The sequence below is a fragment of the Canis lupus genome, chromosome 1 (genome assembly GCF_003254725.2).
Source record: "Canis lupus dingo isolate Sandy chromosome 1, ASM325472v2, whole genome shotgun sequence".
NCBI lineage: Eukaryota > Metazoa > Chordata > Mammalia > Carnivora > Canidae > Canis > Canis lupus.
The window spans coordinates 99,782,953-99,917,287 of record NC_064243.1 but is presented as its reverse complement, the minus strand read 5'-3'; the positions used below and the strand labels follow the sequence as shown (position 1 = coordinate 99,917,287).

The window sequence follows — 134,335 nt, the reverse complement described above, 5'->3', positions numbered from 1 at the left end:
CCTGTGAAGAGTGGCTGATTAAATACCTGGAGTTGGGAGGGGTTTGGGGATAGCTTCATCTCTAAGGAATTTTGGAAGCAAGGTTTCCAGGACCTTGAGGGGGTTTAGCTATTGTTGGGAAAAGGTCATTTATTACCAGCTAATAAAACCTTCAAATGTTTATCGGTGGGCCATGTGCTTGGAGGATGACTGCCAACACGTATTTTGGGGGTTTAGAGATAAAGGAAATTTCTGAATGAGTTTTTATATGTTAAAGTACACTTACAGAATCCTGGGGTTCAGGCTAAGATTGCCTTCTGCCCTTAGTAAAGTACAAACATCCAGGCAGTTGAGTCCCTAGAGGAATGTTTCTCTGCTTGTTTCAAGGACTTGTCAATTATGCCGGCGGGGGCTTGTCCTTTGTCAGGTAGTCTAGGGCACAATTAACCCTGCTTTTCTTCCCACACCTTGAGTGAACACCTAGGCCTGGGCCCTCTCCCCTACTCCCCTCCCCAGACACAGAATCCCGCCGTTTTCACGTTCCCAGCAGGCCTCACCCCCAATCCTCTCAAAACCCAGGGCTGATCTTAGACCCGCCTCCGGCACACTTCCTGCCCTCCCCAACCCCGCCCCCTCCGTTCAGACACAGATCCACATTCAGCACCGCCCCCACTCTCTTCCGTCCATCCTCTCAGTGCCTCTTCCCAGAACTTCAGTGGACTTTAGCTCCACCCCCACACTACCCTCCCGTCCCTCCTCCCCCAGCTTGGCGGGACATTAGCTCCGCCCCCTAGACGCTTCCTGCCCGCCTTGTTCCCGCCCCTCCTTCCTCCACATTGGGTAGGAGTAGCAGTTAGCCCCAACCTTCTACGCTTCCGGGCCCTGCCCGCTCTTCCTCCTCCGCGCTGGGACGTAGTAAACCTTCTCGCCAACACCCCACCCAGCTGTAATCAACTTCCGGCCTACCCCCTTCTGCGCTCCTTCCCTACCCAACTTCCGGTTCGTCCCACGAGTGGTCGCCCTCGTGGCGGTGCACGACTCGGTCCTGGCCTGGGCCACTGACTGGAAAAGTGTTGATACACCGCGACGTAGTGTATCCGACTCGAGCCCTCCCCCAACCCAGCTGGACCACCGAAGGTCGCCAGCTAAGGCCCTCTTCTGGGCAGCCCGGTCTTCGCGGGCCATCCGAGATGGCCCTCCAAGATGGCCGCCGCCAGGGAGAGGTCGAGCGGGTATGCCGTAGGGGTGGCTGGGAGTTGTAGTCCGGGCCGACGCGCTGACGCATTTCGCCGCGGGCCGACGGTCGCCATTGTGCGCCGCGCGCTGGGTGAGTGTGGCGCGAAATCTGCTCCCGTCGGGGGCTGTGCGGATCCATCGCGGAGGCACTCTTCGGGGTGTGCAGCCCCAGTCTCCTCTCGGCCAAGCTCAGTAGCCGGAGGCCGGTCTTGCCTGCTGTCTTCCCGCCGCGGGGCCGGAAGGGGCGGTGTGGTCGGGGACTCGGGGCCCACAGGGAAAACAACCCCCTCCGGGCGTGGGGCTTAAATCGGGCTTACCTGTAGCGGGCGCGTGCGGACTGGACAGGGAAGTAACTCCCTCCAGGTGAGAAAGCTGTGAGGACGGCCTTCTCTCCAGTAGGGGGAAACCTGCCCTCCAGGTGTCGGGGAGGAGGGGGAGACGAACCTTTCAGTGCGTTTTTCTAGGTTGGGGGTGGACTTGTCAGTTCACTTTGGTCGGGTCGCTGCTGGGTAAAGGAGGGGTTGCCCCTCTGCGTAGCCCTCACACTCCTCCTGCCTCCCAAATTCAACCTTCTCAGGACTGCCTCCTCCCACGAGATACGTCGAGAAGGAGGTATGGCCTCCGGGCTTCCGACAGCCTGGTTCCATGTGAGTAGAGGCTTCTTTGAGTTTCTGAATCTACCCCTGGATTTGGGGGTGGGGGTGGCCGGATGATAGTGAGATGTCACCTTCCCTCGAGATGTCTTCAGGCCCCGAGCATTTTGGGGAGGATTGAGAGACTGGCTGGGAATGAGAGACCCTGCTGGACAGATGAATCTCAGGTTGCTTAGCTTTCCAAAGGAATGGTTAGAATACAGGTCAGGTTCTGGGGGATTCTGATTTATCCTTTATATAGAGGATAGGCATTGATAGGTTTAATCAGGGAGTAGGCTCATATTTAGATTTCAGTAGCTACTTTGGCATCAAAGCTAAAGGGGAAGTGAGCTCAGTCATTAAGATAAAACAGGAGGATGGGTCCTTGACATGTGAAGGAAGTAGAGGCAGCACAGGCAGTGGGGTGGGGGCTGAACGGTTGAGTGTGATGATTCAGCTTACAGGGAATTCTTTAGGAGGTATAACCACTGATACCAGTATTGGAATCCCCAAGTTAATAAACGGAGAGGTCTTCAGAGAAGGAAGAGCCCTGTCTGGCCTCATGTGTTGTCCTCCTTGCTGTGACCTGAACAGGGTCAGGCTTGGGTTTGCTCAGTTTCAGACAAACGCAGGAACACGTGAGACACCTGGAATGCTCGGGTCATCTTGTAGACTGTGCCTTCATGTGCTGGGTCAGCCTTCCCCCTCCTGTCAGTGTAGGTGACGACAGACCATGGCTGAACAGAAACCTGTGGGTTTTAGGAACCAGTGACCTTTGAAGATGTGATCCTGGGTTTTACTTCAGAGGAATGGGGACTACTGGACCTCCAACAGAAGTCCCTGTACAGGGAGGTGATGCTGGAAAACTACAGGAACCTGGTCTCAGTGGGTAAGGATGGCCTCCATGTCAATAAAGATCTGCGCTTTGCAGCACGAATGTGGTGCCTCTGAAGTGTGTGTCTGCTTGGGCTCAGATTGCAAGGATGAGAGTGAAATTGTAAAGGCTCCAGAGCTTGAGGGAAAAGGCTTTAATTTGTACCTGGAGGGAAAGGTAACTTTATGTGACTTCTGAAGCCACCTAGTCCACCCCCCACAGTCCTTGAATCCTATGGAGGTAGGTCTGTCACGGATGTTTTCAGACAGTAGTGGATGCTCATTTATGTAACAAGAATTCCATAGTATGTGGGGTCGGTGTCCCAAGAATTCAGGAGTGTCACTGAAGACTGATCCCTTCCATTTCTTTGTGATTAGTATGAACTTTTCCACTCTTAGGTTAGTGGCTGCATGGCTGTGGCACCCAGCATCATGTTTGTATTCAAGGCAGAAAGAAGGGAGGGGGCAGCTTTGGCTAGTTCTCTTTTCACACCTACCATATTTAGCAAGAAAGAAAAGTCCCTAAGGCCCCCAGCTGACATATTTTTCTTTGTACCTTGTTGGCCAGAACTGGATCCCATTGCTGGCCAGCCACTTTTAGTGGCAGGGGAGTCCAGGGATGCAAATAGTTGATAAAGGGAATGGATTGAGTTATCATCACTGACATAGACCAGAAGTCATGCCCTTGCAGGGAATAATTCAGGGACAGCATGTGCCACAGCAGGAACACATTTTCTCCGGAACACAGACCCCCCAAGCCCTGTCTCTTTTCCCTTGGGCAGAACATCAGCTTTCCAAGCCAGATGTGGTATCTCAGTTAGAGGAGGAGGAAGCGCTCTGGTCCGTGGAGAGAGGAATTCCTCAAGACACTTTTTCAGGTGAGAACCAGGCCCACAGGAGTCCTGGCAGGGATGGGCTGTTTAAGATAGGGACTGGTGTCTTAGAAGAAAAGATGGGACAGGGGAAAACACCAGATGGGGTGTAGCTGCAGACATGCTGAAACTGTTTTCCTCTGGTCTGAGTCAGGGGTACCTCTTGGTTGAATATGAATTTGTTGCAGCTGGCAGGTTGGCTGTAGGGTCTCCATCTGTTCTACTGCTCTTCTTTCATGTAATCCACCAGTATCTGGCTTGGTATGTCTGTCCAGACTTCTTTATAGATGTTTATATGTATGTATATGAGTATGTTTATGACTTGGGGGTGTTACACTCAATACAAATAGGCCTGTTTCATTCATTCTAATAGATACTGTGTAATTCACGTTTGATCTTTCCTCTTGATGGTTGTTCAAGTTGTTGAAGAAAACTTTGTTGCATATTTTTTTTTGCACATTTCATTTGGGTTTTTTGTAGGTAGAATTTCTTGAACTAGAACTTCAGAATCAACCAAGATAGAATCTAAAAATATGGTAGCAACAGATTGCTTTCTAGAATCCTTTAAAATATATGTAGGTGCTCAATTACATGAGAGCTCCTTTTCTGCTTCATTGCCAGCAATTTATAACGATCTTTTTAAGATTTGCGGATCTGATAGTATGTTCAGTGTAGTTCACGTTTTCTTCATGAAGTTTTCTTCATGAACATATATTTTTATGTTACGTTTATATTTTTTCTTGTATGAGTTCATATATTTTCCTTTTTTTTTTCTGTCGGTTTTTGTCTTTTTGGGTGGGTTATTTTGCTGAGAACTCTGCATTCGTTATGAGTATTGATAATGTCTCAGACCAACAGTTACCATCTGCCTTTAAATTTAGTCTCCATAAGGAAGTTTTATGATTCAGGTATTTTTCCCTAACAAAATTTTTTATTCCTATTCATATCATAGTGGCAGATTTTATACTTTCTTGTATTCCTGTATTTTTTTGTTTAATTGCTGCACTTATCTGGAGTTTGTGTATATGGCATGGAGCATAAATTCTTTCAGCACATTTTCTGATTAGATTCTTCCACTTATCATAGACTAAATTCCCACAGTCCTCATTGGATGCAGGGCTCCATCTTGGTCCCTTCTGCTTCATTGATCTCAGTCTGAGTAAACACCATATTGCTGTACATATGGTAGTTTTATAACAAACCTGGATAAATGGGAGTTCCTCTCATTATTTAAAAAAAAAATTCTTAGCTGCTCTCAACCACCTGGTTTGCCAGATGAACACTTAGCATCAGCTTGTCAGGGGTTCATTGAGAAAATCCTGTTATAATGATTGGATTTAGAATTCCTTGATGCAGAATTGGTTCGTCTAGTTTAACAAGTGTGCAAAGAAATCTGCTCACCTCACTGCCTCACTCAGGCCTTTTGAGTGTTGTTGGGCTTTCACTGTGGTTGCAGTTAATCTTCTCAGGTTAATCTTTGCAATCTCACGTAGTTGGTCCAGATGAGACTGTCAGGTTGCTAAATTCTCTTAAAGTTGTCTTATTAGGTTCTCATTAATTTTCTTAGTGCAGCCATTTTACCAGCAAGTATAAAGGAGGAGGCAGCTGTATTCTTATTATTATTATTTTACTTCTTTTGCTTAATTACATAATGACATCACATCTAGTACTTTGAAAACACTGAAACTGAGAGTGTGAAGAGTGAATGTCTGACTTAAATAGTACAGTTTCTTGGCTTTGCCGAGCATGATCCTGGACTCTTCTTTGATTCAAATAAGTTTTATTTGGGTAAAGAAATAGTCCTCTAGCTCTTTTGATAAATGAAAAATCAGTAATAGCCCTAGGTTTCCCTCATTATCTTCCCAAAGTGATCCTCACAATTATCTCCTTCAAACAGTTAACACAGTGACTTAATAAATGTAGAAGTGCCCTTGTTGTAACATGCTGCTGGCATCCACTAATACATCAGTATTCATAAATTAGGTTGGGGAGGTGAGTGGATTTTTTAATTATTTTTATCAACTTTTATATCAGGTATTCTGAGTTTGTAAAGAAAACTTTGGATACTCTTTCTTCCCTTTGTTCTTTGCGTTCTAATGCAAGTGACTTTGGAACTACCTGCTCTGGCAGTATGCAACTATGAAATCTGCACCTGGTCCCCCATCTTTGGTGATGATTTTCTGCTTGCCACAACATAGACTGGCATTTATGTGACTCTCTGCCCCACTTTTCTAGACTCAGTTTGATGGCTCAGCATTAGTGTTTTTTTCTTTTCCGTATTCAGATTCATTACTTTCATTCCCTACGTTGAAAACCTTTCCAACCATTAGCACAGGTCACTAAACTGTACCTCACTGGGAAGGTCCCCAGCAACACAAGCACTTTGTATCCACCCACTGTGGTATCTTCCCTGGTGTTTCCCCTTGATCCAGCCTCCGAAAGTCCTTTCCTGTGGTGGTGGCTCTGGTTGTGGCAGGTCTGTGTCTCACCCTACCTGGAGCTCAAGCCCCAAGTTCCTGTGTTGGCAGACCCTCCAGTCTATTGATGATCTAGTAGTTCCCTGAACCTAGCTGCCATGTGGGATTTGGGGCACCTGTGATTCTGCACATCCTAGGAGAACTGGCTTATTAACAGGTGACAGGAGATTCTGAGATGATGTCCCAGAGCAAGAGACCATGTGCAGGGAGGCTTATCAGGACACTTTATTACCTATGCCTGAGGTAATAGGTGCTGGACTCTGCTCTGTCACAGAGTCCTTTTTTATAGGTTTTCCCTCCACTGCCTCCCTTTACACCTCACAAATACTTGTGGAAGTCCTGGTGTCCCCTGTAGTACATTAAGCACTTTGGTAATAAACCAAAGACCTAACATAATCCCTGCCTCTGTGGACCTTGTAGCCTAATAAATTATGGCTTCTACAAACAAGTTCCCCAGATATCTGTAAACAGATAAATAGTGGTAAGCACTGAGAAGAAAAAGGACATGATGTAAAGTGGGAGGTAGTGGGGAATTACTCTAGAGGAGCTGGTTGGGGGGCACTGCAGGGGTGAAATTTTAAGCCAATTCCCAAAGAAAAAGAATTCTACAGACATGTAAGAGTGGTAGTAAAGAGAGCTTCCAAGTACAGAGACAACATCTGGCATGACCATGAACATGGAACAGCTTGGCACATTCAGGAATCCATCCCTGAATGGGCTGGGAGGAGGTGATTGAGGTATACTGACATGTAGGCTAGGTTTGGCAGTGCACATGTGGCCTCCACTTTGAGGAGAGTTTTGATTTTTATCAGGCAGGTGTGTGATGTGGCGTTTCAAGTACAATTCAGGTGCTTTTGAGCCATATTGGGGCACAGATGGAAGCAGGCTTGGAGCTGTGGTAGGTAGCATCTAGGGAGGAGGTGATGACACCTGGCCTGAGTAGCAGAGGGGTTGGGGAGAAACTGGCATGGGCTTATCCCAATTTATAGGTGGATTCATTGGGGCCAGGTGAGTAATGGGAAGAAAGTGACCAAGAATCCTTCACAGGTAAAGGCTTCAGGGATTTCCTAGGACTATTTATAATGTATGTGTTTGCCACATAAGTTCTTTTTGTATCAACATCTAGTTTAAAAAGAGAATAAGTAAATAAATAAAAAGAGAATAAAGGAGAAAAATTATTACTCCTGAATTTTTGTCTTTAGTCAGTGACATGAGGAAATCTGGTAAAGGCATAAACTTTTGAAGGGTAGAAATGGAGGTTTTGTTTGGTTTTACTCAGTTGAAGTAATTTTTAGAATTACGTGAATAGTACAAAGAACTCCCTTATAGCTTTCACCTAGATTCAATAGTCTGTGGTACTGTCCCATGTCTTGACTGGTTCTGTTAATGACTTGTGAATGAGAAGGAACTTAGAGATGTTTAAGTAGAGGTTTGTGAAGCCAGTGGAATGCACCTCTCTGGACTCCAAAAGGAGGTCCCAGTGGGGCATAGAAACTTGGGAATGACAAGTGTTTGGAATGGCATGCTTTATTACTATTAGATTAGAGCATCATCTCCAGCAGTGGTCTCTTTGCCATCACTGGTGTAGTGGTGCCTCTCCCCAATGCAAGGGACTGGGTTTAAGTGGAAAGTTGTCTTTCTGAGGCAACTCGTTTTGTATGGCTGGCTCTTCAGCTCCCTCTGACAGCAAAAATGCAGCACAGATATTGGCTGCCATTGAAGGTATACTGAGTAATAAGCACATAAGACATGGCCATCTTTAAGGTGGCACTGACTTGGGAAAACAGATACTTGATGGCATTCAGATCTTTAGCTGTAACTCTGTCCTTTCAAGAAAGTTCTGCCATATATGTGGTTTGGGTGGAAAACTTGACATAAGCTAAATTTAATCCATAGAAAAGCAATGGAGTAAAGACACTATATTTAAAGTCATGAATATAGGAAAGCCTGCAGGATATTTAATTCTTGACTTGTCAAGGAAGACACAGGAGAGATGAGCCCTACAAATATGAATGTAGCAACACTCAACTTAGTGTGAACTTTAGCAGAGAAAAATAACCTCTATAAGGAGACTGTTTTGGGGAGGAAGACAAGGAAATCCTTTTCTAGATTTCACCCTTTGTGTAGCCTGAGAGGACTCACATAGGCTACAAAGCAAACATGTAGTAGGTGTAGGAAATCAGTTGTTTTATACAAAGGGTAATTCATTCAAGAACAGTGTGTTCAAGAACACACTCCATAAATGTGTTCAGTGTGAGGAAGCCTACTGTCAGTTCAACCTTTAACTAAGGGAAGGCTCACATGGGAGATAAACATGGAAAGACCATAAATGGAGAAAGTTCTCATGACTTTTTTTGACCTGAGAATTCAAACAGGGAAGAATATCATCATAGCGGGAAAGGCTTCTGGCCTGATTCACTCTGGCTTGTAAAAGCTCATACTGGACACACACAGAAAACTCCTAAAACCAGTTGTATTAAATGTGGGAAAGTTGCATGCATAGCTCTCTTACTCAGCACCACAACAGTCATACTGGAAAGCACCTGAGAATGTCATCAGTGTTAGGCTTCAGGAGGCATAGAACATGCTGGCAAGAAGCCCTTCAGTAGGAGTCCTCATTGTACTCAGGATCAGAGGACTCATATGAAAGCACTCCCTCAGTGTATTCTGTGCAGGCAAATCAGCCTTAGTTCCCACCTTACGTGACAGAACAACAAGCCAAAAATCAAACTGGAGAGAACTACACTGAAGAGTGAAAATGAAATGTCTCATCCTATTTTTATACCAGATAATCATACAGAAGGCAAACTCTGAATAAAACTGGTGACATAAGTATACAAGTATAGTAAAAGAGGTCTTGTTTTTTCCAACTTGTTCTGTTATCTGAGCTGAACACCTAGAACAAATATTAAACAACATGAGAACAGTCTTTATTTCAGTGTCCCATATAAGGTTCCCATTACTAAGACAATGACTCAATCTCTAGCTCAGGAAACTTGGGTGAATAAATGTTTGAAGCAACTAAAAAACAAGAAGACCTCTTCAAAGAGGAGACTTTGAAGACAAGATCAGGCTTTGAGGTGAGAGGGTGGGAAAAGGACGATAAGGGGGAAATCTTGAGATACATAATGCAATTAAGAACTCTTAAACGTTCACATCCTAGGGAGTGGGCCAGAAGTTTAGAATCATGAGTGATTATCAAAACATTTGACAAGAATCTAGCCTAGCAGGATGTGGCCACATACCATGCAACCTTTATTGAAGAATACATTCTCTGTCACCTTTCATATATTTACTCTTTTGGACCCATGTAATCTTGATTCTTTTATCTGGAAACCACTCTGCTTGGTGTCTAGATGTAATCCCCAGGGTAATTTCAAGGCCTGAAGATGCTTTTTAATTGAATAAGGAAAATAGGGGCAATTTGGCTGATTTGGTAGGAGGAGCAGTAACTCTTGATCTTGGGGTCTTGAGTTCAAACCCCATGTTGGGTGTAGAGATTGTTTAAATAAAAACTTAAAAAAAAAAAAAAGGAAAACAAACATTTGATTCCAAAAGTTCTACGGAAAAAAGGGAAGATAAATACAGCTCAAATAAAAGAACCAGAAATGGAGAAGAAAAAAGGAACCCAAGAGCTAATGTTCCAGAAGGAGAAAATACAAAATCAACTTTGATTAAATAGAGGGAAAATAAAAGACAAGTTAAAAAAACTACACAGGGAAACAGCAGTCACACATTCAGCAATACATGTAGTTTTCATTATAGTACTTTGTACAGTAATGAGCCGGCTGTATGTACTGATATGGAAGTCTCCAGGATATGCATATTTATTAAATATATCGTTTAAGATGTATGAAGATATGCAAATGCACATAATATCAATGCCTTTTTTTTTAATATTACAAACACAAATGTGTCAGTTATCACTGAATGTAGAAGCTTACAGGCTGAGATGGCCTCCTGAGAAAGAAACTAGACGGAAGAGTAATTTTCCATTTTTAGAAGTGTTGCCCATAACCATGCTGATAAAATGGAAACTGCTATCTCCTGTTGTGTTACCAGTTCATGACACAATACAGATGCCTCAGTAATTACTTGTTGAGTTTAGGAATGAACAAACGATAAAATGGAAAGATTTCTGGAAAAGTTATGGTTGTCAAAATTGGTCACAGGAAAAGTACTAAAATTAACCCTTTTAAAAATAAAGTGGCCAGCTGCCTATTACTGACCTGGGCAGTGAATATTTTCCAACTTCTTGTTAAAAGAAAATTCCTGTGGTACATGAGCAGTTCAGTGGCAAAACACAGGCTGGAATGCTGACAAATTCTGCAAAGTATACACAGCATTACTAAAGTGCAAAATGAGAAAAACATTAAAAACGAGATATTTGTAGCTTATTATTATATATCAACCACTTTAAAACTTCTCCTCTGAAATAGTTTTTAAGAGTTCATCAGTATGACAAATTACAAAATAATATGGAGACTAACAGCTTTGGCTTATACCAGGAATAACGAATTTAACATAGAAAAGATTGTTAATAGGTTCTTGAAATGGGATCTAAGAATAATTTAAGAAATGATTGTTAAGGAATCAATTGTTAAGGAGTTTCTATTTGAAAAAATTCTAAGTGGGATGTAGAGTAAATAGAAGCAATGCCCCCTTCCCCGCTTTTTTATCGTTAGTTTCAGAGGTAGAGTGTTATGACTTCTTTTTTGAGGGCTTATAAAGGCTAGAAGTGTATAAAGTCCCTTTAAGTCCTGCTATCATTCTAGCCAGCAGCTTCTAGAGAAATGTTGATGTAGCCATTCTACCAGTGGAAGCAGAAATGCAAGTCTCTGACCTGGCTGGTCTAGGAGTACAAACTGGGAGTCCTCTTACTGGTGGCCTGCACTGCCAGCTACTGCTCAAGCTCTCCAGGGGAAGAAGGGAACTTTGTAGCAATAGCAATCCTCCCACACAATTAAAATGATAGGGAGATTTCTTAATTTGACAGAAATAGGGGAAAATCCAGACTGACAGCTAAAACTCAAGTCACTCTGAAGCTGTGTTGAGTCAACAAATACTGCTTGAGAGCCTGCCAAAGTGCCACATACTGTTACAGGGATGGGTCACAGTGTTGAAAAGGATATAGTCAGGCCCCTGTCTCATTGGGCCTACATTGTTCCAGAGCAGCCACTAGCATGTGGCTGACTACATTTAAACGGACTAAAATGAACTTAACTAGTTCAGTTCCTTAGTTGAATTGGCCATCTTTCAGATGATCATTGGTCTCCTGCAGCTAAAGGCTACTATGTTGGACATTGTAGATCTAGAACATTTCCGTAAATGAGCATTCCATTGGCCAGTGCTATAGAGAAGGTAGAGAGTGATAATTAATGAAGCAAATACTTTGAAGTGGCAATGACCTGAAGAAAAAAATGAAACAATGGAATATGCTAGAGGGGAGTGACAAGGGTGGGCAATACTAGTTTAGAACTGGGCAGGAAGGCAGTTCTGAGGAGGTGATAAACTTTGGTTCAAGAGCTGGATGGTGAAGGGATACCAGGTAAAGATGTTAGGAAAGACTACCAGGCAGGGGTGTGGCCAGTGCAAATACCTGTAGACAAGGCACACTGGCACATTTAAGGAATAGTAAGATAGCAGCTGTGAGAAGCACCCTTTGATATAAAGGATATAAAGGAGCAGAGTTTGGACCCCAGCTGCTCTGTTCCCCATTGTGGCCTGGGCAGGGCTTCTAGGCTCTCAGCATGGATTTCCTTTGTGTGAAGGATGGACGCTACTGCTTAGTGGGACTGTGGTGTGTAAAGCCCAGGTCTTGGGGGGCCTTCAAGTAACTCTTGTTGCTCAGAGACTTTAATGTAAAGATGATCAACACCTTTGGCAGATCCTCCTTTGGGCCTGGCTTTAGGAATTCGAATGCACAAGACCCAGTTGACATCCTCAGCAGGTCAGTGGGGTAAACAAACTAAACAAACTTAGAAGGTGATGCTATAGGGTGCCCAGCTGAGCTGAAGAGTGATGGGAAGAGGAGAAAGGGTGAAGAGCTGAGGGCATTCTGGACAAGGAGAAAGAGGAACAGGGGAGTGTACACAGGGATAGGGGGAGCTGAGATAAGCATTCTTCCTGGCTTTGGCCTCCAACAAGATCATGAAAGGTCACTGTTAATTAGTCACTGTTGAATTTATGGGCTGACAGCCCTAGTATAGCTGGCTAGTTATGGAATTCTGAGCACTGAGAGATGGCTTATCCTGGAAGGGATGCAGCAGAGACATGAGAGGAACTGTAAGAGGAGGAAGAAACAGCAGCTCCCATCAGCCTTTCTTTTTTACATCCTATATCTAATCAGAGGAAACTAAGGTCCAGAGGATTAAGCCCCTAGTCCAAAGGCTTGGTGAATTTGTTTAACAACCCACTGAATAGATAGTTGGCAGGTGAGGGGACTAAACTGATCAAATCCCCACCCTAGATCATTCAGTTGGTGGATTGAAAACCAGTACTTAGGGATGCCTGAGTGGCTTAGCAGTTGAGCATCTGCCTTCAGCTCAGGATGTGATCCTGGAATCCCCGGATCCAGTCCCACATCGGGCTTCCTGCATGGAGCCTGCTTCTCCCTCTGCCTCTGTCTCTGCCTCTGTCTCTCTGTGGGTCTCTCATGAATAAATAAATAAATCTTAAAAAAAGAAAAGAAAATCAGTACTTAGAGCTGCAGTTGATAGAGATCATTTTGTGTAGCTCCACACAGATGAGTGGATCAGTCAGTCCCAGCTACGCTCCAGTGAGCTGAAGATCAATTCTGACTCTGCCAGCTGGAAAACTTGCTTTCACTTTGTGAAGTGGGGTGACTACTTCCAGTAGGAAAGAATACTTTAGAGGGCTTGGGGGATGGTCCAAAGGATGAAAGATTTAGAAGTCAACACTGCCTAGAATGACACTTACCCACTGGCTTCCAGGCTTGTGGCTCATCTCATTTTTTGCATAGTACCCAGTAGGTGCTTTACAATAACCCTGCAGAATGTGTTGTCCTGAAGGGCTGCTACAGCAGGGAGAACCAGGCTGCAGATCCACTGAGCGCGCTCAGCACCACAAGGATCAGCAGGGTTCCCAACATCCAAACCTATAGAGGCTTTAAAACTTAAGATGGTAAGAGTTAACATTTTTGAATGAGCGTTCAGTTCAGGATTTTGAGAAATTTCCCTGGTGCCCTCAAGGATAAGAGGAAGAACAAAATACCTGATCAGGATTAAAGGAGAAATAATGGGATGGATTAGAATAAAAAGAACCTACAGTTAATTTTCTTAAGAGATAAAGTACTAAGTAATACCTGTGATTAACAAGGAGTAAAAAACAAGTTTTAGAAATTAGCTGGAAAGCATTGTGGAGCATGATACATTTTTTAGGTGTCATGCATTATTGCTCAAAATGGCGCCTGTGGCCCAGCAAGGAGCCGCTAGGGAGCGCTAACTACCCCCTAGCACCCCAATATCCCACATCGGGCACTTTTCAAGGTCCAAGGGAATCTGGGAAATTGCCATCTCTGGCTTCCTGAGTTACTCTCACGGAAATTTCGAGCTCTGAGAGCTCCAATAAAAAAGGAATACATACTTTGCTTTCAAATCAAGAATTTGGAGGTAAATGAACCCCCAGAAGTCCTAAGGAACAGGAAGGGAATTACATGCTAACGACAACAGCAGATATAAACGAGTTGGGAAGGGCAAGCCCCCAAATGAAATTAATACGAAAGTTTAGGGGAAAAGGTCGGCAATGGGAGATCAACGCTGTAAATTTTATCAAAGAAGAAAGTCACTTTAAACCTAGGAAAAGGGACGCCTGGGTGGCTCTGCGGTTGAGCGTCTGCCTTTGACACGGCATGGTTCTGAATCCCGGTATCAAGTCCCACATCGGGCTTCCCTGCTTGGAGCCTGCTTCACCCTCTGCCTCCCATGAATAAATAAAATCTAAAAAAAAAAAAAAAAAAAAAAACTAGGAAAGGAATACAAGATGAAAAGCGCGGCCCCGGGCGTGTTTGGCAACCCCGAGCGCCCAGGGCCCGTCCGGGGCGGCGGGCGGCCCCACCCAGCGCGGCCGACTCCTGACCCCGAGCTGACTCACTTCTCGGATAGCGCGCCAGCGACTTACAGCCCCAGTGAGGTCGGTGAAACCGGTAAACCGAGGAAACCACCGACGAGCCAAGGTTTGTAGTCAGGAAGTTGGGAGGGGGAGGGGGAAAACCCCACGGGAACAAAGGAAGGATTGCAAATCGGAGGCTCGAAGATTGTCTAGGAATCGGGTGAATCGCTGCCTCAGGGGGAAGCGACCGCGCTTTCCCCCGCCCCGCGCTCGCCCAAAGGGAAAAAACTTGCAGATCCGCAAGGTGGGTGTAGAAGTTCCAGCTGCGTCCGCGCCGCCCCAGGGCGCGTCCGCTGTCGCAGGGAATCGGGGGATAGGGAACGAGAGCGGAAGAGGCCGGAGCCCAGGGTTCAGCGGTTAGCCAAGGGGCCCGCCATCCGGGCAGGGCTCGGGCAGGCTGCGGGCCGGACCTATAGCCCCAACATGGCGGCCCCGGAAATCGGCGCGGAGGCTCCTGGGAGTTGTAGTGTGACGGTGCCCAGCGCGTGACGCACTTCTGGACCCGGACGGAAGTTGCGGCCTGCGCTTTTCCGGGCTAGGGGATCGGGGCGTGGCTGTGGGGGCTTGGCCGTTGTCGCCCCGTTTTCCCAGCGTGGGGGGATGGGGACTAGGGTTCGCTTCAGTTTCCCGAACGCGAGCGGAAGCGTGTGCTTGTGGCTGTGGCCTCCGCCGGAGCAGCCTCCCCGGCATCGCCGCGTTCTGGGGGCGGAGCCGCTGAGCACCGCTTCAAAAGGCGCGCGGCAGCCGATTTGAGTCCGAGGAAGGATGGTCACCGAGGAAGGAAAACATTGGCGCGATGCACGCAGGCCGCCGATGCTCTTCGTGTCTTTCCGAGTTGGTTTTGTTTTTATATAACACAGCTGCAGTGACTCCACACCGGTAATTTTTCGCCTCGCTTTTTTTCCTTCACGTGACGGAAGCTTTTCTCTGTTGTAACAGCCACAGCCAAAGCAGTGCTCTTAATGCTTACCTGTGAATCTTGCACGATTTTCTTGAGTCATGTTTTAACATCAGCAGATGTGGGTCGTGGAAAAAAGACCACACGAAGGAGAACAGGCAGGGGCTGTCGTGGGAGCCCACTGGAGCGAGGGAAATGGGGAGTCGGAGGAGGGCCTCCCTGGAGGTTATTGACTTGCAGGGGTAAAAAAGACAAACAGGTCCTGGGTTTGTTGCCACAGAGGTTTCAGGGTCGGAGTTCTGCTGTCCACGTGGTCTGCTTTGTCTCCAAGTAGTCATTCCCTTGGTGTTTGTACATCTGTGTTCCTCTTCAAAAAGCTCCCTGACCACGAGTAGATGAATCTGGTGAGAGTCTTCTGGGCATTTCCCTGGGCAGTCGTTGCTAAGGCTTTGAGTCCATGCTGTAAATTCCCTTCTAGGTAGACTTGTGCTAATCATGTGTATTCAAAACAGCCAGAGTAGGAGGGCACCTTTGCTCTTGACATCAATTCTGCCATTTCTGTTTTTATAAAGCAACGTAAATCAAATTGGAAGTGAGCCATTATGACCTGTGGTTTACAATTTTCCTCTTTGCTTTTTTAAAGCTTTTAACTCATTTAGTCAATTAGCATTTCTTCTTGGAGTTGTAGAGAACTTTCTTGTTTCCTATTGGTTTGTGTCCCCTCCTTGGTATTTCCGGGCCATGCTAGAGTTGTGTTAAGCAGCTGCTCTTGTAAACCCTGTGCCAAGACACAGAGCCCCTGACTTTCCCAGTCATTGTTTTGGCTCCCATGAAGGCAGGATCAGGTTCTATTCCATGTGCATGGCTGTAGACCTATACAGCCTCAGAGGTCTCTACTTAATCCTCCTTGTTTCTCATATTTCTCTTCACCTTATAATGAAATATAATTTACATTCTGTAAAGTTTACTTTTTGAGAGTGTACAGTTCATTGGTTTTTATTATATTTACACTGTTATGTAGCTATCATTACAATCTAATTTCAGAACATTGTCATCACTCTAAAAAAAAAAAAAAAAACACTGAACAACACTCCCCAATTACCTCAATTCTCTATCTCCTCAAAACCACTACTCTGTCTCTATGTTGGTCTGTTTTGGACATTTCATGTAATGAAATCATACTATAGGTAGCCTTTGGTGTTTGGCTTCTTGCACTCAGTATAACGTTGACAAGATTTATCTATACTGTAGCATGCATCAGTACTTCATTCCCTTTTTACTGCCAAATAATACTCCATAGTATGGGTAGACCATATTTTCTTTATCCACCCTTCATTTGATGGACAGTTGAGTTGTTTCCCTTTTTGGCTGTTAGGAATAATGCTGCTATGAACATTCCTGTACAAGTTTTTGTGTTGACATTTATTTTTATTTCTCTTGGGTGTATGCCTAGATTTCCTGGGTTGTAATGTAAGTCTGTGTTTAACTTTTTGAGGAGCTGCCAGACTGTTTTGCAAAATGGTGCAGCGTTCTATATTCCCACAAACAGCAGTCTTTCCACATCATCACCAGCAGTTATGTATCTTTGATAATAGCCATCCTAGTCAATATGAGGTAGTATATCAGTGGTTTTGATTTACACTTCCCCAGTGGCAAATAATGTTGATCATCTTTATATGCTTGTTGGCATGTGTCTGGCTGTGCTGTTGACTTACAGAGTATCCTGCAACCCAGTTGGACCCTCATTTGGATCCTCTTCCTGCTGGTAATCCCCTGATGAAGATCGAAGTCGTTGAAGTCCTCACACTGAACCAAGAGGTAGCCCGTCCCCGAAACGCCCAGATACGGGCCCTCTATGCTGAAGATGAGGGCCTGAGCCTAGATGTGCCTGGGGAGCCCACTCAGCAGCTAGGCAAGCATCCAGGTGACCCCGAGGCTGCACGCCAGAGGTTCCGGGGCTTTTCCTTCGAGGAGGTGGCAGGGCCCAGAGAGGCCCTAGCCCGGCTGCGGGAGCTGTGCCGCCAGTGGTTGCAGCCAGAGGCGCACTCCAAGGAGCAGATGCTGGAGCTCCTGGTGCTAGAGCAGTTCCTAGGCGCACTGCCCAGAAAGCTCCGGATGTGGGTGGAGTCGCAGCACCCAGTGGACTGCCAAGAGGCAGTGGCCCTGGTGGAGGATGTAACCTGGATATCTGAGGAGGAAGGTAAGTGCAATGGAAGGGTGGAGAGAGGCAGTTCTGTGGGGGCAGCTTGGAGGATGAGGGAGCTCAGTTCAGAAAGACCTCAGGCTTTCTGGGAGCAGTCGGAGAAAGGTCACGCTCTCTCCATGTAGGCCAGGGTCTGCCTCCTGAACATGATCTTGAGTCAGTGCTTTAGATGCTTCCTTGCTGAAGTACCTAGTGCCTCTAAGTCAAGGGATCTGATTCAAGAATGGTGTTATCCCTGGACCTATCTATGGAAATGGAAAGTCTCAGACCCCTCTTCACAGCTACTGAAACCTTTGGGTCGGACCTAGGACTACATTCTAACCAGCCCTCCCCAGGCTTCTGATAAAAGCTTACAGTTAAATTCTTTGTTTTCATCCCTTTCAGATCTCTGCTGCACTACAAGCTAATCAAAAGTGTTCTTTTAGTCACTTAAGCATATTCTCAGAATGCATTGGTTTTTTTAAGATATGCCTGATATTTTAAGATTTTTTTAGGTAATTTCTACACTGCCCGCACATGAGTTTCAGACTTTTCAACCTCAGGATAAAGAGTCACATGTTCTACCAACTAAACCAGCCAGGTGCCCCTGCCAGAGTGCCTTCCAATGTTGTGCAATTGGTGGGGGTTGTAGATAAAGTGGTGACCAAGAAAGGACTCAGGCTCATGAGTTCAACAAGACTTAGGTCCAGCAGGAAGGATAGCAATTTGACGAACAGATATGCCTGTGACAATAGTGGGGATGAGAAAAACTCAAAGGTGCTGGCGGGGCTCCTGGAGGTAAGTTGCTGTAGCTAACATCTGGTGTGGAGTTAACTTAGAAGTGGACAGGAAGGGGGCATGTAAGTGGCTTGATTTCTGATCAGGTCATGAGATCCAGCTGCATGGCAGCTTCCTGCTTAGCAGGGAATCTGCTTCTGTCTCTCTCCATCACCCTCTATCCTCCTCTCCGCCCCCACTGTGTGTGTGCACATGTGCGTTCTCTCTCTCTCTCTCTCTCAAATAAGTAAATCTTTAAAAAAAAAAAGAGAGAAGTGGGCAGGAAGGATGTGCCAAGCAGAGGACTATCACCTATGAAGGCCCAAAGTGGGAGCAATAACAGTATACTCCAAAATTGGAGACAAATTGGGTAAATCTGTAGTACAAGGGAGCAGGGTCAGGGCTGATGGGGCCTTTGAAGGGATTTTCATGTCCTAAAGCAATGAGAAGTATAAAGCAGTGGGAACCAATCCATGAGCTCTCCCTAGAGACATATGGCTTGGTCTGATTGAGCTCTAAAGATGTACCAGGTTGCAGCTTGCTTTGGATGGTGAACGGTGAACAAGCTCAAAATGAGAAGCAGATTGGCCACCTAGAGCTGTTACTATGTCCTTCAAGAGGTGTAGTGGCTAGGGCAGGAGTGACAGTGGTGGGGAGCTGAGATAGGAGCAAATATGTAGGGTGCATTTGGAGGTGAGATTGCATGAAACTTGATTTCTGTCGGGCTGAATTTCATGGAGCACGGACACTGCTTTCTTGCTTACCTGAATATGTAATCTCACACAGTCAAAGTGACTATAGATGCAGTTAATTAAATCGAGAATTTTGAGATGGGGAGATTATCCTGCATTATTTGGGTGGGCCCAGTGTAATCACAAGGGTACCTATAAAAAGTCAGGCATGAAATTTAGGGGCAGAGAAGATAGGTGACCCCCAAAGCGGCGGTGACATGAGAAAGGGCCAGGAGTCATTCTAGGTGGCCTCTAGAAACTGGGAAAGGTAAGGAATATATTTTTCCCTAGAACCTCCAAAAGGAGGGTAGCCCTCCCAACACCTTGATTTTATTAGCCCAGTGAGGCTGGTGTCAAGATTTCTGATCTCCGTAATCATAAGAAAGCTAATTTGCATTATTTTTAGTCACTGTTGTGGCAATTTGTTAAGGCAGCAATAGGAAACTGATAGAGATGCCAAGGGGACAGTCTTGGAGCTCATAAGACAAAAGCCAGTTTGTCTGTTATTTCATATCTTGGGGGTGAATGAAATCAATATCACAGAGGATGGTGGAAAGAGGCCTTCCAGAGAACTCTTAAGAATTCTGCATTTGTGATCAGCAAGTTAGTTGGGACTCTTGGTTGTGAATGCCAGGGGAGAATTTACTGAAAAAGGCCCAGGGCAGTCTATTAACTTCAGGCATGACTGGACCCAGGACTCCTGTAGTGTCCTCAGGACTCATCCTCTCTATGATATTTCTGCTGGCCTCTGTTAGCTTTACTCACTAAGGCAAGCTGTCTTCATGTGGGGCCTCACTGCACAGAATTTCTCTTTCCTTAATGTTCCAACAAAAGCCTCTTTGGCTCTGATTGTCTAGCAGTAGCCCCCATCTTCATCCATGATCCAATCATTATGGCCGGGAGGAAGGGGCAGCCTGGCGGGTTAGCCTGGGTCACATCATGTGTTCCTCTTGAGAGTGGGGGTGGAGTCATTATAGAAGCCCATGGACCAGCTGGGGACAGATGAAGAGAGTCAGACATGAAGGAGCTGTGGTTGAAAGGGGTCTTAAGATCAGGCAGAGGTGTTTTCTAAGATGGAGGAAACTTGATAAAACAATTGTCAAGATAGGTGTGTTACAAGAATAGATCTGGTCCTGGGAGTCAGAGGATGTCCTATGGAAAAAATGAGAAAGAGGAAGAGGGTAGAGTACTCAGAGGCCAGAAATGGGGTCTTTGTTGCTGCTGCTGCTGCTGCTGCTGCTGCTGCTGCTGCTGCTTCTTCTTCTTCTTCTTCTTCTTCTTCTTCTTCTTCTTCTTCTTCTTCTTCCTTTCATTAAAAAAAATTTTTTGGAGGGGGAGGGGGTTCTTTGCTTCTGAGGTCAGGTGTGAGGCCAGCTGCTAAGGTGAATGGGGAGATGAGGCAGCTGCTTCAGGGGAGGGACTGAGTCCAGAACAGTCCTTGGAGGGAGAGAAAGTGAGATCAGGGGCTCAGCAGTGGGGACATTAGTGCTCTATATCACATTGGGTGATGCATCCTGAGCTATCCAGGTGTGGGGATTTGGGCATGGGCTGTGAAGAGGAGCCAGAATGGGGATCTGAGCTGGTAGGGGAAAAGGCTGGAGCACAGATGCCCTCACAGTAGCACCGCACCCAGCTGATCCCCTGTGCTGATGTCTCTTCCCAGCATCACCCTCCCAGGGCCCCACCAGCTCTCTCCAGACCACAACTCCTCAGGAAGAGAAGGAAGAGAACATGACCACCTGGCCAGTGAAGGCACTGCCTGAGGTGAGTGGGGAGTGGTACCATTTCCTTCTCTGGTCATAGTATCCCCTGTGAGGTGACAACTCTTCTCCCCAACCGCCACCCCCACCCCAGGCCGGCAGCCCGCCACAGGCCAGGCCTTTCAGAGTTTCTGAGCAGGAAGGCCTTGCTATCACCATGGGGACCAAGGAAGGGGACAGCAATAGGAAATCCAGAAACTTGAAGGCAGAAGGGAGAGGCCAAGTGTTTATGGGTGTTTGGGACCACGTCTGGATCTGGGTGAGAACAAGACAGCCCTCGTCCTTCAGAAATGCATATTTAGGTGTTTATAACAGAAACAATGTCTGGGATTTGCCTCAAAATATCTCAGATCCAGGGCATAGATGAAACAGCACTGTCCCTGCCTTATCAACTATTGAGGTTCAGAGAATGTGATTGAGTGATGGTATGTGTGGCATTGGTCCCAACTCTCTGCTGTAAGTGGCTCCTAACTGGCTTAAGCATAAGGTGAACTTATTGGCTCTCACATGAGTGGTCTGGGGTAGGCTTCAGGCAAGGCTATATTCAGGGGCTTCCAGGAGATAAGAGAGAGGAATGCTCTGGTCCTGGTCTAGTGGCTCTGCTTTCTCCCATTCCTTCTCAAGCAGGCTCTGCCCTTCCTAGATCAGGCAGAGTGCCATGGGGAGGCCTCTTCCTCCTAGAGTTCTGGCCAGCTCCCCAGAAAAGACTGATCTCGGTGCAGCCTTTGGCTACCTCACCCCCAGGCAGCCCCAGTTCACAAAGGCAGGGGCTGGTTCCACCACATGTAGAGGCACTATTACCAGAAGAAAGGGGTGTGCCTAGTGGTGGGGCTTGTTTGAAGGGCAGTCTTCTAAGGGAAGTTGCAGGGAAAGGGTAAACTGCAGATAGGGTTAGGTAGAGTGGGGGCAGTTTGCTTACGGCATTTGTAGCTCTTAGTGAAGCAAGGACTCTGCCTCCAACCTGGGCCCCAGACTTTGATTTTGTAAGAAGGTACCCATTGGGCATCTTATGGCGCAAGTCATGGTTCTAAGCAAACCCCAGAGCAGGGGTATCGTCAGCACAGCAGTTGAGAGACCCTGGTAGTCCTCTTTCTGTTCCTGTCATTGACCCTTCTGCTGAGCAGACACAGAATGTGGCATTGCAGGAACCAGTGACCTTCCTGGATGTGGCTGTGGACTTCAGCAAGGAAGAATGGGGGCTACTGGACCCCATGCAGAGAACTGAGTACCATGACGTGATGCTGGAAACCTTTGGACACCTGGTCTCCGTGGGTAAGTGCCCATGCTGACCACTACACCCTTTTGGGACTGGGAGCACCAGAGGCCCTGAGTTGGGGCTTGTGCCTTTTCTGGGCCCAGTGTGAGAACTAGGCATGCCCTCAAGAATTCCTTGCACCATCCATGCCTTCAGTTGGCCCTGTGGAGCTGGAGGGGTGGGCATTGTGTGGATAGCAGCAGCCTCAGGTCCAGCGAAGGACTGACTTGCTGCCCACCTTGAAGGCATAAGAGGAGTTGGAGAGCCCGGACAGTGCTCCCAGTTCTAGCCCCATACCCAATTGCCAAGCTCAGTGTTCCTCTCTTTGCTGCTTCACTGGTTTTTGCTGTTCCCCCAGGTTGTACGACTGTATTGGGGTGGGGGGGCAGCTTTTGAGTTCTTGATTATGTCATATTATCAGCCCTTTTAGCACTTTCTACAGTATCTGGATCTTTTGGGTTCTTTCAGGGTGGGAGACTACACTGGAAAGTAAAGAGTTAACTCCAAAGTCTGACGTTCCTGAGAAGGAACCAGCCCATGACCTGAAATTGGAAGAATTCTCAAGGGATGACACCAGGTCCCCTACCTCAAGAGATGTCTTACAGGGTGAGGCCCCGGAAGTCTTGGACACAGCACAGAGGCAGGTGGGGCCAACTCAGGAAGAAACCCTCCCTCAGAAAAGTCCCCAATCCCAGGCAAACACTAGCCTTGTCACAAGCCATATTTCACTCCAAAAAACTCTCCCTAGAAAACACTTGCGCAAGCGTGGCTCACGGGTTAAGAAGGTGACACGTGGTCCATGTGTAAAAATTCATCAGAAGGGCCACAAAGGAGAAAAAGCCAGGGAAAATACTAGTTGTGGGAGAGCCTTCAACCGGAGCACTCAGCAGATTACATTCACAAGAATCCACAAAGGGAGCCAAGTTTGCCGATGCAGTGAATGTGGCAAAACTTTCCGGAACCCAAGATACTTCTCTGTACATAAAAAAATTCACACAGGAGAGAAGCCTTATGTGTGTCAGGACTGTGGGAAAGCATTTGTTCAGAGCTCCTCCCTCACACAGCATCAGAGAGTTCACACTGGAGAGAGACCATTTGAGTGTCATGAGTGCGGGCGGACTTTCAATGACCGCTCGGCCATCTCCCAGCACCTGCGGACTCACACTGGAGCCAAGCCCTACCAGTGTCAGGACTGCGGGAAAGCCTTCCGCCAGAGCTCCCATCTTATTAGGCACCAGAGAACGCACACTGGGGAGCGCCCCTACATGTGCAACAAATGTGGAAAGGCCTTCACGCAGAGCTCCCACCTCATTGGGCATCAGAAGACACACGGTGGGGTGAAATACAAGAAGAAACAACCTACCTCATAGCCCTCCAGCTGAGCCGGTTGAAGAACATTGCCTTTTCAGCCTTATCCTGCAAACTGCAAAGTAACCTGAATGGGCCTGGTTGGCATTCAGAACTGAATGTGAAAAGCAGCATTGAGTGATGATGTTCTGAAGACCAAAGGACAACCAGGGATAACACCCTGCACATGAGGAAATAAAACTGCTGGGGGGTTGTTGCTAATGAACATAGGTTGGAAAAATATTTAATTTTTCACTCACTTGATTTGCTGTTATAACTTGTTTGCTCATTTGGTCATTAAAAATGATACTAGTGAAACCTGAAAAATGCTTTTAATATAAATTTAAAAAGCCAGGTACCAAAAAGTCTGTGCACTGATATATTTGTGGTAAAGTATTTATGCATATGGTCTAGGACTAAAAAAGAACAAGGATAAATAAACTGTATTTCTGTGATAGAATCTGTGTGTTTTTCCCACCTATTAAATATCTTTTCATTAATAATTTGATATTCAAAGTAAGCAGCATTAAGACAAAATGGAGATTGTCAGCTCAGATCTAGATGACTCTGTTAAAGGCTGCAGTCCTTCTAGTCCAAGATTCCAAATGAGTTAGGATGAGTGTGTCATTCTCATCCTTAGAACATCATCAACATGTGGGGAATGTTAGGTTCAGGGAATGGGAATCTCAAGCAACCATTGGAGGTCTAGAGGGAAGTGTGGGAACTTCCCAGGAATGTTCATTCGATTCATTTCTACTTTTTCTACAGGACTCCTTCAATGGAAGGAACTACCCTGGCTGGATGCTCATCACCAAGTTAAGCAGCAGGAGACTGGCAGTGTTAGCACATGTGTCTGATGCCCATATTTCACATTTTACATGACAGGACAGATTAAAATCCTTTCTCCAGGTCATATAGTCTATAACTTGCAACCCATCCCATCCCTTGCTCTACAACTCCACCTCTGTTTTCTTGAGTTGTGCATAATATTTCAAAACATGTTCTAAAATTCTGGGTCAGATATTGAACTTAGGCACATCACATATTGGTTGAGTGCTGCTGTGCATGCCTCTTAAGAGTCCTTGGGTTCATGCTGACAAGGGTGAGGCACAGTCATGGCTTCTGGAGTGAGTATGTCTTGTTCCTTTCTTGACAGGAGTGAATAGCCCCTGGAGACCGACAAGGGGAGCCAGGAGGACATGTGCCTAGAGAATGGTGATGGCACACCAGCTGTCCTGTTGTTCTTCATGCATTAGGCACAGGGCTCATGGCTGCTATATCACATTTAAACCTCTTCATATGTTAGCTTCTTTGAGAAAGTTAACATCTAGGGGCTTAAAGAACTTGCCAGGGCCTGCTGCCTTCCCACTACACAGTTGGAGATCTTTCCAGGACAGACAGAGCAGTTTTCAGTGGAGAACATCAGCAGTTCCTTTTCCAAGTCCTGATGATGTAAGGATGTTTGTTTACCTTGGGAGTGACCTCACCATGATGCCCAGTGCCCACTGGTGAAAGTCATAGCCATGCCCTCAAATGAGGTCAATTTATCCTGAAATGACATACACTGACTTATTGCCAGAAGATGGTCACTGAAAGAGGTGAGCAGTACTGCTTTCACATCTGTGGTTGTTTCAAATACATTCTTTACCATTCCTCCATTCCTAGAATCAGGTTGGGCTTCTGACTGCTTCCATCCGTAGGGTGGGCAGAAGTTATGCTGTGTATCTTCCATGAGATGAGGTCATAAAGGATGCTGGGGTTTTCTGTTCCCTCAGTGAAATGAGAAGTGGTGTCAGCGGAAACAGTGACAAGCCTACACAGTGTTCTGTGGTGAATGAGGAGAAGGAATATCATCCCTTCAGAGGGGGTGAATGGATGAGAGTAGGCTTGCCTAGCCGCTTATCCAGGGCCCCTGAGGTTTGGAGTCACTTAGTGAAAGTGGCCAAATTTGAAACCCAGTTGACTGCTTATCCAGGGCCCCTGAGGTTTGGAGTCACTTAGTGAAAGTGGCCAAATTTGAAACCCAGTTGACTGCTTTAGAAGGTCAGAGAAATTCATCTCTGAAGTGAATGGAAGAGCTCTTACTTTCTTTAAAGTTGGATGTAATGATGCAGAATTTGAATATATGAAACTGATGATTTCCCATCTTTTCCCACTCACGCATGATAATAGCAGCACCCACCATTACCCTCACAAGTTTGCCATCAGGGCTCAATGTGTCTGAATCTCCTGGGGGACCATGGGAGGCAGGGTAATGGCCCCACAGATGTCCATGCTAGTCCCCAGAACCTCTGAAAATTGTGTTTCACATGACCAGAGGGACTTTGCAGATGTGATTATGCTAGGATTTTGAAACCGGGAGATCATCCTGGATTATCTTCATGGGCCCAGTGTCATCGCAAGAGTCACCATAAAAGGGAGAAAAGGGCAGCCTGGGTGGCTCAGTCATTTAGTGCTTCCTTCAGCCCAGGACCTGATCCTGGAGACCCAGGATCGAGTCCCATGTCGGGCTCCCCGCATGGGGCCTTCTCCCTCTGCCTGTGTCTCTGTCTCTGTCTCTGTTATGAATAAATAAACAAATAATGGAGTAATAAGACAAGAGGGTCCAAGTAAGAGAGGAAGATACGATGAGATGACAAAAGCAGGGATTGGAGTGATGCAAGGCTATAAGCCAAGGGATGTGAGTAGCTTCTAGAGGCTGGAAAAGGCAAGGAAACTGACTCATTCCCTAGAGCCTTCAGAATAAACAGTCCTGGAGACACCTCAATTTCAACCCAGTGATACTTCTGACCTCTAGGATGGTAAAATAACATATCTGTGTTGTTCAAGCCACTAAATTTGTGGTAATTTATTTCTGCAGTGCTAGCAAACTAAAGCAAGAGGTATATGTGATTTGCAAATTTCTACCAAAAGGTGCTGATCTGTGCCCTAAAGGATGGTATACCTCAACAGGAAACACTGGATCTGTGGGAGGGAATGGGGGCAGGCACTGTGCCTAGGATTGGCAACCTGAAGGGAACTAGTGGTTCAGTTCTAGTGAGATGACACTCCGTTTTCACAGAAATGTGGAGATTGGTTAGGTAGGAAAACTCACCACAATATGGGTTAGTAGGATGCTCAGACTTTTGTGAGCTTGGGACAAGGACTGTTGTCTGCTAGAAAGGGGTGCAAATGTAACATCTGGGGTAGAGGCAGCTGCACTTGTGGAAATGGATGAGGTATAATTATGAATCATCTGAAAGCTGGAGAAAATGGTCCAGTTCACAAGCTGATACCTGGCTTTCTACTTCCTCAGACCCTCAGATCACAGAACATAGAAACAACCACCCTTATACTCTTGAAATCTGGCATTTAATAACAGCCAACGATGTGGACAACCATCAGAGCCCCTCCTTGGTTTCAGTATCTTCTTAGCACCCACAATAACCTTGCCAATTCATCAGTATTCTTCTCAATTGTGGGTGAACAGGAGGAAACTCAGTAAGTTGTCCAAAGGGACAGAACTGGAAGTGGCAGAGCTGGGAGGTCTACATGCTTTGGGTCACTTGTTCAACAAGCAGTCCTTGAATGCCTGGAGAAAACAATCCAAAGACACAATTATCCACCTACCCCCAGGGTCTTCAGTTATACTTAGAAGAATATGGAAGGTCATAAAAGATTAACACTAAAATGCAAAGGATTAAAGTAATTCTTCTGGGCTGTATGTAGGGTCAGACTAAAATAGGGCTTTGGCAGTGAGAGTGGAGGTTATTTCAGAATAGAGAATGAGCTAATGGATAAACAAGTACTTGGGATCTGCATCCACCAAGGTATATGGTTCTCATTCTTTTCCAAGAACCTTGTTCACAATCGCCAACATCACTCATGACATTTGGGTATGTCAGGACCTACTAGAATGTCAAGTTTGAAACAATCCTTCAAGCGACATAAAAAATATGGGGAGGGGTGTTTATGCCTGGAATTAGAAACATGGGACTTAGGAGGAAAAAGAGCAAGGGAACAGTGTCCAGAGATGGAAGAAAAGGGGATTTAGGAAAGGGGCATGAGAAGAGGTACACTCAGAAGTTTCATGAAAGGTTTGTGAGCCATTTAAAAGAGTTACAATGATCTCTTCTCTGCCTAAATGTTACTGTGTCAGGATGTGACCCTGGATTTGTAGCAGTCACCATGAGAACACAATGAGGCTTAATGAGAAGTGCTGCCAAAACAACAAGAAAGGAAAGTGGAAGGAACCTGGACCTATAATGCCTCTCCAAGCCCAAAAGCCCCCTGCCTCAGCACTTGCTGGTATGTGAGCTGATATTTTCTACTTTTAAAAGACGATTTACCTTGCACACTGTATCCACCAGCTAGTACCCCACTGCTTATTTTTCTATTCCCAATTCTTTCAGGTGCTGATTTTCCCACACCTCTCAGTCACTGGGGTGAATGTGGATTTGCAGAAGGCACTCGGGAATTCCACTCTCTTTACCAGAGATTGCTATAGATGTGGGCATGTGACCTAATCCTAGGCAAGATTACTATTCTTGATGGTTGTCCCTGTGAAGACAACTGCTACAGTAATCTCATCGGCCCGTGGAGGGTGGCATAACAGAAAAATGGCAAGTGTCTAGATCTGCAGTGTCTTTGCCATCCACTGACCCAATCTTGCTATCATCTTTGTTCTGGTATGCGCAACAAGTTTCTTATTGTTAAGACCAGTTGGCTGGGCCATTCTGTTACTTGCATGTAGTTAAAACACCCAGCTATTGAAGAGGAAGCAAAAGCATTCTAATGTATTAATCTTTCCTCACAGTAGGAGTAGACATGGAGAATCAGTGGGTTGAATATAATTCACGTCCTCTATAATATCTAATATTCATGAGGTAACATGTTATGTGTAAGGGGTGTCAGAGTGGGAAATCACAACCAGTGAAATGGAAAAGTAGAGTAAGACTTCTAAAATAGCAAAAAGAGGAAAAAATAGAATGTATGAGCAAAAATTAAGGTACAAAAACAAGAAAGAAAGAAAGAAAGAAAGAAAGAAAGAAAGAAAGAAAGAAAGAAAGAAAGAAAAGAGAGAGAGAGAGAAAGAGAGAGAAAGAAAGAAAGAGAAAGAAAGAAAGAAAAGAAAGAAAGAAAGAAAGAAAGAAAGAAAAAGAAAGAAAGAAAGAAAGAAAGAAAGAAAGAAAGAAAGAAAGAAAGAAAGAAAGAAAGAAGAATATAATAGGGAAGCCTGGGTGGCTCAGCGGTTGAGCACCTACCTTTGGTCCAGGATGGGATCCTGGAGTCCCAAGATCGAGTTCCATACTGGGATTCCTGAGAAAAGTCTGCTTCTCCTTCTGCCCGTGTTTCTGCCTCTCTCTCTCTCTCTGTGTGTGTCTCTCATGAATAAATAAATAAATAATCCTAAAAAATAGCCATAGAACTGTAAGAATGGTATCAATTATATAGGGTGGCACTAAATGTAAATGGCAAAATTCTTTATTAAAAATAAGGATGGAAAAAAAAAAATAAGGATGGAGGGCAGCCCTGGTGGTGCAGCGGTTTGGCGCCGCCTGCAGCCTGGAGTGTGATCCTGGAGACCTGGGATCGAGTCCCGCGTCGGGCTCCCTGCATGGAGCCTGCTTCTCCCTCTCCCTCTGCCTGTGTCTCTGCCTCTCTCTCTGTGTCTATGAATAAATAAATAAAATCTTAAAAAAAGAAATGTTTAAAAATAGATAAATGAATAAATATAAGGATGGAAGGAGGGGCAAGATGGCGGAAGAGTAGAGGTCCTCAACTAACCTGGCCCCACAAACTTACATAGATAACTTTCAAAATATCCTGAACACCTATGAATTCGACCTGAGATTTAAAGAGAAAGTAGCTGGAATGGTACAGAGAGAAATTTTTTCTAACCTTTTTAACAAGGTGGAAGATGAAAAAATGAAAAAGAATAAAGTGGAGGAGGGGAACTGCAACTAGCCAGGCTAAAGTGGAGCACTGAGAGCCTCCAGGGCATGAAAGCCCAGCCCTGGAGAAGTGGGAACTTTAATGGGACACCTGGGTAGCTCATCTGTTGAGCATCTGCCTTTGGCTCAGGGTGTGATCTTGGAGTCCCAGAATCGAGTCCCACATCAGGCTCCTTGCAGGGAGCCTGCTTCTCCCTCTGCTTGTGTCTCTGCCTTTCTCTCTGTGTCTCTCACGAGTAAATAAATACAATATTTTTTTTTAAAAAGCTGGTGGCTCTGGAAAAAAGTGTAAAGGACTCTAAGGCTTCGTTACTGCAAAATTGAGATATAATCAGGTTGAAATTAAAAATAGATTAAATGAGATGCAATGCAAACTGAATGTTTTAACGGCCAGGGTTAATGAGGTGGAAGAGAGAATGAGTGACACAGAAGACAATTTGATGGTAAGAAAGGAAGCTGAGGAAAAAAGAGAAAAACAAGAGCCTACAAGAAAAGGCTTAAGGAAATAAATGATAGCTTGTAAAGAAGAATATACATCTAATTGGGATTCCAGAATAGGCTGAGAGAGAGAGAGGACCACAAAGTATATTTGAACAATGCATAGCTGAGAACTTCCCAAATCTGGGGAAGGAAACAGGCATTGAGATCCAAGAGATAGAGAGGACCCACCCAAAAATCAATAAAAACCATCCGACACCTCTACATTTAATAATGAAACTTGCAAATTTCAAAAATAAAGAGAAAATTCTTAAAGCAGAGAGAAACAAGAGATTCTTAACTTATATAGGGAGAAATATCAGATTAACAGCAAACCTCTCCATAGAGACTTGGCAGGCCAGAAACGGCTAGCATGATATATACAGGGTACAAAATGAGAAGAACATGCACCCGAGAATATCCAGCAAGACTGTCATTCAGAATAGAAAGAGAGATAAAGATCTCCCAAGATAGGCAGAAACTGAAGGAATATGTGACCACCAAACCAGTTCTGCAAAGAAATATTAAGGGGGACCCTGTAAAAGAAAGAGGGAGCCCAAAGAAACAGTCCACAAAAACAGGGACTAAATAGGTAATACAGTGACACCAAATTCCTATCTTTCAATAGTTACTCTGAATGTGAATGGGCTAAATGATCCCATCAAAAGATGCAGGGTATTGGACTGGATAAAAGAGCAAGACTCCTCTATATGCTGTCTACAAGAGACTCATTTTAGACCTAAGGACACCTCCAGCCTGAAAATGAAGGGGTGGAGGACCATTTACCATTCAAATGTTCCTCAAAGAAAGCTGGGGTAGCAATCCTAATATCTAATGAATTAAAGTTTATACCAAAGACTGTAGTAAGAGATGAAGAGGGGCACTATATCATATTTAAAGGTTCTATCCAACAAGAAGATTTTTTTTCTTTCTTTCAAGATTTTATTTATTTATTCATGAGAGATACAGAGAGAGAGAGAGAGGCAGAGACACAGGCAGAGGAAGAAGCAGGCTCCATGCAGGGTGTCTGATGTGGGACTCGATCCTGGGTCCCCAGGATCACGCCCTGGGCAGAAGCCAGGCACTAAACGCTGAGCCACACAGATATCCCCCAACAAGAAGATCTAACAATCATGGATATTTATGCCCCTAATGTGGGAGTTACCAACTATATCAATCAATTAATAACCAAAGTAATGAGATTCTTAGATAATAATACACTAATAGTAGGAGACTTCAACATGGCACTTTCAGCAAATGACAGATCTTCTAAGCAGAACATCACCAAAGAAACAAGGGCCTTAAATGATGTACCAAATGGATTTCACAGATATATACAGAACTTTCCATCTGAATGCAACTGAATACAAATTCTTCTCAAGTGAACATGGAATTTTCGCCAGAATAGACCACATATTGGGTCACAAATCAGGTCTCCACTGATAATGAAAGATTGGGATTGTCCCCTGAATATTTTCAGACCACAATGCTTTGAAACTAGAACTCAATCACAAGAAGAAATGTGAAAGAAACTCAAACACACGGAGGTTAAAGAGCAACCTACAAAAAGATTAATTGGTCAATCAGGAAATTAGAGGAGAATTAAAAAGATTTATGGCAACTAATGAAAATGAAGATAGAACCACTCAAAATCTCAAAATGAGATACCACCTCACACCAATGAGAATGGTGAAAGTTAACAAGACAGGAAACAACAAATGTTGGCGAGGATGAGGAGAATGGGGGACCCTCTTGCACTGTTGATGGGAATGCAAACTGGTATAGCTACTCTGGAAAACAGTGGGGAGGTTCCTCAAGAAGTTAAAAATAGAGCTACCCTACGACCCAGGAATTGCACTACTGGGTACCTACCCCAAAGATACAGACATAGTGAAATGCCAGGACACCTGCACCTCAATGTTCATAGCAGAGATGTCCACAATAGCCAAACTGTGGAAGGAGCCATGATGCCCTTAGGCATATGATGAATGGATAAAGATGTGGTCTATATATATAATGGAATATTACTCAACCATCAGAAAGGAGGAATACAAAAAAAAAAAAAAAAAAGAAAGGAGGAATACCCACCATTTGCTTCAATGTGTATGGAACTGAAGGGTATTATGCTGAGTGAAATAAGTCAATTGGAGAAGGACAATCATCATATGGTTTCATTCATACGTGGTTATAAGAAATAGTAAAAGGTATTATAAGAGAAAGGAGGGGAGCTGAGTGGGAAAAATTAGAGAGGAAGTAAAATCATGAGAGACTCATAACTCTAGGAAACAAAGGATTGTTGAAGGGGAGGTGGGCAGGGGATTGGGGTAGCTGGGTGACGGGAATTGAGGAGGGCACCTGATAGGATGAGCACTGGGTGTTATAGTATATGTTGGCAAATCTAACTTAAATAAAAACAAATAGGGGACTCCTGGGTGGCTCACCAGTTGGGTGCCTGCCTTCAGCTTAGGCCATAATCCCAGGATCCTTGATCGAGTCCTGCATCAGGCTCCATGTGAGAAGCCTGCTTCCCCCTCTGCCGGTGTCTCTGCCTCTCTCTCTCAGTCTGTGTCTTATGGATAAATAAATATTAAAAACAAATAAAAAAATAAAAAGCAGCCACCATCAAAAAAACAGTGCCTGTTACAGTAGGTGAAAAAAAAGTTCAGTCACACCATTCTAATTTGAGATGCTGTAAACCAAAAGTCTAAAGAATGACTGGAGATAAAGTTCCCTATAAAGTAGTACCTGCAAAAGCAAACAAAATGAAGCATGTGTCAATATTAATATCAACCACAGTGGGAATAAAAGTTAGAGGGTTGAACAGGACAAAGCCATTTGGTGTGAACAAGGTTTTGTAAAAGAAGAAATAACAGGGATCCCTGGGTGGCGCAGCGGTTTGGCGCCTGCCTTTGGCCCAGGGCGCAATCCTGGAGACCCGGGATCGAATCCCACGTCGGGCTCCCGGTGCATGGAGCCTGCTTCTCCCTCTGCCTGTGTCTCTGCCTCTCTCTCTCTCTGTGACTATCATAAGTAAATAAAAATTAAAAAAAAAAAGAAGAAATAACAGTTTAAAACCTATATGCAACTAAAAATGGCACTTAAATAAAGCAAAGATCAATTTGAGATACAAGGAAACCTTGATTAGAGAATAGAAAAAGCAATTGTGGAGAAGGAATTTAATATGCTGTCTTTGGAATGAGACATATCTAGTATATGAAGTAAATATAATGAAAATTTAATAATAAAATTAATAAGTTCAATTCTATATATATATATATGATTTTTGTACCTTATGGTTTCAAGGATATATGTGTGCTTAATCACAAAGAATTAGCAAATATTAAAGTATGAATTTTTACAGGTGAATTATATGATCATAAGTTAATAAAAGTATAAGTAAATAATAAAAAGATTATTTAAAAAATCCTTATTTCTAAGACACCTGGGTGGCTCAGAAGTTTGGCGATTGCCTTCAGCCCAAGGCATGATCCTTGAGACCTGGGATCATGTCCCACACATCTGGCTCGCTGAATGGAGCCTGCTTCTTTCTCTGCCTATATCTCTGCCTCTGTGTGTCTCTCATGAATAAATAAGTAAAATCTTTTTTAAAAAATCTTAATTTCCTGTGCGTTAATATATAACTTCCAAATTAATCCTTGAACCAAAGAGAAAATAAAATCAGATTATTAACTCCCTAAAAAAAGAGAACACAGGATGCTTGGGTGGTTCAATCAATTTGGACATCTGACTCTTGATTTTGGCTCAGGTCATGATCTCGGGGTCATGGGTCTGTGTCCCACAACAAGCTCCACACTCAGCAGGGAGTATGCTTGAGATTCTCTTTCTCTGCTCCCCTCCCTGGCATTCACACATGTATATGTGTTCTCTCTCAAATAAATAAATAAATTTTTTAAATTGAAAAATAATAATTTTTTTTAATTTTTATTTATTTATGATAGTCACAGAGAGAGAAAGAGAGAGAGGCAGAGACACAGGCAGAGGGAGAAGCAGGCTCCATGCACCGGGAGCCCGATGTGGGATTCGATCCCGGGTCTCCGGGATCGCGCCCTGGGCCAAAGGCAGGTGCCAAACCGCTGCGCTACCCAGGGATCCCGAAAAATAATAAAATTAAAGAGACAACACATCAAAATAAATGGTGCACCACTACACTGTATAATGAAATATTATGGCCTTAATTGTATTATTAAGGCAGAATTCTCAAAAATAAAGGAATATTTTGTTTTAAGTAATTGGAAAAACAATAAAAAAATAAAATAGAAATTTATTCAAGTTAATTGAGATTAAAGCCAAAGTTAATGAAATGGAGAGCAAAGGGAAAGGAGAGAAAAGGTTAATAGATAAATCCCTCACAAGCCTGATTGAGAGAACAGAAGTATTATAAATGAGAAGAAAACCACAGGTACAGAAAAGATGAAAGGAATTATAAAAACTTACATAGAACTATATGGAAATTTTCCTAATATAAATAACAGGAAGCCTGGGTGGTTCAGCGGTTTAGTGCCTGCCTTTGGCCCAGGGTGTGATCCTGGAGTCCTGGGATTGAGTTCTGCGTCAGTCTCCCGGCATGGAGCCTGCTTCTCCCTCTGCCTGTATCTCTGCCTCTCTCACTGTGTCTCTCGTGAATAAATAAATAAAATCTTTAAAAGATAAGTAGCAGAGATGCATAACTATCCTATATAATACTTATTAAAATAAATAAGTAAATAAACAAAAATAAACAAACAACAGTGACCTAAGAAGCAGCAGAAAACTCAAATAGAATAATTACTACAGAAGTGACGTGGACACAAAGGCCAGGAGACTTTATAGCTGACTTTAAATCTAACATTAAGGAATAAATTACTCCAAATTGTTAAACATTTCCACATCAAAATACAATGGACAGGGATCCCTGGGTGGCGCAGCGGTTTGGCGCCTGCCTTTGGCCCAGGGCGCGATCCTGGAGACCCGGGATCGAATCCCACGTCAGGCTCCCGGTGCATGGAGCCTGCTTCTCCCTCTGCCTGTGTCTCTGCCTCTCTCTCTCTCCCTCTGTGACTGTCATAAATAAATAAAAAAAAATATTAAAAAAAATACAATGGACAGCCTCACAAAATATTAAATGAAGATAACATAATACATTGGATAAAGATGATATAAAAAAGAAATTCACTCCCAGCCTCATCTATGAATATAAATACATAAGTTGAAAATAAAATATTTTATTTAAAGAGAGAGAAAAAGGGATCCCTGGGTGGCGCAGTGGTTTAGCGCCTGCCTTTGGCCCAGGGTGCGATCCTGGAGACCCGGGATCGAATCCCATGTCAGGCTCCCGGTGCATGGAGCCTGCTTCTCCCTCTGCCTGTGTCTCTGCCTCTCTCTCTCTCTCTCTGTGTGACTATCATAAATAAATAAAAAATTTAAAAAAAATAAAGAGAGAGAAAAGAAAATATTTTATCAAATCCAGCAGCATATCTAAAGAACAACACTATTACTGATTTATTATTTACGATTGAATGCAAGAATGCTTCAATTTCATAAAATGTATTAATAATGTTTATTCAAGTCTAAAGAACTCATCCCCCCAAAAAAACTATGAATATAATCAACATGGGATGCCTTTCAGCTGCTTTCCTCTCCTGTTATAGATTCTATAATTCTTACTGGAGAGAGACTCCATGAATGTCATGAATGTGAGAGAACTTTTGGTAGGACATCTCAACTAATTAGGCATCAGAAAACTCACATTGAGGAGAAACTATTCTGTTGTAATCTTTAAGTCGTAGCTTTCATTTTAATATTTATCAAAGAAAGCATAATAGAGGGAAATTTTATGAGTGTAACAATATAAGAAAGATTTCTTTCAGAGCTCTGGTTTTATTTCACATCAGAGAACTCACATTGAAGAGAAGCCTTATGAATGTAATCAGTGTGGGATATACTACAGTCAGAGTTCTCGTTTTGTTACTCATCAGAGAATTCATACTAGAGAGAAACTGCATGAGTATCCTCAGCTAGAGGTCTTTACTTATTAGGCATAGAGAACTCACACTAAAGAGCAACCTCACGAGTGTCACAAGTGTGGAAAATCTTTCAACTACAATTCTCACCTCATTAAATATAAAAGAACTCATATTGGAGAGAATCCCTATAAATGTAATCAATGTGCCCAGCTATAGTTTTACCCTATCCTAAAGGGCCAAGGAGTGGCTGGACAGGGTGGGATAAATCTAGTGTTGTAATACTGGAGCAAAGTTTACAAGTAGCAATCTGATGTTATACTGATTTTTTTTTTTACTTGAATACAGTTGCCATTATCTTCATTACTTTATCCACTTGAGACAGGGCCATGGTCTAAGACTAATGTTCCATTGTCCTTACATCTCAAGTCTTTCTGAGTAGAAAGAGTGCAGAAGAAAGCCCAAGTTATTTTTGGGGAGGAGGAGGTCAGGCCCTAAGAGAACACATCTAACTCTAGAGGGAAAATAATGATGTAACCAAGTCCAAGCTTGTTCCACTCACAGTGGAACAGGCCAATAAGTGGAGAGGCAAGGTGTTAGGGTAAGGAAAGCAACTTTATTCAGGAATTCAGCAGACTGAGAAGATGACAGACTCTTGTCCTAAAGACAACAGTGTGGGAAATACTACAGTCAGAGTTCATACTTAGTAATACATCTTAACTCCGCGTGAAATTTGAGCCCAGGCGCTTGGGAAGTCCCTAACAGATCAGGTTTGGCCACTTAATGCTGACAAAATCCAAAGGTAGATAGACAAGTGGTGGTGAAACAGGAAGGAATTTTTTTCAGTGAGGCCAACACCAGGAAGATAGTGGACTAATGTCTCAAAGACTATCTACAAAGTGCTGAAAATACTTCCATGTTTACAAGGAAAGGAAAATGTAGGACAGGGATCCCTGGGTGGCGCAGCGGTTTAGCACCTGCCTTTGGCCCAGGGCCCGATCCTGGAGACCCGGGATCGAATCCCACGTCGGGCTCCCGGTGCATGGAGCCTGCTTCTCCCTCTGCCTATGTCTCTGCCTCTCTCTCTCTCTCTCTCTCTCTCTCTCTCTCTGTGTGACTATCATAAATAAAAAAAAAAAAAGAAAATGTAGGGCAAAGGTGGGTGGGGACACGAAGGTGAGCACTGAGGGTCAAATCAATCACTATCTTGGAGCCAATCACAGATGGAGTCTTGCTGGCTCAGGGCAGTCCTTATTGTTTGAGGGGGTAATTTTGATTTCCTTCTGGGGATGCTTTGCCCTCAGGTTCTTCTACTTGAGCCAAGAGGCAAATTGGAAAGAAGAACCCAACTAGAAAGTTTGAGGTCAAAATCGAGGCAACCAAGGTCATCTTTAATTTTTATGTTAGGAGGAGGGGGAATTGGGAGGAGTTGGAGTCAAGAGGTCAAGTTTCCAGATGGCAAGGCCCCAAGGAAGGTCAAGAAACTGTCTCCAACTAGACCCCAAGATCCGACCTTTACTGCTCACCAGCTTATATGCACCAGCCTTTGTCCCACATTTTACCTTAAGCTCTTCTTTCCAGCTTTTCTCTTAACTCAGGCAAAAACCCCAAGGGATATAGCATCCCATGATGAAAACCAAAACCACTGCCCAACCAATTAACAAACTTCTCTAAAAAATAGTCTCTCAATTTGACAGGAAGAGGAGGAGGAGGAGCAGCAGCAGCCCTGGAGCCCACCTGTTGTCCTGCATCCTCGGTGGCAGGCTGGCTCCTGGCACACAGGCTCAGGCTCTGGGTCTCTTGGGGAATGGACCTAGGGACACTTCCATGGGACTGAAGCCTGAGTGGCGGTGGCATTGACGAGCAGTCCCAGGGGGCCCAATGACATGCAACACAGACAACAGCCCAGCCATCTTCACTGCCCGACGGCCCTGCCTGAGGATATACATAGCCATGACCAGACATTTCCTTGCAACTCAATCAAATTTCTTAAAGAACAACAACAAAAAAATGTACATTTTTTCCTTTTATTAAACAGGTGTACTCATTAAAAAAATAAAAGAAAGAAAATCTAAGATAATCTCTCCATCTCAAGATCTTGAATTGAATCACATTTCCAGAGTTGCTTTTGCCTGCAAGGTAACATACTTACAAGGTCTAGGGACTAGCACATGGACATCTTTTGGGGGCAATTAGTCAACCACAGACATGATCAAAAGATTTGCAAAACTAATCAGTGGGCAAAGGGAGAAGTCAGCTGAGACAGGTATCCTGTGCCCTGTGCAGAAGAGGAAATGGTGGAGGACCCCTGGGTGGCTCAGCAGTTGGTCATCTGCCTTTGGCTCAGGGCATAATCCTGGGGTCCCTGCATGGAGCCTGCTTCTCCCTCTGCGTATCTCTCTCTCTCTCTGTGTGTCTCTCATGAATAAATTTTTAAAAATCTTTAAAAAAAAAAAAAAAAGAAAGATCCCTGGGTGGCGCAGCGGTTTGGCGCCTGCCTTTGGCCCAGGGCACGATCCTGGAGACCCGGGATCGAATCCCACGTGGGGCTCCCGGTGCATGGAGCCTGCTTCTCCCTCTGCCTGTGTCTCTGCCTCTCTCTCTCTCTCTCTCTCTCTCTCTCTCTCTCTGTGACTATCATAAATAAATAAATTTTTAAAAAAAGAAGAAGAAGAAGAAGAAGAGCAAAAGGTGGTGTGGACACAGGTTTAGTGGCATTCTGGTAGGCGACAGCCTTTTGTGTGGATTCTCCTTCTGGTGAGTAAAAGGTGAGTGTCATCAGAGTTTGCTGTTGTTTCTGTCCTAAGTAGCTTCTGAGTTTTACATTTCATTCGGGAAGAGAAGATGGTGAAAACAAAAAGGGCTGGGGGAGCCAGATTTTCTGCAGCTCTGCTAATCTGTGAGATTGGCCCAGAGCTGAAGAGTCCTAGTGACCCTGTGACACAGTCTTACCATCAAGTTCCTGTCTCCTTGTAGAGCAGTTTCTCAACCTTTGAGGCACTATTGACTTTGGAAGCTGAGTCATCCTCTGGTAGGGGAAATGCTTGGTACTGCCTTTCACTTTTGCCTACCCTCCACACTCACTCTCTGCAAGTTGTGACAGCCACACATCTTCAAACATTGCCAGATGTCCCTTGAGGGCAGACCTGCCCCCAGTTGAGAACCACTGCTCTATAGAAAGGGCTAACTTTCTTTCACTTCCTGGAGATGTGTTTCTCTTTGTGGCCTTGTCCTTTAGTTGAGCTTGATGCTCACTTTGTAGGAGTGTCTCCCAAGTAAACAGAGACATTTTATCAGGATATTCCCAAAGGCTCAGAAGTTACCTCCCAGCAGCTGGTCAGGCATCAGGCCTTTCTTTGGAATATACGGGGCATGGATCACACAGGCCTGCTGAGTCAACTTGTCATGCACACTCACTATATTTAGGTGTGAGCTATGGACAGTGTGGCCATCCCAGTGTCATTGTAGATGAGTGCAACTTTTACCTTTTTGGGGTGGGGGTCATTCTGTTCTTTTTAATTAATGCTGAGAATAAGGTAAATGTGTACTCACACCAGCTCTAAAAGTTGAAAGTTGAACATTTTGTCATAGACTTATGTTCTGCCTTAAATGTTTAGTGGAATATAAATAATCCCCTCCCCCAAAATTTCTTACTGTGGAGGCTGAGAAAATTAAGGCCATTCCACTTTGAGTTCAGCGTTATCACAAGTGCAGCCATCCCAGGCCCCTGTGAATAAGAGCTGAACTTTACCTTACTTCAGTTACAGGAAGAAAACAGCTTACAGCTTAACGTCCTAGAAAGCCCCTATTAGAATGAGAACAGAGCCCAAGCCAAGGGCAGGAAGCCCCTATTAGAATAAGAACAGAGCTCTATGCCCTTGAAAGCCCCATATCAAAATGTAAACAGAACTTGAGAAATTCCTCTACCCCTTCTGAAGATCCCCTAGACCAGCCTATAAAAACTAAGCTGAAACCCACCTCGGGGTCCAAGTCCCTGCTCCGCTGTGTCGGGTACACTTGGACCCAAGCTCGAGCTTGTAAATAAACCCTTGTGTGTTTGCATTGGTGTCGGCTCCTTGGTGGTTTCTCGGATTCGCAATCTTGGGTACAAGATTACTTGACAGCTATTCCAATCATTCTGGCATTCTATTTCTTGCATGGTTATTGCTGCCTTATCTGTATTGGGCCAAGTGCCAAGATCGGACACAACTCTGCCATTTCAAGCGATTGTCTTCTGCTTTAGTATTGAACTGGCTATACTCAGCACTCTCTCCTATTTGTTTGTTTAAAATTTTATTTATTTTTAGAGGGTACATGCGGGGGGAGGGAGGATAGAGGGAGAGGGCAAGAAAGAATCTTAAGCAGGCACCACACTCAGTGTGGAGCCCAACTCCACTCGTAGGCTTGATGTGGGGCTCAGTCTCACAGCCACGAGATCATGACCTGAACTGAAATCAAGAGTATGATGCTTAGTTGATGACTGAGCCACTCAGGTACCCCAGCATTCTTTCTTTTTTATAGTGATTCTCAGAGGACTTGAGTGCTCGTTTTGCCTGAAAGATATTAGGTTTGTGTGAGAAAGAGAGATTGGGAACCACCATGAAGGTGATGGCCAGGGAGTATCTGAAGAATTCAGCTTGGGAAAGGAGTTCTCAGACCCCAGCTGTGTGGAAGGAGTAGAGTTCTCAAAACAGATTGTCTTGGAAATGAGAGAGCACAGTGGGAAGCTGCTTCTGAGGCTTTTGTGGCTCTAGCAGCTGCAAGTGTTGGGTCCTGGCCCATCCGTAGGCACCAGGCACCGTGCTCCTGCTGGCTGTGGTCAGAAGTGGCCTCCAATACACTCTTTGGGGAGCTCAGGACCCAAGAGAAACCACAGCACCTGGAGAATCTTAAAGAGGAGATGAGTAACTGATCTAAACATCTGAAGGCAAAGGTGAGACCTGCCAAAAACGTGAGGCATGGAGAGAGCACACTTTCCCTGATTTGTGACTTGATTCTTGATTATCCAAGGAAATGGGTTTTATAGAGAAAGCAAGACAAGAAAAATGCCACCATTGAATCCTGGGAGAACAACAAGTGTCTGCTTCTGTTGTGCCCAAGATTACGTATCTGAGAAACCACCAAGGAGCCAACACCGATGCAAGTACATGAGGGTTTTATTAATAAGCTTGAGCTTGGGTCCAAGTATATCCCACACAGCAGAGCAGGGACTTGGACCCCGAGATGGGTTCCAGCTGGGTTTTTATGGGCTGGTCTAGGGGACCTCCAGAAGGGGTGGAGGAATTTCTCAAGTTCTGTTTACATTCTGATATGGGGCTTTCAAGAGCATTGAGCTCTGTTCTCATTCTGATATGGGACTTTCTACCACGGAAGTTGAGCTCTGTTCTCATTCTAATATGGGACTTCCTGCCACTGGCTTGAGCTCTGTTCTCATTCTAATATGGGGCTTTCTAGGGATTTAAGCTGTAAGCTGTTTTTTTCCTGTTACTGACATAATGTAAATTTCAGCTCTTATTCACTAGGGCTTGAGATGGCTGTACTTGTGCTAACGCTGAATTTAAGGTGGAATGGCCTTAATTTTCTCGGCCTCCAGAGTTCCTGGAAGCAACAAATGAGAGGTGTGAATTTCCTTGGGCCTGTAGCCCAGATGATAGTCATTTGTAGTTTCAAGAGGGTGAGTGTCCAAGGTTCTTTGTGACCTGGATGGCACCATGCTAATCAAAGATGCCATCTGAAAAAAAAAAAAAAAGATGCCATCTGGCAGAATGAGCAGTAGCTCCATGGGAACAAACATACAAATGCAGTATATATTTCTGGAATGTTGGGTCATCCCTAATGACCAGTGACTGGATAGATGGTGTGTGTGTGTGTGTGTGTGTGTGCTTTTGATACAAGTGGGTGAGCAAGAGGCAAGATCTGGCAGGATTTTTGCCTGGCTGCCTCAGTGGGACAGTCACATGATTCCAGCCAAGCTATTAAGTAGAGTACCGGAAGCAATGAAAAAAACCAGTAAAGTAGCAGATAAAGGGTGTGCCCCCCCATACACAGTGGGGCCATATCCTGCACCTCCAGAGTGACTTGGGGGAGTACACACCTGGGACAACACCTTTCACAGAGTGCCCTTAGCTGTCTTCCTGGGAATTTTTATCCTCCTTGTCTCCATCCCTCCCACCCCCATTTTTGGAAACCAGCTGATGTTTTATTGTGATACTTTAAAATTGTGCATCTTTTTTTTTTTAAGCCAGCTCACGTTTCACTGGTATCCAAAAATTGTACAGTTTTCTTGGGAAACCAACTGATGTTTCATTGGGATACTTAATATAATTGTACAGTTGTCTTAACACACTGCTTCCACCTCCCCCAATTTAGTCTCTTGAAATGACAGGAAAACTGGCCAGTCCTTTATTTGGGTGTTGAGGGATGGCTGTGTATCTGTGGGCTCACAGATCAGATACACCTACATGTCCCTGGGCATTTTTCTTGAGCCTGGGTTAGCCCAAGTCCATCCCTAGGCTCATAGCACTGCAGGATGGCCTATTCCACATCTAGAAAGCTGGCTTGGCTGCCACAGCTGACCTCAGAGCCTTAGACTTTTTTAGGTACTTGGTCAGAGCCCTGTCTCCTAGCTCCTCAGGCCCAAGGTAATATTCCTCAAATGACACTTGCAGCCCTCCCCTTTATCTGGGGTTGGAGATGGGCTCAGTGACATGGGCTTGCTGAGGTGGGGTTGAATTCCTAATTGTTCTCACTTCACCAGCCCTGCCTTTTGAGAACCTCTGCCCTCTTCACAGCATGTTCTTCAGGTATGAAGAGGCAATGGAAACACATTCTCACGTGGTCCCATCACAGGTAAGTTAGAAAAGTTTTCTCCCTTTGCCTCAGTCTCCCCAGCTATAAAATGGGTCCAGGAATACCACCCACCTTCTCAGGCCAGCACATGACAGCACTGTAATGCTGCCCTGTGCCTTCATGTGAAAGCCAAAGGCTCTCTGTAGATAAGGCACCTACTCTGTATGGATGAGTCAGGAGCTCCTAGGATGAGACCCAACATGAGTATACCGCACCTGGTTCCCTGGGATCGGTCTCTGGCTCAGACTCTTTGTGATGGCTGCAGAGCTTGCTCTTGAGGAAGGGGAGAACTAAGCCTCCATATCTCATCTATACACTGGGCCCTTGACCCTCACTGAGATTACTCAGGAAAGCAACTGAGAGTGTCCCCTTAAAGTGTGATAGTTGCCCTTAGATGGCTCATGGTGCGGCAAATAGTGGGGTGAGGGGTGGGTCACTGACCTCATTCAGCATTCCAATGCCACACATGTCTTTGTGCTTACTTGGTACTTCCCCTCATGTCCTGTGAGACTCCCTGATGCAGGAGGCTGTCTGCGTGAGGGAGGGCAACTCATGCTAGAGCAGTTCAGGGATGTGTTCAGGTGTCCATTCAGGAAGTCATGAAGCTGAGATGCCAACTCAGGCCTGGCCCCCCAAGGCCAGGACACATGGGTGTTTGCCTGTCAGCCTTCTTTGAGAGCAGGCTTGACCTCGCTCCTTCTGTAAAGGGCCAGGTGGGAACTATGTTAGGCTCTTTGGACCACATAGTCTCTGTTTCATTCTTTTTTCACATTGTCCTTTAAAAATGTAAAAATTCGGGATCCCTGGGTGGCGCAGCGGTTTGGCGCCTGCCTTTGGCCCGGGGCGCGATCCTGGAGACCCGGGATCGAATCCCACGTCGGGCTCCCGGTGCATGGAGCCTGCTTCTCCCTCTGCCTGTGTCTTTGCCTCTCTCTCTCTCTGTGTGTGACTATCATAAATAAATAAAAAATTAAAAAATAAATAAATAAAAAATAAAAATGTAAAAATTCATTCTTACCTCTATTAGTCCATTTGTGTTGCCATAACAAAATGCCACTGGGTGGTATTAAGCAACAGACATTTATTTTTTCACAGTTCTGGAAACTGAAAATCCAAGATTGAGGTGCCAGCAGTGTTGCTTTCTAGTGAGGACTCTTCCTGGCTTGCAGATGGTGCCTTCTTTGTGTCCTCACACAGAGGTTGGGAGTGAGGCCCTTGATGTTTCCTCTTTGGATTATAAGGACATCAATCTCATCATAAGTGAGCACTGCCCTTATGACCTCCATTAGCCTTAATTACTTCTATAAAGGCCCTGCCTCCAAATAGAGTCACTTTATGGGTTAGGCCCTCAACATGTGAGTTTTGGGGGAAACATTTCATTTCATGGAAGTAGCCTTCCAAAAATATACATGGCCCTGATTTTTTTTTTACATGGCCCTGATTTGTCCTATGAGCCAAAGTTTAGTGATCCTTGATTTAGAACATGTTCTTTGGCTTCCAATCTGATTTGGTTAGAGAAGCCAGGGGTGGGGATCTCCCAGTGGGGTTCCTGTTGTTTCCTGGTACAAAAAATCAGAAGGACTGTTGTGATCTGTGATAGATGAGACACTCAAAAGTGTAAACACCATGGGCCTGGGGCAGTCTGATCCCAAAGGTGGGAACCCCATGAACGTTCATTGATGTCATCTTGAGCCCATGTCCTCTCCCTCCCTGTGCTGTCTCATCCCCCTGACCCAGCCTCCACATGGGAGAGGCAGAGCCCCATGGTAACATGGGTGATGTTTCAGCCACCTGTGAACTTCAAGGATGTGGCTGTGACCTTCACGCAGGAGGAGTGAGGACAGCTGGATCTGGCCCAGAGGATGGTGTACGGCAACATGACTCTGGAGACCTGTAGCCACCTTGTGTCTCTGCGTAAGACAGGCTCTGCCCATCATAGCAATTTTCTGCTTCAGGGACTCAAAGCTCTGCCTCTTCTTAAGGGTGTGCTTGGGCTGGACCAGAGCATTCCAGAAGTGGGTTCCTTGGATATTGCCACTGGATATAGATATATATAGATATAGATCCTGGATATTGCCACCCATTCTGGCTCTAAGGAGCTGAGAGTTTTGTTGGGAGTTTCCTTGGGATGCACAGGGCTCTCCTAGTCCATCCAGATCTGACCCCAGGGAACGAGGGCTGGGCCAGAGGAAATGGTTCTCTTTCTATCCAAGCAGAGCACAAAGTCTTGTGTTTTTCCCCCACTGACCAAGGCTTCTGCTTTCCAAACCAGATGTGATCATCTGGCTGGAACAAGGACAAGACCCATGGAGGTCAGAACAGGGACCTCCCCGAGGTGAGAGCAGGCCAGAGCCCTGGTCAGTTAACATGGTGATATTGTTCTCTGCAGGTCCCTGAGTCCAAGGAGGGGAGGAAGAGCAGGGAGCTCCTTGGAGAACCATGCTGCTTCCTTATATCCAACAAGGCAGCCACATTCTCATCCAGATCCTCCTGTCTCTCTTCCCCCAATCCATGAGAAACACATTTCACTGCTGTCTCATGTGTGAGTTCACTTCTGTTCCTATCTTCCCTTTTGTCTTCACCCCTCAACTGCTTCATCTATTCCCAGGTCCTTATGCCCTCTCTTTTTCTTGATTCCCTCATGCAGCTCCTCAGATTTCTCACACCTAGTCTTTCCCCTGCAATTGGGTGTCCATTCCTCCTCCATGTTGAACATTCCCACAACTTCTAGATGATCCAGAGGTGTGGTGAGAACTGGTACATCCTAGGAAATGACAACAACCTATTCCTTCCAGAAGGATTCCTACTAAGTCAATTCCTGAACTTTTTTTTCCCACCTCTTCTTATTCCATAGGCCCACTTCCTTATATGTCCCAGTGTGTCAACCTGATTGGAACTCTTTTTTTTCCTTCAATAGCTGATCAAGATACAATTAATGTGCCATACAATTCATTCATTTAAAGTATGCAAAGGGGGGCTCCTGGTGTTGGGTGTCTGCCTTCTGCTCAGGGCATGATCCCAGGATCTGGGTCAAATTGTGCATCGGGCTCCCCACAAGGAGCTTACTTCTCCCTCTGCCTATGTCTCTGCTTCTCTCTCTGTGTCTCTCATGAATAAATGAATAAAATATTTAAAAAAGAATAAAGTATGCAAAGAATTTTAGTATATTCACAGCATGTGTATCTATCACTGTAAGCAATTTTAGAACATGTTCATCACCCCAAGTAATTGGGCTGCTTCTGATTTTTTTGTTATTATTTTGTTTTAATTAACAAATTTTATTTATTAGAGCAGTTTTATGTTTACAGAAAGTTGAGCAGAAAGGACCGAGTTCCCATATATCACACTTCCCACACACACAGTTTCTTGTTGTTAATTTCTTGTATTCTGTGGTACATTTGTGACAATGGATGAAGCTGTATTCACACATTATTACCAGTAGAGACCAATAGTTTTCATTAGGCTCACTCTTGGTGGTGTACATTCTGTGGGTTTGGGTAAGAGTATAATACCGTATCTCCATCATTATAGTATCACACAAAGTAGTTCCTCTGCCCTAAATATCCTCTGTGCTCCAGCTGTTCTTGCCTCCCTCCACCATAATTCTTGGAAACCACTGGTTATTTTCCTCTTTCTAGTTATATCTTTCCCACAGTATCCTGTAATTGGAATCATACAATATATGGCCTTTCTCAACCGGCTACTTCCGGTTGGCAAGAAGCATAATGTGTGTCCTTCACACTACCTTTGAACATTCTCCTAGTGTGTTCCTTCTCTTTCTTACCCTGTAACTCTCACCTACAGCCTCTGTTGTTTTTTCCTCTGAAGTGTCACCTAACTTTTACTTAGCTTTGGTCCTTCAAATGATGCCATTCTGAATTCAGTTTATGGGCAATGACTTTCTTCTCATCTATCATAGATTTACTTTCTAGCTGACTCACACAGTCCATTTTCCTCATTTTGCAACTTTTTAAAAAAGATTTTATTTATTCATGATAGACAGAGAGAGAGAGAAAGAGAAAGAGAGGCAGAGACACAGGCAGAGGGAGAAGCAGGCTCCATGCAGGGAGCCCAATGTGGGACTCGATCCCCAGGTCTCCAGGATCATGCCTTGGGCTGAAGGTGTCGCTAAACCACTGAACCACCCAGGCTGCCTTCTCATTTTGCAATTGTGATGAAGACACTGCTGTAAAATGTTTAACCTCCTTTGCCCAGTTTCCAATGACCAGGCATAACTTGAACACATCATAGGCACCCAAACACTTCTTTCCTTCTTCCCATCTCTAAATACCCTTTCACTCCCTTTCATTGGACCATTGTTTTATTTGAAAAAGTTCTCATCATCAGGGATTCCACGGCAACACCAAAAAGGAACATAGCAGAATCTTGGGAAGGAGAACAGTGTTGGTCATAGAGGGTGTAGGGCTTAGATAAAGACTTTGTCCAATAGGGAAAGGTTCTCCTGGAAGTCAAAAGAGGGCCACAGAGTGTAGTTAATATTTTGCCAATTGGAGGATCCTTCTCTTCTTAGCAGACATGGAGGTGAAGCATGAGACTTGATCAGAATCCTTGATAGTACTAGACATGGGTGGCTACATGACTGAAATGGGAAGAATGACAATAAAGAGGAAATCTTGGAGGACCTAGGCAAGGTCCTGAGCTGGGAGCCTATTCCACTCACTAGAGGCCCAATATTTCAACAGAGGGAGAAGTCCCTATTAGGACAATAACAGGGGTGGTGATATCAATGGCACCACATGCCAGCAGTGCACCACAGGCCAAGCACCATGTGGGACTCAGATATCAGTTCATTTGTGCATTAGAGTAAATCGTGTAAGCTAAGGATTTTTATTCCTGGCTTACCACCAAGGAAACCAAGCTTCAGTAGTTGCTAGTTAGTTAAGCCCACTACTTCAAGGACTACAGTGCTTTTCTGGGGAGTTTGTGGCATTGATTACAGAGTTGTTAAAGAGAATTTTTTCTGTGGGTAGCCTGAAGAAATAGTAGAAATGGTATGTTAAGAATATTAAGTCAGTGTTGGTGTTTGGGATCCTGTTTCAAGATGCAGAACCAGAAAATAGATAGACTGACATTCTAGGTCAATAATCTAGGTTGCGGTACCAGTTAGGTTTCCATATTAATTTTTTGTGACTGCTGTAATAGATTACCAGTTGGGTGGCTTAAAACAACACAAATTGATTCTCCCACAGTTTGGAAGGCCAGAAAAGTGAAATCAACACCATTGGGGAGGGATGCCTGGGTGGCTCAGTGGTTGAGCATTGCCTTCAACTCAGGGCATGACCCTGGGATCCAGGATCTAGTCCCACATCGGGCTGAGCCTACTTCTCCCTCTGCCTCTGTCTCTATTTCTCTCTGTCGCGAATGAATAAATAAATAAATAAATAAATAAATAAATAAATAAATAAAATCTTTAAAAAATACTATTGGGCTGAAATCAAGATATTAATAGAGTCATGCTCCTTGGGATAGTCCAGGAAGAAATCTTCCTCATCTCTTCCAGCTTCTGGTGGCAACAGCATTCCTTGGTTTGTGCCCACATCACTTCAGTCTTTAAGGCCAGCATCCTCAAATATTTTTGTTCCATGTTCATATCACCTCTCTGCATATGAAATCTCTATCCCTCCCTTATAAGGACACTTCTGGTGATACTTAAGGCCCACACAGATACTCTCCCCATCTCGAGTTTTTAATTTAAGCACCTGCTAAGACCCTTTTCCAAATAAGGTACCATATTCACAGGTACCAGCAATTAGAATGTAGGTATCTTTTGTGATTATTGAGGGCTGTCTACTTTAGGCCCAATTCTTTTGTGGATTCCTCCTTTAATCTTGACCATTCCCTGCTTATTTATATTCCTCTCCTCCCTCTTTGGGGATCAGTTCTCCTGGGTCACCTCTTCAATATCTTTGCTTGTTTTTTATACTTTATCACTGATATCCCATTTTCTGATCCATCCCCTTTTTTACATCCTGCATAAAATTACAATCCATGGGTTAGAAACAAACTCAAAAGCATCTTCCATACTTGGTGGTCTCCTTTATCCCATCCTCCTCTTCAAATGCATCTTGAGTAATTCAGGTATTTGGGGTTTCTTTCAGACTGGAAGAATACATTTGAAAAGAGTCAGCTTCCAAAGAGGATTTTGCTGTGAAAGAACCATTCCACCACATAAAAATGAAACACTGCATATGGGAGGAAGGCCCCTGGTTGGTATCATTAGGAGAAAGGCAGGATTGGAGGGATCAGCTAAGGGAGCACCAGGAGGACTCTTTGAGTCAAATGGTACTTACCTCAGATACACTGTTTGCTCAAGGGGAACATTGTGAGCATGACCCTGGAGGAAGTTACCTGAGTTTAAGCCTTCTATCTCCAACATTACCCACAAGAACACATTTCCATATGCTTGACTCACAGGTTAGAAGGTTGAAATGGAATTCAGTTTTCATTAATCATGAGAAAGGCTGGGCTGATTGGAACCCCTGTGAAAATCACCAAATTGTTAGAGCCTTCTGTCAGAGCATTTACCTGAATGAATTTGGAAATGTTGAAATGAGAAATAAAAAGTCTTATGAATATACTGTCAGTACTGACTCTTTCAACTATGGTATCTCCCTTCGATTTCATAATAGAATTTTTTTCAGCAGAGAATAGTGCAAAGTGTACAGGCTATGGAAATGTCATTAATCATAGTATGTCTCATAGCATGAATCAACCCATACCAATTCATTTTAGAGAAAGTCAGCATGAGTGTGATGAATGTGTTATACATACTGAAATAAGTGATCCTAAAGAAGCACCATTTAGATACAAGGAGGAACATAATGCCTTTCATGCAGCCTCATCTTTTACTGACTGTGACATCATTCAGACTAAAAAGAAATCACATGCATACAGTCAGTGTGAAAAATCTTTCAGCTGTTGCTCTAAGCTTGTTGTACACCAGAGAACACACACTGGAGAAAAACCCTATGAATGCACTCAGTGTGGGAAGTCTTTCAGCCAGAGCTATGACCATGTCACATACATCACAGAACCCACACTGGAGAGAAGCCCTGTGAATGTAACCATTGTGGGAAATCCTTCACCCAGAGTTCCAAATTTATTAGACACCAACAGACTCACACTGGAGAAAAACCATATAAATGTCACAAATGTGGAAGATCTTTCAGGTGGAATTCTAACCTTATTGTACATCAAAGAATTCATACTGGAGAGAAACCTTATGAGTGTGCTCATTGTGCAAAGTCCTTCAGGCAGATCTCTGGCTTTGTTGCACATAAAAGGACTCACACTGCAGAGAAACCCTCTGCGTGTAACCAGTGTGGAAAATCCTTCATTCGAAGCACTCAACTTATTAGGCATCTGTGAATTCACACTGGAGAGAAGCCATATAAATGCAATCAATGTGATAAAGCTTTCACTAGAGGCTCTAACCTTATTGAGCATCAGAGAACTCATACTGGAGAAAAACCTTTTGAATGTAATCCGTGTGGGAAAGCCTTTACTGGAAGCTCTCACCTTCTGTCACATCAGAGAATTCATTCTGGAGAGAAACCATATGAATGTAATGACTATGGGAAATCCTTTTGGCAGCAGTCACAGCTTGTTGTGCATCAGCGAACCTATACTGGAGAGAAACCTTATGAATGCAGTCATTGTGGAAAAGCTTTCAACCAGAGGTCTCCCCTCATTGTGCATCAAAGAACACACATTGAAGACAAGCTCTATCAGTGTAACATGTGCATTAAAGCCTTCAGTCAGAGGTCACACCTTATTGAACATCAGAGAACACATACTGGAGTTAAGCCCTATGAATGTATTGACTGTGGGAAAGCCTTTAATGATCAGCCAACCCTTACAAAACATGAGAGAATACACACTGGCAAGAAACCCTATGAATGTAATCATTGTGAAAAGGCCTTTAGTCAGCGATGTCAATTTACTAGGCACCAGAGAATTCATACTGGAGAAAAAAAAAAACCCTATGAATGTAATGAATGAAGGTTTTCAGTTATTATACATTCCTTATTCAACATGAAAAAACTCAAGGTAGCGAAGCTGAATAATCAAGATGGAGAAGCTCGCTGCCAAACTTTATTATAGACATCAGGTGACAAAAGTATGACTCTCAGAGTGTGGTCTAATGACCACATCAGGTATGCTTGGAGTGTTCATTGAAACTGCACATTACCAAGCTTAACTTGATCTCCTAAATCAGAATCTCTGGCAATAAAACTCAGGAGCCTACAGTTCCCAGATGCAGCACAAATAATTTGTATGTACATTAAAATGTGTTTACTGCTGCATTTAAATGAGAAACTGTGAACATACCACAATTTAAAACTTTATCAGAGCTTTTAGCAGGAGTTAAGAAATTGAATATGTAGCTATATCCATCAAATAATCCTTTTAGTGTAAACAACCATCCAAATTTAATCAGACATTGTCTCTATAACACATTCCTAGAAATAATGGGCTGGAAGATTTTCTCTTTTTAATTTTACTTTATTGGACTGGAAGATGTTCTTGATACAACACCCCAAACATTCAATCTAAGAAGAAATATTTGCATGGCAAAGTTAGTGTTGAGTGATGAATTACGAAGCCAGTCAATGTAAGCAGTTAATACAAATTGGAGGAGGACTGAAGATGGGAAGTGTTCTGAAATGGTTTCTGTTGGAATTAAAAATAGACTCTGAATATGTCAAGGACTCCATTGTGCTCTAATTTAACTTTGTTGCTCAGGTTAACTATAATCAGAGCTGGGTGTATGGCAATATGGAAAATATTTATCAGGTGAAGTGAAAAGAGGACCCAAAGTAGTATATACACAAAATCTTACAACCACATAAAAAAACATATACACAGATGGTTGATTAAGAAGGTCAACTCAGCAGCATGTTGAAAAAAAGGCTGATGTGTGATGAAAGTGGGAGAAGCCATAACTGCCAATTTGGTCAAGGTAAAAGGAGATGTGAAAGCACCATCTGGAGACGCAGAGTGGAAAGGCTGAAGCCAGTTTCACGTGAAGAGAGGGCTGCAGCAGAAGAGGTCACAGCCCCCTGGCAGAACTGTATACCAAAATGTGGATGAGAAAATGGGGCTAATTGAAGATCTAGCTATGAAACTCCACATTTGCTCTCCCTTCTCCCCCCTTTTTTCCCTTGTCTTACAGTGAGTATCTGGCTGTGGGTAAACAAAAAATAAAGTAGGGAGGAAGTTATGTACTAAAAATAATCTGGGGAGCCAGAGAATTTGGTTCATTATATTCCAGAACAAAGGCTGCTTTATTTGGGCATTACAAGGACCTTCATCCTAACAGCTGGTTCTTGTACTTTTCACCCTCTAGCAAAACATGGCGTTAAACCAGTCTCACCCTTGGGATGCCTGGGTGGCTCAGCGGTTGAGCACCTGCCTTTGGCTCATGGTGTGATCCCGGTCTGGGGATCAAGTCCCACATTGGGCTCCCTGTGGGGAGCATGCTCCTCCCTCTGCCTGTGTGTCTGCTTCTCTCTGTGTCTCTCAAGAATAAATAAATAAAATCTTAAAAAAACAAACCAATCTCACCCACCTACTTGAACTTCCCCTCTTCTTTGATAGCCTCTTCAATATGGATGGGAGCCAAGGCATGAAAGATGAAGAAAGGCTTCAACATGAAAGAAAAAATATGTAAGGCCAAAAAGAAATCAGCCTCAAAAGAAAAGATATTCAGGGAACCAAATATTTAAAAGTTTTATTCTAACTAACAGTGAGTCAAAAAATAACTGCAAATGAAAAAGAAATCCAAGATTCTCTCTTTTTTTAAGATTGATAGATTTTTTGAGAGAGTGAGAGGGGGAGGGGCAGAGGGAAAGGAACAGAATCTCAAGCAGAGCCTGATGTCAGGCTTAATCTTATAATCCTCAGGACCTGTTCAGAACCTGAACAAAATCAAGAGTCAGACACTTAACCAAGTGAGTCACCCAGGCACCCCAAGATCCATGAATATGACCCTGATGCTAATACTTCTTCTTACAAGAGGCAGAGAACTCATGAAATTGGAATAAAAGAGGGGGCTATATAATCAGATTGTTTTGATTTGCCCTTCACCAAACAGTGTTTGCATAGATATGATATAAACAGGAGGTATTGAGTTTTGTTTTTGTTTTTTGCTTTTTTTAAGGAAGAAAGCCATGTGACATGAGGATTTCATAATGGCAAGAGTAGAGCATCATTGTTCCCAGCATTGTTACTAACAGTAATGGTATAGTCTGTAGCTGTTGTAAAGTAGAAGGGGAAAGAGACATAGTGGGGAGAAGGAGTATCCCTATATCCTCAACTTAGGAAGTAGCCTCTTAAATATAATATGATAGATTGTTTAGGATACCAAAATTAGAGCACAAAATGGTAATATGACAGAAATTGGAAGCAAATAGAGGAGCAACATTGTGAATCAAATCTACATTCCTTTTAAGAGCAGGAAGTCAGTAAATTTACAGGCCATAAAAGATTAGAATTACAGAGATGGCCTCAGAAAGAACTGGAATAGGAACAGTTAAAAGTCGTTGGTGGGATGTGTGACTATTAGATAGGGTGGGGCAGGAGACGACTGGTTTTCATTTTATACCTTCCATAGTAACTCTTTCCTTGGTGGTACACTACTTATTTGGGTAACAAATTCTTTCCAACATGTACCTATAGATGAGCAAGACAACAGTACATGGGGATATCTGCAATTGATTTGTGGGATTATATACAATTTTCTTTCTTTTGATTCAGGGTTGCTGTAATAGTAGATTGACAATTTAAAAAGCAAGAGCAGGGATGCCTGGGTGGCTCAGCGGTTGGGATGCCTGGGTGGCTCAGTGGTTTAGTCCCTGCCTTTGGCCCAGGGCGTAATCCTGGGGTCCTGGGATCAAGTCCCACATGGGGCTCCCTGAGTGGAGCCTGCTTCTCTCTGCCTGTGTCTCTGCCTCGTGTGTGTGTGTGTGTGTGTGTGTGTGTGTGTGTCTCATAAATAAATAAAATCTTTATAAAAAAAATAAAATAAAAATAAAAAGCAAGAGAAAAAAAAAAGCAAGAGCAGGGGTTCCTGGGTGGCTCAGTTGGTTGAGCTTCTGCCTTCAACTGAGGTCATGATCCCAGGGTGCTGGGATCGAGCCCTGCAAGCAGGAGCCTGCTTTCCCCTCTTCTTCCACCATTCCCCCCTCTTGTGCTCTCTTGTGCTCTCTCAAATAAATAAATAAAAATCTGTTTAAAATAAATGAATATGGGATGCCTGGGTGGCTCATTGGTTTGAGCATCTGCCTTCAGCTCAGGTCATGATCCTGGAATCTGGGATCGAGTCCCGCATTTGGCTCCCTGCATGGTGCCAGCTTCTCCCTCTGCCTGTGCCTCTGTGTCTTTCATGAATGAATAAATAAAATCTTTAAAAAAATAAAATAAAATGAATGAATAAAAATAAACAGCAAGAGTTTTTTTAAAAATATGTCAGACTTTTCTATTTGGCCAATTAGACTTTATCCGGGGGCAGGAAGGCTCCTTGGCTTCTTAGAAGTCCCTGGTATTAAAGGAGGGTGGTTTAGTCTTTAAGATGTGATTTTCCAGAAACCTAATACCAGGAAGTCAGAAGGCTCCCAAGAGTGGGGACTTAGAGAGGTACCGGTATCCTGGGACAAGATGGGGCAGGATAGTCGTGCGAATTTGCATAAACAATTACTGAATGTACTTCCCTCAAGGTCACTCTGGCAGTTACCTGGTATCCATTATAAAACCCTTTAAGTAATATAGCTCTCATGATTCATATGAAACCCTGAGGTCGAGATGGAAAATGTCTGGGCTGGGACAGCCTGCACAGAACAGATGGGGACTTTGCTTTGGATGGTTGATCCTGCTGCCTAGACCAATGTTATTGTATAGCTCTCAAAAGATGCCAGAACCTGAGAGAAAAATCTGCCCGACAGATCCAGCGAAGTGCATGTTGTTTGACAATTCCTGACCAAACACTTGAGAGGTGTCTGCATACAGCAAGTCATGAAATTAGCAATGAAGGCACTACTAGAGACTCCAGGACGGAAGATGTGTGTGATGCCAGTGTCCTCAAGTCCCTCTTTCCATAGTGGGGACTCCACGAAGGGGCTTAGTGGTTATGTGCACCTGGAGACTAACCCCTGTGGGAATTGGAAGAAGGAGATGACTGGACAGGGAATGGAAGGATGCAGCTGCTGCTGTGTAAGCAACCAGTGCATCAGACCCTGCTCTGATAGGTGTTCTACCCCCTCATAAGTGAGAAACCTGAGGCTTCTAGGACCCAAGAAATGGGCTTATTTGAAATAGGAATGTGAAACCCCCACCTGAATGGTTCCCATATCCAGAGGCCAGTGGTTCCCGATTGAAACATGCATAAGACCCACCTGAGAGGAGCTTTTTGGATTGGAGTTTCCTAGGCCCGTCTTCAGAGAGTCCACTTTGGTCAGGTTGAGGTGGTTCCTAGATATTTTCATAGTTCAAGTAGACTTTCTTTTTTTTTTTCTTAACGTTTTGGGGCTTGTTTTGTTTTCTCTTTTAAAGATTTTAAAGTATTCTCTACACCCAATGGGCTCGAACTCACAACCTTGAGATCTAGAGTCACATGTTCCACCAACTGAGCCAGCTAGGTGCCTTGGTGTGTTAAACATTCTTAGTAATATTCTGGTTGAGGTTACTAGCTGGAACTTTTGTTTACTCTGCAAGCATGTTGCATCATGGTATTACATGAAGACAGCATGAGCAGAATGGTGTTGACCTAAGATGACTCTCAGATCCACTAACTGTACGTTTATCCTTCTGGGGGCTGTGGAAGCTTCTAGTTTTCTTTCAGCAACATCACCTTAGCTCTTGAGGATATGATACTAAGACTGTGTGAATTTTGTCAATTGGCTATCAAACAATGTGCTCTGTGTATGTAATGTTACCCAAGTATTATTTATACTATTCATATTCATTATTGTAAGAAATGTAACTGATGGCAGAGTTTTGGGGTATTTAGGTTCTTGTTCCACTTTCAGGTTGTATATTCTGTTTTCATTATCTGTCCTTCTGACCCAGTAATCCTGCTTTCCTTCCACATAAGTATCAGAGCTATGTCCTTCTCAGTGCCCCAGCTCACTGGGCTCCTTTCTGGTCTTCTTCAAGTTCTCAGTGTGGAAATCACAGGGAACTTAAACTGCCATGGAGATCATCATCATTTCAGCACTTGCATTTCTCACCTGCTCCCCCACAGGACTGAGAGGGTGCTTGCAGATCTCACAGAGAGCAACTCAGCCACAATGTACAAGTGAGTGTTGCTGAAGGGGGTGAATACGGAGTCAAGACAAGGAGGCTCTGGTAACCAGCAACATCCATTATGGTTATGGTGAGCTGGACAACATCCCCTTCCCCACCCACTCAACTGCCAACCCCAGTGGACAGAGAGTGCAAATATTAAATCAACTGTAAATAGACCTGAGTCACTGAAACTCAGGGCTTGTTTATTACTTCAACAGAACCTAGTCCATCCTGACTGATACCATCTTATATAAAAATAGGTAGTTTAAAAAAATAATTCTAATCCAACTACCCCACCTCTCACATGCACAAAAAATGCCAGCTCATGAGGGTAGGGTTTTTGTTTTCTTCTCTGATAAACGGTTCCTGGTATATAATGGCCATTCTTTGTTCAATGAAGAATTATTTTATTTATTTTATTTTATATTTTATTTTATTTTTAGTTGAGCACTGGAGGGATGATGGAGGAAAAAGAGAGGAGCAGATCTGGGGAGGAATTGGAAAAGATTAAAAATTCACTAGTCAGGGCAGCCCCAGTGGCCCAGCGGTTTAGTGCCGCCTTCGGCCTAGGGCGTGATCCTGGAGTCCCACGATCGAGTCCCACGTCAGGCTCCCTGCATGGAGCCTGCTTCTCCCTCTGCCTGTGTCTCTGCCTCTCTCTCTCTCTCTCTGTCATGAATAAATAAATAAAATCTTTAAAAAAATTCACTAGTCATATTCAGTGAATTTTCCTTAATGAATGTGCTATGTGGCCTGGGGGGGCACTTATGCCCACCTCTCTGTTCCTCAGTCCCCTTCTCTTAGATGAAGGATGTTCTCCAGGTCCCATTTCCACTGCACAAGCTGGTACCAATCTCCTGACTTCCAGAGAAGATGTTGACACATGAAATGTTAATCTTGCTCTCTCAGGGGATAGAGATCAAGCCATCATCCTGTGAGGGGGGGTTTCAGGAACACAGAGTGAGTCAATCATCAAGTCTAGGCTGGAACTAGGATCTCTGGAGGGGAAAATGAAGGATCCCTTAAAGCATAGAGCCATGCCCAACTGTGTTCTCAGACATGTGATAGGGCATGGAACATGTTGAAAGAAGACTTCTAGTTGGAGAAAATGTAATAGCTTGATTGTGGCTTTTGTGTCTCCTGCACATGTAGAAGCCCTTCCCACATTGCTGCACTCAGAGAGTAGGAAGGGATCACCCTTTGCCCACTGCACATTGGGACGACACATCTAACCATCCTAGGTAGAAAACAGCTTGTTCATCAGTCTAAATTTGAAGATTCTCCATCTAGCTGGTTCACAGCAGGACCCTTTCCCTTGGAGGTACAGAGATTCCAGCCACTCTGTATCCTGACCTTGGAAATGCTCTGCTCCAATGGATTGTCTTCCCTAGAAGTTTTCCTGGTGTTTGGCCACAGCTGTGCTAAGTTCTTTAAGAAGATGCTCAAAGAAACCCAGCATCTTTCTCCCATGAAATTTAAGGACAAGGGAGTTGTTCCTTGCTGCCAGGCAGAGGGCCCAGAGGGCTCTAGAGGGCTCAAAAAAGTCCAGAGCAGAGAGAACACCCAATAAACACTGGATGAACTAACATAGAGTGATAATATGCTCAGCAAGGTAAGCAAATACTCTGAAATTAACTGGCAAAAGTAAAGCTAAGACAATTAAAAATGGTTAAAAGTAAGGATTCAAACATGATCTAGCAGTAGATACATAGACCTAACCTAGGGAATTGAAAATTAAAAGGCCAGGTACTGTTCTATGCCCACTGGCTTTGCAAGGATTATTTTAAAACTCTAAAGCCCATTATTTTATTATTATTTTAAAACTCTAAAGATCAAGAGATACACTGATGAAGTGCCCAGGGGTACAGTTTCTGGAAAAAAACTGGGACATGAAAAGCTTTATAGGATTTCAGACTACTTAATTTGATAACCTCCTCTGTTCTGCAGGAGGATATTTTACGTTAGTAAAAGTTAAAATCTACAAAGATTTTTAAATGACCATGAACCTTTAAAATAGTCCAACTGAAAAAAATGGTAGAAATACCAGGAAAATGGGTAAATCTACAGTCATTTGGGAAAGTTTAAAATATTTCTCTCAGGGAAAAAAATGGCTGTTTAAGTAGATAAGTGATTCACCATGAAATGATGATTAACAAGTTTGACATAACAGTCACAATAGTTATATTCACACACTCATGAAACACACACATATACACACGTATTTGTGACTAAGTAGGTTTTCAAACAGTTTAATACATTACTCCTACCAAGAACTTGGTAAGACCTGTCTGTGTCCTGAGGAGTGTATTCACATCAGAAAACTTTCCTCAGTGGCTGCCCTGATCATTAGCTTCTCTCTCTGTCCTCCTTTCTCCATCTAAAGTCCTCCCTATTCCTCCATGAGGTCTTCACAAGGGCTGTCTTTTTTTTTTTTTTTTAGATTTTATTTATTTATATGAGAGAGAACACAAGCAAGTAGGGGAAGGGAGAAGAGGCAGAGGGAGAAGCAGACTCCTAACAGAGCAGGGAGCTCAATGTGGGGCTCAATCTCAGGACCTTGGGATCATGATCTGAGCCAAGGGCTGATGCTTGACTGAGCCACCAAGGTGCCCCTGGGCTATTATCTTTTCCATCAAGATTCCCATTTCTTTATATTTGTCCTGTCATGAGCCATTTCTTCGGTGGTTCTCTATAGATACCCTTCTCCATCCTGGTTTGTTTACTGAGGTTCTTAACTTGAAAGTCATTTTTTCAGCCCCAGAAAGTTTCTATGCTCCAATTTCTATGCACTTTAAATGGATGAAGTGAGGGATGCCTGGAGGGCTCAGTGGTTGGGCATCTGCCTTCGGCTCAGGGCGTGATCTTGGGGTTCTGGGATCAGGTCCTACATCGGGCTCCCTGCAGGGAGCCTGTTTCTCCGCCTGCCTGTGTCTCTGCCTCTTTCTCTATGTCTCTCATGAATAAATAAAGATTTATTTTTAAGATTTTATGTATTTATTCATGAGAGACACAGGGAGAGAGAGAGAGGCAGAGACACAGGCAGAGGGAGAAGCCGACTTCACACAGGGAGCCCGACAGGGGACTCGATCCTGAGTCTTCAGGATCATGCCCTGGGCTGAAGGCTAAACCGCTGAGCCACCTGGGCTGTCCAAACATAGTGGTTTAAAACTATGAATTATTTAATTTCTCACTGTTCCATAGGTTGATTTGGAACAGCTGGGTGGTTCTTCTAACAGCCTCTCATGCAGTTTCAGGTAGATACACTGGGAACTGGAGTCATTTGAAAGCTCAGAACGAAGGCGATACACTCACAAACTGGCAGTTGATGCTAGCTGCCAGCTGTGAGCTCAGCTGGGACTCTTGACTGGAGCATTCACATCAGACCCCTTCACGTGGTTTAGGATCCTCTTAGTGTAGTGGCTGGGTTCTAAGATGGCAAGTCCCAAGAATGAGCATTCCAGGAGACCTAGGCAGAATCTGCAAAAGCTTCTGATGATCTGGCCTCAGAACTCACACATCATCACTTCTGCTACATTTTATTGTATGGTCAGTCAGGGTCAGCCCAGAGTCAGAGGGAGAGTAGGTAAATTCCACCTCCTGGTGGGCAGAGAAACAGATTTTGGGGCCATCTTTTTTTTTAAGATTTTAATTTTAATTTTTATTCATTCATGAGAGACAGAGGGGGGAGGCAGAGACACAGGCAGAGGGAGAAGCAGGCTCCATGCAGGGAGCCCGATGCGGGACTCGATCCTGGCACTCCAGGATCATGCCCTGAGCCAAAGGCAGACGCTCAACCACTGAGCCACCCAGGCATCCCTGGGGCCATCTTTATATGGAGCTGGATTACTCAGTGACCCAAGCAGGACTAATAGAGAGAAAGGAATCTTTCTCAAAGAATCTTAATCTTATATCAGATTATGATACAAACAAATGAAGTAGGCTGAGGTGACATGAAGGAGTAAGCTTAGAGTTCAGGAACAGTAGGTGTTCTTTTGGACAGGTTGTATGAGATGCCCAAGGGACATCAAGGTGGAGCTATCCAGGTTAAAGTGTTAGTCAAGTAAGGACAAAACATAGGATGTGCCTATATTTGTTTAAGTTTCACAAGAGAGATATAAAAATGTGTTCTTTGAGCATCTAGAGTCTTGCACTTTCTGTGATCTCTGCCTGGGACAATTTCCACCTAAATATCCCCATGGCCCCTGCCCCGATCTCCTTCATGCCTCCTCCCACTTGTAGATTTTCCCTCCTCAGAGAGTAGATTTTCAAGCACATAGAGGAATGGTATGAGAATGCTCTAAAGGGGTTGTAAAAAGAAAGATGTGGATAGGAGTACAATGAGCTCTCAAGACTGGATGAAGATATGCAAGAAGTCTATTGAAAATATATGTTTAAAGAGAAACCATCTCAGATGTCCTTCGGACCTGATCATCCATGAAATCATCCATCAGATCATCCATCCTAACTACTAAATCCCATCACTACATTCTGTAATGGTGCAACAAAATTACAAATTAGTAATTGAGATAAAGAGTTCAATCTGGATATTTTAAACATCACCCATAAGTTATTTGGTCAAAGAGGAAAATAACAAAATAAGTAAATAAAAATAAATTGATTTTGTTTAGTTAAAAATTAATATACTTCATAACAAAATTATAAGAATGCATATAAAATTATTATTAAAGCTTGTTTTTTTTAAAAAAAAAACTTGCTTTAAAATTAAAAAAAAAAGCCAGTACCATAGACAAATGTATCTCAAGATCACTCCACAGTCTTTTTTGGGGGGGGGAGGGGGGGAGGGGCAAAGGGAGAGGGAAAGAGAATTTTTTTAAAAGGTTTTTTAAATTTATTTGAGAAAGATCAAGGGAAAGAGAACAAGCATGAGCAGGAAGAAGGGGCATAGGGAGAGGGAGACGCAGGCTTCCCACTGAGCAAGGAACCTGATTCAATGTGATGTGAGGCTGGATCTCAGGACCCTGGGATCGTGATCCAAGCTGAAGGCAGACACTTAACTGATGGAGCCACCCAGGCAGGTGCCCCAAAACCCCTTCATAGTCTTTTTTTTTTTTAAGATTTATTTATTTATTTATGATAGACACAGAGAGGAGAGAGAGAGGCAGACACACAGGCAGAGGGAGAAGCAGGTTCCATGCAGGGAGCCCGAAGCGGGACTCGATTCCCAGGACTCCAGGATCGTGCCCTGGGCCAAAGACAGGCGCCAAACCGCTGAGCCACCCAGGGTTCCCCAACCCCTTCATAGTCTTAAAAATAATTGAGGACTCCAGTTTTTGTGTTATGAGGGTTCTATCTATCGATATTTGCCATATTAAGAATGAAAACAGAAAAAAATATTTAATTTTTAAAAATAAATCCACTTAAAAATAAAAATAAAGCCATTATATGTTAACAATATGTTATAGGCTGAATTGTGTCCCCTGGAAATTCATGTGTTTAAGTCCTAACTCCATAGCTCAGGATGTGACCTTATTTTGAGATAGGATCTCCACAGAGGTAATTAAGTTAAACTGAGGTCACTATGGTAAACCCTGCTCCAATATGATGGATGTCTTTATAAAAAGAAGAAAATTGGAGACAGACATGAACACAGGGAGCAGTCACATAAAGATGAAGGCAGAGATCCACAGGCCAAGGGAGGCCAAGGATTTCCAGGAACCACCAGAAGCTGAGAAAAGTGAGAGAGCAGTATCTCTCTCAGGTCCTCTGAAGGACCAAACCACATCAAAACCTTGATCTTGGACTGCCAGACTCCATAATTGAGACAATAAATTTCTGTTAAGTCACCCGGTTTGTGGTACTTCGTTATGGCAGACCTAACAAATGAATACACCACTTTTTTTTAACCCTACTTTATGTAAAATAACTACATTTCCAAAACAAATAAATATGAGTGAAAAGACTAGCGTTGGGCAGCCTAGGTGGCTCAGCGGTTTAGTGCCGCCTTCAGCCAGGGGCGTCATCCTGGAGACCTGAGACTGAGTCCCACTGGAGTCTGACGTCGGGCGCCCTGCATGGAGCCGGCTTCTCCCTCTGCCTGTGTCTCTGCCCCTTTCTCTCTCTCTCTCTCTCTCTGTGTCTCTCATGAATAAATAAATAAAATCTTTAAAAAAAAGAGTAGCGTTGCATTATAGTTTTATAAATCTCCTTAATGTCTGGCTTGATGAAAAGCACGTGATTTCCAAAGCTGCTTGTGTCCTTGAGAACTGCAGAGCTCTCAGCACTGGAGAACTCAGTCCAAACCTCTGCATTGAGAGAGAACCAAACACTAGCAAAGCTTCTGGCAGCATAATGCTGTGTCCCTAGAAGGACACCAGCCTCCTATTAAAATGTCTGCTTAATGCCTCCCTGAGGAATACTGCCAGGAGAAATTGCTGTTTGTTCTAACCAACACCCAAGGATAGACTCCTGACCTCCCTTCCCTCCTTTTTTTCCTAAAAACTGTAGGATTTTTTATTCAGTTAAGAGGTAGACAGATGAACATGGAAGGCTGTCCCGTTTAACTTGTCCAAAGTTCATATTCCACTCCATTCATCCATCCCACCCTGTCAGAACTCTTAAAGAAATAACCCAGACTGCCAGAAGGCTTTTTCTTCCTACTTCTTTTTAGCAATAATAGTCAATGAACTGCTTGCAAAGAAGTTACTACTAACTTAAATTTTCACTGTGTCCAAGGAACCTCCTGACCTCCCTTTCTTACAGCATTTACTAAAAAGACTTTAGAATTGTGAATTCTTTCTCTGTCTCTTTGAGACGTCTGTGTATATCCTACAACTCAGAAGGATCTTTCTCAAGGACCTGAAAGCCATTCCTTTGAAATACTATTGACAGGAAGGAGAGGGCTCCTGTCTCCAGTCTCTGAGGGAAGATAGAATCCTAACTTCGATAATTACCAGCTGGTGGCACGGCTGGCTTAATCATATAGACACTGACCAACACTTAGTAATTTTCCACGGGTCCTGCTCTGTCCCCCTTCTGATTCTTTCATTCTTCTTTAAAAGGTCCAGTCACCTCTCCACAAACGCAAATGAAGCTCAGTGCTTTCCCCTACTGTCAGCAGTTATTGAATAAAATTTGTTTTCACCATGTTAACTAATATCCGTTGTGTTTATCTTTAACATTTTCATTCTGTTGCAATATTACTCATCTGGAAGCCTCCGGAAAACTCTGTCTACTTTCGTGAGAGGAGGGGGTGGGGGCGTGAAGTCACCGACTGGTAGGAAGGGTCTCAGGAACTCCAGGTATCCCTGGCCACACTTTGAGAACTATTGCAATAGACAAACCCCTATAATATAATCAGGAGAAAACAAAATACAAGTAATAGAAAATTAAAAATTAAAACAATAGGGAAACATCATGCATTGAAGATCCAGCACCATTAGAACCAAGAGGAAAGTTAAACCCAGTTACTCATTCCATATAAATACTCGGGGCTGTTCCTACAAAAATAATAGACCCAACCCTCCCTCCCCTTTTCCCACCCTCTGGGGGTCTGCTGCCAAGGGGAAGGCAATAGTTCCTCCTGGGACCTTCTCTGCCCACCGAGAAAGGAATACTGCCTGGAAATTGTTTTGGTACCCATTAGCGGCCAAATTCAGTGCGGGTTTCTTGATTCCCAATGCAGCCACTGCCACCTGCTCAAGTGAATGAAGATGCTTGACCAATGCGCGTCCTGGGACCTCTGCGCTGGTCACGCTGGGCGGTGGGCGGGGTGTCCAGGGGAAATGTCCCTGCAGAGAGCGGACTGGTTGCTGTCCTTGGGGTGGGGGGAGGGCTAGGAGAGGCAGAGAAGAGAGGACAGTGATGGGCGAGTGTGGACTTTGCCAGCTGCTCTATCCCAGCCAATGACTACTTATTGATAGATGTATCATGTTTCTCATTTATTTTCTGTCCCTCTTCACTACACCATCAGCCCCTTGGGGGCAGCTATCTCTTCTCTGTGCTCGGTTTCTAGCACAAATAAATAGTGAAATATTTGCTACGGTTCGATTGTTTCTATTTCTTAAAAAAGACTTATCTATTTATATGAGAGTCACAGACTGAGACAGAGAGACAGAGACACAGGCAGGGGGAGAAGCAGGCTCCTCGCAGGGAACCCGATGCGGGACTCGATCCCGGATCCCGGGATCACGACCTGAGCCGAAGGCAGGCGCCCAACCGCTGAGCCACCCAGGCGTCCCTCTCTCTTCTTTATTAATAAAAATTTTAATGGACCCTAAAAGACCCACAGAAATGACACATCGCAAAGGGAACATCCCAAATCCAGAAAGAGAACACAATCAGCATTAGAAGCCGCGCCTGCCCCCTTCCGGTCACTAAGCCCCCATATCCATGATATTAACAAAACGTTTACACGCAAAATTACACGTGTAATTTTGACGCCTAGAAATAGGTTTTAAGTACAAAGGCTGTATATACTCCGAAGAGTAAAGCATGGCCAGCTAGGACGCCCAGGCCCGGGTTTCCAAGCAGGGCACCCCTCCAGCGAGGGCAAGCTGGCATCTCAACGCGGGGCCGCGGGAGCCACCGCCGCGGAACGCGGGCGCCTGCGGGCCATCCCGGCGCCGCGGCCGCGCGCAGACGCGAACCCCCAGCTGCTGGGGGAGGACGATCCCTCACAGCCTCATCCCTTCGCAGCTCGTCGGCGCTCCCCTTCGTCCCGGGCATGGAGACACCCAGTTGCCCAGTACCTGGGAGAGCACCGCCCGCAGCTGCCCACCCAGCACCGCCTAGCCGGGTCTGCTGCAGGAGCGCCCCCAGTGGCCGGAGGCCAGACGGCTGGACGGTCCCATTGGCCCGAAACCAGAAGGCTCTCATTGGTGGAAGGCTCGACAGATAAAAGCTTCCATTGGTCAGGCCCTGCAGCGCGCCGCACGGTCTTCTGGGAGTTGTAGTCGCAGCGTCACCAGCGCGGCCGCCATTGTCCGGCGGGCGGAGAGCGGAGTGGTCCCTGAGGCTGGGGCTGCTATAGTGTTTACGGCCATTGCGGGCTACTGTCCTCGACCTGTCGGTCCAGGATGAACCCCGAAGAGGAACCGACTGCACTGGCGATGGCTACGGGGCTGCCAGCGGAATGGCTTCAGGTAACAATAATAATAATGATGGCAGCGGGCCGAGCGACTCCCACAGGTATTGAGCCTTTAAGCCTTCCCCGCTCCCTGAAGGCCGCCTGCTGTGTGATGGCTCACAGTAACTGGTGTCAGTGGAGCGCCGAGATGACAATATTAACAGAATAGAAATGCTCTAATTCATGGAGTCAGCAAACACCCACCGAGAGCCCTCCATCGCGTGGCCCCTGGCCCAACCTGAGGGTAAGAACTGGTCACCACGCACCGCATTAGTGTGGCGGGAGCGACTACCGGGGGCGCAGTGGGGCCCACTAGAACCCAGGATGGTCCCTGCTTGCAAGGCCACCTGGGCAGGTGCCTGATTCAAAGCTCGGCAATTCTAGACTGTGGTCTCCATAAAATGCTATCTCCATGTGGCAGGAACCAAAAATAATTGATAATTCCTGAAGGCCACGTCTTTGAAATTTTGCACATACTGTCTTTTGTTGTTTACAAGGATTTGCATTATTTTAGATTGATAACCTTCAATTTGCATGTTTTCAGATAGTGTTATTGCAGATTTATTTTTTTTTAAGATTTTATTTATTTATTCATGAGACAGGCAGAGCAGAGGGAGAAGCAGGCTCCATGCAGGGAGCCTGATGCGGGACTCCATCCGGGACTCCAGGATCACGCCCTAGGCCGAAGGCAGGCACTAAACCACTGAGCCACCCAGGGATCGCAGATTTCCATTAAATGTAACCACGCTTTAGTTTGCTTTTACTGTGGATGGGTGGGGCAGGAATGAGCCTTGTTAAAGTAAAACAGAGATGGATACTAATAAAAGCAGTCAAGGTATATTTTTTAAAGATTTTTATTTATTTATTCACGAGAGACACACAGAGAGAGGAAGAGACAGGCAGAGGGAGAAGCAGGCTCCATGCAGGGAGCCCGATGTGGGATCGGATACTGGGACTTCAGGATCAGCCCTGGGCCAAAGGCAGGTGCTAAACCACTGAGCCACCCAGGAATCCCCTCAGTCAAGATATTTTATTCAGAACCTTTTGGAATAGGAGAAAGAGACTTCATTACAGAATTGGACTCAATTCCAAATACAACAAGTAAAAGTGGGAATTTATACCTGGGGTTAGGGGTGGGTGTAATTCTTGCTAAACTAACAGGATCCTTTATTATTATTATTATTATTATTATTATTATTATTATTATTATTATTATTTTAGAGAGAGCACAAGTGGAGGGAGAGAGAAAAGGAAAGAATCTCCAACGGACTCCATGCTGAGCACAGAGCCCAGTGTGGGGCTTGATATCATGACCCTGAGGTCATGACCTGAACCAAAACCAAGAGTTAGATGGATGCTTAACTGACTGAGCCACCCAGGTGCCCAATGACCTAACAGGATTCTTGCTGAAGTAGGCCAAGTGATCAGATAATGCCTGGAGGACTGTGGGGGATGAGGACTTTGAAAAGATATGAGAGTGATCAGATATGGTGGGTGGGGATTTTGATTATACCAATTCTTTATGAATCTAAGTAATGCAAAATGGACACAGAAGCCTAGAGATTAAAAAAAAAAAAAAAAAAAAAAGAAGAAGAAGAAGCCTAGAGATCAGGGCCTAGTTAAGAAGAGGGTTCAGAGGAGCCATACTCTCTCAAGGAGAGAGTCTTTGTCAACAGTAAGAGAAAGTATATTATCTGATGCTGTGTAACAACCCAGAACTTAGTGGCATAAAGCAACGATAAATATTACTTCAGTTTCTGATGACAGGAATCCTTGAATGATTTAGCTAGGGGTTCTGGCCTGGGTGCATGAAATTATGATTAATATGTCAATCTGGATTGTTGTCATATGGGACTTGAGTAGAGCTAGAAGATCCACCTCGGAGATGGCTAACACATGTTAGTAGAGCTAGAAGATCCACCTCGAGATGGCTAACTCATTGCCCATTTGGGCCTCTATGTGGAGCTGCTTGGCTGGCCTCACAACTTGTCATCTGGCTTTCCAAAGAGTGAGTGATTCAGGAGAGGGCAAGGTAGAAGCCCTAATGCATTATGTGCTCTGGGGTCAGAATTTATGCACTGTCATTTGCACAGTATCTATTGGTTATACAAGTCAAACCTGCACAGAATAGGAAGGGACTACACAACTAGACAAGGGCTGGGAGTCATTGGGGGTTGTCTTGGAGGCTGGCCACCACATAAGGCAAGGAAGTAGAGGGCTTTGAGGTCTAGTGTAAGCTCCCTGTGGCTACTATAACAGCACCACATATTTGGTGGCTTAAAGCAATGCACATTTATTCTTACAGTTCTGGGGGTAAGAAATTGGAAATCATTTTTACTGGACTGAAATCAAGATGTTGGCAGAGCCACCCTTCCTGTGGAGGAACTAGGGGAGAATCGGTTTCCTTACCTTTTCTAGCTATTATAGCTGTAGACTGTGTATTCTTTGGCTAATGGCCCTTTGTCAGTCTTCAAAGCCAGCAGTATGGCATCTTGCTTTAGTGGTCACATTGCCTTTTGTAGTCTATAGTTAAGTCTCCCTCCACCCTTCCCTTAGAAGGACATTTGTGATTGCATGTAGGGCCCACCTGATTTCCCCATCTTAAAATCCTTAATCACATTCACATTCCATTTATGGAACATTCACTGGTTCCAGAAACTAGGACCTGCGTATCTTTGGAGACCATTATTCAGTCAGCTATATCCAGGCTGAAAGAGGTCATCCTGATAGAAAGATGAGGAGACATTCAAATTTTTTTAAGCAAGATGACTTGAGTTTGAAAAAAAAAAAATCATTCAGGCATCTTGGAGGTCAGGGTAGGAGAAATACTGAGAGCTAACTAGGATGTGGTGGGGGAGGTGGGTAGTGACCAGGTGCTGGCTCATGCCAGTGTGGTTTGGTCAGCCGTGGGAGAGTGTAAAGTAAAGGAGCCTGACAGCCCATACCTCCAGGCACCAATAGTGAAGAGCAAGAGGAGGGCTACAGGGGTCTGAGGTGAAGCAGCAGAGAGGGCCATGAAAAAGCAAGGAATGTTGGGCATCTGGGTGACTCAGTTGGTTAGGCTTCTGACTTTTAGCTCAGGTCATGATATCAGGTTCCTGGGATCTAGCCACATGTCAGGCTATACTCTGAGCAGGGAGTCTGCTTCTCTCTTTCTGGCCCCCACGACATCCTCACACTCTTTCTCAGGTAAATAAATAATCTAAAAAAAAAAGAAAAGAAAAAAAGGCAAGGAATGGTCTCCTGCTAGAATTTCAAGAGGAGACATGAAGTACTTGTGTACTCAGTGGACCTGATGCCTGGGCTGTCACTGACAACCCATGCAGGGTGGGTGATGGTTGAAGGGGCAGAGTGGGGGAGGCAGGAGGTACAGGGAGCATGTATCAAGGTTTGAGGACCTTCTGAGTGGGAGGTGAGGACATGGGGACAGGAACAGAGACCTCTGTTCCCAACCAAAGGGTTCTTCATACCTCCTGCACAACTTTTGTCAGAGCCATATGCCACCTATACTATGATTTCTTTAATATTTTAAAGTCTACTTGTGTTTTTCTTAAAAGAAAATACCCCTTGGTTAATGATGCTTAGCATCTTTTCATGTGCTTATTCGATATTGGTATATTTTATATTTTCTTTGAAGAAATACCTATTTAAATCCTTTGCTTTTAATTGGGTTGTTGCTATTATTGAGTTGTAAGAGGTATGTTTTCCAGATACAAGCCACTCATCAGATGTGTGATTTGCTATTGTTATCTCCCAGTATGTAGATGTCTTTTCTTTTTTTTTAAATTATTTTATTTTATTTTATTTTATTTATGATAGTCACACAGAGAGAGAGAGAGAGAGAGAGGCAGAGACACAGGCAGAGGGAGAAGCAGGCTCCATGCACCGGGGCCTGACGTGGGATTCGATCCTGGGTCTCCAGGATCGCGCCCTGGGCCAAAGGCAGGCGCTAAACCGCTGCGCCACCCAGGGATCCCCTATATAGATGTCTTTTCACTTATTTTTTTTCCATTTCACTTTATTGATAGTGTCCTTTGGAGCACAAAAGTTTTTAATTTTGATGAAATCCAACTTTACTTATTTTTCCTTTCATTGCTTGTGTTTTTGCTGTCATATCTAAGAATCATTTGCCAATCCAAGATTGTGAAGATTTATCACTATGCTTTCTTCTAAGGGTTTCATAGTTTTAGCTTTTATATTTTGTCTTTTATCCATTTTGAGTTAACTTTTTATTTGGTGAGGTAGGGGACCAACTTTATTCTTTCGCATGTTGTCCTGTAGAAAGTGTTTTACAGCCACTTATTCCCCATCACAGCCCCCAAGAAGTGATTCTTTGTAGACAAGAAAACAAGGAAGTAGAAATAAGTACCTGCTCAAGTATACTTCTTGAGGAAGAAGTGGCAGAGTCAAAACTCAGAGTTCAGAAATATCTAGCTTTTGACAGTGGCTACACCCAGCCCACAGAAGGGTTTGATTTGTGGGACATGTTTTAGATACATTACATCAACTTATAAAAATTTAAAGTGGTCAGTTAAAAATTTGAACAAATTTTCAGCTACTCACTAGAAATTCTACTCACTAGAAATCATATGAAGCTTATATTTCCCCATGTTCAGTTGGTTCTGAGTCTCAGCTGCCCCTTCAGACAGGGCTTATATTACCTGTCACCTTCAGTGTCGCCTCTCAAAAATTAAGTACCCTTGTAGGCTCTTAAAGTAGCCCATTTCAGTCACTAATGAGCCTGCCTGGTCCCTGAAAAGGTAGGTGAGTTTCTGACTCCCAACTGTAAACCTCTCTTTTCAGGGAGTCTAATAAACCTTTCTTTGAATGAATCAGAGGATTATTTAGTGTATCATTTAGATGTTACTGTGTAACAAACTATCCCGAAATTTAGTGGCTTAAACCAGTAGCCATTTCTTTAGCCCAAAGATCTGCACCTAAGATCAGTTGTCGATCAGCTGCAATTAGTTTTGATCTTGCTTGGATACTTTCACATGCCCCCAGTGAGACCTGACTCCTACTACTCAGAACATGCACTCTCTCAGGACACTGGCCTACCTGTCCTCTGCTTTTCCATTCCTCTTCCTCTTCCTGAGAGCACTGACAGAGACAGTCAAGCTGTCAAGAGTGTGTGTGATGTTTCAGGAGCCAGTGACTTTCCGGGATGTGGCTGTGGACTTCACCCAGGAAGAGTGGGGGCAGCTGGGCCCTGCCCAGAGGACCCTATACCGTGATGTGATGCTGGAGACCTTTGGGCATCTGCTCTCTCTGGGTAAGGCCTGCTTCCCAAGCTGATGATCAGTCTCCTACAGTGACTTATTCTTGATGGGTTTTAAGTCATAGGGCCTCTGATATGAGGACTTGACCTTGGGGTGGTGATCAGAGATCTTGCATTCTCACTCCCTTGTGGAACAAATGGGCAGGGGTTTTTTTGCCCTTTTCTGTCCCAGGGCAAAGGTTTCACCTTATTGTTAGATGTCCTCGTGCCCTATCAGGAGTCTAGGGCTGGATCTTGAGCTGGTTCTTTCTCTCTATAGCAGATCTGCACATTCTGTGTCTTTCCCTTTTTCCAGGGCCTGAGCTTCCAAAACCTGAAGTCATCTCCCAGCTGGAGCAAGGGGCTGAGCTATGGGCAGCAGAGAGAGAAATTGCCCAGGGCTACTGTCCAGGTGAGAAGCTGCCAAATGGGAATCCCTAATGGGAACAGCTCAAGAGGTGACTACAGATATGCTGCTTGGAAAGGGTGGTGTGTCAGTGTCCCAAGACCACCCAAAGATCCAGTGATCACAGAGAGAAAGAATATAGAGAAAAGTCAGTCAGCAAGGAGAAAAGGCAGATGGGATAAAGTCCAGAAACCAAGATTATAGAGTTTTCCAGTAGAATCACATGGGACATGCTTAGGTCCCCCAGCAGTAAGTTGTGACAATACATGAGAAATCTTAGCTACTAGGGAAGCTTATTAGAGGCTCAGTGCCAGGGGGTTTCACTGGGGGCTGGTCATAGGCTGTGCCTGGCATAGACTAAGATTCCAGACTCCCAGGAGAAAGCGGGTATTAACCATAAACCGTATTGTTGGCACAGTTTGGGTATAGTGAGCCACTCATCATGGTGGTGGGAATACCCCTAAAACCCAAATTCTCACACCTAGCTGAGGGCCAATCTCAAAAGCTGGTCCTTCTAAAGATGGAAGGATGGTAGCCTCGGGCCTGCTCTGTTAGCTGTTTTCTGCACAGAATGTCTGTGCTCTGCTCCTGTACTCCCTGTTTTCCTCATCCTCCTCCCCATCTGCTTTTCTCCAGTGGTAAGAATATGACTTCTTCCTCCCTCTCATGTTCTCTCTCACCAGTCATTGAGTGGGCCCTTTCCACAGGCTCATTTCTTTTTCTTTTTCTTTTCCTTTTTCTTTTTCCTTTTTTTTTTTTTTTTAATTTTTATTTATTTATGATAGTCATACAGAGAGGCAGAGACATAGGCAGAGGGAGAGGGAGAAGCAGGCTCCATGCACCGGGAGCCCGACGTGGGATTCGATCCCGGGTCTCCAAGATCGCGCCCTGGGCCAAAGGCAGGCGCCAAACTGCTGCACCACCCAGGGTTCCCTCCTTTCTTTTTTTTTTTTTAAGATTTCATATTTATTTATTTGAGAGAGAGAAAGAGGGAGAAGCAGGCAGGGCACCGAACATGGGGCTCAATCCCAGGATCACAACCTGAGCCAAAGGCAGACGCTTAACTGACTGAGCCACCTGGCACCCTTCTTTTTTTTTCAAGATGTTATTTAAGTAGTCTCTACACTTGATGTGGGGCTTGAACTAACAACCCTGAGATCAAGAGTCACATGCTCTACAGACTGGGCCAGCCAGGTGCCCCTCTACAGCATCATTTCTAATGTGTGAACTTGCCCTCCATCTTCTCCATTTTACTCTATAAATGTCCAGATTCTGTAAACCTCCACACTCTTATGTTCTCTTAGAAAAAAGGATTGTGTGGGATCCCTGGGTGGCGCAGCGGTTTGGCGCCTGCCTTTGGCCCAGGGCGCGATCCTGGAGACCCGGGATCGAATCCCACATCGGGCTCCCGGTGCATGGAGCCTGCTTCTCCCTCTGCCTGTGTCTCTGCCTCTCTCTCTCTGTGACTATCATGAATAAATAAATAAAATCTTTAAAAAAAAAAAAAAGAAAAAAAAAAGAAAAAAGGATTGTGTTCCTTTGTACATATCTTGAGAAATGGGCTAGTGTAGCTCAAAAGGGTTTGTTTTTGGTTCCCCCTATTCCCCACAAAGCAGCCACTGCTGTATCCGGCTCAGCATTCCAGTAATGCCAAGGCTGATGGTTCTTATTCTTCTGGATTTTTCATGGGGTAATGGCATGGATGCAGCAGCTCTGGCCATCACATCTATGCTTCAGGGAGAGGGAGGTAGGAAGAATACTGACAGTCACATTTGTGTGTCTCCACCTTATTTTTTAAAGATTTTATTTATTTATTCATGAGAGACATAGAGAGAGAGAGGCAGAGACACAAGCAGAGGGAGAAGCAGGTGCCCTGCAGGGAGCCAGATGTGGGACTCCATCCCAGGACCCTGGGATCACCTCCTGAGCCAAAGGCAGACACCCAACCACTGGCCCACCCCAGGCATCCCTACATTTGTCCCCTTTTTTCAGAACTCCAGATTTTGTCCATTGAGGTCTCCTTAGTTAGGACTGGGTCAAATCTACATACCTTACCCCAGCCTCTATGGAGGCTGGAAGGAAGGCCTGCATTGTCATAATTGGCTTATATCTGTTACAATCCCTTCTCTGGACTGGTGCATTGGTACCCTGACAACATTGTAGTCAGGCTATGACTACAGGTTACATAGCCAGAGTAGTTACATAGCTTCTTAGCCTCCCAACAGAATGCCTCTGACACCACCTAGGGCTTTCTGACCTGCAGGAAATAACATGTACCTCCACAAGAGGGTATAGCCTATCATCCTAGGGCAGGGGTGAATCTGCAGTGGATGCAGAAGTACCATGTCTCCTCTGAGGCAAAAGATCCTGAAGTGCCCAACATGTTTGGCTTCTTCCAGCTCCAAACACAAAGTCTGCCAGCCTTTGATCTAGGCCAGTACCTGGGCCTATGGCAGATATTCAAGAGATTTTTGTTGAATGAATGAAAGTGTAAGGCTGTTTCTGCAGATGACGCACTTGGTATCAGCATAAGAGCAGAACAGATTTACTTGGAGGCAGGGGTAGTAAGGATGTAGACCCAGTGAGTTGGGGGCCTGTTACCGTCTCTATGTTTTTTCCACCAACTCCCTCAGAGCTCTTGGTATTCTTTTAGGCCGGGAGCCTGGACCTGAAAGCCAAGTGCCACCCAAGGAGCATGTCCTTCCTGAGGTGGATCCATCCCACGTCACTGAAGGGGAAGGCTTCCTGAGGGATGCTCCCTGTCCCACCATACTGAGGGAAGACCGGGAATGTGAGGGCCAGGTAAAGTTGCCTGAGAAAGAACAGGATAATTTGAGGCAATTGGAATTTAACCTCAAAGAAGCGCCAATTCAAGATAAAAGCTATGAAAGCCTCAGACTTGGGGAAAATGGTGTCCTGAGCTCAAACCTAAATCCATTCCCAGAGATTTCTAGGATTGAGTATCTCTGTGCTTACAACTCACAGGTTATAAACTCGGAACGTAACTCAAGCTTAGTCAGTCAGCAGACAGGCTCCTCAGGAAAAGAGCCGTGTGACAGCAGTGACTGTAGTAGAACTTCCAGTCAGGCCATTCCAATTCTGGAACTCACACGAAGCCAGGTACAGGATAAACCCTACAAATGTACAGACTGCGGGAAGTCATTTAACCACAATGCTCATCTCACAGTGCATAAAAGGATTCACACGGGAGAAAGACCTTATATGTGCAAAGAATGTGGGAAAGCCTTCAGCCAGAACTCCTCCCTGGTTCAGCATGAGCGAATCCACACAGGAGACAAGCCCTATAAATGTGCTGAGTGTGGGAAGTCTTTCTGCCATAGCACACACCTTACAGTCCATCGGAGAATTCACACTGGAGAGAAACCCTATGAATGTCAGGACTGTGGACGGGCCTTCAACCAGAATTCATCCCTGGGCCGGCATAAGCGGACACACACCGGAGAGAAGCCATACACTTGTAGTGTGTGTGGGAAATCCTTCTCACGGACCACTTGCCTGTTCTTGCATCTGAGGACACACACAGAGGAGAGGCCATATGAGTGCAACCACTGTGGGAAGGGCTTCAGGCACAGCTCCTCTCTGGCCCAGCATCAGCGAAAGCATGCTGGGGAGAAGCCATACGAGTGCCGCCAGAGGCTAATCTTTGAGCAGACACCAGCTCTAACAAAACATGAGTGGGCAGAAGCCCTTGGCTGTGACCCACCTCTGAATCCAGATGAGAGAGCCCACCGGAGCGACAGGCCATTTAAGTGTAATCATTGTGGGAAGTGTTTTATTCAGAGCTCGCACCTCATCCGACACCAGATAACTCACACCAGAGAGGAGCCCCAGGGACGGAATCGGCGACGGCTTGAGCAGTCCTTTGGCCGGACCTCACAGCTTGGCCGCCATCAGCACACACACTCAAGCGAGAGCCCTGGGGGTGGGACAAAGGCAGGACAGCCTGCAAGCCAGGCCCTTGCCTTGTTTGACATCCATGAAATCATGCAAGAGAAAAACCCAGTTCATGTTATCGGGGTTGAAGAGTCTTCTATGGGTGCTTCTGTATTATTTGACGTTAGAGAATCCTCATAGGAGAGAAACTACATATGATTTTTGGAACCGCAGGTACAAAAATGTGGTAGATCCACATAGTATGTTCATCGAAAGGAGGACTGGGGGTAGAAATGTCTAAGGTGACCTCTGATTTCTTAAGGAAGTGGTGCTTCGCAATACCTGAGATTCGTAGTTCTCAGATCGGTCAAGCCCAGTGCCCCCTTTAACCACAGGTGTTTTGTGCCATTCCCTATACTACAAAATGAATTCACAGGTAATATAACCTATACACGTGTAGTGTAAAAAATCGAAAAATGGCCGCTTTTTTAAAAGCATAATTAAAAGTAATTTATGGTAGAGTAATGTGTACTCAGTTGGTGTGGTATTTCTCCATATGACTGTGTGGGCCATTATGCATGGACACCTGGGGTGGGCTGTTGTCATCTGGTATATGGGGTATAATGTTGGCCATGAAAATATTGTGAGGGGCATTCCTGTATGGGATGTGATTTTCTTAAGTGGTGACTAACTCTTGCAAAAGTTTGGAACAAAACAAGATACTATTATTTCATTTCTGGAATATTCTGTATAAAATTCTAAGCATGCAGGAGTTAATTTGTGTTTATATGTGAAGCTGACTTAGGATCTCAGTTCATACATTACACTCTGGTTGTTTCACACATACATACATACATGGTCCACAGGGGCCAGTTCTGTACTTCATAGTCATTAGAACACACTTGGTACCCACCACATAAGCCCAGATCAAATGACAAAAAAGCCCCCGTGAAATTCTACTACATTCTCTTGGGGTGTCACAGCTCCTACTGAAAGCCATTACCTTGAAATTGTCAGTGTTGCTTAAGCCAGACGTTCTCAATCAGGATGGATTTGTCCTCCAGGAGACATCTGGTGATGTCTGGAGACGTTGTTGGTTGTCATAACTGGCAGAACAGAGGGGTGCCACTTGGCAGCTAGTGGGTGGAAAATGCTGCTAAACATCCTATAATGCCCAAGATAGCCCCCTTAACAAGGAATTATCTAGCCACAAATATGCCAAGGTAGGGAAATCATGCCCAGCACTACAGCCAACGTTTTCCAGATTAGGTGAGGGCTCTACTAACAACCCTAAACCTTTGATTTTAACAAATGATATCATTAATTGATTTAAACATAAATGTTTTCTGGTGATTTTTTTACTGTTTTGCAACATTCCTAATTGGTGTGAGAAAAGGAAGAGAATCTACTTATTTTTCTGAGTGATGCAAATTTTAGCATTTTTATCATGGACATTGTAAAACATGAATAAGCCCCACTTTTGACCATTTCTCCTCACTGCTGTGTGGGGTACAGATTTGGGAATGTTCTACCTATCAGTAGTGCTTTTTGGGGTAGGGGACACCCAATGGTAACTTGCTGGTTCCAGACAGCTCTAGAAGCCAGGCCTGCAATTGTCCCTTTACCTCCACCTCAGCCCCCATAATGGCAGCTCCTGAGGGTCATGTTTCCCCAGTCTCAGAGGCTGAGGTTACAGTGGCCTTGGTGGGTAAGCTGGGAGCAAGCTTGTCACTTGCCTTCCTCTCCAGGCAACAGAGATCTTTACAAATTTTTCTATTTCTCATTTCAGGTCGCATTTCCTAGGCATAATATCCCTACTGATAGTCTTACAGATGTTTTGAAACAAAGGTAGATGAACTCCTCAGGGGAGGTTACTATAAACTACAGAGGACATGATTTTATAAGTATAAAAGTAATGTAAATTCTTTACCGCAAATGTGGAAGATGCACAAAAGTAAAATTTAATTCCTCATACTTCCACTATCCAGAGATGGTCATTACCATTAAGATTTTAATTTTCCTATAATTTTTTCTTAAAAATACATGTATACATATAGTGTACACTAGGTCTTAGGCGCACAAAAAATGTATAGTATTGTTATGTTTAGAAAATTGGAATCCTTTCTAGTTCTCTTGTAACACATGTTTCTTACTATATTTTGAGCATTTTCCTCTGCCAATGAATTTCATGTAGCTTTTTAAATTACCTTTCAGGAAGATTGTAACAGTGTGACCACCTAGCATTTTATCAGCCTTGACTTTTATCCAAAAGGGGGGAAGGATTTCCTATACATTTCCAGGGGAAGTATAAATTGATACAGGCTCTGTGAAGGGCAACTTACTAGTTGCTATCTAAAATTACAAAGACACAAACTCTTTGTCTCAGTAAACCTGTTGCTGGGAGTGAATCCAATAGATTTATTTGTATGTTGTAGACTATTTGTACATGGTTTCCCTATGGTATTGATTTAAGAAGTAAAAAATTTGTAAACAACCTTAGTGTCCACCATGGGGAACTGGGTTAGTGATTTGTGCTGGAATGGAGAACTACACAGCTTTAAAAATGGGGACTGTCTATGTGATAATATGGGAAAGAGCTCCAAGATACATTGTTAAATGAAAAGGTATAAAACAGTGTGTAAAGTATGTTTCCATTTGTGTAAAAATTTTTTTGGTCACACACAGACAAACACAATCTCCTAAGGGTACAAAGTAACAAGGCATACTGGTTGCTCTTGGGGAGGAGAACTGGGAGGAAAGGGATGAGGAATAATTTTCATTCTATATCTTTTGATATTTTTGGAATTTTGAAACATGTAAAAGTATTAACAGTTCAAAAAATAAATTTAAATTAAAAATCTCAACTCTTGCAAATTAAAGTTTGATAGTTGGTTTCATTGTTCTCTGTCATGCACCCCCCGCCACACACACAGGCACACACTAAATTCGTAGCCATAGTTGTTCTTATATAGGCACACATGTTTGACGATTGAGTTAATGGAACCAGTTAAGTGTAAAATAGCTTTGACTCCATGAATTTTCCTCCAAGCTATAAATTAGCACATAAATTTTAGTAGTAAATAAGTTTTCAAGTTATTTCATTAAAGTCCCTGTATCAGCCCAAATTATGAGAGTCCACACAACACATGAATTGTGGCCAACAGCCAAGTTGCCCATTTTCAGTATCGCCTTGTACATCTTCAGAGATACTCAAGTCGTTTGTGCATAAGGTAACTGAGGAGAATTCCTCATCCAGTCTGAAGAGCAGTCTCCCATAAATTTCTTGTAAGGAGACCCAAGGTGAATATCTTCCAGACGTTCCAAGTTGTCTAGCATGGTAGTCACTAGCCACATGTAGCTATTTAAATGTAATTTTAAATTCACCCAAAATTAAAACAATTGAATTCCTCATGTGAATAACCACATTTAAACTGCTCACTAGTTACATTTTCCTCATCTCTAGAAAGTTCTTTTGCACAATGCTGGTCGAAGGTAAGTGGCTGAGAGGATTAACTAATGTGAGAAAGCCTGCACACGAGGCGGTGGCCGGGTGCAGTGCGTGTTTTTTTATTGGGTTTTGAATAAAAGACGAAAACAAAAAGGTAGGACGTCATTGGAAGAAATTAGCATATAGGCTGAAGTAGGTAATCGTGTGGTTTCCTGGGTAGGCAGAAGAATGTACTGGATCTTAGAGGAAATCTGATGAAGCTTTACAGGAAACGGTGCGTGTGTGTGTGGGGGGGAATTTCCCCGACTATACATAGCCAGACATGTGTGGGTGTACGTGCGTGTGCGAAGAGAAAAGGGTACGCTGTATATTTAAAAGTACATAGCCTACGCGTGTAGCTGACTGGTCCTACGCTCCAGCGGCGCAGAGCAACCAGGTTCCTACGCTCCCTCCCTGGTGCCGGGCGCCATTTGGACTCCTTTTCCCAGAAGGCTGTTGACCCTATGCTTGGCCGGTTTCCAGCACGCATCGGGCAGGGCTCTCTGGGAGAATATCCCGAGCTCAGCGCGGGCCACCGGCGGAAGAGCAGACCGGAAGTGTCTTTGGCTATTGTACTCACGTCGACGGCTGGTGGCGCCATTCCCGCTCTGTGAGGGGTTGGCTGCGGTGATGAGTCTGCTGTTCCGGCGGCGTGGTGGCTTATGTGAGTGTGAGGGACGACGAGGCCCACGTGTGCATGCCATGGTAGTGACTGAGTGGCCGAATGGGGCCCAGAAGGGAGCGCGGCCCTGGGGTGGAGGACGGGAGAGAGGAAGAACAGTGGGCGCGCGCACATGCCGGGGGATGTGAGGAAGAGACCAGTGCGTGCCCGTGAGACCTCAGCTGTGTATGGCCAAATGTGACACTGCACGTGTGCGCGTCAGAGAGGAGAGGTGTTTTGCATGTGAGTTACCACCTGTGTGTGCATGAGCCCTTAAGTGTGTGAGAGGGGCCCAGTCCGTCCGTTCTTGTGTGTGCAGGTGTAACAGGTTGTGCATGTGGCTGAATGTGTCACCACATGTACGTTTCAGGGGGAAGGGTATCCTGCATGCAAGACACCACCTGTGTGTGCAGATGAGACCTCAGGTGTGTGTGTATGTGGGGGGGGGGCAGTGTGTCGGAGCCTGTGTGTGCAAGTGTGACCTCAGGTATGTGCATTTGCCTGAATGTATTACTGCTTGTGCATGTCAGAAGGGAAGAGTGTATTGCACATCTGACACCATCTGTGTATGCAGATGAGACCTCAGGTGTGTGTGAGTGGTCAGGTGTGTCACCATGCATGTTTGTGGGGAAGGGGTGTTTTGAATGTGTGACACCTCCTTTGTGTCTGCAGGCATGACCTCAAGTGTGTGCCTATGGCCTCTACCCCTTAGTTATCACTCCCTGTTCCCCTTTTCTCCAGCCCCTGGCAACCAGTAATCTACTTTCTTTTAATTTTCTCTGTTCTGGATATGTGATATAAATGGGATCAAACAATATGTGGCTTTTTTGTGTTTGGCTTTTTTCACTGAACATAATGTTTTTAAAGTCCATGTTGGGCCATGTATCAGTACTTTATTCATTTTTATAGCTGAATAATGTTCCATTTTGTTAATATACCACGTTTGTTTACCTGAATAATGCTGCTGTGAACACTCACAGATTTTTGTGTGGACATATATTTTCAGTTTGGAGGAGGGAGGCATTTGGGTCTGTCCCAGGGAAGTACTTGTGTATGGCCACACCTGCTCCCTGTTGCTTTTGCTTACCCAGTAGTATTTCATTTCTAGAATCCTAGCCCTGAGCCCCCAAGTGAAAGCCAGGAGCCTGACTGCTATATGGGAGTAGATGGGAGGAGGCAGTGGCTTTGGGAACTGGAATCCAGCCCTGCAAGAGTCATCTACAATTTGAGATCTGTCTGAGACTAAGACCACATGCCCCCTATCTGTGGTCAAGCTGCTGTGGTCAAGCAGCCCAGAGACAGCAGAGTGGCAGGCAATGGATCTTGAGGAGCCGGTGAGGCACATGGCAGAGTGGTGGTGGTAGGGCTGGACATGTTCAGAAACCAGATCTTCCTCAAAACATGCCCTTCTCCTCCTGCCTTCACTGTTCTGCCATCCTCAGTCTAATCAAGACTACCATCTCCTCACAGATCTCCTGCCTTCCCTTGCCCCCTCTATTGCTCTCTATACTGCCCTGAAGGGGTCTTTAAATCCTGAACAGTGAAGCTATGTCCCCCTTAAACCTTCCATCCCTGCCCTGGTTGTCACAGCAGAGTTGGCAAACTCTCCCTTTAAATACCAGGTAGCGGGGTACCTGAGTGGCTCATTGGGGGGCACCTGGGTGGCTCAGTGCTTGAGCTTCTGCCTTTGAATCAGGCTGTGCTCCTGGGGTTCTGGAATCAAGTCCCGCATTGGGCTCCCCACAAGGAGTCTGCTGCTGCCTCTGCCTGTGTCTCTGCCTCTCTCTCTCTGTGTCTCTCATGAATAAATAAATAAAATCTTAAAAAAAAAAATTAAAAAAACCCCACACCAGGTAGCAAGTGTTTTCAGCTTTGTACGCTAAGAGGCAAAACCAAAGATGTCAGGTAGATACTTACCTAATGAGAGAAATTTTTTCACATATTTTTTCCGCATGAAATCCAGAACTTTATCAAATGCTAATATCTGAATTTCATGTACCATTAATCTTCTGATGATTTTTCCCTCCCAACCACTTAAAAATGGAAAAACTATTCTTAGCTCACACTCTGTATAGCAATGGGTTTGCTGACCCCTGATTTGACCAAATCTACAATTCTTCCCATGCCTTCTGGGTCTGCCCGTTTCCAGGCTTCACCTACAGCTCTCCCTTTGCCCATGCCCCTGGCCACTGAATAACATTTAAGCTTAGATATTACCTCAGAGGACCTCCCTGACCACCTGATCCAAAACAGGTGCCACACATATCTACATTATGCTTTTCAGCACTTTACTACATTTGAAGACTTTATACTTGCTCCCATTCATCATAGACTGTAAGTTCATGATGTGGTACACAGTCTCCATGGAGTATTTGGTAAATGAATGAATGAACAAACACCCTCTGCAAAAGGTACTATTGCCCAGTTTTACAGATAGAAAGCCCAGGCTTAGATGAATTGAGCAACCCAAGGTCACCCAGCAGAGAGTGGTAAGGGGATTTGATCCAAATTCTGACAGACTCCACTTATCCCTCATGCTCACTGTTTACAGCCTAGGAATGACACTGGGAGGAAGGTGTGGGCACTGGGTACATCAGGACCCCAGGGATCAGCTCTCCACTCTCACCCTTGTGTGTGTTGGAGGTTGGGGGGTGCAAAACGTCCCATGTCAGTCCTTCACTCCTGGGAGTCTGATAGGACCTGAATTCAGGACAGCTGGGACTATTGCTTTTCCCTCAGAGCATTTGCCTACCTGGTATCTCACTTTGTCCCCAAACAATCCCTGTGGAGGCATCCTGGCAGGTGTCTGCTGCCAGCAATGTCTGTAAACCTGATAGTATTGGGCTGAGACCTCAGACTGTTACACAGCATATAATTTACTTTGTATGAAGTTCAAGAATAGGCACAACTTACGTGCTGTTTGAAGTCCCAGCAGCAGTCAGTCACGCTGGGGCTTCCACCTTCCTGGAAGAGGTGCCTGACGGGGGCTGTCTGTGATGCTGAAAGTCCTAGTACTGAGCTGTCTGAAATGGTAGCTAAGAGCCACATGGAGATATTAAAAATGTGAATCAGTTAAACTTCAAATTATACATCCAGTATCTCAGTCACACCACCTGTGTATCTACTGTTCAGGAGCCACATGGAGCTGATGGCTGCCAATTGGACAGTATAGCTTCACATTTTCATCCTCACAGAAAGTTCTAGAGCTTAATCTGGACAGTGCCTATACAGGTGTGTGCATTGGTCAAAACTCATTGAGCTGAGCACTCATACATCTATTAAAAATATATCTTTTTGATGGGGCAGCCCCGGTGGCTCAGTGGTTTAGCGCCACCTTTGGCCTGGGGCATGGTCCTGAAGACCCGGGATTGAGTCCCACATCGGGCTCCCTGCATGGGGCCTGCTTCTCCCTCTGCCTGTGTCTCTGCCTCTCTCTCTCCTTGTCTCTGTGTCTCTCATGAATAAATAAATAAAATCTTTGAAAAAATAAAAATAAAAAAATACATTTTTGAAAGCAGACTCAAGTCTGACTTCCTGAGTTTAGATTCTCACCCATCACTTGCTTTACACCTTTGATTTAACCTGTGACCCTCTCCTCACCTGTATAACAGGGTGATGATAGTACCTCTTTTTCCTTGTATTAGGAAACTTGGCCAGAATTGCACAGCAAGCCTTGAGAAGTCTGCACCCTGGGGTGGCATGGAGCTGCAGCACCGGCAGCTATAGCTGCCCACAGGGACTCATGGATAGTTCTGTTTTAGAGGCAGGGTTCTGAGGTCCAGCCTCCAAGCATCAAATCAGAGGACTGCTTCTTGTGGAGCCCTGAGCTCAGTGACCTTCTACCCAGCTTGGGAGCCAGGATGGGATGGAGGGTATAAAGGTGGTGTGGCTTCTGGCAGCAAGGACACCATGAGGTGTTCCTATATTATATTTCATTTCACAAAGACCTTCTGAGACATAACACCATCCATCCTCCTGGGGACCCAGGAAGAAATGGGCTCAGAGCAGGGATATGGCTAGTTAGTGCAACATAGTGGCACATAGTAGAGCCACAGGTCAGAGCTTCCTACTCCCAAGTATTTGTCATCCTCTGGGTCATCCTGGATCCGTGGTGGCTGTGTAGACCCCTTTACGAGAGCCCGGGTGGGCTGTCACATCCCCAGACTGATTCTGGGAGGTGTGGGACCCTCTGTCTGTCCATGTGGATACTGCTTTCTCCATAGGATTCACTATCTGGGCTGGTCATAGGTGGGAACAAGAGTAGGGGTGCTTCACTGCAGAAGCTCAACTCAAGCAAGCATCTTGCTCTTCAGTACATTAGTTTCCTTCCTGCAAAATAGGTCTGGTAGTGTTGATCCTAACTATCCCTCAGAGGGACAGAATAAGGATCAAGCAAGGTGATGTAAGATGTCCACACCATGCCTAGCATGTAGTAAGTGTTGGGTGCTATGGTTCTGCCAATCCCTGGGAGGTAATCAGGAGGGAGCAGGCCCAGGTGGTTGGTGTAGGAGGAAATACCTATGGGAGGGTCTGGGGTGGGGGGGCCCTGGAAAGAGTCTAGTGGCTGGCAAGGGTAGAGATGTGAGATGAGGGGACTTTGGGGTGTGGGTCTCGAGCCTGAGGGCAGATCTGGCCTCTCTCACATCCCCTCTCCTCCTCCAGCTCTTCCTTCTCAGTAGAGCATCAAGGAAGACAAGCCCAAGGCCCACAATACTGCATTCCCAACAGATGTTTTCCACGTGAGTTTTCAAAAATGCCAGCAGTCTCATCAGACATACTCCTTTCTATTCTTCCTTCTGTGGTACTTCTACACCTTGGCACTGGAATGGAGCCACAGCCCCCAAGGAAAATGAGTCCTGGGGCAAGGCCCCTTCCTCTGTCCTGGCCACTCCTCCTCCTCTTCCTCTTCTTCCTTCTCTCTTCACTGCAGGGTGGGGCTTAGTGACCCTGTCAATTTAGGGGACCTTGGAGGAAATCCTGGCCTGGACCAATCTGGGACATAGGCTCTTTATGGTCACCCTGCTTATCAGCAAATATCCAAGGAAAGGACAGAGCAGGGCCTGTCATATGCAGACACCTGGAAGATATTAATGGGCAAATGAGCGAATGGTGGCACTGAGCAGCATTTAGAAAGGTGGTTAGGGGCTTTGGGTGTTAATGGTAAGTAGTTACTCAGAAATTGATGTTGCGGGCAGCCCTGGTGGCCCAGCGGTTTAGCGCCACCTTCAGCCCAAGGCCTGATCCTGGAGATCCACGATCTAGTCCCACGTCAGGCTCCCCACAAGGAGCCTGCTTCTCCCTCTGCCTGTGTCTCTGCCTCTCTCACTCTGTGTCTCTCATGAATAAATAAATAAAATCTCTTTAAAAAAAAAAAAAGAAATTGATGTTGCTTGCTGACAGACTCTTTCTTCATGGAGTCTGCAAGGAGACAGCAACACACAAGCAGAGGGATTGTTGCCACAGCCTAGGGGTGCTGCTGTGGAGCAAAAAGTCCAGGTTGGGGACACTTACTGGTCCCAGAGCATATGTGGCTGGTGTTGGGTGCCATCCCATCCTCCAGGCCTCCCCTGCCCAGCCCTAAAGAGGATGCAGACCATGCAGGTGTGACAGATGGCTTTATGGGGGGCTGACAGGGGCCATCCAGCTGTTTCTCTGGGGGCCACAAAGCTGAGTGCTTTGGGAAGTGATGAGGAATTACTATGTCTTTTTTTTTTTTTTTTTTGGAATTACTATGTCTTAATCTGCTCAGGCTCCTGTAACAAAATATGGTAAACTGTGTGTGAACTTAATCAACAAATTTATTCCTCGGGATCCCTGGGTGGCGCAGCGGTTTGGCGCCTGCCTTTGGCCCAGGGCGCGATCCTGGAGACTCGGGATCGAATCCCACGTCAGGCTCCCGGTACATGGAGCCTGCTTCTCCCTCTGCCTGTGTCTCTGCCTCTCTCTCTCTCTCTCTGTGTGACTATCATAAATAAATAAAAAATAAAAAAAAACATTTATTCCTCATAGTTTTGGAGACTAGAAGTCCAAGATGAGGGTGTCAGCAAGGCTGAGTTCCAGTGAGAGCTCTCTTCATGACTTGCAGACAAGCTGTCTTCTCTCTGTGTCCTCACACACTGGGGAGAGAGCCAAGGCGAGAGCACACCTTTGGTCTCTCCCTCTTCTTATGAGGGCATTAGGCCCATCATGGGGCCCGATCCTCATGACCTCATCTAAACCTAACCCCACCCCCTCCAAAAGGCTCCACTTTTTTTTTTTTTCCAAAAGGCTCCACTTTTAAACACCTTTATACTGAGGGATAAAGCTTTAACAGGAATTTGGCAAAGACACAATTATTCCAGTGGGACCACAGCACTCAGTGTCAAGGTGATAATAGTGCCACTCACAACATGAGCCACACCCCTTACCCCATAACAATCAAGTGTTCTCAGAACATTCAATCTTGCTATTCCCCATGGGGCTGGGCTGGTCAGACAGGGCCCATGGTTGAGCCAGTGCATGTGGGATGTTTCAGAAGCCAGTGACATTTAAGGATGTGGCCGTAGACTTCATACAGGAGGAATGGGGGCTGCTGGACCCCACGCAGAGGATCCTGTACTATGACGTGATGTTGACGAACTACAGCAACTCGGTGTCCCTGGGTGAGGCCTTCCTGTCACCTTTTTATCCATGTCCCATGTGTGTATTTCCATGTGTGCTCACACATACATGTGTATATTTATCCCCTGCCTTGTCCCCAGCAACCCACACCCAGGTATGTCCTTGCTCTGATGTGTGTCCCCCACTTGGATCCCGTCTGTACAGAGTGGACGCCCCACCCCACATCACCACAGAGAGACCTCTCCCATGCCTGAGGCACACACACTGCACTATTGGGCCTGTTGGGGCCTGGCTGGGTTGTGGCAACAGCGTCAACACTTCCCTCCTACTTTATATCTATGGGCAGGTCTTCACGATTGCAAACCAGATATGATCTCCAAGCTGGAGCAGCGGGAAGACCCCTGGATTATGGAGAAAGATATCCTGAGAGGTCCAGGTGAGTGAAATAAGATTCTATCAGATCGGTATTTTTTTGAAAGATTTTTATTTATTTATTCATGAGAGACACACACACACACACACAGAGGCAGAGACATAGGCAGAGGGAGAAGCAGGCTCTGTGCAGGGAGCCAGATGTGGGACTTGATCCCAGGACTCCAAAATCACACCCTGGGCCAAAGGCAGGCAGGCACTAAACTGCTGAGCCACCCAGGGATCCCCAGATCAGGTATTTTTTAAAGTTAATCTTTTCCCCCAGCTTTTTTAAAGGTATAATTGACAGATAAAAATTGTACATATTTAAAGTATACAACATGGTATTTTGATATACATTATGAAATGGTCACTATCAAGCTAATTTATATATCCATCAACTCACAGAGTTGTGATGTTTCTTTCTGTAGTGAGAACGCTTCCAATCAACTCTTAGGAAATTTGAGGTATACAATACAGTATCGTAACTACAGTCATGATGCTTCAGATCAGTTTATTTCTCCTCCTGGGAAAAGGAGGTGCAATATACATCAAACAGAAAGGATCTAGTAGTTGCAAGAGCCTGAAAACACCTGACAGTCATTTAGTAGTCACTTCCCCGGACCTGCCAGCCACCAATCTGCTTTCTGTCTCTATGATTTGCTTGTTCTGACCTTTCAGATAAATGAAGTTTATATAAATGTATTCATATAAATTCATTTCTTTTTCTTTTTTAAAAAAGATTGTATTTATTTATTAATGAGAGATACAAAGAGAGTCAGAGATAGAGAGAAGCAGGCTCCATGTAGGGAGCCCGACATGGGACTGGATCCCGGGTCTCCAGGATCACACCCTGGGCCGAAAGCAGGCACCAAACTGCTGAGCCACCCAGGCATCCCAAATTCATTTATTTTTCATATAGATATATGTCATGTTATGTGTATCCTTTTTGTCTGGCTTCTTATTTATTTATTTATTTATTTATTTATTTATTTATTTATTTATTTTTGTCTGGCTTCTAACCTCTGGGAACAGTGCTCTATGCACATTCATGTCCAGATTTTTTGGACATTCTGTTTGACCAGGCCCTGTTGCAGTAAGTGTTTGGTTATAAAACAATCCCAATGGCAGCTGACAGGTGGGGTGACTCTCAGCCTTGGCCCATGCCTATCTGTGTTCCATTCTACCCCTTCCTTGCCCATTGTGCAGAAGAGGGTTGACAGCAGATATGAGGTCACCATTCTTCAAAAGGCCTGATACAGGGCTGGCCTTTGGCTGGTGTCTGGAAACTTGGATCGTGGGAAGATTCCCACCATTCCCTGAATGATAAGAGTGGTTCACTGCATGTAAGCAATTTGTACAAATAGTGTGATTTATACCAAATGCCTACTTTCCTTCTGGGAGTCTGAAATTTTGGTACATGCTACGTAGTGGGTGCATATGTGGCCAGCCCCTAGTAAAACCCTGGGCACTGAGTCTCTAACAAACTGTAGACGACACTTTATGTGTCAGAATCCAGTGCTAGAGGGGTTTGGCGTGTGCTGTGTGGCTCCACTGGGAGAGGACTCTGCCCCCTGTGCCTTCTCCCTTTGCTGGTTTTGCCCAGTGTCCTTTTGCTCTAATCAGTCACAGCCATGAGTATGACTCTGTTGAGTCCTGTAAGTCCTAGGGAATCACCAAGGCTGTAGAGATCTTCTGGACTGATCCACTCTTCTGTCCTTATCTGCAGGAGTACCATTGAAAGCCATGGGTCTGCACTGTCCCAGTGTGACTGCTGAGGTTCTGTCCATCCCTCATAGATTGGCAGTGCACATTCAGGTTAGGGCTTGAGAATGTTTCTTTGCTTATTTTTCAGACTCAGAGCCTAGGCACTAAGGTGCATGGCTGCCTCTAAAGAAAGCTCTTCTTCCTCAAGAGCAGATAACAATGGGATTCACAGGGCAGGATTTCTGGCACACCATCCAGAGAAGTCACAGAGCATGAGGGCCAGGTGGCAGAAAGACAATGCCAAGCAGTGACACTCGGCAAGGGGAAGAAAAGCCCAGACTGGAGCCTTGCTAGAACCTTCTCCTGGAACCCATTCCTCATTGAGCATGGGGGCAATTCCCCAAGGGCTCAAGCTTCCACGAGCTATGTTGGCAAGAAGGGCCTTGCCTGTGTTTCAGTCCTAGATCAGGGGCACCCCTGCCAAGGAGAAAGTGTATGGAGGCCCTTAGTTCCTTTCCAGACCTTCGTCACCCACAAGGAACTCACAGTAGGGAGGACACATTGGAGTGTGGTGGGTGGGAAGATGCCTTTGGCAAGAATGCATGCTCTGTGGTTTATCAACAGATTCCCATTATTTTTTTTTATTTTATGTATTTATTTATTTATTTTCAGATTCCCATTAAATGGAAGCCCTACACGGGTAAGGAGTGTGGGAAGGCCTTTGGACAGAGCGCACATCTTGTTCAACACCAGAGAATCCACACTAGTGAGAAGCCAAATACATGCCAGGAGTGTGGACAGGCCTTCAGCAAGAACTCGACCCTTGTTAAGCACTAGCACATCCACACAGGTGAGAAGCCCTATGCGTGCAGCCACTGCCACAAGCGCTTCTGAGAGAACCCATCCCTGGCCAAACACCAGCGGGTGCACACAAGTGAGAAGCTGTAAACCTGTGGTGACTGTGGGCATGCCTTTAGTCAGAGCACTCACCTCATGCAGCACCAGCAAGTCCACACTGGGGAGAAGCCGTTCCTCTGTTGTGAGTGTGGCAGAGCCTTTGCTGACGCCCCAGCCCTCCTGATCCACCACAGGACCCACTCAGGAGAGAGGCCTTATGAGTGCCACAAGTGCTGCAAGGCGTTCAACCTCAGCTCCTCCCTGGCTGAGCATGAGCACTACCACATAGGAGAGAAGCCATACATATGCCAGGAATGTGGGAAATGTGGGAAAACCTTCAACCAGAGCTCATCCCTCAGCAAGCACCTGAGGACATACACAGGTGAGAAGCCATACACATGCAGGGATTGTGGCCGTGTGCTTTCAGCCAGAGGTCCTCCCTGGCCAGACACCAGCAGGTGCACACTGGTGAGCAGCCCTACACGTGTAGAGAATAGGAAGACTTTCAGCCAGGCCTCTTACCTGACCCAGCACCTCAAGATTCATAGTAGTGAGAAACCATTCATATGTGGTGAATGTAGGAAACCCTTTGGGGATTCTTCAGCCCTGGTCCTGCACCAGCAGATGCACACGAGCGAGAGGCCCTACCCCTGTGGAAAATGCGGGAAGACCTTCAGCCAGAGCAAGTTCCTTACCCAGCACAAGAGGATCCACCCTGGGGAGAAGCCCTTTGTGTGTGGCAACTGTGGCAGGGCCTTTGTGCAGAGCTCCTCCCCCACCCTCCACCTCAGGACATACACCAGGGAGAAGCTCTACAAGTGCAATGAGTGTGACAAGGCTTACATCCAGATGTCACCCTTCACTGAGCACTACAGGGTGCACAGAGGGGAGTGGCCCTATGTGTGCAATCTATACAGCAAAGCCTTCAGCCACAGCACACACCTCATGTAGCACCAGCACATCCATGCGTGTGCCAAGCCCTTCATATGTGGCCTGTGTCAGAAAACCTTCCATGAGTCTACGGCCCTCATTTTGCATCAGAGGATTCACACTGGACAAAAGCCCTTTGAATGTCATAAATGTGAGAAAGTCTTCAGCTGGAGCAGATCTGTGGCCCAGCATCAGAAAATTCATTCCCAGGGGACACCATGTGAGGGCAGTGAGTATCAGAAAACCCTCAGCAACTCTTTGGTTTTCATCTATCAGTGAACTGGGGATATGCCAAACATGGCAGAGACCTTCTGTCTGTCCTTGGTGTGGTGTTCTTCATCTGGCAGAGGGCCCTCTGAATGTCAGGAACTCAGGACCAGTGCAGAGCAGCCCCCTTGCTCATCATACGCCTCTCTGCAGTGTCACCCAGTTGGGTGAGAAAGCCAGAGTGAGCCTTAAAGGGGAGCAACAGCCCCTCCCATTCTCCATCATACAGGCTCCCACAGAAGTCCACCAGATGGTGGGAGAGATCCACAGGTTGGACGGTTTCAGCAAGCCTGAAAGAGCTTGTTCCAGTTTTGCCAAGCAAAAATGAAAACAAACAAACAAAAACAAACCTTAAAGATGCTTTTTGGGGGGGCAGGTGGGTGGCTCAGTCAGTTGAGTCTGACTCTTAGTTTTGGTTCTGGTCATAATCTCGGAGTTCAGAGATTGAGCTCCGCAGCGGGGATTCTGCTTCCCCTCTCTCTCCTTCTACCCCTGTCCCCCACCCCGCCCCCCCCCCCCACTGCTCATGAGCTCACTCTCTCTAAAATGAGTAAATAAATCTTTAAAAAACAAAGATGCTTTTTCAGTTGTTTGTGCCTTGTGTTAACTCAGGCCATATGGTTTTGGGTTATGTGGTTTTGTTTTGCTCCTCTGCCAGAAAGTAAAGTTTATAATGTTGAAATGTGCTGTGTCATAAAGTCGTGGTTTTTAAAAAGACTGTGTGTCATTCATCAGCTTCAGCATGAGGACTTCATTAAAATCAGTTGAGCCAGTGACATTTATGTAAGACTTTAGCACTTCATAAGCATTTACATACATTGTTTTGTTTATTCTCCTCAGCAGCCCTGAAATGCAGATATTTTTATCCCCACTTCATAGACAAGGAGCTGAGGTTTTTAAAAAAATATTTATTTATTTATATATTTAGGGAGAGGTGGAGGAGAAAGAATCCCAAGCAGACTCCTCATTGAGCATGAGCCCCATGCAGGGCATGATCTTATGATCCAGATATGACCTGAGCTGAACACAAGAGTTGGATGCTTAACTGCATCATCCAGGTGCCCCAAGGAGCTGAGATTTTGAGAGGTTAAACCACTTGCCTGAGGCCCCTAGCGAGAAGCCACTCATATTTCAAGATGAAAATACTAGAGTTGGGGATCCCTGGGTGGCGCAGTGGTTTGGCGCCTGCCTTTGGCCCAGGGCGCGATCCTGGAGACCCGGGATCGAATCCCACATCGGGCTCCTGGTGCATGGAGCCTGCTTCTCCCTCTGCCTGTGTCTCTGCCTCTCTCTCCTCTCTCTCTCTCTGTGACTATCATAAATAAATAAAAATTAAAAAAAAAAAGAAAATACTAGAGTTGGCATATAGGGACAGAGTGGCAATAATCCCTCCATCCTTTTCAGCATATGCCAGGGGCATTTACTGTAAAGAGGCAGCTCTAGAATGTAATGTCCTTGAAGAAGCAGGTTGAGCCATCTGGCTGACTTAGGGAAAGATGAAATGTAGGAGCTGGGCAGCCATTGCTCAGTCCAGACGTTGGTTATGTGCCTGCTGGAGCCATGCCTTTGTTCTGTCACAGGCATGAGCCTTTCACTTTTCCATACAGCCTCACTCAGGGGTTCTCTGTGGCCATCAGGATGTGGTCTGGCCTTGAAGCCTCTGAATTCACCCCCCACAGCCCATCTTTCCAGGTTTATTTCCAGTCATTCCTGTGTTGTCCAAGCCCAGCTTGTTCCGTGTCCTCAGCATCAGTACCCTCCAGGGCACCTCCTTACTGGCTGAATCAGAAGCAGCCTGTCCTCCCCTAATGCCCCCCATGGCAGCATGAACATTGTGTTGTCACTGTCCATGTCCTGTTCAGAGCCCACCCTGGACCCAGAGGCCCTTTAGCACACTCTGTAGACCCATCTCCTGGCATGTGGCAGGGCCAAAATCGACAGGGAATGAATGAATGAATCAGTGAGACACCAAATACAAAATGACTGCAAGGAGGACGACTGGGTGGCTCAGTTGGTTACACATCTGCCTTTGGCTCAGGTCCTGGTCCCCAGGGTTCTGAGATCAAGTCCTACATCGGACTCCCAACTCAGCAGGGAGCCTGCTTCTCCCTCTCCCCCCCTGCTTGTGCTCTCTCTCTCTCAAGTAAATAAAATCTTTTTTTTTTTTTTTTTAATTACTGCAAGGGAGTTCCCAAGACCACCTTCAGGTTCCATGACTCACTAGGACTCCAGAACTCAGAAAAGCTGAGATACTGTTTATTACAGTGAAAAGAATACAAATTATAACCACAAAGTTAGAAGGTACATAAACTGGAATCCAGGTACAAACTTCCATTTGCCCTCTCCCAATGTAGTCACACAGACTCTGTAGTACTCCCCGCAAGGCGTGACAATACACATGAAGTATTGGCAGCCAGGGAAGGTTACCCAAGCCTGGAGGCATTTACTGGGGGTTGGCCACATAGATGTGCATGACTGGCCTTAGTTCCTGAGCCTCCAGTTGTCTCAGAGATTAGCCTGATCCGGTGTGACTCAAGGTCCCATCATAAATCACACCTGGTGTAGCCTAAGGCTCCTGGTGAGGAAAGACACTTATCAGGCAGGATATTCCAAGGGCTTGGAGGTTCTCTCAGGAGCCAATCCCTAGGGCCTGTCAATTCTTTGTAATGTGCAGTTTGGACATCCCAGGTCTACTGAGTTCTACTCTTTGCTGCACAATGGCCCAGCGCAGCTGGTGACCAGTGATGCCTCCTTACCTAGCCAAGTGCCACAGCTACTACTACAGCACACAAGAGAGAAGAGGCTTCAGCCAACTGGAGGCAGTGTTGTTTGGGATGCTCCAGATTCCCCCACAAGAGGGCAAGACCACCTCAGGGGCTACATCTTCAGGAAAGCATCCTGTGTGAGCCCCAGGGACCAGGCTGAGAAGTAGGAGAAACTGGGCAACTGGTAAGCCTCTGGGGCATCACATGGCATGGATGGGGCAGGCTTGCCATGGGCCTTTCTGTAGGGTGGTTGGGCCTCAGAACCAGCTAAATCCAGCTCCATGAGTTTAAGTCCACCACAACCCAAATAAGCTCTGGGTCTCTACCCTCTGCCTCATATTCCTTATCTGTAAAATGGGATAGTGATCCCTTCCCTACAAGGATTTAACATGTTAACTTGTAGAGAAAGAGTATGTCCAGTATGAGTGCTGTTCCACCAGGAAACAGTCTCCAGTTGAGGCAGGTCAGTGATGGTCATAGATTGGCTACGGTTGGGCAATGAGAAAGATGTGCAGCCAAAGGTATTGTGAATGGCCCTATGGGAACTTGGCTGGCCATGTGGAGAGGATAGCAGTTGTAAAGGCATGGGCTTTCGGATTGGGAAGACCTGAGCTTTTCTGGCATCTGATGGTCAGGGCAGAGGCTGGCACAGCACCACACAGAAGCAGGGTCCTAGCCACAGAATGTCCCTGGGGCCATTCCTTCCCATAAGGCAGATGGTCTTCAAGTTCTTTGCCCATTACCATTGATAGCTCACCTCTCTCTCATATCAAACATCTGTCTGCAAAGAGCTGTCCAGACACCATGCCAAGGGCAGGGGAGCCATGGGCACTGACTGCAGGAGGCAGAGGCTGGGCATCCAGGCCCAGCCAGACAGTCCTGCGAAGGGGCAAGGGGGAGTCCATGGGGCCTCAAGGTTCTCACTTCTCTACTTGGGTGGCCCCTGGTAGGGTGTGCATCTGCACTTGAACACACCCTCACACATTGCACACTGACAAAAGATTCTCTCCATGACCAAGTTTCAGTCAGGTTGTTCTGAGCAGTTTTTGATGAGGCCTCAAACCTGGAGCTTCTGTGTCCATTATAGAGTCTAGCTAAGTCACTTTAGCAAGAATCTCCCACCTTCCATATGTGTTTACTCTGGTTCCTCCTCCTCCCCCTCTCCCCAGTGATGTCTGCACACCCTGGCCTGCCTTCAGCAAGAATCCTGTTTGACACCCCCTTTCCCCTGACATTTCCTCTTAGTAACTGTTTTTCCACTGACCCCCATGCTGCTCCCTGACTATAAATCTCAGAGTTGGAATCAGAGTTGAGCCCAGTTCTATACTGAGGGCACAGGGAGAGGTAGAATCTTTTCTTTTAACTTTTTAATTTGATTTAAATTCAATTCAATTAACATATAATGTATTATTGGTTTTAGAGGTAGAGGTCAGTGATTCATCAGTCTTATATAATACCCAGTGATCATTATATCATGTGCACTCCTAATGTCTATCACACAGTTACCCCCTGCTCCCACCTCTTATGGTTTGTCCAGTCTTTGACCTTTTCTTTTTTTTCTTTTTTCTTTTCTTTTCTTTTCCTTTTCTTTTCTTTTTTTCTTTTCTTCTTTCTTTTCTTTTCTTTTCTTTTCTTTTCTTTTCTTTTCTTTTCTTTTCTTTCTACCATTCTTTTTTATTTAGTTGACAGAGGGTGGGGAAGCTGCAGGGAGAGGGAAAGGGAGAGGTAGGCTCCGCAAGGAGCAGGGAGCCCAATGCGGGCCTTGATCACAGGATGCCAGGATCATGACCTGAGCTGAAGGCAGATGCTCAACCAATTGAACCACCCAGGTGCCCCATCTTTGCCCATTATTTATTTTTATTTATTCATGAGAGACAGAGAGAGAGAGAGGCAGACACAGGCAAGGGAGAAGCAGGCTCCATACAGGGAGCCCAACATGGGACTCAATCCAGGGTCTCCAGGATCAGGCCCTGGGCCGAAGGCAACGCTAAACCGCTGAGCCACCTGGGCTGCCCATCTTTGGCCATTCTTAAATTGGTTCTTTGTTGAGTTATAAGAGCTCTTGATATTTTCTGGATACAAGTTGTATTACCTGTGTGTCTGTGTGTCTTTACGGGGATCTCTATGTCTGTGCATCTGTGTGACTCAGTGTGTGGCTATATCTGAGCAGGCACAACTTTGTCTCTCACTATGGGCAGAGGTAAGTAGAGGGTGTCATAATCAGCTGGAAAGAGGTGGGAGTTTCTTATCTCAGTTCTCCATGTTACAAAGTCAGGTTTATTATCCCCCATGTTATGGAGAAAGAAGTAGAGAACCAGAGAAGTCAAATCATCTGCTTGAACAGGATAGAGTAAGAAGTACTTACTTCTTACTGGGAATCTTACTGGGAATCGAGATCAGCCGGATCCCCCTCTGTAGCCCATGCTTCCTAGTGCATCACCCTGCTGTTCCTTAGCCAGTGGTTCTCAGCCTTGTCCACACATGAGAATTGCCCAGATAAAAATCTGGATGCCCAGGCCAACCCCCAAACCAATGAAATTTGGATCTGTGATAGGCAGAATAATGCCTCCTCTCCCGGAGCACACTCTAATCCCCAGAACCCATCAATATGTTACCTTATATAACAAAAGAGAATTTGCAAATGGGAAAGAGTATCCTGGGTCACCAAGTATATCCAATGTTATCACAAGGGTCCTTATGAGTGAAAGAGAGAGGCAAAGAGGATCAGAGAGATGGAAATGAGACAATGGTGAAGCAGAGATGAAACAAGGAATGTGGGGCAGCTCCGGTGGCGCAGCGGTTTAGCACCGCCGGTGGCCTGGGGTATGGTCCTGGAGACCTGGGATGGAGTCCCATGTCAGGCTTCCTGCATGGGGCCTGCTTCTCCCTCTGCCTGTGTCTCTGCCTCTCTCTCTCTCTCTCTTATTCTGAATGAATAAATAAATCTTAAAAAAAAAAAAAAGAAAAAGAAAAAAGAAACAAGGAATCCAGGAGAGGCAAGGAAATAGGTCTTCACCTGGAGCCTCTAGAAGGAACTGGACCTGGGCCACCCTGGCAATTTTAGCCCTGTGAGACCCATTTTGGACGTCTGACTTCCAGAAAAGTAAGATAATAGATTTTCGTTGTTAGAAACCACTATGTGGTCATTTGTTAGAGCAATAGGAAACCAATAGAGCCTCTCTAGACACCAACCAGACCAATTGAGCACAGCCAATTATACTCAGGTGAAAAATAGGAAAGGTGGTTCACGGAAGTGATAAAGTAAAAACCAGGAAAAATGTGGGGCTCTTTTCACTGGTAGGTGGAAAGGCAAGTTCTGCTTAGAGGTAGGGAGGCATCAATGATGTGAAGCGGGGCTGTGCAGAAAAGGCAGGGCTGAGAGCTGGCAAGCAGGAGCTGCCAGAAATAAAGCCTTCAGTGGTGCAGAGATGATCACAGCAGAGTTGGGAAACTGGGTTAACTGACAGTACCCAGAGAGTGCCTAGTGCACAAAAGGGGCCCAATGAAGGTGTGGTTTATTGTTATGATTATTGGGAGTCAGCATCTTCGGGTTGTTCCTTTGACAACAGAAGGCATAAAACCACAAGGAAGGCCAAGAAGACCCAAGGAGATGATGGCAGCCAGTACCATCTACAGGCCAAAGCCCAGTACAGAGCTTGACAGGAGATGGGTCTTGGTTGGGGAAAGCAAAGGATTCCTTGGAGTAGAACCGCTGTGGTCTACAGTGGTCAGAAAACACAAAGGGGCCATTTATACAAAATATCAGAGCAGGTAAATCCATGGAGGCAGAAAGTAGATTAATGGCCCTCAGAGACTGAGGGCAGGGGGAATAGAGAGTGACTGCTAATGGGTATGGGGTTTGTATGTGGAGTTATGAAAGCCTTCTGGAATAGTGGTGATCATTGCACAACCTTGTGAATATACTAGAAAGTGAAACTATACATTTTAGAAGGGTGAACTTAAGGTATGTGAATTATACCTAAGAAAGAAGAGTTAAATTTTAAAAGGGAAAGAATATGGAAAGAGGACCAGGTGAAGGAACAAACCTTGGCAAAGGGAAGGGAAGCAATGAGAATCTATGAGGTGTAGGATGAGGGAGATGAGATGCCTCAGGCCTTCAAGACAATGGTAGTTGATGTGGGGCATGGAGAGAACATGGCCACCAGTGCCACTCCCTGGTGTGGAGCTTCTGGTGATGGGTAGGTATGAACTGTAGCAGAAGGCCTTGTCATGCTCATTGCACATGGAGTGCTTCTTACCCATGTAGATGCACTGGTGCTGGCTACGACTGCTGGATGGAGGCCTCATGGCCTTGCCACACTCCAGGTAGGCATAGGGCCTCTCACCTGCATGGGCCTGCTGGTGCTCAACAAGGTAAGCTGCAGGACTTGCCACATGCTGGGCACTCATAGAGCTTCTCACCTGTGTGACTCTGTCGGGGCTGGCTGAGCCATGAACCCTGGATGAAGGCCTGACTGCACATGAAGGTGTGCCAACACTCTTCACACACATAGGGCCTCTTACCTGTATGGACTCGCTGGTGCTGGCTGAGGTCTGCAGTGCCCTTGAAGGCTTTGCCACACAGTCCAAGTACTTGCAGGGCTTCTCACCTGTGTGGAACTTGTGCTGCTCAATGAGTGTGGAACTCTGCCTAAAGGACTTGCCACACTCAATGCATTCAAATAGCTTCTCACCACTGTGTGTCACTGATGGTGGATCAGGATGAGCTCCACTTGAAGGCTTTTCCATAATCCTGACACTGGTAGGGCTCTTCCTTTGTGTGAATCCTGTGTTTCCACAGGTCTGATAGGCTTTTCCCTAGGATGTGTCCTCTCATGCACAGAGAGGGCCAAGTGCTGCTTGAAACTTTTCCCGCACAAGCCACACCTGCAGGGTTTCCTGTCCACACAGGCTACCTACAATATGGCTGGCTCTGGAACCCACTCAAAGCTGCTTCCATATGCAACTAACATGTGTGGTTTCTTTTCCACAGCAATGCTGTCTCGTTTGATAGGGCTGGAAGGTATCCTAACACTCCTCACAACTTCACTGCCTATAACTTCTCCTCACACTAGGAGTTTCCATGTTGGGGACTGACCTTTGTTTAAATCTTCTTGTCAGAAAAAAAAAATCTTGTCAGAAAAGGATCCTCAGTAGGACCTCTGTTCTGGTTCCCTGAGTGGGCCTCAGGAGTGTCAATGTTGGAGATCCCTGGGTGGCTTAGTGGTTTAGAGCCTGCCTTCGGCCCAAGGTGTGATCCTGGAGCCCCAGGATTGAGTCCCACATCGGGCTCCCTGCATGGAGCCTGCTTCTACCTCTGTCTGTGTCTCTGCCTCTCTCTCTACCTCTCATGAATAAATAAACAAAATCTTTACCAAAAAAAAAAAAAAGGAGTGTCAATGTCTTCGAAGGCAGAACCCCATGAGATCTCTTTTCTGATGACCTCCATTATTACTACGATGATGAACTGCAGCAGGTCTTTGAATATGCTCTGTGGTTACCTTTCTTATCTGCAAGAAACCAGGTTGTTAACTTTGTTGACTTGTTTTTGTTTTGTTTTGTTTTGTTTTTTCACTTTGTTGACTTTCTAAACTGAAAAGAAATCAAAAGGCTTGATGAAGTGGATGAAATTACTGGCTCAATTCTTCACTCCTTCCGTACCCTTGGCCATATTTGCAGTTCCTCTCACTAAAGACAGCATGGATACCTCTCCTCAGAAGCCTCCTCACACTCATACCAATGCCCTTTCACCCCATTATGGGCTGAACTGTGCCCCGCCAAGTTCACATGTTAACATCCTAACCTAACCCCCAGTATATCCCAGAATGTGACTGTCATACACAGTCTGGGACCTTCATGCTCTATCAGGCCCTCCTGGGCACCACATCTCTGTCTCACAGACACCATTACACAATGTGACAGCATTACACAGAATGCTGCAGGATTATCACATATGGTGACTAACACGGAGGTCTCTCTCACATACACACAGAACTACCCACACACGTGGTCATAGGGAATGACACACGCAATCTACCTCTAGGACACTTATAGTCGCACAGGACAAACACATGGAATCACCTGTATACGGTCACAGAAAGCAACACACACTATATAGGATGCACACTCTTCACACCAACACCCGCACCCCTTACCTTCACGCACCATGCACGGTGCTGCCTCCCGCACAGACCCCGGCCCAACTCTCCGCTCACCGCCACCACAACCCCATAAAGGCCCACCCTTCAGCCAGCTGTCCCGTTCAGACTACAACTCCAGGCGTGCCCCGGGACGCGCAGGGAGGACGCGAGGCCTTCTGGGGATTGTGGTCCAGAAGGACGAGACGGCGGCGTCGGGGCTTTGGGGGCCGCGGAGCTCGAGACGCGAGACCTGATGAAAACTGTAATCCTGGCTAGCAGGCGCGTCTGCTGGACAGCGCAGCGCATTCTGGGAGTCGTGGTCCCGGCGAGCGGGCGCGCAGGCGGCCTAGCCTAGGAGGCGCCTCCAAGAGCACTCCCGGAAGTGGCCGCAGCTGCGCGGGTGAGGGGGTTGCTCGGGGTGCGGTCCGCTGGAGTCGCGGCGGGAGAGGAAAGCGCCAGGCCCCGAAGCCCGCGGCGGCCTGAGCCAGACGGGCGGGCCCTACTCGCCGACGGGAGCTTGAAGCGCTAACCACCAGCGGCGCGGCTGGAGGACCGACTGACTGACGCACGGACCGAGTGTGGAACTCCCTGTCGGATGTGGGAGCCGCTGACTGGGACGCAGCCTGCCTGTGGGCTCCGGCAGCGGCCACATCGCGGGCGTGCGTTTCTGACTGGTAGCCTGGGAGTGGGGGGGGGGGGGGGGGGGGGGGGGTCTTCGGATGTCCTATGCGGCTGACCAAGACGGTGGCCTGAGCTTCCAGGGGATCCTGTGATGCTATGAGTGAGAGGGTGGGGGTGTGGCTGGCCGTGTGACCTCAGGTGTGACCGCGAGCATCTACCGTGTGACTGACGGGCTGAGATTATGAGTGGCTGTGCCGGCATCCTCCGCTGTGACGGCGCTGCTGTGAGGGCCTGTGTTTATGGGACTAACTGTGCATTTTGTGCGTCTGGGCATAGTTTGGAGTATGACTGACACCATGCCTGAGATAGGGTGTGTGTGTGACTGTGTGATTGACTAAGATTTTGTCAGGCCTACTGAAATTTGGGTGATTTGCAGAGAGTTCACCAAGTAGGTGACAGGGACTTTGTGCTTTGTGTGTCTGCAGTTGGAGTTATTTGACAACCCGTAGCAGGGTTTATGGATATGTCCCCCAGCACCTGTGGACTTAAGTCTGGCAGTCAACAGATTGGTTGTTTACCACATGTTTGCTGTGTGCCAGACCTGTACTGGACATCTGTCATGGATCACCTTGGGTAACCTCACAGCAGCTCTCTGAGGTAGGTGCCAACTAATAGGGTGACTACATGTAAGGACCATTCTCCTCAGTTGGTTAAACACTCAAGGTTTGGAGGCCTTGACCTGATATGAGGTCACCATGTTGGGAATGGGCTGAGGCAGGTGGGTGTACATGTGTCTCAGAGACTGTTATCAGTGATTTTCCAGGACAGGAGCTCCAGAGGTACAAAAAGGAGCTTGGAATCTTGCTGCATTTATTGTCATCCCTAAAATTCCTGCTTCCCCTCCCCCTGTATGGTGATTCCCCACATCTGTGGGTGACCATGCTCAGCCTTTCCTCATTCCTCCATTTGCTTAGCACCCATCTATGATGTACTTGACATAGACCGTGCCCTGGAAACTGTTGCTACAGCAAGAGCAAGCCCAGTCTCTCTGGGGCAACATGTGGTTATAGCCAGAGCTGGGTAAAGAGAGACCCAGAGCCCTCAGAAAGATACTTAACTTGCTCCCAAGTGCTTGGACAGCTCTTGGAGAAGATGGCAGGTAAAGTGCCATTTGGAGGACTAGGAAGAATTAAGTGCAGAGAGAGATTTTAGAAAAAGAGGGTAACAGGGACAAAGGCTGAGAAAATGGGGATTGAGAGTAATGGCAAGGTGACAAGAGGCTCAAGAGCTTCATGATGGAGTTGGGGGCTAAAACACAGTTTTGCCAGAAGTTGCCAGCTATCACTGAAAGGTTTTAGGGTTGGAGTTTATTTTACTAACGTTTGCTTGTCCCTATGCCCACGGCCATGGCTCAAGTGCAACATTTGTTATCTCTTTAAGTTTAGCTATCTTAGCAGTGTAAAGTGGTATTTCATTGTGGGTTTGATTCGCATTTCTCTGGTAGCCGTGATGAGCAACTTTTCGTGTCGCCTGTTGGCCATTTGTATATCTTCTTTGAAGAAATGTCTAGTCAAAATCTTTGCCCATTCTTTAACTGGATTATTTGTCTTTTTATTATGGAGTTGTTTAGATACAGGTTCCTTTTCAGGTATATAATTTGCAAATATTTCCTGACATTTTGTGGGTTGCCTTTTCGCTTTCTTGATGGTGTCCTTCAAATTGGGAAAGTTTTTAATTTTGATGAAGTTGTTTTTCTACTTTATCTTTCATCATTTATCCAGGAAGCCTTTGCATTTTTCTAATTGAAGTATAGTTAACATACAGTATTATATTAATTTCAGCTGCACAACATAGTGATTCAACATTTATATACAGTATAAAATGATCACCAGAATAAGTCTAGTTACCATCTCTTACCATACAAAGTTGATACGATATCATTATCTGTATTACATGTACTATACCTTACTTCCCCATGACCTATTTATTTTATAACTGTTAGTTTGTACCTCTTGATCCCTTTCACCCAGTCCCAAACCCCCTTCTCCTCTGGCAGCCATCAGTCTGTTTTCTGTATATATGCAGCTAGTTTTGTTTTGTATGTCTGTCAGGTTTAATCTGATTGGTAGTCAGATGAAATAGGCTTGGCAAAAGTTGGTCGAAACAGGCTTTTAATGGGACTCAGGCTTTTTTTTTTTTTTTTTTTTTTTTAATTTTTATTTATTTATGATAGTCACACACACAGAGAGAGAGAGAGAGAGGCAGAGACACAGGCAGAGGGAGAAGCAGGCTCCATGCACCGGGAGCCCGACGTGGGATTCGATCCCGGGTCTCCAGGATCGCGCCCTGGGCCAAAGGCAGGCGCTAAACCGCAGCGCCACCCAGGGATCCCGGGACTCAGGCTTTTATTGGGACTGGCTCTCGCTCTCCGCTCTCTGGTGAGGTTCTGTGGCCCACAGGGGAGAGAGAGAGCGAGAGAGCAGGGAGTCTCCCGTGGGGAAGTTGCACGTAGGGGAGTGTAAGCAGGCTTTTTAAGAGGGGAGGGGTAAGGGGTTGTGTGTCTGTACGGGGTGATAAGTATTAGGACATATTACTGGTGAAATCAATATGAGGGATAACTGCTCATGCCCTTATGTGGGGTCTGGGTAAAGTACGGTTCAGGTTTCCTGCATAGGTCCAGTCTCCCCCTGATGACTGTCTTCGGGCAGTCTTCTGGTGATGGGAAAGTTCTGAGGTGGGGGCAACAAGGTGGAGGGTCCGCCCCCATTTTGTTGGTGCCTCTCGATCCCCCTTGATCCCGCCGGCCCAACAATGTCCATTTGTTTTGTTTTTTAGATTCCACATGTAAGTGAAATCATATGGTATTTATCTTTCTCTGACTATTTCATTTAGCATAATACCCTCAGGGTCCATCAGTGTTATAATTCACGGCAAGATTTTGTTCTTTTTTAATGGCTGAGTAATATTCCATTATATATATTTGCCACATCATCTTTATCCATTCATCTATCGATGGACACTTAGGTTATGTCCATATCTTAGCTATTATAAATAATGCTGCAATGTATACAGGGGTGAATATAGTTTTTCAAGTTAGTGTTTTCATTTTCTTTGGATAAATGCCCAGAAATGGAATTGCTGGATTGTATAGTAGTTTTTAATTTTTGCATTTTTTTAAGTTTATGCAGAACACTGGCCAAATTAACTATACACAGGGTCACAAACCAAGTCTCAGCAAATTTCAAAAGATTGAAATTGACTAAAGCACGTTTTCTGAGTACAATAGACTTAATCTGGAGATCAGTAATAAAAAGACAACTAGAAAACCCCAATTTTTTGGAAATGAAATTGCAGATTTCTAAATAACCCACAACAGAAATTAGAAAATATTTTGAACTCGTTAAATGATAATGAAAGTGCAACATCAAACTTGTGGGTATGCAGCTAATGCTCTCTGTGTTTAGAAGGAAATTTATAGCCTTAAGTATGTGTAATAGAAAAGAGGAAAGAAAGGCTGAAAGTCAATTATGTAAGTATCCATTGCAAAAGCTACAAAATAATTAGCAAATAAAGTGAGAGAATGACCATTTGGTTCCCTGAGGAGTGTGTGTGAGATAGGAGGGAGACCTGGTTCTGTGTGGGAGGAGCAGGCTGTAAGCAGACTGGCCCTGGGGTCAGGCTCCCTCGATTTGTAGCTCAGCTTCCCAGTCCCTTCAGTATCTGGGAAATTTTAGGCAAATCTTTTCTTCCTGTGTATCTGCTTCCATATCCATATAATGGAAAGGAAGTTCCTACCCCGAGTTTGTTGTGGGTTTTAAATTAGTTACTATATGCAAATGTTTAGAATGGTGCCTAACACCTGATTATTCTGAGCATCTATATCTCTGTGAGAGTGAGTCACATCTCACAGGCCCCAAGCCTGCATCTGCTGTGTTCTACTGGTGTGAGCAGAGCTCCAAGTTCCACATGATGATAAAGTTCTGGCATTCCTGCAGATCCAATTCCAACACTCCAACCAACCTGTGCCTCACTTTTTTGCTGCTGCTTCATGGCCATGCCCAAGAGCCCTCTGAGCCCAGTGCTCTGGGAACAAGATGGCTTTCTACATGTGAAGGTGGAGGATGAGGAGGCCAGCCTCTCTGAGATCCAGGAATCTAGCCTTGGCCACACTGCCCACCCTGAGACTGCACGTCTTCGCTTCCGGCACTTCTGCTATGAAGAGGCATCCAACCCACATGAGGCCCTGGCCCAGCTCCGTGAACTCTGCCACCAGTGGCTGCAGCCTGAAGCACACTCCAAGGAGCAAATGCTGGAGCTGTTGGTGTTGGAGCAGTTCCTGGGCGCACTGCCCCCCAAGATCCAGTCCTGGGTGGGTGCCCAGCTCCCCAAGAGTGGTGAGGAGGCTGCCATGCTGGTGGAAGGTCTGACTCAGGCATTCGACAAGAGAGGTGAGGGAGAGCAACAGCACACTTAGAGCAAAGCCTGTACTGGAATGTAGGAGTGCAGGGTTTGGGCTTGGGGGCTCTAATGCACACACTTGTCACCTTTGTACTTCACCCAAACTCTTTTATTTTTTTTTTTAAGTTTGAGAGAGAGAGAGAGAGAGAGAGAGAGAGCAGAAGCAGGGGGAGGGGCAGAGGGAGAAGGAGAAGCAGACTCCCTGCTGAGCCAAGAGCCCAACAGGCTCAGTCCCAGTACCCTGAGATCATAACCCGAGCTGAAGGCAGACACTTAGCCGACTGAGCTACCCAGGCACCCTTAGCTTTACTCTTAAGTATCTTCTATCCTCATTGGAGACAAAGTTGGCTCAGCAACCCAGGCTTATTTCTTATTAATGTAGAAACCCCAGGGGAGAATAGTAAAAGGTTCTTAGCCTGAGCCCCACTGAACTGGTTGGGGTCTTGTGTTTGCCTTTGGCTGACCAGATCCCAGGGATGGGCATGAGCAAAGAATACCAGGCTGCTGGAGACTGGAAGCCTGTGGGGGTGAGGGTGACAGAAATGTCAGGTATGTCCCCTCTGCTGGTCTCTAGGATCTGTGTGAATCAGACCTGCCCTCAGCTAGAGTAGTCACTGTTGCTCTGGGGGACCCACATTTATGTCCCAGCCCAGGGAGGTCCTAGAGTAAGCAGCCATAAGACAGTTAAGAGCAGGGAGTGAAGGCTCCTCCCAAAAGGACCTGGCCCAATTTGGCCTGGCCTGATGGTAGCAGATAGTGTGTGTATGCCAGGACCAGGGAGAAGGCGTGCTGTGGGTAGAGGGAACAGAAATATCATCAGGGTTTGGTAGATCCAACCACTGCTCCTCTCCCTCCTGGCCGCATGACTTTCTTGTGCCTCAGTTTCCCTGTCAATAAAATGGGAATTGCAGTCATAATACCTATTCAGCGTCATTGAGAGGCGTAAATGAGGCATTACCTGTGCAGCACATGAAACAGTGCCTGGTACAGATTAAACACAGTGGAAACTGTAGCTATTAGGATGATTTCTTTTTTTTTAAGCTCCTTGAGAAACAGACCTTTCTGGAGAGGTTGATCATGTTCCTTGGCCCTAACAGCTATGCATAAGCAGAGGTCACAGGGACAGGGAGAGGAGGTAATGACCCCATTCCCCTGCAGGGTCGAGAAATTTGTGAGAGAAAAGGCAATATGGCACTGAGATGAGGAGAAAGAGCTGGCAGTCCAGGCAGAGGGAATGGTGGGGGTGAAAGCCTAGGTGGTATGATATGGACCAGTGCATTCTGGAAAGAGCAGGTTGTGCGATATTTTTGGAATAGAGGAAGAAAGGGGATGTGAGACCAAGCATGTGGCTGGGGAGGTTGGGTACTTAGGAGAACCTCTGTGGGCTTAGAGGAGGAAAGCTGAAATCTACAGCTGAAATCTCAGCTTGGCCACTAGCTAACTGTGTGATCTCGTACCAGTTAGTTACGCAAGAACTTCCTTCAGCTGGGCCTTACTTTCCTTGTGTGAAGTTAGTTGTTGCAGTATGTCCTGTGAGAGCAGACTAAAGCTGAAATGAGGCAATGGAAATTACCCGCTGTACTTGGAAACTAGCACATAACAAGAGCCTAGTAATGACCAGCAGCCTTGGGAGGTGAGCACTATAGTATCCCTCTCTTCCAGGTGGGGAAGCAGGTCCAAGTGAAGGTAAGATTGCCCAAGGCCCCAGAGCTGGCTAGTGGCAGAGCTGCGTGCGGCTCCACTGTGGACTCCAGCAGCAGTTGTTCTGCCTGCCCCCATCTCTTCCTGAATTCTGTCCAGTACATGATGCTATTAAGTGTCCGTAGGTGCCCTGTGCACCCATCAAGGGTCAGTTCAGTTCAGAGGGTCAGTTCAGGCATCTACTACCTCATTCACAACCAGTCTCCTGCCACCTTTTAACTACGCTCTGCCTTCACAGCCATTTATAAAGAGTGGGCCCCAGGCCTCCTGGGGGCTTAAAGAGGCCAAGTGGGCATTTCACCCACTCACCCTCAGCAGTTGTTGTCTATTTAGGGCTCAAGGTAGAGTCGACTGGAGAAAATTGCACAGTTGTCAGCATCTGGAATTGATTCCCTCATTTAGCCAGTATTTAATGAACGTTTGCGGAAAATCCTCAGTAGGCTGTCCAAACCCCGGGAGAAAGGTACTGCCCAGAGGGAGTGAGTACACGGGCACTGGGCAAGCACAAGCCCCTGTGCATGCTTACTTGCTCTCACTCTTTCAGTTCAGTTCAACCTCAGGGTCTTCCTTCTGACTCTGGAGCCAAAATCAGCAGCCTTGAAGAATGGAGAATTTGGGGAGAAGGGAGGATTGGAACTTGTGATCCAATTTTCCATGGTGTAGGAGAGCAGCCCTATGCCCTTTTGTCATTGAGGATACCAAATGAGAAACTCTTCTTTGGAAACAGGGCCAAATGTCAGGAGTGTCTATGTCTCCCCTTAGAGAGTGAGACCCCAGGGCCCAGGCTGAGTGGGGGAAGCCCCGTGTGGAAAGAGTGGTGATGCTGTGGTTTGGATTGTTTCAGGATGGGACCTGGGAGCCAAGCTCTCAGAGGCAAGCTGCAAGCAGAGTGATTTGGAAGAGTCAGAGTCATTAAACAGGGCCACTGAAACCCTCATGAGAGGTGTTACCCTGGGACTCACCTATAGTGATGCTTGTGAACCTGAGGGCAGCTCAGAGAGGCAGGCAGGACTCTCAGGGGAAATCTGGACAAAGTCTGTCCCCCAAGAGATGGATTTCAGGAAAACTTCAGAGCCTCACAAGGATGTTCCCACAGACCAACCTAGCTGTGAATCTGGTGCCTTGGGGAATAGTCCCAATGTGTGGCCAAATTTCACCTCACAAGATAAGACACCAGAAGAGAAATTTGATCCACTGGATGGCGATAGGACAGAGCCTCCATACATATACTCAGGGAGGAAGTCTTCCAAGTGTGGTGAATGTGGGAAAACATTCCAGAACTCCTCAGCCCTTGAGACACACCAGAAGAGCCATTCTCGGAAGACACCCTATACTTGTAGTGAGTGTGGGAAAGCCTTCAGCCGGAGCACTCACTTGACCCAGCATCAAGTCATCCACACAGGGGCAAAGCCCCATGAGTGTAAAGAGTGTGGGAAGGCCTTTAGCCGAGTCACCCACCTAACTCAGCACCAGAGGATCCACACTGGAGAAAAACCCTACAAGTGTGAGGAATGTGGCAAAACTTTCAGCCGCAGTACTCATCTCACTCAGCACCAGCGAGTGCACACAGGGGAGAGGCCCTATGAGTGTGATGAGTGTGGGAAGGCCTTCAGTCAGAGCACCCATCTGACTCAGCATCAGCGCATCCACACTGGGGAGAAGCCCTACAAGTGTGATGCTTGTGGGAGAGCCTTCAGTGACTGCTCAGCTCTGATCCGCCACCTGAGAATCCATTCTGGAGAGAAACCATATCAGTGTAAGATTTGTCCGAAGGCCTTTGCACAGAGCTCCTCCCTCATTGAGCACCAGAGGATCCACACAGGAGAGAAGCCGTACAAATGCAGCGACTGTGGGAAGGCCTTTAGCCGCAGCTCGGCCCTCATGGTTCACTTGAGGATCCACATCACAGTGCTGCAGTAACCAAAGAAAGCCCTTGGGACCCAGAATAACAACTTCCCCTCAGAGGCTCAACATCTAAGAGAAACCCTAAATTCCAAAGAACAAAGAATGGGATGGGTGATTGATAGTACCCTAAAATGATAAGGTGCTTAAGGGCAGACTCTGGGGCTGTCTGGAAACAACTCTGCTTTTGGAGACCCAGATGGAGGTGCCTGATGAATACAAAGCTATTCAGGTCAGCTGAAGAAGTAAGCTTCCAGAAGGATCCTGCTTCTCTTCATACCCCATTCAGGTCCATCAGAGAAGGGACAGCTGAGCTGAGAACTTGTATTGGTCTTCAGAGCCAGGGCAATTAGGATGAAGTTTCTTTTGGGACTCAGTGGTCCCAAGATGCTCTGAGCAGACAAGCTCCAGCTTCATGTTCCCATGTAGCTGCTCTTCTTGCCTTTTCCTCTTTTGTTTAACCCAGGAGGGATGCTGGCCCATGCCCACCTCTGTGCCTTCACACATACTCTTTTACTCCACCTATTCATGTCTAACTCCAAGGCCAACCTGTGAGGCAGCCTGTTCTGTGATGCCTTCTCCAGGCCCTCAGTCTCTCTCCCATTCTCCGTTAATCGAGGGTACAGCATGATATTTGCCCAGCATCTGTTTCTCCTTGCCCTCTCCAATATCCCACCAGTCATCAGCCCTGTTGGTTTTATCAAAAATTCACCTCTAATCTGTTTTCTCTGCCATTTTCACTTCTTTGAGCTCTCATCTCCTCTCGTCTGGATTACAGCTGGAGTCTCCTACCTTCATTCTCTCCCCTGACTTCCTTCACTGTTTCATTCTCCACACCAGCCTCCAGGGGGTTCTTTCTGTAATCCAAACCTGATTGTGTCACTCCGTCATGGAAAGCTCTCCATTGCATCACCTTCGGTGGCAAAGCTTCCTGAACGATTACAAGTATGCAGAGACATAAGTCTTTCTGAGCCCCAAACAACCTCTCCAGCTATAGGTGCATGTGAATATTGTCATTTTGCTGTGTGTGCAGTTATGTGAAAGTAGTTTCAAAATACTGTCCTTTAGGATATATGTCAAACTCTTTCACCTGCCATTCACGATCAGCCTCATCTACTGTAGTAGCCCCCACCTTCTACACACCAGCCATGTGGAATACTTGTGGTTCTTAAAGAAGCCATATTTTTCCTACCCATGTGCCTCTGTACCTGTACCTGGAAACCTCCTCTCTCCCCCCACAACTCAGATGTTTCACATCTCTCTCTCTAACAAAGCCTTCTCTGCCTCCTTGAGCAGACATCAACTAGCCTTCTCTGCTTTCAGAGCACCTCCTTAACTTCTCTTTAACTGCCTACCATGTTGTATTTACTCCTTGAAGAGCTTGAAGTCTGTGTTTCTCAAAGACACTGTGAGCTTCCAAGAGCAGGGGCCATGTCTTACTCTCAGTATCCATAGCATAGGATACAATAGGCTCTGACCAATGTCTGTTGAATGAATATACTGGGACTGGTGCCTTCCTGGAGGCAGTCACCATGGTCCACTCTGGAACCTAATATATGTCTTTGCTGTCTCCTCAGCACCATGCAGGACAAGAACAATCTGATTTTCCCAGAGCCCCAGCACCCAGACAAGCCTGGCATACCATGGCCTCAATAAAATGTTACGGTATTTTAAGTCTACCCTTTCTCTCGCCCCAGAATCCCCCTGGACTCAGTGGTTGCCAACATGCTGTTAGTGCTCTCTCTCTGCTCTCTCTGGCCTTTTCTCACAGTTCTATATCCTCTTTCAGGGTCCATGTCTGTAACTAGATGTCACAGCCTCTGTTCTTAACTGTCAGGGTGTTAGTCTTCATCTCTTTCTCTGATGATCCCCACCATGTGTTAACCATTTGATCTGCCATATGGTTTTGTACTGTTCATCGTCACCATCTCTCCCTATGTTTCACCGTGTGTCTTGGACTTGTTCCCTCCATGTCACAAGTAAACAGTCACACAGACCAACCAAGGAGTGAGGTTCAGAACAGGAAGGCTGAGACCCAGGGAAACAGAAATCTTGTGCCAGTATCTGAGAGAGTCCCCGATACACCTACACACAGGCAGACTGCCAGGTATAATGAGACAGGCTGAGAGACTCAGAGAATGTTGACAGATGTAGGGAAAAGCTCAGAGATGGTAGATATACATTCCTAGTGAAATGATCACACAGGCCTCCAACAAACCTGCAGGCAGTGGAAAAGATGTGGGCCTAAAGTTAGGCTACAGAGCCCCACTCCTCCCCAAGGCTGCTTTTGGGACTTGGATAAGTGACTTCCCTGAACTTCAGTGACCTGCTCTTCTGTAAAGCATGAATAAGATGACCTGACTTGTGCAGCAGCCAAACCAAGGCCTGGCCACCAGCTTGTAGCATCAATCTCCACCTCTTTCTGTCCCTGTCTTCCTGCTCTTTGGCACTGAAGAACTGACTCTCCACCCCCTGGCACTCTGAGCATCTCCAGCACTCTCTTTGTCACGAGATGTGTCTTCCCATGTTTATCTAAAGAGGAAGTCAGGGGGGCAAAGAATCTTTATTAAGGATCTACATGCATTGTCCAGTCTGCTAAATATTATGTACATCATCTCACAACACTTAGGGCAGGATGACCATTCCCACTTTCTAGAGGAAGGGACTTGGGGTTGGAGAATGTAAGTGGCCAAGTTTATACTGCCAGAGACTGGAAGCATTGAGATTTGAAAACCTATCCAAATATGTCAGCAATTTCAATAAGCATCACTATATTCAACAAACCAAGGAAGACAAATATTAACATTGGATTTCAAATCCGGATATAATGTTCTTTAGAATAAACACATCTAAAGTGGAAAAGTTGAGGGTAAAGTAATAGAAAAGGATATACAAGGCAGACATGAATCTGAAGAAAGACAACAGAGCTGTATTAATTTTGACAAAGTAGATATAGACACAGAAAAGCATTAGTAGGGTCATAGATCACTATGTTTTTTATAAAAAGAACAATTCATTAAAAGATGTGATAGTTTGAAACCAGACAGAAATGGATTGAAATGTGTTGAAATCATGGAAATGGATAAGACCATATGTGTAGTTGGAAATGCTACCACATTCTTTGTGATAACAGAATATTTGAAGAAATAATTACTAAAACTTTCCAAATTTGGCAAAAGTTGTCCATTTACAGGTTTAGAAAGCTCAGTGAACCCCAAACAGCATAATCTCAAAGAAACCTATACCTGCACATATCATAATCGAACTGATGAAAACAAAACATTTAAAAATTTTGAACAGTCTGTGAAAAACTAAGCATCATATAAAGGTCAATGCAAAAGATTATGGGTTTCTTGTCAGAAATATTGGAAGCCAGAAGGCAGAGAAACAACATGTTTAAAGTGCTGGGGGGAAAAAAACCCTGTCAATCCAAAATTGACATCAGGAAGGAGAGTGAAATACAGGATTCCTGGGTGGCTCCGCGGTTTACCACCTGTCGTCAGCCCAGGGCATAATCCTGGAGTCCTGGGATCGAGTCCCACATCAGGCTCCTTGCATGGGGCCTGCTTCTGCCTTTGCCTGTGTTTCTGCCTCTCTCTCTCTCTCTCTCTCTCTCTCTCTCTCTCTCTCATGAATAAATAAATAACATCTTTAAAAAAAAAAAAAAAAAGGAAGGAGAGCAAAATTAAAACATTTTCAAATGATGTAAAACTAACAGTCTTTTGCCAGCTGGCTAAAAGCATTGTTTTGGTGGAAGGAAACTGATAACAGAAGGAAAATTGGAACCTTGGTAATGAAGAAAGAGTAATACATTGCAAATATTTGATCTTTAAGATACATGAGTGTTTTTTATAAAAAGATATACATGGCTGTTGAAAACAAAATTTATAACAGTGGAGTTTTCAGTGTATGTTGATATGTATATGACTACAACATAAAGAGGGGAGAGTATCAAAATTCATTCAGTGATATATTTGAGATCTGTATATTTTAATGCATATACATTATGTTTCAAAGATATAAAGTTGTCATATCACTAGGTTGTACAACTGAAACTAATGCAATATTGTATGTCAGCTATACTAAAAAAAATTGAAAAATAAAAGGATGAAGAAAGATATAATCAAGAAATGTTAGAGTGACTATATTAATATCATCCCAAGTAAACTTCAGAACAAGGAAAATTACCAATGATAAAGAGACATTACATAATGATAAATGTCAATCTACAAAAAAGACATAATTCCAAATATGTATGCATCTTAACAACAAAGTCCTAATATATATGAAGCAAAAAGAGAACAGAAGGGAAATAATAAATAAATTCATAATTATAATTGGGGACTTCTACACCCTTCTTTCTAGAATCAACAGAACAAGTAGATAGGAAATCAGGATACAGAAGAACTGAACAACAGCAACCAACTGGATATGATTGATGAAGTCGCCAGTATTTAAATATTGCCAATTATTTTTTATGCACAAAGAAGTAATATCCTATTACTTAACTAATACTTGTTTTTAAGCCTAAGAATGAGCTGTTACTGATGTTTACCCCCAAGAAATCAAGGATCTATGTTTCCTGACGAATTAATTCAGAAGTAAGTAGAAAGAAGGGAATAATAATGATACAAGTAGAGATCCACAAAGTAGACAAGAGACCCCAGAAAAAAATGAACAAATCCAAAAGTTAATTAGTAATTTGAAAACATTAATACGATTGATAAACCCCTAGCTAGACTGACAGAGGAGGGAGAGAAGTTGAGGTGGGGGAGGACACAGTATCAAGCATGAAAGAGGTGACATAACTACAGATCCAGCAAGCATTGAAAAATACAGGAATGTTGTAAACAACTATACCAGTAAATCAGATCACTCAGATGAGATAGGCAAATTCCTTAAACAAAATTTATCAAGTGTTAGTTGATAATGCTAATACATACCCCTTGGTATGCCAGTACCTTAACAGCCAAGCTCTGAATGGACTGCAATGAGATGGTCCAGGAAGGTATTGGGTCAGGCAAAGGGCCTTAGATCTGAGGGGAAGGAGGAAAGAATAGAATAGCCCCACCCCTCCAAAAGTTTCAATCTCCAGTGTGAGAGACCTAGCCTTTGGCTGGGGAAAGAGTCCAGCTCCACCAGCTGGTGGCTACTCAGTCCAGAAAACAAAACTACAAAATGCAGCCTCTCTGAAGTGCCTCCCAGTGTGAGGACCAATTTGGTCAAGGTGGGATTGGGTATGTCTGGAGCCTCAAGGTACTTCCCCAGACCCACTGGGGACCAGGCAGAGGTGCCTGGGGAGTAGGAGGCAGCTTGAAGAAAGCAAAAGGTAATCTTGAACAATGTGGACCCAAGTAGCCAATCTTTGGCCCGTATATCCCCAGGATCCAACCCAGAGGCCATCCACCTTTAGGACCCCAGCCCACTTCCCTCAGCCGTGGAAGTACAGGCCCCTGCATCAGGGCTGCCATTAGCCAAGGACACCTTTTTTTTTTTCTTAAAGATTTTATTTACTTGTTCATGATAGAGAGAGAGAGAGGCAGAGACACAGGCAGAGGGAGAAGCAGGCTCCATGCCGGGAGCCCAACGCAGGACTCGATCCCGGGACCCCAGGACCGCGTCCTGGGCCAAAGGCAGGCGCTAAACCACCGAGCCACCCAGGGATCCCCCAAGGACACCTTTTAAAGATTCTATTCACATTTATTGATTCCCAGGAGGAATTAGGGACAGTCCTCCAGCACTTCCAGGGGGAGTCCAGCCTCTAGCTGCAGCATGAGGGATCATAGCCAGACCAGAGAAAGCACTTGCCAAAGATAGCATCAGCGGCCTTAGTCTGCAGCTTGATCAACTTCCTAGACAAATGTGATAAAAGAGAAATGGTAGGGGAGCAGGGCATCATGTGTGTTCCTCCCTAGTGAAATCAGGGAAGACCTCACTGAGGCCCCTCAGGAAGAAAGTAGCTTGGTCAGCTGCCGGCCAAGACCCCTCCCACACCTCAGCCTCCCTCCAGATGCTCTAACTGACCAAACCACTCTGCTTCAGGGCCTTTGCACCTGTCATTTCCCTACCTGCAATTTCCCTCATAACCCCAGCACACTAGGCACACTAACCAATGTGCTGGGAGAAAATTCAGGGTAAGGGCCCTCGTGATAAAGGGCACAATCTGGGCAAAGGCCAGAGGAGGAACCCAGCTCACAGAACCAGAGGAAAAGTTTACCTGCCACCTGGAGCTCCACTGGGTCACTGAGCTCAGACACGAAGGGGATGGGCAACCATGAGCGATAGCGGCAGCTGTAGTTGCCTGCGTGCTGGGGCCCCACATAGGTCAGTACAAGGTCCGCTGAGGGGTGGGTGGCCCAGACCTGGGTTGAAGGCTCCTTTTTGCCTTCCTGCAACAGCTCAAAAGTGATGTGCGGCACGACTTCCGGCACCTGGCCCTTGCAGCGCAGGATGGCATCACGTCCAGGAATCATAGCCCCACTCCACAGAGCCTGGAGCTGTGGCCTGGGAGGGGGTCCTGGGTGGAGCAGTCAGTGGTCAAGTGAGGTCCTCTCCTCAGACAGCAGCTGCCCCAGTGCCCCTCTGCCTTCCTGCCTCCCACTAAGCCCAGGCCTGCTGGCTGCTCCACCCACCAGGAAGCTACCCTGTGCACACACCTTTCCTCCTTTTCCTGGTCCTGAACAGAAGTGGCTTCTCCTATTATCCTCCCTGTCACCCTCTTCCCCAAGATCTTGCATGTTCCCTAGACCTGGGCCTGCTCTGAGACTTCCTGGGGTCCCCAGCACTTGGCACTTTGGGCCTCAGGACAGGTGTGGAAAGAAAGAAATGGCCATGGGAAATGATGTTCCTGGCCATGGAACAGGAAATAAACCAAATGGGAGGCATCCCCTAGTAGGCTGTGGGCGGCAGCCTAAATCAGCCCAAATTACGTTTGTCTGAAAGGTCTGCTATGCGGACAGGACTGAGGCCTGGAGCACTTCCCTTGGGCACCCTCCTTTGCTCATGGCTGCTCCCACCCCACCAGCTCACCATCAATGCGCAGTTCCAAGCTCGAGCTTGGAGCAGAGCCGGCGAAGGGTGGCGCAGTGTCCTTGTAGACACAGCTGTAGTTGGCTGAGTCTACCACCGAGACATCTCGCAGCTGGAAGCAGGCCTCTGTCCCCTCGGGGCTCAGGACATGGTGCACTCGGCGCTTTCTGGCGACCTCGCTCACCAGGGCGAAGCGCAAGCCGGCCCGGGGTGCCTGACACCGCAGCTGCACCAGCGTGCCGGGCGTGGGGTGTAGAGTCTCGGGCTCCACAGAGAGCTCCGGAGCTGGGAGTGTCTCTGCAGGGAGGACACGGGCTGATCCGGGTGCCAAGGGGGAAGGCTTGGGCCTCATACCCCATTCAGCCTGGTTCCTCCTGCCTGAGAGCCTATGCGGGCCCCCTCTCTCCCTCAACTTAAAACTGCATCACCCTCCAGACCTCACCAGATACCTCACACACTGTCCTATACTATTCCTTATTAGTTCGTTTGTCCATGAAAACAGATGTGGGGAAGGGATTGAGTTTTGTTACCAAGCCCAGGATGTGCTCCCCTGCAGGCCTGGATCCTCTTTTGGGGTCAGGCCTCCTGATCCCCGTCCTTGGCAGGCCCTGCAGCTGCAACCTGGCTGCCTTCAACAAACAGGTCTCCAGTGCCCATCTGGACCCGGGAGATAGAGGGGACCCCAGGCAGGTGACATTGCCTGCACAGCCTGTGGCAGACTTGTGTGTTCATCCAATTATTCTGATTGAAGTTGCTGAGCTAATTGTCTCATTCTCAGGGAAACTGAGGCCAGGTGGATGAGTTGGGAATGGGCCCCCACCAGAGCCCTCCAGTTCCGGGGGACCCCTCTCTGGATCCCTCCTCCTGTTCCCCGCTCCCAGAGCAGAGCACTCTTGCCCTCCCAGCCCCATGTCCACGTTCCAGCCTGGGGCTGCCAGGCTCACCATCACTCAACAGCAGCTCGACAGGCGCACTGTCGGAAGACCAGGTTTGCTGGCCATGCAGCTGATAGCGGCAGGTATAGAGACCGCCAGACCCTAAAGCCACCATGTCCAGGTGAAAGGAGATGCGGTCTGGGTTGCTGGAGCTTCTGCGTACCAGCAGCTCCTCTTCTCCCTGCCGCAGCTGGAAGTCCACGCCGCTCAGGGGCGCCACACAGACGAGAGTGGCGTCAGCACCAGGGCGCAGGAGACCTGCAGACTCTCCCTGGAAACTCAGCTTGGGTGGCAACGGTGCCGCTGCAAGGCAGGGAGGGTCAGTAGAGCTAGAGTCCTGGAAACCCCTGCTGTGGAACTGTTCCTGAGAAAGCTATAGTCACCCAAGCTCCCAGACCTCTGCCCTCCCTGCAGTAGCCCCAGGAACACCCTTCTTTGTGGCCCATCCCCAACACCCCACCCCCACCCCACCTCGCAGGGCCACAGTGTCCATGTTTAGGTCAGGTGTGATCCATCCAACTGTGTGACCACTGTTTCCCCAACCCAGTTCTGGGCAAGGTTATTCAGGGTTGAGGGTGAAGGTAAACATAGCTCTGACTTCCAGGAGCCTCCTATCCCAGGAATCCCTCTGGGATCGTCCACACACTCACCCAGTTCCTCGACTGTCACAGTAGCACTGGGCTCAGAGGGTGCACCTGCTGCGTGGGTCCGGTAGCTGCAGCTATAATTACCAGGCCGATGAACTGGGAAGGTGGCCTCCATGTCTTCAGGGGCCTCAGCCACCTCCAAAAACTGATCATTGCCTTCCTGCCTCAGCAGGTAGGTCACACCACGAAACCCCCCATGGCACAGCAGTTTCGTCTTCAGACCCGGTGTGATCCAGGACACGGGCTCAGTTGAAAGCAAAGGTGGGGGTAGGGACTCTGCGTGTGGAGCAGGGTTGATGGGTGGTTCTAAATGACTTGACAGACATGCGAGCCCAAACAGACCAGGACCTCCACACTCATGAGGGGCATCTGGGTGGCTCAGTCGGCTGAGTTTCCGACTCTTGATTTCCACTCAGGTCATGATCTGAGGGGGTGGGGGGGCTCCATGCTCAGTGGGGAGTCTGCTTAATGATTTTCTCTTTCCCTCTCCCTCTGCCCCTCCCCCCATGCACAATTTTCTGTTTGTCTGTCTGTCTGTCTCTCTCTCTCTCAAATAAATCTTGAGAGAAAGAAAAAAGAAAATATCAAGGAGATAGGGAGTTGGAAGACATTGATGGAGGAAAGGGAGGCAAGGATAAGAGACGGGAAAAGCAGATATGGTAAGGGAAGTGTGCTGGGCTTTTTCCCAAGTACTTTCTGTAGATTCAGTCATTTATTCCTCACAACCTTCTGGGATCATCATCATCATCCTCATTTTACAGATGAGGAAATGGAATCAGAGATGTAAGATGACTTGCCAAAGGCCACCTAGCTGCTCAGGAATCCCCACCCACCCACCGCCACCCCCATGCCAGAAAAGTAGGACCAGGAGAGTAAGGAATGGAGGGAGGAAGTGAGGAAGTGAGCAGCCCTCTCCCTACTGTCTTGTGGCCCCACTAAAGCCCCTGCTTACCTGCTCCAGTCACCTCCAGGAGGTTGCTTAACTGAGTCCATCCGCTGTTCAAGCCAGAACGGCAGCGGTAGAGGCCCCGGGTGTCACTCGTCACTGCTCCTAGCGGGAACCGGTGCTCCATGGCCGGTAAATCAAGGTGTACAAGTTCCTGGGTTACTCCATCCTTGAACAGCTCAAAATCCGGAGTCCCCAGGCGGGCCTGACATGTCAGCGTCAAGTTGGCCCAGGGCTCCAGCAGCGATTCGGCCTCTGCCCACAAATTCGGCCGGGTCTCAAACACTGCATGGCAGGTGGAGGTCAGTGCTGGGTCCCAGGACAGAGGCTCACCTCTGCAGGTGCCCACCATCCCCAAGACCTGATCCGGACTTACCTAAGGCTGCCTTGGTCGCTGGGCACAGCAAGAAACCTGCGGGGACCGCACCTGTGAGACCCCCATTCCTATCCCTCCCCTTTCCTCCCTCCCCTTTCCTCCCACCCCAAGGGACCTTGGCCCCAGCAACCTCACCCCAGAGCACCAGGAAGGCCCCAAGCGTGGACATGATGGCCAGTCTCCCTCCAGCCGGTGAGTGTCTGTGGTGATAAAGCCCAAGCAAGGGTGGCAAAGGGGCAGCAAGGGGCATTGACCTCTTCCCTATTGTTTGTCCTTCCCAGAAGGCAGGGGTAGGGGGGTGTTCCTGCAGGGGACAAAGGGCAAAATTCCAAGGCCTTGGAGCCTCATCAATAACTATAATCAATAATTATGTATAATTAATAAACTAAGTAATAAATAATGATTATTTTAAAATAATATAATTTAAAAAATTAAAAATAATATAATTAAGTCGCAAACTAACAATATCAACAAATGATATGACTTAAAATATGAGAAATACAATTTATTTTTTTGAGAAATACAATTTAAAAATAAAAATTAAATTAAAACAAAACAAATAATATAATAAATACTAATTGATAAAGGAAATTTTCATTTAAAAAAATTTTTTTTATTGGAGTTCAATTTGCCAACATATAGCATAACACCCAGTGCTCATCCCACCAAGTGTCCCCCTCATTGCCCATCACCCAGTCACCCCAACCTCCCTGCCCACTTCCCCTTCCACTACCCCTCGTTCATTTAAAGGAAATTTTTAATTTTTAATGTTTGTGGGCCCTGCTCCAGGGCTCCCAGGAAGCTGTATTTCAAAATTTATCAAGATCAAAATGACTCCGCAAAACCTCAAAGCGTGGGCTCTGTGTCTGCCCTGAGCACACATTGTGTGTCTGCTTCGTTAAAACAAACAAGGGCAGCCCCAATGGCCCAGCAGTTTGGTGCCGCCTTCCCTTCCGCCATGGGGTGTGATCCTGAGGACCCGATTGAGTCCCACTCCCTGCATGGAGCCTGCTTCTCCCTCTGCCTGTGTCTCTGCCTCTCTCTGTCTGTCATGAATAAATAAATTTTAAAAATCTTTAAAAAACAAACAACAAAAAAGAGCATTTCAAACATAGAGATGAGAAAAATTTTAAAAACAACCTGGGCCTCATAAGATTAAAGTCATACAGACTTGCAGATACTAAAAACAGAAGATAAAGTCTGTAACTTTCTGAAATGTCCATCATGATGATTTGTAATTCTTTTTTTTTTTTAAAGATTTTATTTATTTATTCATGAGAGACACACAGAAAGAGGCAGAGACATAAGCAGGCTCCATGCAGGGTGCCCAATATGGGACTCGATCCCAGGAGTCCAGGATCATGACTTGAGCTGAAGGCAGATGCTTAACTGACTGAGCCACCCAGCTGCCCCTGTTAACTCTTTATGTAAAAAAATATATATATCCTTGCATCAAATGTTTCTTCCCTAGAGCACTCTCTTCTTTGTGCAAACTGTATCCTGGGCACCTGTCCTAACTTGGGCTCGAATAAAACTCTTTTCCTTTCTCTTTAAAAAATTTTAAAGTGTTTGTTCATTTTACATCAATATTTCTTGGCATAGTCAACAGGATATCAGAGCAACTCGCCTGAGAACATCTGGGGATTATCTGGAACTCAGTGCTTGGTACCAGCTTGGGCCCTCTGTGCCCCTCTGGCTCCTCAGCACCTCATGGGTGGATGTATCTGGTGATATCTCCTGATACCTGAACCTCTTCAACTTGAGTTGGCAGTCCTGACTTTTATTTGAACTGTTAAAGGTTACCAGTGATGCCCTCTAAGGGGGTTGATGGGTTAGTTGATTTAATTTGGCATTATACTAATTGATGTTATTAATATATAAAGCTTGAGTAAATTTTCTGGCTAGAAATATGAATAGCTCAGCTCAAAGAGAAGGGACACCTGCTCCTTTGAGTTAAATGGTACTTTCAGGTGAATGAAGGCCTAGCAGAAGTGTCCGAGGATATTCCTCAGATGTGTAGTAGTCCCATAGGAATTTCCCTTCTCATAAGGTAATTAGTGATTGGCTCATCCAGGAATACACACATAAGGATTGATTTTGCAATGCTCCAAGCCCACTCACTGGTCCTAGACCTCACAAGGGTAAAATTATCTGGGGTAAAATATTCTACATTCAGACTTTTATGTTAATCTATAATAAAGATGCCTTATAGGAAGGGACCTGATTGATGGTCTGAAGAGGTAAAGATGAACAAAAATTTAAGACACCTGACCCCCTTCCCAATAGTCAGAATAATGAGGAAAAGGAAGAAGAAAATAGGCAGACACTAGAAATCCTAAATACGGTCCCCCCACCCCCCGCAAGCACAAGCACCAGAACCAAAGCCCAACCCACTGCCTGCTCCTCTTCCAGAGGGCTAAAGAGCACCCAGAGGAAAAGATAGGAGACAGAGGTTTTTTTTTTAAGACTTTTATTTTTATTTTTTAAAGATTTTATTTATTTATTCAAGAGAGACACAGAGAGAGAGGCAGAGACAAAGGCAGAGAGAGAAGCAGGCTCGCCGAAGGGAGCCCGACGTGGGACTCAACGTGGGGCTCGACGTGGGACTCGACGCGGGACTCGATCCCAGGACCCCAGGACCATGCCCTGGGCTGAAGGCAGGCACCAAACCGCTGAGCCGTCCAGGGATCCCCAAGATTTAATTTTTAGGTAATCTGTACACCCAGTGTGGGGCTTGAACTCACAACCCTGAGATCAAAAGTTGCACTCTACCGACTGGGCCCCAGAAGACAGGTGCCCCAGAAGACAGAGGGGGAAAAAAGGAAGGAAGGGAGGAAGGAAAAGAAAGTTTAAATCTGTCTCCAGCCTTGCCAATGGCACCCCTGATGCCTCTACCTCCACCTCCTCCTGTTCTTGTACTCGCACAGCCAACCCTTCTACCACCCTCTGTACTTCTGTACCATCAGCTCCTGCTCTTCCTCCCCTCACTATCAAGGAGCAAAAAGCACCCCAAGCTGTTGGGACATCTCCTTACGAGGTTCAAACTGGAGCACCTCCAAAATCAACATGAAGGGGCCCAGGTGATCCCCTGGATCTAAACAGCCCGCTTTAGATTTCCCCACAGGAGCCCCAAGTAAAATTGTCAAATGGGGAAACAAACTGATTAACCTTTTAGTGGACACAGGTGCAAAATATTTGATATGAAAGCTAATTCAAGGTTATTGGTTTAATTAAGATAAACATGTTAGAGTTATTTCATTAAATATAAAAAACTTTTATTTTACCAAGGTTTTCTAAAGGTCAAATAAGTTCATGTCATCTCTGTTGCAATCTGTAAACAAAAACATTTTTTTTAAAAGAATTCCTTTTTTTAAAAATTTATTTATTATTTATGATAGTCACACAGAGAGAGAGAGAGAGAGAGAGAGAGGCAGAGACACAGGCAGAGGGAGAAGCAGGCTCCATGTACCGGGAGCCCGACGTGGGATTCGATCCTGGGTCTCCAGGATCGTGCCCTGGACCAAAGGCAGGCGCTAAACCGCTGCGCCACCCAGGGATCCCCAAAAACATTTTTTTTCAAGATTTTATTTATTTGAGAGAAAGAGCGCAGGTGAGCCAGCATGGGTGTGGGAGAGAGACAGAGGGAGAGGGAGAAGCAGACTCCCTGCTGAGCAGGGAGCCCAATGTGGGGCTTCATTCCAGGATCCCAAGATCCTGAGATCATGACCTGAGCTGAAGGTAGACACTGAGCCACTCAGACGCCCCAACAAAAACAGTAACTTAAAATGATGGTTAATTTTGCCTGTGTTGTACAATTTTCATGGGTAATTGTTAAAAGGAAATAGGCTAAATAAATAAAATGTTCATAGATAAACTTTTAAATACCTTCCAAAATATTTAGTAACCCAAAACTTTGAAGTTTTGCTAAGTTAAATGATAAATTGGGTTGAAGATATCATTGGATATCTAAGTCTTTTTTAAAAAAAGATTTTATTTATTTATTCATGAGAGACACAGAGGGAGAGGCAGAGACATAGGCAGAGGGAGAAGCAGGCTCCCTGCAAGGAGCCCAATGGGGTACTCGATCCAGATCCCGGAATCAGGACCTGAGCCGAAGGCAGACACTCAATCACAGAGCCACCTAGGTGTCCCTGAATATCTAAGTCTTTATCGAATAAGATAAAATCTTGAAACATTAATTACCAAACCATAAGATTTGTCTGCTTTTGTCTTGTTACAGAAAAAAACTAAAGATACTTGGGTCTGTTAATAAACATATGTTACACTTTCTATAAAAATCGAACCATGGGGCACCTGGGTGGCTCAGTAGGTTAAGCGTCCAACTCTTTTTTTTAAGATTTTATTTTATGTATCAAAAAGAGACACACATAGAGATAGAGGCAGAGACACTGGCAGAGGGAGAAGCAGGCTCCATGCAATGAGCCGACTTGATCCCAGGACCCTGGGATCACACCCTGAGCTGAAGGCAGATGCTCAACCGCTGAGCCACCAAGGCGTCCCAGCATCTGACTCTTGATTTCCGCTCAGGTCGAGATCTCAGGATTGTGGGATTGAGCCCCACGTAGGGCTCCGTACTCAGTGGCAGAATCTGCTTCTCCCTCTCCCTCCACCCCTCCCCATACTTGTACACATACTCTCTCTTAAATAAATAAATAAAATATTTTTAAAAATTGAAGACGCCTGGGTGCTCAACGGTTGAGCATCTGCCTTTGGCTCAGGGCATGATCCTGGAGTGTTGGGATCAAGTCCCATATCGGGCTCCTTGCATGGAGCCTGCTTCTCCTGTCTCTGCCTCTCTCTGTGTGTCTCTCATGAATAAATAAATAAAATCTTAAAAAAAAAACTTAATAAAATAAAATAAAAATTTAAAAATTGTACTATATATAATAAAACACATTTCTAAAAATTATGAAATATATTCATAAATTTGTCACTCTAAAGAATTCTGGTATAACAGTTCACAAGTGATTCCTACTTAGTTTTAACTGGAGACTAAGTTTAATAATACTTAAAATTATTATATAATAAAAGTATTATAATAATACTTAAAATTCTGCTAAATGTAATTAAGACTGATAGAAAATGATAAAGAGAACAACTCTGAATGTAGAAAAGTACATTATATACTTATATGTCTTATATATCTTATAAGACAGATATAAGGAATGAGTATACATTTTTATTGAGGGAAAAGAAAGTAATTTTGTCTTGAAATGAGACTGGCTACTTAGGGAAAATGTAGGACAAAATCTGAATGAAATAATTTTATGCATGATTAGGACTAAGACTAATACTTTTAAAAATTAGTGAGTTTTAAAAGTATACTGGCATAAATTAAAATTCGGCTTTTCTCCCTGTTAAAGAGACAAGGTTTTCTTGGTTTGTTGCCCTACCCATGAGAAGAAATTATAAACAAGGGTAGGTTTTCTTTTTCTTATCTGCTCAAAAAACAAGATTTCTATATTTGTTTTTATCAAGTTTTTAATTTATTTTTTAAAGATTTTATTTATTTATTCATGAGAGACACAGAGAGAAAGGCAGGGACACAAGCAGAGAGAGAAGCAGGCTCCATGCAAGGAGCCCGATGTGGGACTGGATCCTGGAACCCCAAGATCACGCCCTGGGCCAAAGGCAGGTGCCAAACCACTGAGCCACCCAGGGACCCCAGGTTTTTAATTTCTTTTTTTTTTTTTTAAGATTTATTTATTTATTCATGAGAGACACAGAGAGAGAGGGGCAGAGACACAGGCAAAGGGAGAAGCAGGCTACCTGCAAGGAGCCCAATGCAGGACTCGATCTGGGGCTCCAGGATCACACCCTGGGCCGAAGGCGCCACTAAACCACTGAGCCACCTGGGCTGCCCGGTTTTTAATTTCTTAAGAAAACTAAACTTTTCAATATTAAAAGAGCTAAGTTTTGCTAGCAACCGTATAACCTTCTCTTATGGCCACCTTAGTTAAATGGTTAAATAGATAATTAAGTTTTAAGTTTTGTAATGATCTGTGATGCTATATAGGATACACACACACAGACTTCCAAGAAATGTAAATCCTAAAAAAAGTCTTTTGACCAATTAGGCTTATTTATTTGGTATGTTGAGTTACATGGAAAGCATTGTCAAACAAATAATAAATCTTCTTAGTTTCTATTATGTGGATAAATGCTAAAACTGTTCCAAAATTTATATAAAGCTCCTAAAATTTCAATATCTTCAATACCTTACCAAGTGAGTAAAGAATGTCACTTTACTAAAGTAAAGAATGAGGTTTGGGGACCTCAAGATCTTTTGGGGACCTCAAAAAGAGGAATTCACCCAAATCTACAGGTATTTCAGAAAAGTCCAATGGCAGGTTATTTGACTGGGCTTCTGGCTTTAAATAGCTATTTAAGGCTCAATCAGAAATTCCTTATTTTTTTTAAATTTTATTTATTTTTTAAAAACTTTTAAGATTTATTTATTCATGATAGAGAGAGAGAGAGAGAGGCAGAGACACAGGCAGAGGGAGAAGCAGGCTCCATGCAGGGAGCCCAATGTGGGACTTGATCCCGGGTCACGAGGGTCATGCCCTGGGCTGAAGACAGGCGCTAAACCTCCGAGCCACCCGGGCTGCCCAATCAGAAATTCCTTATAAAAAGTTCTAGCAGGGGGACTCCTGGGTGGCTCAGCGGTCAAGCTGATCCCTGAGTCCTGGGATTGAGTTCTACATCAGACTTCCTGCCTGTGTCTCTGCCTCTGTGTGTGTGTATCTCTCTCTGTCTCTCATGAATAAATAAATAAAATCTTAAATAAAAAAATAAAGATAAAAGAAAAGTTCTAGCAGTTAAATGTCTGCCTTCTGTTCAGGTTGTAATCTCGGGGTCCTGGGATGGAGTGCTGCATCAGGCTCCCTGCTCAGTGGGGAGTCTGCTTACCCCTCTGTCCCTCCCCCCACCCCACTCTACCCCTCATTCTTGCTCTCTCTCATGCGTTCTCTCTCAAATAATAAATAAAAAATTTTTTAAAGTATCAGTCCCTTTTTTTTTTTTTTTTAAAGATTTCATTCACTTATTCATGAGAGACAGAGAGAGAGGCAGAGACGCAGGCAGAGGGAGAAACAGGCTCCATGCAGGAAGCCTGACATGGGACTGGATCCCTGGTCTCCAGGATCAGACCCGGGCTGAAGGCAGCACTAAACCACTGAGCCACCCAGGCTGCCCATAAATCTTTTTTTAAAAAATGTTTTTGCAAAACAGATTTAGAAAAATCTATATAGTCAATCACTATTCTTGCTGCACTTACATAAATTATTAGGCCAAGTTTCTTAAAACTGAACTTATTTTACAAACAAATTAGTCTTAATTTAGCTATCTCTGACAGGAAGGAGGGTGACTTTAGAGAGAAAGATTATATAACATTTTTCTAGTTGCTAAATTCTAGTTTTGTTTAATTATCTTTGAGTATTTGCTGTTTGCCTCTAAAACTGGGCTGGATATTGAATTCTGGTTTCCTCAGATATCTGATTCTGACTCCAAACCAAAGTTTCTTCTCCAAACCAATCTTCTCTCATTCACTTACCTTAAAATCATTAAGAACTAAAAACTACCTTTTTGTTTTCCTCCAGCCTTGCAAACTAAAGCTAGACAACGTGAGATAAACTCAGAGAGGGATCCCTGGGTGGCGCAGCGGTTTGGCGCCTGCCTTTGACCCAGGGCGCGATCCTGGAGACCCGGGATCGAATCCCACGTCGGGCTCCCGGTGCATGGAGCCTGCTTCTCCCTCTGCCTGTGTCTCTGCCTCTCTCTCTCTCACTGTGTGCCTATCATAAATAAATTAAAAAAAAAATAAATAAACTCAGAGAAGTTTCCACAATAGCTCATGTACAGACATTCTTTTTTTTTTTTTTTTTTTTTAATTCTTGAGAGACAGAGGCAGAGAGAGAAGCAGTCTCCATGCAGGGAGCCAAATATGGGAGTCAATCTGGGGACTCCAGGATCACTCCCTGGGTGGAAGGCAGATGTTTAACCGCTGAGCCACCCAGGTGTCCCTATGTACAGACAATCTTATGGCCAGTCGTGTTCTACAGGCCACTCAAAAGGATCACCAGAGACATTTGAACTACGAACAAGAAAAATCCATCAGATTGCTGCTGCCTGCCACCACTCCATCTGAGGTGCTTCAAACCTGACATCTAAAAATCTTCTCACTGGGGACTCACACAGTGATTGATAATCTGCTTCTACCATTAACTGTTTTTCTTTTGTTTCCATACAAATGCCTCTTATTAATTACCTGATTGCTGGCTGAACAAGGCAGAGTCATATGGCTAACACCACTTGCTATACCTATATCAACTCCTCCTGGGAAATATGGATCCAAATAATAAAAATCAAACAGCAAGCCATGTGGCTACAAGAAGCCCTTGACTACCACAGCCCCCTTTCCAAAGTGGCTGGGATTGGTTTACTGGTATATTCTCTTGGATACTCACTGGTATCAGATCAATTTTAGAGGGAATAACAAAATAGGGTTTAACTATTGACACTATTACAGTTTCTTAGAATATACTTGAGGATAAAACTAGTGATGTTATAGTGCCAAACTATGTAAAGGAAATATCCAAGTTCTCAGATAAGGGCTATCTCTGATATCCTTCCATTAGAACAAGGGAGTTAACAGCCTGCACCATGCCAAATGCTTTCATTCTTTTTTTTTTTTTAAGATTTTTATTTATTTATTCATGAGAGACACAGAGAGAGGCAGAGACATAGGCAGAGGAAGAAGCAGGCTCCATGCAGGGAGCCCAACATGGGACTCCATCCTGGGTCTCTAGGATCATGCCCTGGGCGGAAGGCGGTGCTAAACCGCTGAGCCACCCAGGCTGCCCCAAATGCTTTCATTCTAAAGTCTCTACTCCACCCTAATTCAGCATGGAGCAGTTGCAGAAGATGGACCATCTTTTCATGTTGCATAAAAGTGGAATACAGGATTGACAATTATAACAGGAAAAAACTTACATGCCTGACTCCTTGTTGCTTCTATTTCCCTTGCTGCTGTGACCCATAGGTTAAAAACTTCTGCTGAGCCCTGCTTATAGACATGTTACAACCAAGGTTTGCAAAAACTGCTCTTTATCCAAAACCTACCTTGGCTGAGGAGATAAAAGTAGCTAGAACCGTCATCATCCTGAATCATCAAGATTGAGGAATAATAATAATTCAGGATCCCTGGGTGGCGCAGCGGTTTGGCGCCTGCCTTTGGCCCAGGGCGCGATCCTGGAGACCTGTGATCGAATCCCACGTCGGGCTCCCGGTGCATGGAGCCTGCTTCTCCCTCTGCCTGTGTCTCTGCCTCTCTGTCTCTCTCTGTGTGACTATCATGAATAAATAAATAAAATCTTTAAAAAAATAATAATAATAATAATAATTCAGGGGAGAACTGGGACTGTGCCCCTTAAGGCTAATGAGACTGAAGCTAGCAGAAAGTTTAAAACTTGTTTTTCAGAGAACTGTTTCCTGGAATCAACTATTGTGTCTTTTCAGATCCCACTGACAAATCCAATAGCTATCTCTGTAGAAGCCTGGACTCAAGGTCACATGACTGTTCCCAGTGCACGAACAAACAAGGCCCTGCATTCTTTACTAGAGACAAAAAGCCTACAACCTCATTCAGGTTATACCAGCTCTTAGAGCATACCTATGACCCACTTCTCTTTGTCCTAAGATAACCCCCTGACATCAGGGATTGAATTTTGCCTTGTTCTGATACTAAGTCTCCACCTCAAAGTAAACATAAGAATATATTGTTTTTGCACAAGATTCACAACAGCCGTGTAACTTTATTATTATTATAGAATGCATTTTGGCTCATTCATCCAGTGTTCTCTGACCCCCCATAACCCTGCTTTGTCCAGTGGACCACAGAGTGTTTGGGGATTAGCCTCAACTTAGTCATTCTCAATCCCTGAAAGATCTGGATTCCCCACCCCCATCCCCTGTGGAAATGGCAGCAGGCCCTCTGAGGAATATCTACTGTCTATTCTTGTGGCAGATCTGATCCTTTCTTAAGAGGGACTAATCTACCTTCAATCCAGGGGCATTACATCTGGCAACAACCTAGGTCTGGAAACTCAGTGATACTGTGAGTCTTTACTGTGACATCTCAGAGTCAGGCTTCTGAACACCAGATTGAGAGTATTTCCTGTCACATTGGTCAAATGGCTTTTTAGCACGTTGCCCACCTGAGGTAGTTTCCTTGCAAGGAGGTCTCCATTCTCTCCAACTACCTCTTATTGCTCCCTAGACCTCCAATTCGAGTGGACATGCTCTAAGTGGACAAGTGTAGAATCTGATGCTTCTATACTCTAAAAGAATTGCAAGGCTTTACTCATGTATTGGCATAGACCTGGAAAATAAACATGGGAAGAGCATCTAAGACTATCTGACCAAGGAGGATGAGATACAACAACACTGGGCTGGGTCAAATTTACTTATATGGGCCAATTTACAAAGACTGGATTTAAGATGTTAGATTGAGTAGCTTGAGGGAGATTTTGTTTGGTAGACCTGGCTCACAGTGGCCTAAATTGGATGAGGTTGAATTGGACTTCCCTGGTAAAACATGCAAGAAGGAATCTGAAGGCTTAGGGGCAGAGGAATGTGGAAGTATTTATCATGTGCAATCTGGTACATGCATGTACACACTCATCCCCTACACACAAACTCAGTAAAGAAGAGGACACCCTTTTTAAAAAGACATTGAGAAATAGGTTAGTTACGAGGGTATCTGCATCCCTGAAAAGTAGCAGTGCCCTCTAGGCCAGTGTGGGAGATGCTGCCATCAAGCCTGATTTCAATGGAGATTAAAACAAACAAACAAACAAACAAACAAACAAACAAACAAAAAACAGAGCTCCAATGGCAGAGACTACCAGTTAGCCACTGTTGGCAGCAGCAATGAGGCAGTAATTAGGATGTTGTAGCCCTCAGAGGGGCTGCTTCTGTGGGAAGAGGTTTAGGATGACTTCAGGGGCTCAGAGAGTCTCACCTTAACAGATATTGTTCTTGCAAGTGCTTCTTCTCTACCAATAGGCAAGGACCACCACAAGCACCTCATTTTCACGGGGCAGGGACAATAGCACACTTTCATGGCTTGCCTCAGGACTGTCAACTCAACTTTCTTTTTCTTGATCAAGATCCTGATGATCCTGACTTCCCACAAAACATCACACCCATGCATTATTGCTACTATATGAATGACAATAGCTGACTGGACCTAATGAGCATGAAGTAGCAGGTCCGTTAGATCATTAAGTGGGATGGGACACCTGGGTGCTCAACAGTTGAGCGTCTGCCTTTGGCTCAGGGCTTGATCCCAAAGTCCCAGGATCAAGTTCCACATTGGGCTTTCTACATGAAGCCTGCTACTCCCTCTGCCTATGTCTCTGCCTCTCTTTCTGTATGTCTCTCATACATATAAATAAATAAAACCTTAAAAAAAAAAAGACCATTAAGTCAGTTAAATGCACACCAGGGACTCACCTCCTCTGTCAAGTGCCTAGGGATCTGGAACATGTTAAGACAGGCCCTTCTAAGAACAAAAATCCATTGCTGCAACATGTACTGTTACCACTAAAAAAGAGGAATAATGGAGGCCTCTGAACCTCAGACATGACACATATACCTCAGTGTGCTGCTCCAGTGTGTTTACACCTGCAGTTTTTTTTTTTTTTAAGATTTTATTAATTTATTCATGAGAGAAACAGAGAGAGAGGCAGAGACATAGGCAGAGGGAGAAGCAGCCTCCATGCAAGGAGCCCGACATGGGACTCGATTGCGGGACTCCAGGATCACGCCCTGGGCCAAAGGCAGGCACCAAACCACTGAGCACCCAGGGATCCCCCTACACCTGCAGTTTTGTGTGGGGGCCATGCTGCAAGTCCTGGATACAAAGCAGGCTGCTCTGGTATTTAGCCCCTATTACCAGAAGATCCAATGGTGCTCCTGGATAGTTTAAATGTGTCATGCAAATAAAGATGCTATGTTGAGCCTTTGGCAAGCCCAAACAGAATTCATTGCTGCTTTCAAAGCAGTCTCTCCTGTACACCTTCAAAGTTCCAGCAATAGCTATGGTACAGCCTTCTCAGAGGCCCAAGCCCCTTCCCGCAGCCCCTTGTAAGTTCACCCCTTCTCTTTTGCATCTCCAGACCTAGAGGTAGTAGCTGTTCTAGGGTTATGCATCTCTGGGTTTTCAGTATCCCCTTGCATCCTTTTAGCCTTACAAAGCTAAATAATCAATTCCCTCAAAATCCCTAGGGAGATTGCTTATCTGCCTGCCCCCTACCTGAGACAGCCCCCTTCTGGCCCACATCCCACCCACCATGTGAGCCGCCAGATGCTCCTCTCCACCCAGTTGCAGTGAGATACTAGTAGGCAGATCTGAGCTCTCTATGTTGACCTCTTCTCCCCTCCCCTGGGGCCAGCCTCCCAACTCAGCAGTCAGGGTGCCAGTGGAGGAGTCCCTACAAAGCACTAGATGTATGGTACAGTCATGCTCCGTAACGCTTATAATCAGACTTTGCTACTCTGGCACACAGCCACAGAGGGTTCTCACCAGCTGGGAATCCTCGGGCTAATTGAGTCCTTCTGGGGCTCCACTCTGGAGACAAGATGAGAAGGAACTTTCCAAACTAGAAAGGTTTCACAAGTCAGGGCTGCTTCTCTCACATGCTTATGCTGGAGGCTGCTGATCCCAGACCCAGGAGCAGGAGGAAGCACAGCACATCCAGTGGCACCCAAAAGCAGAAAGATGCTCCCTAAAAAGGTGGTGGAGCAGAGAAGACAGACAAACACGCAGATTCCAGGGGAGACCTCAGAGCACACAGTGGCGCAGACCGGGGCAATTCTGGAATGGGAAGCAAGAATGGGTGGTGGTGGCCAGGCCAGAGAAGCGGCCTTGTGCACAGTGGGCGTGGTGGGGGCAGTCCCCAGCACATTCCGGAGAGGAGAAACAGACCGCGCCACCGTCCAGAGAGGATCTAGTGGCGGTGCTAGACAGAGCTGGTGCTCACCCCTCAGCGAGCACAGCGCAGTGGAATTAGGCCAGGGCTAGGGGAGCAGATGCATAGAAAGTTGCCCAGGACCAGGGAAGGGGCTTCTGAACTGGAGCGCTGCTGAAAAGAACAGGCCTCCACCAGAAGAGGTACAAGCACCAGGTGTGGGAGCTGGGGCCGGGGCCGGGTAGGCGTGGCTGGAATAGGAAACTCCCCCCGGCGTTTGGTGGATAGTCTGCCCCGTCCACCCCCGCGCTCTGTGGATGGTCCGCTCCGACCCCTCCCACCTCAACCATTCTCCCAGGGAGACGCGAAAATGCTCTGGCCCAGCATCCTGCACTTTCCAGGCCGGCTCCTCCTCTAATGTCCCTTCTCGGAGGCCGCCCCGTTCGTTGGCTGCCGTGTGTTCTCAGCCCCCCACCGTCCTGCCGCTCACCCGGCTGGCCTTCCCTCGCTCTGAAGCCATCCACAATCCCCTCCGTGGTGCCAGGAAATGGGTCCGAAACCTGCTCTCTCGCTGAAGGCAGGACTTGGGGACTGTGACAACCCCAGATGTGTGGGTGTGATGCTGGGTCCATAACAAGCCACAGATGCTTCAAGCTGCTTAGGTTTATCTTTTTATAATGGACTCCCGGCTACAGCTGTGGAGAGAACAGGAGGGAGAGGAGGATGGTGGGACCACCCCTACTCCTCTCTTTGCCCTGCGCCTCCAGCTGCTCACCAGGGTCCCCTAGCAAGGCCTCTGACCTTCTGGCTCTTGTAGGGTTTTTTGTTGTTGTTGTTTTTAAAAATTATTTATTCATGAGAGACACACACATACAGAGGCAGAGACATAGAGGGAGAAGCAGGCTCCCCGCAGGAGCCCAGCGTGGGACTGGATTCCGAATTCTGGGATCACAACCCCAGCAGAAGGCAGCCGCTCAACCACTGAGCCACCCAGCCATCCCTGGCCCTTGGCTTAAAACAAAAAAATCCTGTGCAACCTCCGATCCAGCTGAGGTGGAAGGGATGCAGGGCAGCGCATTCATCCAGCCCTCTTTCTTGGGGAGCCAACTGGGCTCTGGATCTCAGTCTCACAGGCTTCTGAGACCAGACCGCCACATCTGGGGTGCCTGGGTGGCCCAGTAGGTTAAGCCTCTCCCTTTGGCTCCGGTCATGACCTCCGGGTCTTGGGATGGAGCTCCACTGCTGCCTCCCTGCTTAGCAGGCAGTCTGTTTCTCTCTCTCTCCTTCTGCCCCTCCACCCGTTCATGCTCTGTCTGTCTCTCTCTAATAAATAAATAAAATCTAAAAAGATAGAAGAAGAAGAAGAAGAAGAAGAAGAAGAAGAAGAAGAAGAAGAGAAGAAGAAGAAGAAGAAGGAGGAGGAGGAGGAGGAAATAAGACCACCATGGCTGTGGCAACCTCCATCCTCTGCACCAACCCCCAGCACCAAAATTCACCACTTTACCCCGTAAACCACTTGAGGTCACACGTCTGCAGTCAGGCCTTAGGGGTCACCAGTGAGACCCTCATTGTTCTAGGGACTGTTGTAACTGCTTGATCCCCTGCCACAGCACTCCAGCACCTAGCGGTTTTACACAGTGCTTCTCATCTTGATCCACCACTGGCCAGGTCCTGTGCCGCACCACCAAGGTGGCTCAGCCCCCCAATCTCCCAGGGCGTCCCAGAGTTAAGGTGCGGCACCATCCGCAAGCTGATTCTGGTGCTCGTTGAGGTTGGAGGGATGGCTGAAGGGCTTGCTGCACACCGGGCACACATAGGAACCCTCGCCCGTGTGCGTGCGCCGGTGGCTCAAGAGCTCAGAGTTGCCCACAAAAGCTTTGCCGCAGTCGGTGCAGACAAACGGCTTCTCCCCAGAGTGCACACCCTGGGGCCGGTGCAGCTCAGAGCTGCCGCAGAAGGCCTTGCTGTAGTCGGGGCAGGCGTAGGGCTGCTCGCTGGTGTGCGTGCGCCAGTGGTGTGCCAGGCTCGAGCTGCCCACGATGAAGGGCCTCTTGCTGGTGTGTGCGCTGGTACTACAAGAGCTGCGAGCTCTCGTGGAAGCTCTTGCCACCCTCAGTGGAGGTGAAGGGCCTCTTGCCACCGTGTATGTGCCCGTGCCACTGCAGGCCCGCCGAGGGCAGGAAGGCTTTGCCACGTTCGGGGCATGCATGCAGCTGTGTGCCTGCATGGATCTTAAGGTGCTCCGCCAGGTTAGAGCTCTGGCTGAAGGCCTTGCCGCAGTCAGGGCAGGTGTACACGGGTGCTCCAGGAAGTTGGAGTTCCAGTTGAAGGCTTTGCTGCATTCTGGACACTTGCAGGGCTTCTCACCCATTTGCCAATGCTGCACCAGTATTGTGGTGCAGACCTTGCCGCACTCACTGCACCAGCAGGCTGGCTCTCTGGGGGAGCGGTAAGGAACTTAGCACTTCCAGGTCTTCTCAGATGCTTCTGGGCCCAGCTCAGTCTCTTCCACAGTCTGTAGGCTCCAGCTCCCCTCTGGGGGCCTCCAGGTCCTCTGCCTCCGTCAGGCCCTCTGTGGGGTCTTTCCAGGCTTCCAGGTCTCCAGATGCAGCCTGTAGTGTCAGTCTTCAGCACAATCCAGGGAACATAGCCTTTCCCTGGAGCCACCTGCAGGGCCCACTGTCCTGGGGACTCGACCTTGCCTTTGTCATCTGAAACAAGAGAGAGAGAAAGCAAATCCTGAGAGCTCAAAGAACTCTGGGAAATGGAGCAGAGGGGACCGGTGGGTCTCATGAATGATGTGATTGTGACAGATCTAGAGCAGGGGTAAAGCTTGGAGCTGGCTGTATCTGGGCATGGCCATCACCCCCACCTTTCCTGAGCTGGTGCCCTGGCCCCTCTTCAGCCTGGAACAGGGAAACAGGGCAGGTTGGCCTGCAGACTCTCCAACTTTCCCCATAGAGACTGCCTCCAAGGCCAACTCTGAGTCAAACCTCAGCCCTGCTGCATGTGGGCAACTGAGACTATGATGGGAGCATTATGGGAACCAGTGTGCTTGCCTGGATGGTCACTTCCCACACATCCACACACTGACTAGGCAGCAGGGTGCTGGGAGGTATGGTATGTGGGTGCCAAGATTGTGGAAATATTCAAAAGCCACCTGCCTCACCTCCACTAGCCTCCCATAGGGCCTTGGTCTCCAATTCTGCACAAGGCAGCTCCAAGACCTGGCTCTCATCCCCTTGCTCCACCTTGGGGGTCACAACGCAACAGAGAAGTGAGGACACCTGTTTGTGAGGATGAAAATGGACCTGGCCACTTGTAAAAACACTAGAAATGAGGAGCATCTGGGTGGCTCTGTCAGTGAAGTGTCTGACTCTTAATATTGGCTCAGTCATGATCAGAATCATGAGATTAAGCCCTGACTCAGGCTTCGTGCTCAGCATGGGGTCTGTTTGAGATTCTCTGTCTCCCTCTGCCACTCCCCATGCTCACAGGCATTCTCTCTTGATCAAAAAAAATAAAATCTTAAAACAAGAAAAGAAAAAAGAAACATCAGAAATGAACTACTTCCACTCCAGGGAAGGAGGAATCCCAGTGGCTGCCAGGCAGTGTTAGGCCACATCAGGCCTCTGCCTCAGTCCAACCAGGCTGTCCAGCTGCCTAAACCAAGAAACAGGGGTGGTGGTGCAGCCAGATCCCTGGGGGAGAGAGGCTGAGGGCAGGGGGGGCAGGGAGGCAGGGGGACTGTATTGGCCCTGAGGCCACACCTGCATCTTCAGCAGTGTCTCCACAGCAAGCAAAGCCCATCTGCAGCTCCCCTGATCACCTTGTTGTCCTCTGTGGAGCCTGTAGCCAGCTGGTGCTCTCATGCCGCATACATGAATTGTCAAAGATCTCAGGGCCTCCAATCCACCCGCTCCAGAGTGAGGCAAACCCCAGGAGCACCCATCATTCAGGCCACCAGCAGGGTGGCCCTGGGTCAGCTGCCAGGACAAGGTAGGAGCAAGTGCATGGATAGGTGCTGCACCTGGAACTAGGCCATGGGGAACCTGGTGCTCCTCTCCCTCTATCCTGGGGACCAGCACCTCTTGGGGACTGGGAGCTGGGACCAAGGGACAGGGATGCAGGCAGGACAGGCTGATGCTGACAGATCCAGAGAAAATAAGGGGCATGCAGCAGCACATCCATCCTTCTTGGTGACCCCCACCTCCCCACGTTCTGAGGACAGTGCTGAGAACAAACATCTCAAGTGTGAACTTGAGGGCATCTGTCTAACTCCGGGGTCTGGGCCAAGACCAAGTTCCCACCACCCTTCTCCCACAGCACTTCCATGTCACCAGTTCCAGCTGGGAACTGTAAGCCAGGTTCAGGAGGAAGCCGACGCAGCCCAACCCAGCCAGCCCTCACCTGGAGTTCTAGACTGGCCAGCTACTGCTGCAGCCTCTCAACCAGAGCAGCAGCCTCCTCCAGGCTGCATGGCTGCTGCCTCCAAACACAGGCCTGAATCTCAGGTGGCAGAAACCGCTCCCAGAAACTGCTCCA

The 134,335-nt window shown here is 45.8% G+C and overlaps 6 protein-coding genes and 2 long non-coding RNA genes across 18 annotated transcripts; 6 read left to right on the top strand and 2 right to left on the bottom strand.

The window, feature by feature from the left end:
• Positions 1-872: 872 nt before the first annotated feature.
• Positions 873-23,609, top strand: ZNF274 (zinc finger protein 274). Of its 4 annotated transcripts, none has more exons than XM_035701860.2 (8): positions 873-1,306; positions 1,793-1,862; positions 2,610-2,736; positions 3,503-3,598; positions 16,815-17,297; positions 20,451-20,551; positions 21,693-21,819; positions 22,271-23,609. In XM_035701860.2, the coding sequence occupies exons 2-8, from the start codon at positions 1,830-1,832 to the stop codon at positions 23,170-23,172; spliced, it is 1,869 nt and encodes a 622-aa protein (XP_035557753.1). In that variant the 5' UTR covers positions 873-1,306; positions 1,793-1,829; the 3' UTR covers positions 23,173-23,609. The 4 variants fall into 4 exon arrangements, with proteins under 4 accessions (XP_035557753.1, XP_025277056.1, XP_035557755.1 ...); XM_025421271.3 differs by having other exon boundaries at positions 21,672-21,819; XM_035701862.2 differs by lacking the exons at positions 873-1,306; positions 1,793-1,862; positions 2,610-2,736; positions 3,503-3,598 and adding an exon at positions 14,033-14,263 and having other exon boundaries at positions 21,672-21,819.
• LOC112643361 (uncharacterized) lies at positions 8,829-12,998 on the bottom strand. Its single transcript, XR_003125772.3, has 2 exons — positions 10,299-12,998; positions 8,829-8,965 (listed from the first exon to the last, which is right to left on the bottom strand). It is a non-coding gene; the product is annotated as an uncharacterized LOC112643361 (long non-coding RNA).
• Positions 23,610-26,645: 3,036 nt separating the features above from the next.
• LOC125753110 (uncharacterized) lies at positions 26,646-28,547 on the top strand. Its single transcript, XR_007404155.1, has 2 exons — positions 26,646-27,436; positions 27,541-28,547. It is a non-coding gene; the product is annotated as an uncharacterized LOC125753110 (long non-coding RNA).
• A 15,584-nt stretch (positions 28,548-44,131) lies between these two features.
• Positions 44,132-50,360, top strand: ZNF544 (zinc finger protein 544; the record flags this gene model as incomplete). Its single annotated transcript, XM_049108257.1, is given in 7 exon segments — positions 44,132-44,280; positions 44,385-44,387; positions 44,621-44,703; positions 48,488-48,511; positions 48,514-49,022; positions 49,024-49,407; positions 49,410-50,360. Coding segments are annotated over 7 exon segments (2,103 nt in total), but the record flags the coding sequence as incomplete, so codon positions are not given.
• A 14,226-nt stretch (positions 50,361-64,586) lies between these two features.
• ZNF8 (zinc finger protein 8) lies at positions 64,587-77,194 on the top strand. 6 transcript variants are annotated; one of them, XM_049096087.1, is made up of 5 exons: positions 64,637-64,774; positions 65,361-65,496; positions 69,904-70,030; positions 70,332-70,427; positions 73,075-77,194. In XM_049096087.1, the coding sequence occupies exons 3-5, from the start codon at positions 69,997-69,999 to the stop codon at positions 74,514-74,516; spliced, it is 1,572 nt and encodes a 523-aa protein (XP_048952044.1). In that variant the 5' UTR covers positions 64,637-64,774; positions 65,361-65,496; positions 69,904-69,996; the 3' UTR covers positions 74,517-77,194. The 6 variants fall into 6 exon arrangements, with proteins under 6 accessions (XP_025277070.1, XP_025277075.1, XP_048952044.1 ...); XM_025421285.3 differs by lacking the exon at positions 65,361-65,496 and having other exon boundaries at positions 64,587-64,774; XM_025421287.3 differs by lacking the exons at positions 64,637-64,774; positions 65,361-65,496 and adding an exon at positions 64,796-65,002.
• An 854-nt stretch (positions 77,195-78,048) lies between these two features.
• On the top strand, positions 78,049-89,952 carry LOC112643355 (zinc finger protein 502-like). Its single transcript, XM_025421349.3, has 3 exons — positions 78,049-78,466; positions 85,410-85,499; positions 87,854-89,952. The coding sequence occupies exon 3, from the start codon at positions 88,175-88,177 to the stop codon at positions 89,027-89,029; it is 855 nt and encodes a 284-aa protein (XP_025277134.1). The 5' UTR covers positions 78,049-78,466; positions 85,410-85,499; positions 87,854-88,174; the 3' UTR covers positions 89,030-89,952.
• A 7,565-nt stretch (positions 89,953-97,517) lies between these two features.
• Positions 97,518-110,482, top strand: ZSCAN22 (zinc finger and SCAN domain containing 22). 3 transcript variants are annotated; one of them, XM_025421312.3, is made up of 4 exons: positions 97,518-98,580; positions 99,287-99,458; positions 102,797-103,249; positions 105,805-110,482. In XM_025421312.3, exons 3-4 carry the CDS (start codon positions 102,850-102,852, stop codon positions 106,878-106,880), a joined length of 1,476 nt encoding a protein of 491 aa, XP_025277097.1. In that variant the 5' UTR covers positions 97,518-98,580; positions 99,287-99,458; positions 102,797-102,849; the 3' UTR covers positions 106,881-110,482. The 3 variants fall into 3 exon arrangements, with proteins under 3 accessions (XP_025277097.1, XP_025277095.1, XP_025277096.1); XM_025421310.3 differs by having other exon boundaries at positions 97,518-98,839; XM_025421311.3 differs by having other exon boundaries at positions 97,518-98,854.
• On the bottom strand, positions 107,329-126,077 carry A1BG (alpha-1-B glycoprotein). Its single transcript, XM_025421294.3, has 9 exons — positions 125,940-126,077; positions 116,931-117,099; positions 116,796-116,831; positions 116,426-116,704; positions 115,477-115,749; positions 114,836-115,129; positions 113,892-114,188; positions 113,080-113,379; positions 107,329-112,714 (listed from the first exon to the last, which is right to left on the bottom strand). The coding sequence occupies exons 1-9, from the start codon at positions 125,976-125,978 to the stop codon at positions 112,707-112,709; spliced, it is 1,695 nt and encodes a 564-aa protein (XP_025277079.1). The 5' UTR covers positions 125,979-126,077; the 3' UTR covers positions 107,329-112,706.
• Between the last annotated feature and the right edge of the window lie 8,258 nt (positions 126,078-134,335).

Coding starts and splice junctions, on each gene's coding strand:
- ZSCAN22 (XM_025421312.3), top strand. CDS start 102,850: ATGGCCATGCCCAAGAGCCCTCTGAGCCCAGTGCTCTGGGAACAAGAT. Junction 103,250..105,804: donor TCAGGCATTCGACAAGAGAG/GTGAGGGAGAGC, acceptor GGATTGTTTCAG/GATGGGACCTGGGAGCCAAG.
- LOC112643355 (XM_025421349.3), top strand. CDS start 88,175: ATGCAGCACCAGCAAGTCCACACTGGGGAGAAGCCGTTCCTCTGTTGT.
- ZNF274 (XM_025421271.3), top strand. CDS start 1,830: ATGGCCTCCGGGCTTCCGACAGCCTGGTTCCAT. Junction 20,552..21,671: donor CAGTGAAGGCACTGCCTGAG/GTGAGTGGGGAG, acceptor TCTGCTGAGCAG/ACACAGAATGTGGCATTGCA. Junction 21,820..22,270: donor TGGACACCTGGTCTCCGTGG/GTAAGTGCCCAT, acceptor GGGTTCTTTCAG/GGTGGGAGACTACACTGGAA.
- ZNF8 (XM_025421285.3), top strand. CDS start 64,709: ATGAACCCCGAAGAGGAACCGACTGCACTGGCGATGGCTACGGGGCTG. Junction 64,775..69,903: donor TGCCAGCGGAATGGCTTCAG/GTAACAATAATA, acceptor GTGATGTTTCAG/GAGCCAGTGACTTTCCGGGA. Junction 70,031..70,331: donor TGGGCATCTGCTCTCTCTGG/GTAAGGCCTGCT, acceptor CCCTTTTTCCAG/GGCCTGAGCTTCCAAAACCT.
- A1BG (XM_025421294.3), bottom strand. CDS start 125,978: ATGATGACGGTTCTAGCTACTTTTATCTCCTCAGCCAAG. Junction 117,100..125,939: donor CTTTTATCTCCTCAGCCAAG/GTAGGTTTTGGA, acceptor TGTCCCCTGCAG/GAACACCCCCCTACCCCTGC. Junction 115,750..116,425: donor CCTGGAGGTGACTGGAGCAG/GTAAGCAGGGGC, acceptor CTCCACACGCAG/AGTCCCTACCCCCACCTTTG.